Source organism: Rhinoraja longicauda, chromosome 6 (genome assembly GCF_053455715.1).
Source record: "Rhinoraja longicauda isolate Sanriku21f chromosome 6, sRhiLon1.1, whole genome shotgun sequence".
NCBI classification, from domain to species: domain Eukaryota; kingdom Metazoa; phylum Chordata; class Chondrichthyes; order Rajiformes; family Arhynchobatidae; genus Rhinoraja; species Rhinoraja longicauda.
This window is the reverse complement of record NC_135958.1, coordinates 4981479-5125657: the sequence shown is the minus strand read 5'-3', so window position 1 is coordinate 5125657 and position 144179 is coordinate 4981479. Positions and strand designations below refer to the sequence as shown.

At 44.2% G+C, this 144179-nt stretch overlaps 1 long non-coding RNA gene across 1 annotated transcript; it reads right to left on the bottom strand.

Annotated features, from left to right (window-relative positions):
• Positions 1–47099: 47099 nt before the first annotated feature.
• Positions 47100–129374, bottom strand: LOC144594192 (uncharacterized). Its single transcript, XR_013547363.1, has 3 exons — positions 129185–129374; positions 52163–52243; positions 47100–47161 (listed from the first exon to the last, which is right to left on the bottom strand). It is a non-coding gene; the product is annotated as an uncharacterized LOC144594192 (long non-coding RNA).
• Between the last annotated feature and the right edge of the window lie 14805 nt (positions 129375–144179).

Genomic DNA, 144179 nt, shown 5'->3' with positions numbered 1-144179 from the left:
GAGTAACAGGATCCGATAACGAACAATTGCGGAGAAAGTACTTGCGAGATAGTCGTTTTAAAATTAGCAGGAAACATTTGTGCATTATTGCTCCGTCTTCAAATTACGTTTTAACTTCAGTGATTTTGCATTAGCGGTTTGCAAAGGAATCAAAATGCAAATCTTTCCGCTTTTGTGCAAAGCACTTCAAAGATTTGTTCCCCCTGATTGGATTTTAAACTTTCCAACTGCAGTGAGTGTAACTGAAGAACTACTCGAAGCACATTATTTTCAAGGTAAGAACAGATGTTTCTTAATCTACCGGCACCATGCATTAGGGTATTCAGATTATTCCATGGTATGTTACTGTGAATAACTTACTTGCTCCATCATTATGGGGGTCATTAAAGACATAAACGAGCTTTTATGCTCCAGTTTCATACAGCTGTCAGCGGTCTGGGCCATGATAAGTGTGTTCTTTAGCAAATGTCTTGCACTTCAAAAAATTAAAATAACTCTTACTGCAAAACACCCAGAGGATAAGGGCAGTTTTGTAATCGGGTTTATGTTTTCTCTTGTTCACAGTTAATTACTGAAATCAAAACACGTAGTGAAGGCTGCATGGCTTCTGCTCAGAATATATCAACATGGTGATCTTCAGATTCAAAACACACTGAGCGCCACACAATAGGGCTTGTGTGGGAACTGTAGACACGGGTGTACACCGAAGACGGACACAAAATGCCGGACTAACTCAGCGGAACAGGCCTCATCTCTGGATAGAATAGAAGAAATGGGTGAGGTTTTGGGTCGAGACAACCTCTTCAGACTGAGAGTCGGGGGAGAGGGAGACACAGAGATATGGAAGGTAAGGTGTGAAAACGAGACATCAAAGGGGACCGAGCTCAAGGAAAATGGAGAACAGATCATTGTTAGCCAATGGGAAGGTGACAACGAAACATACAGAGATAAAATTAAATCAGGATGGTCACGGTGGCGCAGCGGTAGAGTTGCTGCCTTACAGCGCTTGTAGCGCCAGAGACCTGGGTACGATCATGTACAGTCATGAGCCAACTGATCATTGGTCCTCTACTTATCAAATAAACAGTCAAATGCACATAATTACAGAGATTCTATGTGGCACAGTGGCGCAGCGGTAGAGTTGCTGCCTTAAAGCTCCAGAGTCCTGGGTTCGATCCTGACTACGGGTGCTGTCTGCACGGAGTTTGTACGTTCTCCCCGTGACCTGCGTGGGGTTGCCCCGAGATCTTTGGTTTCCTCCCACACTCAAAAGACGTACAGGTATGTAGGTTAATTGGCTTGGTGTATGTGTAAATTGTCCCTAGTGTGTGTTGGATAGTGTTAATGTGCGGGGATCGCTGGTCGGTGCGCATTCGGTGGGCCGAAGGGCCTGTTTCCGCGCTGTATCTCTAAACTAAACTAAACTAAAGGAGGACAGTCTGGAGGACTGGTCGGAGAACTAGGATGGGGAGGGATGGAGAGAGAGGGAAAGTAAGGGTTACTTGAAGTCAGAGATGTCAATATTCATACCGCTGGGTTGTAAGCTGCCCAAGAGAAATATGAGGTGCTGTTCCTCCTTGGTAGAAGAGGCACAAACGTAGGCTTTGGCAGATGTGGACCTCACTTATCAGAGTCACGGTTGGGGGGAGGGGTCTTGCGGCCTCAGTAACCAGTGCAGACTCCAAGACCAGTGTCGACCCCATTCATTGTTGACTTTCTAAAGGAAGCAGCCCTGGACAGCTGAGGAAAGGAATTATGAAGGGTGTCTGATGAGGAAATGTCCAACGTGCCTGCCATATTATGGTTGGCTCTGAGCGGGCGGAAGCAGTGAGACAGGGCCAGCGCTGAAGGTTCTATTTTAACGTACACAACTACATCCTCACACAGGCAGACGGCAGAAAATAACTTCTGCGGAAACCCGCAATGAACTGGTCTTGCCTTCACTCCAGGGACTATTAACGAAAACTCAACTGAAGGGTAAGAGCAAAAGAAATTTTTTTTTTGCGTGCGTTAAGCATCTGCACTTCAAACGGCTTCTAAATGATTCTGTCATCGGCACAAAATGGGGAAAGTTACAATTTATATAACAAATTGGGTAATTAAGGGCTCAAGTGAAAATTACAATTCTTCCTTAATACCTGAACAAACATCGTAACTGGACTCAGTGGATTATAAGGAAATAGCCACTTTAGTGAAACACATGTACTGCTGGCAAGCACTCAAGTAACCACGCTGAAAATGGCAGGAGGCAAGAAATGCTGGGGGAAAAAAGGCTTTGTTGCGGCTTCCAGCACAAAATACGTTGCGCGTTTTTTTTTAGTATTCATTCTCAAAGCCGAGAGAACAAAATAATCACTGCATGAAAACCCCCCCACTGTTGTTTGTGTCATTAAATGTGTGATACAAAGTGGTACTGTTTTCCAATGCATGGTCTTTTACCCAGAGTAGGGGAATCGAGAACCAGGGGACATAGGTTTAAGCTGAAGGGGGAAAGATTTAATAGGAATCCGAGAGGTAACTTCTTTTACACAAAGGGTGGTAGCTATACGGAAGGAGCTGCCAGAGGAGGTAGTTGTGGCAAGTACATACGGTCCTATGTTGAAAGGACATTTGGATGGGTGCATGGTTAGGACAGGTTTGGAGGGAAATGGGCCAAATGTAGGCAGGTGGGACTAGTGTAGATGGGGCATGTTGGTCAGTGTGGGCAATTTGGGCCGAGGGGCCTGTTTTCACGTCGTATGACTCATCCTCTTGCTCGAAGAGACCCCTTCTCAAAGGAGATTAATTTGTGCATAAAATCAAAAGTAGCACAATTACATGTAGATATTACAAATGTCACGTTATTTTAAAATAACAGATGAGCGGGGTAACTTTAGTTTAGCTTAGTTTAGAGATACAGCGTGGAAACGGGCCCTTCGGCCCAACGGGTCCGCGCCGACCAGCGATCCCTGCACACTCACACTATCCTACACACACTGGGGACAATGTACAATTTTTACTGAAGCCAATTAACCTACAAATCTGAAATCTTTGGAGTGTGGGAGGGAACCGAAGATCTCGGAGAAAACCCATGTGGTCACAGGGAGAACGTACAAGACAGCACCCGTAGTCAGGATCGAACCCGGGTCTCTGGCGCTGTAAGGAGGCAACTCTACCACTGCACTGCCACCAACGTCTTGAACTGAATTCATGAGGTGAAGTAATTCTAGAAGCCAACGCCAATCGATGTCGTAAGGTCCCACTTCAGTTTGATAAAGAGTGGGAGAAAGTGTCGTATCATCTAAGTACGGTTGGCCTGTACAAACCCGCATTGTCCCGCACTATCACAAACATCTCGTAACCATCTTTCTTGATGCTGTTAAAAAAAAATCACATCTATGCAACCTGCATGTGAAATCTTGAGGCTTTCAGAATAACAATGAATAAGAAGGGCGGGATGGTGGCACAGCGGTAGAGTTGCTGCCTTACAACGCTTCCAGTGCCAGAGACCCGGGTTCGATCCTTACTACTATTCGCACTGAGTTTGTACGTTCTCCCCGTGACCTGTGTGGGTTTTCTCCGAGATCTTCCGTTACCTCCCACACTCCAAAGACGTGCGGGTTTGTAGGTTAATTGGCTCGGTGTAAATGTAAATTGTCCCGTGTGTGTGTGTGTGTAGGATAGTGTTAATGTGCGGGGATCGCTGGTCGGCGTGGACACGGTGGGCCGAAGGGCCTGTTTCTGCACTGTATCTCTAAAAAAGGTTTTTTTTTAAAATAAGTAAACGAATAATAAAATAAAATTAATAAGAAATAAATCTCCCCATTATCAGCAGGGGCCAAGGAGTGGATACAGATTTAATGTGGGGGCACAAAGATAAACGAATGATGTGAGGACGTTATGAGCCAGCAAGTTATGATCTGGAATAACAGGAAAAATAACTGCAGATGCTAGTTTAAATCGAAGGTAGACACAAAATGCTGGAGTAACTCAGCGGGCCAGGCAGCATCTGTGGAGAGTCTGAAGAAGGGTCTCGACCCGAAACGTCACCCATTCCTTCTGTCTAGAGATGCTGCCTGACCCGCTGAGTTACTCCAGCAATTTGTGTCTACGTGTGATCTGGAATAAACTGTTTAAACACATGGCCACTGCAGTTTCAATTGTGGAGTTCAAAAAAGAATTGGCTCAATATTTTAAGGTTTAAAGAAATTTTCCACGGTTCCAGGGGAAATGGAACATAATGGATTGGGGACTTGTCCCCAATAGCCCCCCACAAACCTCCACAGATGCACCATAGAAAGCAATTCATCAGGGATGCACCACAGCACGGTTTGGGAACAGCTCCATCCAAGACCGCAAGAAGTTGCAGAGAATTGTGGACGCAGCCCAGACCATCACGCAAGCCGACCTCCTGCCCACTGGCTCCATTTACACCTCTCACTGCCTCGGCAAGGCCACCCGCATCATCAAGGACCAGTCTCACCCCTGGTCACTCCCTCTTCTCCCCTCTCCATCAGGCAAGATGTGCAGAAGTGTGAAAACGCACACCTCCAGATTCAGACAATTCCTTCCCAGCTCTTATCAGGTAACTGAACCATCCGATCATCAACTAGAGAGTGGTCCTGAGCTACAAATCTACCTCATTGGAGACCCTCGCCCTATTTTTAATGGGACTTTAGTGCATTCAAGAGAGAGCTAGATAGAGCTCTTAAGGATAGCAGAGTCAGGGGGGTATGGGGAGAAGGCAGGAACGGGGTACTGATTGAGAATGATCAGCCATGATCACATTGAATGGCGGTGCTGGCTCGAAGGGCCGAATGGCCTCCTCCTGCACCTATTGTCTATTGTCTATTGACTTTATCATGCACTAAACATTACTGCCTATATCATGTACCTGTAGGATGTGGAAGGCTTGATTGTAATCATGTGCAGTTTATCTGCTGACTGGTTAGCATGCTACAAAAGCTTTTCACTGTACCTCAATACGTGTGACATTAAACTAAACTGAACTGAACTGACCTGAACAAAACAAAACAAAACTAAAGTAAACCAAACCAGAATCAAGGAAAATGAGATATCAATGGGCCAAGCCCTTGATGCACTTTATCTTGCACTAAATGTTATTCCCTTATCATGTATCTATACACTGTGAGTGGCTTGATTGTGATCATGTATTGTCTTTCTGCTGACTGAATAGCACGCAACAAAATTAAACTAAATAGTCTAAAGTTTTCACTGCACCTCGGGACAGGTGAACTGAAATTGCCTCCTTCTGAGCTGGGGTTTTTTTTCGACGGTTTTTTGAAGAAGGGTCTCGACCCGAAACGTCACCCATTCCTTCTCTCCTGAGATGCTGCCTGACCTGCTGAGTTACTCCAGCATTTTGTGACATAAACACCTTCGATTTGTACCAGCATCTGCAGTTATTTTCTTACACATCCTTCTGAGCAGTTATGGTTTTATGATTTCAGTTTCGTTTACTGTCGTGTGCACCGAGATGCAGTGAAAAGCTTTTGTTTTTCAATTCAGCAGAAAGACAATACATGATTACAAGGAATGGGTGACGTTTCGGATCGAGACCCTTCTTCAGACTGAGAGTCAGGGAAACTAGAGATGCGGAAGGTGTGAAATCGGCAGATCAAAGGAGACGGTGATCAAGGAATCCTTGGAGAAAAGGAATAGGTGACTTTTCGGGTTGAGTCTCGACCCGAAACGTCACCTATTCCTTTTCTCCAGAGGTGCCGTCTGACCCGCTGAGTTACTCCAGCTTTTAGCGACTATCTTCGGTGTAAACCTGCATCTGCAGTTCCTTCTTACACTCACAGATTAGGCCAGTCATGATGAAACAATGTGGCTTTAAGTACTGGCTCCATTCTGAACTGGATTTTGTTCAAGGCAATTTGTTAATTTGCCTAAAGGAAACTATTTTGCTGATTAATTTGCATAATGTGATTTATGGAAAAAGGTGTACCCTTGATGGATGATCAAATTTACCAATTTCACTTACAAAGTCTGCATGAACTCTGACACAGCGATGTCTAAACCCAATTAGAAATGATTTCATTTAGCATCGAATGGTTCACATTCAAATGCATTGCCCCAGCGATATCCTTAGATTACATCATCAATGTTGAAGCAAATAGCGAATTAATATTATGCATCGTTAATAATTAAAATTATTAATCATTAAAATACAAAATAAGTTGTTTCTGAGGGACCAATCTCCCCCAATCACCATCAAAAAGGTAATCGTTTTTTATACTTTAAAATGTCTCACCCCCACCGATTTATTTTCATCTTTTTCAATAAAGCCTTCAGTGGAGACCAATAACCCTTGTCAGAACTTGCTCCCATCCATGTACTAAAACTCTTGTTTGTTTGTTTGTCTGTGTCTGAACTGAAGCCAAAACGGTACACGATAGCGCGACAATTTTAGGCCCACCTTACTCACCGTCGTCCCTTAGGTGCTAATGGAAGATGTTTCATTGAAATCGGTGTTATATTTTTAAAGTTATTCACATTTAAAAGTTTAAATCTATCTCCGGGGGATGGAGGGAGGGTGGTGGAGGGAGAGGGGAGGGGGAGGGGGGGAGGAGGGAGGGGGAGGGGGGAGGGGGGAGAGCGGGAGGGGGGAGGGGGGAGGAGGGGGAGGGGGAGGGGGAGAGAGAGGGGGAGGGGGAGAGGGGGCAGAGGGGGAGGAGGTAGGGGGGAGGAGAGGGTGCTGCACCAATGCAGGAGAGGTTTGGGCCCAACAGGTCCACTTGGTCTAGTTTCCTCTATAACTCAAAACATCAACACCAGAGACTGGGTTCGATCCTGACTATGGGTGCTTGTCTGAACGGAGTTTGTACGTTCTCCCCATGACCTGCGTGGGTTTTCTCCGGGATCTCCGGTTTCCTCCCACACTCCAAAGATGTAAGTCTTTGTAGGTTAATTGGCTTAACATAATTGTAAATTGTCCCTAGTCTGTGTAGGATAGCGTTAGTGTGCGCTGGTCGGACTCAATGGGCCGAAGGGCCTGTTTCCAGGTAGTATCTCTAAAATAAACTAAACTAAGCTGAATTAAACTAAACAATTAAAACAATGAAGAAACAAGGAATTGCAGATGCAGGTTTCAAAGGTCTTTTATTGTCATGTGTACCAATTAAGGTACAGTGATATTCAATGTACCAAAGATAGACACAAAACACAACACTCAGCAGGTCAGGCAGCATCTCTGGAAGAAAAGGATAGGTGACGTTTTGGGACAGAACATTTCTTCAGACTGAAAGGAGGGCGTGGGAGAAGGGGGGGTTGTGGGGGAGGCAAGGAAAGACCAGGACCATTCAGGGTCGGTAACAAAGGCAGGGTGGAGCGAGACTGAATGCAGTATTGACAGCTGATCAATTGAAACAAAATCCAAGGAAAGAAAAGTCTCAGAGGAGATGAAGTCAACAGATTTGGAAATAATCATTTATGTTCCGAGTGTCATTGGTCACCTTGGTGGAAGCCCGTTTCAGTTCACAATAGTCCTACGCTCCTAAGCTGACAAATGTAAGTCCCGTATTAACATAGAAAATAGAAACATAGAAAATAGGTGCAGGAGTAGGCCATTCGGCCCTTCGAGCCTGCAACGCCATTCAATATGATCATGGCTGATCATCCAACTCAGTATCCCGTACCTGCCTTCTCTCCATACCCCCTGATCCCTTTAGCCACAAGGGCCACATCTAACTCCCTCTTAAATATAGCCAATGAACTGGCCTCAACTACCTTCTGTGGCAGAGAATTCCACAGACTCACCACTCTCTGTGTGAAGAAATGTTTTCTCATCTCGGTCCTAAAAGACTTCCCCCTTATCCTTAAACTGTGACCCCTTGTTCTGGACTTCCCCAACATCGGGAACAATCTTCCCGCATCTAGCCTCTCCAACCCCTTAAGAATTTTATATGTTTCTATAAGATTCCCTTAAGGATTAAGGTCTGGTTATAATTTGCAACCACTATTTTGTGCTGAATAAGTGCTACATTCCTAGAAACAACTTCTTTGAGATAAGCTGTTAAACTTAGCCCAACCTGACAATTGAAAGGTAGTGGACACAAAATGCTGGAGTAACTCAATGGGACAGGCAGCATCTCTGGATAGAAGGAATAGGCGATGTTTCGGGTTGAGAAGTGTAAGAAAATAACTGCAGATACTGGTACAAATCAAAGGTATTTATTCACAAAGTGCTGGAGTAACTCAGCAGGTCAGGCAGCATCTCAGGAGAGAAGGAATGGGTGACGTTTCGGGTTGAGACCCTTCTTCAGACTGATGTCAGAGGGGCGGGAAAAAGGAAGGATATAGGTGGAGACAGGAAGACAGGTTGAGATGCCTTCTTCAGTCTGAAGAAGGGTCTCGACCCGAAACGTCACCGATTCCATGTTCTGTGCGGCATCTGCAGTTCCTTCCTACACAATTGAAAGAAAGTGAAGCTCTCCTGATAATTTTGCCGGCTTTGTGCCCGCAGAATACCACAACGTATTGATTTTCACTGCTACATGAGACTATTTGTGCAGAATATTTGCCTTTTTTTCTATACATTAATAGCTACTACAAATACATCTAGGCTTGTCGTAAATGGCTTAATATATTGAATAAATACCATTTTGTCATCAGGCAGCACGGTGGCACAGCGGTAGAGTTGCTGCCTCACAGCACCAGAGACGTGGGTTCAATCCTGACAATGGGTGCTGTCTGTTAGGGGCTTGTACGTTCTCCCCGTTCCCGCATTGGTTTTCTCCGGGTGCTCCGGTTTTCCTCCCACATTCCAAAGACGTGGGGGTTTGTAGGTTAATTGGCTTCTGTGAATTGTTCCTCGGGTGGGGGATAGAACTAGTGTACGGGTGATTGCTGGTCAGCGTGGAATCAATGGGCTGAAGGGCCTGTTTCCATGCTGTGTCTCTGAAACTGAAACCAAACTAAACTAAAGTTTATTTAGGTCACACAACGGGGAATACGCCCCGATCTTTATCAACGGGGACAGTGTGGAGAGAGTGTCCAGCTTCAAGTTTCTGGGCACTCACATTTCGGAGGACCTAACATGGTCCAATAACACCGCTCCGCTGGTCAAGAAGGCACAGCAACGACTGTTCTACCCTAAGAACACTGAAGAAGTCTGGTCTACCCCAACAGCTGCTGACGATCTTCTACCGCTGCACCATAGAGAGCATCCTAACGCATGGCATCCCTGTGTGGTATCTCAGCTACACGGAGGCAGAGAGGAGAGCTCTTCAGCGGGTAGTCCATAGAGCTCAGAGGACTATCGGTACACAGCTACCAGCCTTGGAGGGCATCTACAACACACGATGCCTCAGAAAAGCCACCAGCACCCACAAAGACTCTTCACACCCCTGCAACAGTTTGTTCGAACTTTTACCATCGGGCAGACGATACAAGGCCTTCTACGCCCGCACCTCCAGACTCAGGAACAGCTTCATCCCCAGGGCCATAGCTGCCTTGAACCGGTCCTGCTGAGCCGGATGGTCACATCGCACAGTGAACCGGCACAGATCTACTTGCACTTTATTCTGTTTTAAAACTGTTCTCATTTGTTTCATTGGGTTGTTTAAATTAATACTGACTAGCTAATTAATCTATTGCATCGTATGGGAGGCGCATTCCCAATCTCGTTGTACCCCTGTACAATGACAATAAAGATATATTGTATTGTATTGTATTATTGTATTATTGTCACCAAATCCACCCAAAACTTCATCCTCAACATTGATGGTCTCCCAGTATCCACCTCACCTCACATCCGGAATCTTGGAATCATCCTTGATCAAACCCTCTCCTTCGACAAACACATCAAACACATCACAAAGACAGCCTTCTTCCACCTCAAAAACATTGCCCGTCTCCGTCCATCCCTCTCCTCCACAGCTGCAGAAACCCTCATCCACGCCTTCATCACCTCCCGTCTGGACTACTGCAACAGCCTCCTCTATGGCGCACCCTCAAAAATCATCAATAAACTTCAATACATTCAAAACTCCGCTGCCCGTCTACTCACACACACCTCGATCCGTGACCATATCACCCCCGTCCTTTATAAACTCCACTGGCTCCCCATCCCCCAGAGAATCCAGTACAAAATCCTCCTCATAACCTACAAAGCCCTCCATAACCTGGCCCCATCCTACCTGACCGACCTCCTCCACAGGCACACTCCCACCTGCACCCTCCGCTCTGCCGCTGCCAATCTCCTATCCCCCCACATCCGGACTAAACTCAGATCCTGGGGGGACAGGGCTTTCTCCATCGCTGCTCCCACCCTATGGAACTCACTACCCCAAACCGTTAGAGACTCCCCCACACTCACCACATTCAAAACATCGCTGAAGTCTCACCTGTTCAGCACTGCCTTCAACCACTGAAGGTCACCTCACCTACTGTCTCCTTTCTCTGTTCATTTATTTATTTACTTATTTATCTATTTATTAATTTCCCTATGTTCTCAAAATCTCTGTAAAGCGTCTTTGAGTATATGAAAAGCGCTATATAAATAAAATGCATTATTATTAAATGTATTATTATGTGTACTGAGGTACAGTGAAAAACCTTTGTTTGCGAGCTATCCAGTCAAAGAAAAGACGACACGTGAATACAATCAATCAGGCCATCCACAATGCACAGGTAAAGGACAAAAGTGCAACATTCAGTACAAGACATAACACTGAAGTCCGATACAGTCTGATTAAAGATAGTTCAAAGATCTCCAATAACATTCAAAATCAGTTACAAAAACAGCACTCACAATAAATTAAGCGTGCCGACTATTTCAAACGGTTTAAAAATGCTTATTGATTTAAGAAGCTCCACTAGTTTCAAGCAAAATTAGGTTTCTCAACATTTTCACTCAGCTTTTCACACTTCATAAGTTCACAAGTTGTAGGAGTAGAATTAGGCCATTCGGCCCATTGAGTCTACTCCGCCATTCAATCGTGGCTGATAACTGCCTCCTGATCCCATGTTCCTGCCTTCTCCCCATTACCCTTGACACCTGTTCTAATCAAGATCACCTGTTCCAATCACTTGATGAGGCTGTGGATGTGACAGTCAATGAGAGGAGGTTATTAACTGGAGACTTGCGTCTTTCCTTTCAAAAATGATGATATTATAGCATTTAAGGTATCGCCCGCAGCTTAAAGGTTGCACTCGGATCACTATTGTGTCTTCAAGTAGGTGCACAGTGTAGACCAACATACCAAATCAGTCAACATTCACAACATTTACCCATTTTGGCCCAAGAGAAATCTAATCGAAATTAGCACCTCATATTACGCTTGGCAGCTTACAACACAGCGGTATGAACATTGATTCATCAAATTTTAAGTTACTGCTGCATTCCCTCTCTTTCCTTCCCCCCCCCCCCCCCCCTCCTCTCTCCCCCTCCCCCACCCTAGTCAGCCTACTAGTTCCACTGTTTTCTCATCCTTGTATCCCTTCGTTATCACCTATTCCCCAGCCAACAATGGACCATTGTGGGCTCCACCCTTCCTTGGTCATCTGTTGCTGGTCCTGCTTTGTCCTGGCCTTTTCTTACCTCCGCTTCCCTCCCCTCTACTTTCAGTCTGAAGAAGGGTCCTGACCTGAAACATCACCACCCATCCTTTTCCTCCAGAGTTGATGGCTGACCCGCTGAGCTACTCCAGCACTCTGTGTCCATCTTCTGTACAACCAAGCATCTGCAGTTCCTTCCTACACATAAGCAACAGCATGGTAGTTATTATTGTATGGGAAAAAACGATTGACTAGCAATGAAAAATGCTAGTTGTTCAACACACACAGCAATGTGGAACAATGCTCTCTCAGAGAGGCTGCCTTTCAATTGTGGGATTAAGCAAAAACCAACTCTCCCAATCTCTGGTTTAGCAAGGAAATGTAATTAATTTGTGGCATTTTCATGTAAATAATAATCAATTCATTTTGCAATTGATTCAAATTTTGACAACCGTCGTAATAGCTGATCTTGCATAAATATATATTTGCAGCAAGTGATTACATTTAATTAGTACCTAAGATGAAACTATCCTTTTACATTTTCACACCTGTGCATTCAAAATGTGTTTGCCTATGTTCAAGTGGAGCATCTTGAACAGCATGGACTAATTGGGCCGAAGGGCCTCTTGCCATTCTGTATGACTCTGTGACTCCAATGTATTGAGTTAATCTAGTTACACTTAGGAAAATGAACATGTTTGTGTAAGCGGTTTATAATTAACTGTGTTAGGACCATCTGCGCAATTTCAATTAAAGATCATAATTTCTTCCCTTTTTGCTAATTAGAAGAACAATCTTGGTAGAAACATTCCGCAGCAGTGGAAGTGTCTGATCGCACTTTCATTTTTCAGTGCAATAATAATCACGTGACAGCTTAATCAATTATTATTTTCACCCATTTCATTATATTTAAAATCAAACATCGTGCACAGAAGAAATATCATGACATTCAGGTGGGACTAGTGTAGCTGGGACATTGTTGGCCGGTGTGGGCAAGTTGGGCCGAAGGGCCTGTTTCCACGCGGCAGCACTCTGTGACTCTGTGATTCGGTAAAGTTACAAAAACGCTGGAAATACTCGATAGGTTAATCAACATCCGTGGAAAGGGAGACAGAGCTATCAAGGAGTCAATCATTTTTCATGATTGTAATTCTAAAACTAAGTCCATCACGGTGGTGCAGCGGTAGAGTTGCTGCCTTACAGCGCCAGAGACCCAGGTTCAATCCTGACTATGGGTGCTGTCTGTACGGAGTTTGTACGTTCTCCCGTTACCTGCCTGGGCTTTCTCCCAGAACTCCGGTTTCCTCCCACACTCCAAAGACCTACGGATTTGTAGGTGAATTGGCTTAGTATAAATGTAAAGGTTCCCTAGTGTGTGTAGGATAGTGTTAGTGTGCAGACTCGGTGGGCCGAAAGGTTTGTTTCCCCACTATATCTTTAAACTAAACTAAACTAAACTGAGATATGTTTTAACACGAAGATTGACACAAAGTGCTGGAGTGCTGGGAGAATGGGGTTGAGACGGAAAGATAGATTAGTCACGATTGAATGGCGGAGTAGACTTGATGGGCCGAATGGCCTAATTCTGCTCCAAGAATTTATGAAGTTAAACTAATCTTCTCTGTCTGTTCCTGATTCATATCCATGTGCCTATCCCCAGGGCCGTTTTTACAGCATTATGGGCCCCCAGGCAAAGCAGTGTACTGGGGCCCCTACCGTTACTCTCCCCCACCCCCCTTTCCCTACCAGCCCCCCTCCCTGTCGTGCCGGCGAAAAGCACTTACCGAAAAGCACTTAGCGATGGACTAAGGGTGCTACATTGTTGCGAAAAGCACTTACAGATCGCTTACAAAGCACTTATTGAACCTACATTTTTAAAGTAGTATTTATTTATTGCAAGTCACTTAACATACACAGATCAGCATGGGGCCCCTATGCTCGTGGGCCCCTGGGCAAGTGCCCATCAGGCCCATGCGTTAAGACGGCCCTGCCTATCCCAAAGCCTCTTAAATGCCACTATCGTATCTGCACTGTGATTTTGATTTGTACAGGTGTCAGAGGTTATGGGGGGAAAGGCAGGAGAATGGGGTTAGGAGGGAGAGATAGGTCAGCCATGATTGAATGGCAGAGTAGACTTGATGGGCCGAATGGCCTAATTCTACTCCTATTCCTTATGACCTCATGACCTGCACAGCTGCACTGTGGGAGTACCTTCCACAGAAGGACCGCAGGGTTGAAGAAGGCAGCCTTTTCAAGGCCAATTGGAAATGCAGTGAAGGCTGGACTCTCCGTCTGAAGAAGGGTCTCGACCCGAAACGTCTCACATTCCTTCTGTCCAGAGATGCTGCCCTGTCCCGCTGAGTTACTCCGGCATTTTGTGTCTCGGTTGCCATTGACACTTCCACACTGCAAAATGAACACATTTTAAAATAAAAATGCTTACTCTCACTGGAATTTAGGAGACTGAGGTGATCAGACTGAAGCTTTGAATATTCTACACAATAGACATGATAGATGTTGAGCATCTGTTCCTCTCGCAAGAATTATAGGCTCAGCCTAAAAGGTCAATTATTTAGGATGGAGATGAGGAGGAATAATGTCTTTACTCAGAGGACTGTGAATCTTTGGAATAATCTACCCCTCAGTCTAAAAATACCCAGTTTAGTTTGGTTTAGTGCAGAGATACAGCACGTAAACAGGCCCTTCGGCACACTGAGCCCGCGCTGCTAGCGATCCCCGCACACTACGGACAATTTACAATTTTACCAGCCAATTAACCTTCAAACCTGTAGGTCTGTGGAGTGTGGGGAGGAAACCCAAGATCCCAAAGAAAACCCACGTAGGTCACAGCGAGCGAGCATGTACAAATCCCGTACAAATAGTACCCGTGGTCAGGATAGAACCCGGGTCTCTGGCGCTGTAAGGCAGCAACACCACCGCTGTGCCACCGTGCCGCCCGTTGTTGAATACGGCTTCTGTATCGGAGAAAGCGCAACGGATAATGTCCAATATTTCCGCACAAGACTGCAAAGGCCATGAATCGCAAGGAGAAAACAGAAGAGAAAAAATCACAAAAATGAATGAAAAAATAAAGTGGAAAGTTTCATTCTCCCCACAGTGCAACACTAGATCTGTGCTGTCTTTCCCTGGAGTAATTCACGCATCGGTGATTGATACCAAAACATTGCTGCACACAATTTTCTAATTACTTCTGTTGATTTTGCTTCCCGCCTGCTGCTACCTCAGGCAGCAGAATCGCTTTGAAACACCTCCTTGTGAAAGGCATCGCAATGTGAGTTTTCTAGTTTTCTATATTTAGAGTCATAGAGTCACGCAGTGTGGAAACAGGCCCTTCAGCCCAACCTGCCCACACCGACCAACATGTCCCATCTACACCGATCCCACCGGTCCCACCTGCCTGCGTTTGGCCCATATCCCTCTAACGTGGGCCAAACGCAGGCAGGTCCTATCCATGTACCTGTCTAAATGTTTCTTAAACGTTGCGATTGTACCTGCCTCAACTACCTCCTCTGGCAGCTCATTCCATACACTCACCCCACTTTGTGTGAAAAAGTTGCCCCTCAGGTCCTATTAAATCTTTACATTAAACTCTCCCTTAAACGCAAGTCTGGATGCCTTCTGGTGGTGCTGCCACGGCAGAGGCCGGGCCGGAGCCTAGTGGGCCGGAACCTGGCAGGCCGGAGCCTGGCGGGCCGGGGGTGGATCCTCGTGGGTCGAAGGAGCCCGCAGCTGGGGCCTGGGTCGGTGCCACAGAGGCGTCCGGAGATGACCCGTCACCGTTAGCGGAGAAGTCAGCGCGGCGGTCGATGAAGGCGGTCGCGGACCGGCGGACGAGGAAGGACACGTGGGAGTGAGGACGCCGCTGCCGAGCGAAGGAACAATGGAGGACCCGGCGTGGGGGACCACCGTGGGGGGGGGGGAAACAAAGGGGACCTGGCGCGGGAGGGGGATTTGTAGCTTTGTAAACGCCCTTTATGGGCGACTATTTGCATACCTTGGGTGTGCAAGCAAAGAATTCTACTGTGACTCATCACATGTGACAATAAAATATTCAATTCAATTCAGTCCAGATGTCACCTGTTTTGGTTGGAGGTTATCACAGATCAAGGAAATTATAACTTGTGATATTTACCTAATTTTTAAAAAAGTTTGTGAAACTTCAAGTTAGGAGTCAGAAGATCTAGGTCAAGGTAGAGCTGCAGCTGGTTGAAGTTGGACGTGGGCAGCGGAATTTTGGATGTTTTCAAGTGTAGACAAAATGGTGGGCGGAGGGGCGCAGCAGACAGCCTTGGAATAGTTGGATCCAGAGTTAACAAACTTATGGACAAATATTTCAGCAGCAGAGCTCATTATGATCAGCATACAGGCGAGGCCATTCAGCCTATCAGGTCTATGCCAGCTCCCAAGGGAGCAATCTCATTAGTCCTATTCCATCTCTGTTTACTTCCATTCACAAGTTCACAAGTTATAGGAGTAGAATTAGGCCATTCGGCCCATCGAGTCCACTCCGCCATTCAATCATGGCTGATTTCTGCCACCTAATCCCATTTTTCTGCCTTCTCCCCATAATCCTTGACACCCCGTTCTAATCAAGAATGTGTCTATCTCTGCCTTAAAAATATCCACTGACTTGACCTCCACAGCCCTCTGTGGCAATGTTCCACAGATTAACTACCCTCTGACTAAAGAAGTTCCTCCTCACCTCCTTTCTCAAAGAGCGCCCTTTAATTCTGAGGCTGTGACCTCTGGACTTAGACTCTCCCACCAATGGAAACATCCTCTCCACATCCACTCTATCTATGCCTTTCATTATTCTGAAAGTTTCAATGATGTCCCCCCTCAACTCCAGCGAGTACAGGCCCAGTGCTGTCAAACGCTCATCATGTGCTAACCCACTCATTCCTGGGATCATTCTTGTAAACCTCCTCTGGACCCTCGCCAGGGCCAGCATGTCCTTCCTCAGATATGGGGCCCAAATTTGCTCAACTTACAGGACCCAATTTCAACACGATCTGTCTCACATCTGCCCAGTTAATTCTCCTGTGATACTTTTTTGTCAGCAACCCACACTGGGAAGTAAGTTACAGTAGCTAAACAACCTATCTGCACTTCCATAGATGTCAGGAGCCAAGAGTTTTAGGTTTAGGTTTAGACATACAACATGGAAACAGGCTTTTTGGCCCACTGAGCTCTGGATTTTCGCAGTACCAGTAATAGCTCTGAAGAAAGCATTTTCTTTTATTTATCTTTTATTTATTTTCTTTAGACTTTAGCAATACAGCAGGGAAACAGGCCCTTCGGCCCACCGAGTCTGCACCTATCAGCCATCACCCCATACACTAGCATGCTCGGGACAATCTACAATTTTACTGAAGCCAACTAACCTACACGTCTTTGGAGTGTGGGAGGAAACCTGAGCACCTGGAGAAAACCCACGCAGGTCAAGGGGAGAACGTACAAACGTTCAAACGTACAAACTCCCCACCCATAGTCAGGATTGAACCCGGGTCTCTGGCGCTGTCAGGCAGCAACTCTGCCGCCACGCCACCGTGCCAACACCTTCTGTGAGGATGCCATGAGGTTCTGGAATTGTCTATCCCAGAGAGCTGTGAAGAGGAGAGCACTGAATATATTCATGGGCAACATGGATTATTGGTTGACTGTGCGTGTGAAAGGTTGTGAGGAACAGGCAGGGAAAGTGGGGCTGATGCGAAGATCAGATCTTATTGAATGGCAGTGCAGGCCCCGGGGGACTGTGTGGCCTGGCCTACTCCGGTTCCTGTTTTATGCCTCTCCCTGAGCCTTGGTAGCTCCAATGGAGTCAAAGAGGTTGCTCGCTTTACAATAGACAATAGACAATAGGTGCAGGAGGAGGCCATTCGGCCCTTCGAGCCAGCACCGCCATTCAATGTGATCATGGCTGATCATTCTCAATCAGCACCCCGTTCCTGCCCTCTCCCCATACCCCCTGACTCCGCTATCCTTAAGAGCTCTATCTAGCTCTCTCTTGAATGCATTCAGAGAATTGGCCTCCACTGCCTTCTGAGGCAGAGAATTCCACAGATTCACAACTCTCTGACTGAAAAAGTTTTTCCTCATCTCAGTTCTAAATGGCCGACCCCTTATTCTTAAACTGTGGCCCCTTGTTCTGGACTCCCACAACATTGGGAACATGTTTCCTGCCTCTAACGTGTCCAACCCCTTAATAATCTTATACGTTTCGATAAGATCTCCTCTCATCCTTCTAAGGTCTGCTCAGCGCTGCGAAGTGGCTGGGGGGGAGGAGATGCATGCAATCAGTAGCTGGGGAGATGGTGCAATCAGTGGCGAGGGACGGGATTTAACATATTTTAAAAAAACATTGAAGTGCTCCGTGTGGAATAAATCCCGATCCTCTCACTGGTCGTTATTGAATAGTGTAGAAATGGCAGCATCAATATTGAACAGCAAGGACATCGACCACAACGTTGCAACACAGAAGCACAGACTACAAGACAGCAAAAATAGCAGATTGCAACATGAAAGGCCATCGAGAAACAAATTCTGCAGGAATCACTATAAAGATTGTTTTTTGTTTTAAAGAGCCACATCAGTGGTTCAATACTCTAACATGCAGCGTGATACAAAAGGAAAAAAAAATTTTCAAAGTAAATTAGTCGGGGCGTTGTTATATCTTTTTTTTTAAATTGGTTCTTGGTCCTCCAAAATATTCCAAATGTAATTTAAACTGGAGGTGTAAATTCCATTTGGAATATTTTGGAGGACCAAGAACCAATGATAATTTTTTTAAAAAGAAGATATAACAACGCCCTTTTGACTAATTTGCTCTTTTGAATTCTAATTCTCCTGTTTGAAAGGCGGCAGAAGCAGAGGTGGCAGTGAGATGGATAGATGCATTCACAAAACGCTGGAGTAACTCAGCGGGTCAGGCAGCATCTCGGGAGAGAAGGAATGGGTGACGTTTCGGGTCGAAACCATTCTTCAGCTCCTTCCCCTCGTTTGCAGCTGAACAAGCTGGTGCTTGAGAAGGTGGAGGATTGTCGCCGACGCTGGTACAGCTGGCCAAACAGTGATGAATCTCACACCCTCTCCGCGCCCTGCAATCTTTGCCTGCGAGTGACTTGTTTATTAGCACAACGTTTAAAAAAAAACTTGCATCGTGTGCACAGGCAACACATAGATAACCTCGGAAATGATGATGATAATGTGGCTGGGAGGAAGGGGGCATGTTTGTTTTCCTGTAACACGGGGTTTTGTCGAACCGAGTGGATTTTTTTTTTCTCCTTAAATCTGTCATTTAGCGTGGGTTAAAAAAAAGAAGTGTATTTCCCCTTTTCATCTGCCGCCACGACATGACGGGCTCACAAAATGCTTCTCGGCTCACTGAAGGTGCAAATTTACTTGCAAAGCCACAAAAATTCACTTCCAAACCCCCATTTAATGACCTATCACGGGTTAAATCTGTCTGTGAGTTAAACTCCGCAACTGCACTCCCAAAATGTCATCTCAGACTTGCTCACACCTGCAGATCACCAACAAATCTCTTATCTTTTTTTGTTTATTAAACAGCCACACAGAGCCACTGCAAAACGCTCGCTTGTGTCTGTCTGTCTGTCTGTCTCTACCTTCGGTTTAAACCCCCCAGCCTCTGCAGTTCCTCCTTTCACAAATGCTTACCTGTGATGGCTGGAGGAAACAAAATGGTTCTAATGTTAGGTCCTCCTGTGTACCTGGGGCATTGTGCCTTCACGTCGCAGCGAAGCACAGAGGTGAATTAGAGCAGAGGGTTTGGCAGGGGGGGGGGGGGGGGAGGGGGAGGGAGGGGGGCAAGTGTGGGGGGAAAGACATGTCAAGGACAAGTAAATCCTACCACCTCTCTTTGAAAGGATAGCTAAGCTGACTCACCAGAGGGGAATCATTAAAAATAATTTGCACAATCTTTCTGTTCAGCAAGTGCTTTTGATACAACATTTCCTTCAGCGATTATCACTGTGGACATGTTTCTGCCATATGGATGGGAGCCGGGCACAGAGGCTTCCCAATACCTGAGTGGTTAATTAAGGGCCGTTGCCAGGCCGCAAGAAGCAGGTTTTAAATCCCACTACACTATCCTACAATGAGTAGCTTTTTGCAGGCTAAGTCACAAGGGACTGTCTGTAGAGCAGGGTAATTATTTGAGATAACATACAGCCGAACTGGGGGTTGAGGAGGGAGGGGGGGGGGGGTTGAGCATTTGAAAGGAGATGATCGCAGAGAGAGAGAGAGAGAGAGAGAGAGAGAGAGAGAGAGAGAGGGGGGGGGAACTCTATCGTAAAAAGGTCAACATTTCTTATTTTTTAGCATACTGTTGACAGTTTGTAATGTCTTTTTGGAATGAAAGACAATGTTACCAGTTTTATGAATATCTCATTTTGAATTCAACTTTGCAATTCTAAGTGTGCGCCTGCCAAACCAATCTGAATAAGCTTTTCTTACCTGTCAGAGTACGCTGTTATGACTTTGATCGCCACTGTTAGAAAATAGCAGCGCTTTCTCGAATAATCAGTGGGAGAAAAAACACACACACACACACAGGCGGGGAGTTAAAACCTTGATATATTATGGGCAGATCCATTCTTTCTGTACATTTCCTACTTGTGTAAGTCGAAAACCTCCGGCACCTTTACAGGAGATTTTTTTTTTATTACCAATGGTGATGGGACCATCTTCCCCGAAATGCAGATCCTAATTCAATAATATCAGTTCAATGACAAACGCTGGGCTGTCAATACAGAAGAAGCTTTCTGGGTTATGGGTTAGAAGAAAGGTGGGCAGATGTCTGATAATGACACTGAGACATGCAGATGCTAATATCGCTGTTCAACAGAGCAGGCTTGTCTTTGTTAAGCTGACCCAGGTAACAGCTGTGAACTGTCAGGTTTATTTTTTGGGGGGGGGGGGGGGGTGGGTGTGGGGGGAATCTGGCTTCGCTTGATTCTCATTTAAGATCAGATTTGTATGCTGTCTGTCAGTGAACTTTCCTCGCAGGGAAGCGAACCCCTGGGTTATCAGTTTCATTTGGACATAACTCGATGTCAAAAGAAGTTTAAGTTGTTTCAGGAATCACAGTTTGCCCTCTCGAAGACTGGCGCTCATATTCCTGAAGGGCCTGCATGCTAATGATTCACCTGTAATCTCTGCAGTGTTTTCAGAACTGATTTGATTTTAAAGTTCAGAGAAAGGATATCGCTTATGTTCATTAATTGTGCTATTTCTCCGTAGGGCCTGATGTCCTTATTTGGTGCCAAGTTTGGCCATGTTTCATTGGCACGTACACAACGGCCGAGATACCAGACGATTTTGGTTTCCTTGTGTTGTGAGCTGATGGTGCCCTTATTTCTTTTTCAAATATTTTCATGGTTTCTCTGTTTTATACTTTTTTTTCTTGGCCTTGCATCCTGTCATGATGTGGTGGAGAGGCACGGTTTGGGGCAATATCATTCTTTTGTAGCCACTAACGGGCGTGAAAGGGAACCACAGGGGCAGCACAGTGGCGCAGCGGTAGAGTTGCTGCCTCACAGCGCCAGAGACCCGGATTCGATCCTGGCTTCGGGCCCTGTCTGTATGGAGTATGTCCGTTCTCCCCGTGACCGCGTGGGTTTTCTCCGGGTGCTCTGGTTTCCTCCCGTGTTCCAAAGACGTATACGTTAATTGACTTCTGTAAATCGTCCCTGGTGTGTTGGATTGTACTAGTGTACCTGTGACTGCTGGCCAGTGTGGACTTGCTGGGCCGAAGAGCCTGTTTCCACACTGTATATCTAAACTAAACCGTTACAATCATTAGTACGTGACACATTGACACAACTAGTAGAGGTGCTGCCTCACAACGCCACCGGGGTTCGATCCTGACCTTGGGTGTAGAGTTTGCATATTCTGCACAGGTGCATCCTACATCCCAAAGACGTGCGAATTTTCAGGTTACATTGGACTCAGTAAATTGTCCCCAGTGTGTGTGTGCGAAAGTGTGATAATACAGTACAAATGATAGAACGGGTGATCGATGGTTGGAACGGACTCGATGGGCCGAAGGGCCTGCATCTTTTAATCTTTCAGTCAACTCGCGTTTGGGCTGTCCAAAATGACAGGATGTGAGATACAGGTATTGATGAACCTGCACTGAAATCAACAACCTCGTCAGGTTTCTGCCCAAAGTGGTAATGGCCTGCCAGTCCCTGTAGCCTTGACTTCTGTTGGGTTTCAATCCTGGCGCTCTTTAAAATAAAAACCCTTCCAAGACGCACAAGTTCTAAAATGGTCGCCGGCTTTAGCTTGTAAGTCCCCTGTGGGCCCGGGTGAGCAGTACACCTCTAAAGCATCGTCAGAGTGAGAATTTGTATGATTGACTAATCTGACACTCGCTATTACGAAGGCAGATGCTGTTTGACCCTTGTGAAGAGTTAAAAGCAATCTGTCAGGAAAGAGTCCTATTAGTCATGCCCTCCCAGTGACTGAAATAATTTGCTTTGACTGCTACTTTTCATGACCACGCCATCAAAACATATGAACTTTTCTTCCTGTTAAAAAAGATGACCTTCCAAGAATACTTTGTGATGTTAAAGAATATCGGATCAAGCCACTCAGGTTCTTGAGTGTCTCCTGCCATTTAGATCAAGACTGATCTGACTGATCGGTTTTGTTTTAACAGAATGTGAGCTTTATTGTCCAAGCTGGGCTGCCCTTGAGATTGGTGGCAGAGAGGACCCTTCTTGAACTACAGCAGTTCGTCTTATTCCCACAGTGCTGTCAATAAAGATGCTCTGGGAGTGTGCAGCAAGAAACTGCAGACGCTGGTTTAAACCGGAGATAGTCACAAAAATGCTGCAGTAACTCAGCGGGACGGCAGCATCTCTGGAGAGAAGGAATGGGTGATATTTCGGGTCTAGGGTCTCGAATCCGAAACGTCACCCGTTCCTTCTCTCCGGAGACGTTGCCTGTCCCGCTGAGTTACTCCAGCATTTTGTGTCTGTGCTCTGGGAGTGTAGGCCACACCAAAGATGGAGCAGCATTGTAGTTGATTAGGTTGATCGCCTCTGGCTGCATGTGGTCCATATCCCTCCAGCCCCTCTGTATTCCAAGACCCTATCTAAAAACCTCTACGCCACCATGTTATGTGCCTCTACCACCACCAGGCATATAAAATATGGGCGCTGAGGCTTTTAGGTAGGGTCTCGGAATACAGTTAGTGTATTCCAGACACCCACCACTTACAATGTAAGAAAACGTTCCGCATATCTATATAGATATATATACAAAATGCTGGAGTAACTCAGCAGGTCAGGCAGCATCTCGGGAGCATCTGACCTGCTGAGTTACTCCAGCATTTTGTGAATAAATCGATTTGTACCAGCATCTGAAGTTATTTTCTTATATATATATATATAAGTATGTATGTATGTTCCCGAAATACGTCCAAAACGGTACACGATAGCGCAACAATTTTAGGGGCACCTCACTCACCATTCGCCTGCAGTGTGCAGTGTCAAGTTTTGTTCAAATTGTTGAGCTATTGTGTACCGTTTTGGCTGTATTTCGGGAACATACATCTGACAGATGAGATCGCCATTTTGAGGTCGCTGGCATCTCAACGGGAACCCAACGGGTCCACGGGTTGTCTTCGTCTAGTCTCCTTTCAACTTTGCTTCTCTCACCTGAAAACTATGGCCTCTGGTCTTTGACATTTCCACTCAAGCAGCATCTCTGGAGGACATGGATAGGTGACATTTCGGGTCGAGACTCTTCTTCAGACTCAGACTGGGATGACCCGAAACGTCACCCATCCATGTTCTCCAGAGATGCTCCCTGACCTATTGAGTTACTCCAACACTTTGTGTCCTTTTGGGAAAATGGGCCTTTTGGGTTGGTTGTGCTGGGAGGTGGCATTGAACATGCACTGAACAGCCATCCTGAGTGAGCAAAAACCTTGAATGTGGCACTTTATCAAATGCTTTCTGAAAATCCAAACACAGAACATCCACTGGTATCCCTTGATCCACAGCACATTGTGCTTCTTCAGAAACCTTTGTTAAACTAGTCAAACATAATTTCCTATTAACTTTATATTATAAAGTAAATTTCCATTTACTTGAAAGTGAATTGAAACTTACTCCCTAAGAATTAAAACCTTAATTATGATATCAGAAACATATTGTTTTGATTTAAAAGGTGAAGTAGAATTTTCATCGGAACTTTCCCAATCCCCCACTATAACTTTGAGGGGAAAGTCAGTGGACTGATAGGTTCTTGATTAGTACGGGTGTCAATATTTCTTTTTTGTTTTGCTGTGTACCTTAAAGTTTGAAATAAGCCTGTGAAAGTATCACAAGATTGATTAGTACAGTTTCAAGGGTTATGGGGAGAAGGCAGGAGAATGGGGTTGAGAGGGAAAGATAGATTTGCCAGGATTGAATGGCAAGGTAGACTTGGTGGGCTGAATGGCCTAATTCCGCTCCTATAACTTACGAACATGAAATAGTGCAAATAACACGGTCGGCATGGCTTTTGACAACCTTTCACTAAACCTGTAGCATAAAGTTCAGGAGTAATTCTCTGTGGTAATTCTCCTCAGTGCCACATTAAAGAAAGTATTGGAAAGATTTACTCAGTAAGTTCTAATATTGTCTCCGCAACAATTTCATATTAAACCCTCGTTAAATTGGCAGCTTTAGTTCATTCATGAAAAAATATTCTGACTGACTTTGGGGGCGCGACGGTGGCACAGCGGTAGAGTTGCTGCCTTACAGCGCCAGAGACCTGGGTTCGATCCTGACCACGGGTGCTGTCTGTATGGAGTTTGTACGTTCTCCCTGTGATCTGTGTGGGTTTTCTCCGGGTGCTTCGGTTTTGGTTTTCTCCTACACACCATAGGTGTACAGGTTTGTAGGTTAATTGGCTTTGGTAAACACCGTTAATTGTCCCTAGTGTGTGTAGGATAGTGTTAGTGTGCGGGGATCGCTGGTCGGCGCGGGCTCAGTGGGCCGAAGGGCCTGTTTCCACGCTGTACCTCTAAACTGAAAACTAAATTGCCTCACAAGGACTTTTTAAACTGTATGCCTTGTAAAGTGGAAAACTAGCAACTGTTAGTCGTAACTGCATCCTGTTAGAAGGCTTATAATATACATTGCATTTGTATTTACCATTTTGGATGTCGTCACTTCTGTGAGTATCTCCATGTGTTTGGAAGGATTTAAAAGTTCAATGTGAACTGGCTTCTGGAAATCAGAAAGTAATCCTCTGAAACACAGAAACAATAAATGTTCCAGTGCGGAGGGAGGGCTGTATAAACAGCAATGCAGTGATACCCATGTGGTTTTGCTTTCTTTTTGTGCTTCAACTATCACTGCTAGAATTGCCCTGATAAAGATAACTTGCAATGGTACACCGAGGAGGTGCAGAGGGCTGAGCCTTGCGTGTTTTAGTGAGTGTGAATATTATATAGTGTGAATATTCTACACTGATAGAAGTGGAGAAAATGCTGAGAGTCCCGGAAGGGCAGCATGGTGGAGTTGCTGTCTTCCAGCACCGGACACCTGGGTTCGATCCTGACTGAAGGAGCTTTGCTGTACGCAGTTTGTACAGAGATACCCCCACTGGCCTGCCTGGGATTTCCCCGGGTTCTCCAGTTTCTTCCCACACTCCAAAGGTTTGCAGGTTAATTGGCTTCGGTAAAATGATGAATTGTACCGAGTGTTAGTGTGCAGGGCAGTGTTAGTGTGCAGGGATCACTGTTCGGCACGGACTCCGTGGGTCCTCGAAGGGCTTGATTTTGTGCTGTGTCTCTAAACTAAATTGAAAAGCCTAGATAGGGTAGACAATCAGAACCTTTTTCCCCACCGTGGAAATATCAAAGACTAGAGAGAGTGTAGCTTTAAGGTGAGAGGGCCAACATTTGAAGGAGATGCGTGGGGGCAATTGTTTTTACACAGAGAGTGGTGGATGCCTCGGATGTGCCACCAGAGACGGTGGTGGAGGCAGGTGTTATAGTGGCATTTAAGAGGATTTTATAGGTCTCTGTGTATGTAGGGAATGAAGGGATATTGATCATGTGAAGGCAGTGGAGGTTAGTTCAACATGGCGTCATGTTCAGCACAGATTGTGGGCTGAAGGGCCTGTTCCAGTGCTGTACTGTTCAATGTCCCAGTTCTATGTTCTTCTTACTCCATTTCAAATTTGGTAACAATATCTAGATCCAACAGAAGATAGACACAAAATGCTAGAGTAACTCAGCGGGAATTTAGAAGGATGAGAGGGGATCTTATCGAAACATATAAGATTATTAAGGGGTTGGACACGTTAGAGGCAGGAAACATGTTCCCAATGTTGGGGGAGTCCAGAACAAGGGGCCACAGTTTAAGAATAAGGGGTAGGCCATTTAGAACTGAGATGAGGAAAACCTTTTTCAGTCAGAGAGTTGTGAATCTGTGGAATTCTCTGCCTCAGAAGGCAGTGGAGGCCAATTCTCTGAATGCATTCAAGAGAGAGCTAGATAGAGCTCTTAAGGATAGCGGAGTCAGGGGGTATGTGGAGAAGGCAGGAACGGGGTACTGATTGAGAATGATCAGCCATGATCACATTGAATGGCGGTGCTGGCTCGAAGGGCCGAATGGCCTCCTCCTGCACCTATTGTCTATTGGGACAGGCAGCATCTCTGGAGAGAAGGAATGGGCGAGGTTTTGGGTTGAGACCCTTCTTCAGAAACGTCACCCATTGCTTCTATATCGCCCATACTTTACATATTCCTTATGGTGGCACCACCCCATATCCAGAGATGCTGCCTGTCCCGCTGAGTTACTCCAGCATTTTGTGTCTATCTGTGGTCTAAACCAGCATCTGCAGTCCATTCCTACACACCACTAGATTCAACAGCCTAAATTTAAGCAAGAAATTGGAAAACATACATTTCAGTTTCTTAAGTTGTCAGAGTAAAATGTTTAGGATATAATGAATTTTCAACTCTCAGGAAAACATTCCATTTATGTTGTGAAATGAATATGTAACTCAAAGCATGATTAATCGAAGGTGAAGGAGCAATAGATTTCGTCCTTGAGCTTATAACCACATACATCAACAGACATATTGGCAAAGACTCAGTGGCAGGGATCCACAACAAGCCCACTGTTAGTGGGATTCCTAAAGTGGAAGTTAAATGCATGTATGCGTAGATTATGTTTATTTTGAGTCCAGTTCTGGTTAAAACCTCACAAAGTGCTGGAGTAACTCAGCGAGTCAGGCAGCATCTTTGGACAACATGGATAGGTGACGTTTTGGGTCAGGATCCTCCTTCAGGCTTTGACCTGCTGAATTACTCCACCACTGTGGGTCTTTTTTTTGTAATCCTGCAAGTCTGCAGTTCTATGTTTAGTTTAGGTTAGTTTAGTTTGGAGATACAGTGCGGAAACAGGCCCTTCGGCCCACCGAGTCCGCGCCGACCAGCGATCCCCGCGCACTAATACTATCCCACGCACACTAGCGACAATTTACAATTTTACCAAAGCCAGTTAGCCTACAAACCTGTACGTCTTTGGAGTGTGGGAGGAAACCGGAGATCCTGTTAAAACCCACGCGGGTCACATGGAGAACGTACAAACTCCATACAGAGAGCACCTGTAGTCAAGATTGAACCCAGCTGTCTGGTGCTTTAAGGCAGCAACTCTTGGCTGGCCATTTAACCCCACTAGTGATCCCTGTAAACCCAATCCTCTTCTCATCACCATTCAAAAAGAAGTTCCACCAGCAGGTTTACCTGACAGCAACCATTAGCTGTACCTGTGACTCTGTTCGCTTCCACTGTCAACTAAACTATGCCCATTACAATGCTTTTACCATTGTCCACCACTAAAAATGAGAAACTGGAGCCTCCAACTCTCTTTGGCACAACTCTTTGTTCTTACATGGTCATGTTCTGACTTAATAATGAAGCAGTAACCCTAATCTTGAAAGATGCTCTTTCTAAGAATAATCGTATTCCAAATATGCATGTTTGTCATCTTCTACTCAAATTGTTGTATTGAATATATTGACTACACCAGCCAGTTCTGGTCATCTTCTTAAATGGACAGGTTTAAACCAGACCCAATAGGGCAGCACGGTGGCGCAGCGGTAGAGTTGCTGCCTTACAACGCCAGGGACCCAGGTTCGATCCTGACTACGGGTGCTGTCTGTGTGGAGCATGTACGTTCTGTGTAGGTTTTCTCGGAGGTTGTCAGAGAGGAAAACTTGCCACCCACAGCTGGTCTGAACTTTAGATGACTCAAGGCCCTACGATGGAACATAGAACATGTACAAAGTCAGGAGAGGAATAGATCAGGCAGGAGCACAGAGTCTCTTGCCCAGAGTAGGGGAATCGAGAGCCAGAAGACATAGGTTTAAAGTGAGGGCGAAAAGATGTAATAGGAACCTGAGAGGTATCTTTTTCACGCAAAGGGTGGTCAGTATATGGAACGAGCTGCCGGAGGAGGTAGTTGAGGCAGGTGCTATAATAGCGTTTAAGAAACATTGAGACAGGTACATGGATAGGACAGGTTTAGAGGGATATATGGGGCAAACGCAGGCAGGTGGGACTAATGTAGATGGTTCATGTTGGTCAGTGTGGCCAAATTGGTCCGAAAGGCCTGTGTCAACGCTGTAAGACTCTAGGTAACTGTATTGCATAGGAACAGGCCCTTTGGCTCACAATGGCTGTGCCGAACATGATGCCAAGATAGACTAATCTCCTTTGCCAGCACATGATCCATATCCTTCCATTGCCTGCGTATGCAGGTGCCCTGTAAACGCCACTCTCATATCCGCAGGTGCTTCTCCTACATCCCAATGACATGCAGGTTTGTAGGTTTATTGGCCTCTGCAAATTGCCCCTATTGTGTGGCGGGAGTGGATGTGAAAGTGGGTCGACGTAGAACTAGTGTGAACGGGTAATCGATGCTCAAAGGGCCGGTTTCCATGCAGTATGGAGTCAGGAGTTATGGAGTCATAGAGTCTTACAGCATGGAAACAGGCACTTCGGCCCAACTTGCCCACACTGGCCTAAGCATGTCCCATCCACGCCAGTCCCACCTGCCTGCTTTTGGCACCGATCCCTCTAAACCTGTCCTATCCAGGTACCTCCAGGATGTTGAAAGACTGGAGCGACTAGGTTTGTATACACTGGAATTTAGAAGGATGAGAGGGGATCTTATCGAAACGTATAAGATTATTAAGGGGTTGGACATGTTAGAGGCAGGAAACATGTTCCCGATGTTGGGGGAGTCCAGAACCAGGGGCCACAGTTTAAGAATAAGGGGTAGGCCATTTAGAACAGAGATGAGGAAAAACTTTTTTAGTCAGAGAGTTGTGAATCTGTGGAATTCTCTGCCTCAGAAGGTAGTGGAGGCCAATTCTCTGAATACATTCAAGAGAGAGCTAGATAGAGCTCTTAAGGATAGCGGAGTCAGGGGGTATGGGGAGAAAGCAGGAACGGGGTACTGATTGAGAATGATCAGCCATGATCACATTGAATGGCGGTGCTGGCTCAAAGGGCCGAATGGCCTACTCCTGCACCTATTGTCTATTGTCTGTTGTCTGTCTAAATGTTTCCTAAACATTGCAATAGGACCTGCCTCAACTACCTCCTCCGGCAGCTCGTCCAATGTACCCATCATGTAAAAAAAGTTGCGTAAAAAAGTTACCCCTCAGGTTCCTATTAAATCTATCCCCCCCCCTCACCTTAAACCTATGACCTCTAGTTCTCGATTCCCCTACTCTGGGCGAGAGTATCTCTTAACTAAACGATATGATTCTCGCTAGTCTTCTTGTTCACGGGCAACGAGAGATGGCAAGAAACGTCGACATTGCCAGCAACACCTATGTGCCGTGAGAAAATGCAAAACAAACGTCGGAGCAAGCGGAGGGTGGACAACCAAGGCGCTGCTACGAAATTAGCACGAAAATGGCAACTTGCATTCAAATGGAGTCTTCTCGTTCTGTTGAAAGGAGAGAAAATTGATGATTTTATAAAGAGGCAGAACAGATTAATTAATTTGAGCCACAGTATAAAGCAGTTGGATTGGAAAAGCAATGCAAATCTTGGCTCGTCTGTTTGGTTTCATCATTTGGGATTGCTCCAGGATGGAGCCAAAAGCAGTTAGTGTGAGTAATTTTGTTCGTATTGCTCAGCCATCCTTAATATGGAGAAGCAACTGCCTTCTCCAGATAAGAGTAATTTTCTGGTAAGTGTTCTGTTTTCCAGTTCACATCCCCTTTCTCACTGCTCAAAATGCTAATCTGTTAATTGCTCATCTATCCTCCCGTCTAGACGGTGTACATATCCCATTGTAATGAATCCTAAATCGGCAATATAATTCATTTATGTTTTTCCAGTATACATCCTAACGTATTCAAAATAAACCCGTGAAAGTATCGAAAGATTGATTAGTACGGGTGTCGGGGGTTATGGGGAGGAGGCAGGAGAACGGGGTTGGGGGGGAAATCTGGATCAGCTATGATTCAATGGCGGTGTAGACTCGATGGGCCGAATGGCCTAATTCTGCTCCTACAACTGATGAATTATGAAAGATCAGTAATTGGAGCACACTCTGCCTCCAAGTCTATGTAGTTCAGAGCTTGTTTCAAGGTTCAATTGTGCTTTATTTGTCACATGTGCAACTGCGCAGTGAAATTCTTTTTGCAGATATTACACATGTGGGCCCCGCCACGTTTTGCCGCCATTTCCAAAGTCCAACGTCCGTCCAGGTGCTCCGGAAGGAGGAGTTTGTACGTTCTCCCTGAGACCGCGTGGGTTTTCTCCGGGCGCTTCGGTTTCCTCCCACACTCCAAAGACACGCAGGCTTGAAGGTTAATTGGCTTGGGTAAAATTGTAAATTGTCCCCAGTGTGTAGAATAGTGCTAGTGTGCGGGGATCGCTGGTCGGGGCGGATGGTGAAAATGTTCTATGCTGCAATAATACATGGACGGCACGGGCGGCACGGTAGCGCAGCGGTAGAGTTGCTGCTTTACAGCGAATGCAGCGCCGGAGACTCAGGTTCGATCCTGACTACGGGTGCTGTACTGTAAGGAGTTTGTATGTTCTCCCCGTGACCTGCGTGGGTTTTCTCCGAGATCTTCGGTTTCCTCCCACACTCCAAAGACATACGGGTATGTAGGTTAATTTGACTGGGTAAATATAAAAAATTGTCCCTAGTGTGTGTAGGATAGTGTTAATGTGCGGGGATCGCTGGGCGGCGCGGACTTGGTGGGCCGAAAAGGCCTGTTTCCTCGCTGTATATATATGATATGATATGATATGATATGGAGCTAAATAGATCGGATCACACCCTCATAAAAAAACAGTATGGTTATTATGTTTTGAAGTAAAGGTGAAAGAAGGGAGCAATTCACACCAAGTATAGTTAACAATTGTAATAGGAAAGCAAGAAAATAATGCCTCAATGGCTGAGCTTACAGTGCGTACACAACCGTTCAAAAAAGGATCAAGTTGCAACCTTGGACCTTACAGCATCATTTTCAGTGCTGATAATTGCACACAATTTCACAACACGATACTTAACTAAAACTATCTGAGGATAACTTAATGTATATTTGCTGTCAGACGTGTCAGTTTTTTTTCCCCCCGTAACAACCTCTTGACATAAACGGTTAAGAAAATGGCACAATTACTGAAATATCCTCAAGGAATAGCATGCATTTTCATGAGTGTTCTCACATGACAGTGAGTGCTCAAGCCGGCTGCCTTTCACTGCCAGTCATGTTGGCAAATAACAGCTTCTCTTCCCTGAAAGACAATTAGAATCAATTAAATTAATTAAATGAAGTTCTACACGGTTAAAACATGGGCAGGGGTTCAAAACACTGGCATTCAGAATTATAACAATCTTCTGTCTCGGAAAATAGATCCTCATGCTGCATTAAACTGCAGTGCACATGATGATTAAGGTGGACATAACTTTTCCTCAAAAAGGGACAAGATTTCTTTTGTTGTCTTGTTCAACATTTGTTCTATAGCCCGAATTGTTTCATGAACTTTTGACCACAAAAACCAAACCAAACAGCCACGGTATATTAATTGCTTTCTGCAATTCAATGTGAAAACTACTTTCTTTGGAGAAAAAAGAGCCAGCAGCAATAATGGTTTATTTAGATATATCTAAGTGTTTAACTTTTAAAAAATACCACACAGCCAAAGCATATTCTAAGTATCATTAAAAAAAACAAAAACAATAAGCCATGGTGTATTAATTGTTATTTACTAACTCAATGTGCAAATTATTTTCTTTGGAGAAAAATAGCCAGCAGAGATAATGGTTTATTTAGAGATATCTCAGTGTGAACTTAAAAAAAAATACTATACAGTCAGAGCTAAATCTGAATATCATCTCAAAACCAAACAACAAAGGTGTATTAATTGTTTTTAAAAAATTCAATGTGCAAATTATTTTCTTCGGGAAAAACAGTCAGTAGAGATTATGGTTTATTCAAAGTGTTTAACTTTCGAAAAATACTATAGTCAGAGCTAAACCTGAATATCATCTCAAAACCAAACCAAACAAACAAAGGTGTATTAATTGCTTTTTACAATTCAATGTGCAAATAATTTTATTTGGAGAAAAATAGCTACTGGAGGTAATTGTTTATTTAGAGATATCTTCGTGTTAAAAAATACTATACAGCCAGAGCTAAATCTGAATACCATCTAAAACGAGAACGTCTTGGAAACCTTCCATTTGTGCTTGTTGGACAATCTTAACAACCAATTGTCCGTTTGTTTCGGAAATGTAGCCGAGAGGGGCGTAATGCTGAGGGAACTTAGAGTTAGCATTATTGTACCATTACTAATCCTTTCACTTCTCACTGTGCCAGTGCGACTTTCAATTACTGTTCGTACCACTGGAAAAGTGCTGCCAATATAAACTATAAACACTGCATGAAGGTGAAGTAAGAATCAGACCGAGTCAATTCCTAACCGTTAGAAAATTATATTGAGCGGTGGTCTTAATACACAAGCAAGTAAAGTTCAATTAAACCCGTTGAAAAGAATGCTCCGAGATTTCATTAGAAACGATTTTCGCTGTTCCTTTTACATCATGTTTCTAACACTTTGGCAAACCGATGTCAGCCTTGTGTCATGAATTTTTCAAAGGCATGAAATCTATCGTGGCACAATTTTTTTTTTCCTTTTTACCTCTCTTCATTTACTTTTAAAGGGTTAAACAAGCCATTTATTTGGCTGTCAAGTTTCTGCATCCCGGGTTTTTCAAAAACGTCTGGTCTAGTTTTGTTGAGTATCGACACTTGTCTGCGTGGTCTGTTGTTGTTAGCATCATGTAATATCCATGACAATCGTGTTGTGCCTTTCAGCGCTCTGTAGTGCTAAATCTAAGAGGCCATTTCTGGCCCGTAAAGAGCTTTATTTATGTGTATTTGAAAGAGTCTAGTGAAGGACCCTCTTCTTAAAATCCTCTTCAGCAGGTCATCGTGTTTTCAAAAGGCTCTAAATGAAGAGGCAGTGATCAGTACTTGCATCACGTTCAAATGGCCTGACATGAGCATTTGGCTTTGAAAGGGGGGGGACAAAACTGACGCAGATTTGCCCTAAATTGGCCTGTTGCACAAAGCAATGAGTGCAATTGACTGGCGCGCTAACCCCGTACACCCCTTCACTTCTAACTGCCCGCTGCACAATAAGGAAGTCGTGGGAAGCAGTCTCAGAGCAGAGTGTATCCATTTCCATGCCCCATATGGAAATTTTGTTTTGTGTACAGAGAAAGTGTCTGATAACAGTGACCTTAACTGCCACATGTGTTCAGTGAATTGCAAATAGAGCAAAGCAGTCCGGCACTCTGACCCTTAGCATATGGGCATCTATTCCAGAGGACTTTTCACAACACATCCGCTTTCACTGCCATCTTGCCAGGTGCCTGGGGGATTTCTCTAGATTTGTTAATGAATCGGTCTATTGACTCATATCTGAGCTTGCCTCATTAGAGTTGGAGAAGATTTTTTGTTGTTGTTGTTGTTAAATCTATGTTTCCTTGAAGGAGACCAGGATGTCTCTCTTTGACCAAGGGATGTTAAACGCCCAGAGGCATCATCTGTGTGTTGAGCTGGTTTATTTTGTCAGTTTAAGAAATGTTCTGCAGTTCACAACCATGTTGAAGCCTTGTCGACCTTTTTGTTTTTCTCTCTCTCTCTCTCGGCACCAGTTCTGTTTTATTTTCGGAAAGTCAGTTTATAAAGCCAGTGCCTGGATATACAACCATGGAGATGTCAGTCACCACTGTATCTACCACAAGAGCATGCAGCGGGCCTCTATAGAACATAACCACCTCAATAAAATCCTTTTCATGTGGTCTGAACACACACACACACACACACATAAAAACTTCACACCATTCATTCTCCCCACAACCTTTTACTGGTATATTTTGGTAAGTTAGCTTTAGTGCACAACATTTTTACAACAAATTAATTTAGGAATAGAGGAATAGGAATACGTTGTTGTCACATGTGACTGGGCACAGTGAGATAAGAAAATAACTGCAGATGCTGGTACAAATCGATGGTATTTATTCACAAAATGCTGGAGTAACTCAGCAGGTCAGGCAGCATCTCGGGAGAGAAGGAATGGGTGACGTTTCGGGTAGAGACCCTTCTTCAGACTCAAGCACAGTGAGATTCTTTGCTTGCATAGAAACATAGAAACATAGAAAATAGGTGCAGGTGTAGGCCATTCGGCCCTTCGAGCCTGCACCGCCATTCAATATGATCATGGCTGATCATCCAGCTCAGTATCCTGTACCTGCCTTCTCTCCATACCCCCTGATCCCTTTAGCCACAAGGGCCACATCTAACTCCCTCTTAAATATAGCCAATGAACTGGCCTCAACTACCTTCTCTGGCAGAGAATTCCACAGACTCACCACTCTCTGTGTGAAGAAATGTTTTCTCATCTCGTCTACCCAATGTAGACAAATAGCAGCCACCTACGGCGCTGACAAAGTTACAAAGCACGCCGGCTCCCTCTTTCGTCCCCGTCCCCCACTCACAGTTCCCCCACGCTAGGTCCTCCGTTGTTCTTCCCCTCCCCCCTCATGTTGGTCCTCCACACTCTCATTGACCGTCAACCGCGGGTCGGCCCGCGAAGCATCGCCGCGGCTGTGAGGCTTCACCACCGCCGAGGCCCCATCGCCACGAGGCCTCACCACTGCCTTTAGTCAGAGGGTGGTGAATCTGTGGAATTCTTTGCCACAGAAGGCTGTGGAGGCCAAGTCAGTGGATATTTGTACGGCAGAGATAGATAGATTCTTGATTAGTACGGGGTGTCAGAGGTTATGGGGAGAAGGCAGGAGAACTGGGGGTTCGGAGGGAGAGAGAGATCAGCCACGATTGAATGGCGGAGGAGACTTGATGGGCCGAATGGCCTGATTCTGCTGCAGCTATCACGTGATTAAAAGGGCCCTGACATGAAACGTCACCTGTTCCTTTCCTCCAGAGATGCTGTCTGACCCGCTGAGTTACTCCAGCTTTTTGTGTTTGTCTACGGTAAAAAGAAAATCAGTTGTTCACCGAATAATGAGCCGCTGCAACCTCTGGCACCACATCACCGGCTTAAAGATCCGGAAACTCATTGAACTAAATGCGTATCAGAAATGTAATCTCAATCTTGCTTTCAAAATGCTACACACAGTGTAGAGTAACAGACACCTGATGCCATGTTGAAAAGCAGCAGTCATACACAGGGGTTGGCATGCTGACATAAACTGTGAGAAACGGAATCCAGTCATTAATATAGATATTTGAAGCTTGCAAGTTATTCCAGTCTCGTAATGCATAATCAGAGAAGGCTTGATTTAATTAACCCGTGCGATTTAAAAGAAGTGTAAAATTCAGCTCCATCAGTGTGTGAGTTGGCAATTTGATGCATTCCCTGAATCTTCTGTGAAACAAAGTTTGTTAGCGAACAGTCCAGTTCGAAGGCAGACGCAAAGTGCCGGAGTAACTCAGCGGGTCAGGCAGCATCTCTGGAGAACGTGGATAGGTGACATTTCACAGAGTGCTGGAGTAACTCAGCGGGTCAGGCAGCATCACATGGAGAATATGGATAGGTGACATTTCACAGAGTGCTGGAGTAACTCAGCGGGTCAGGCAGCATCTCTGGAGAACGTGGATAGGTGATGTTTCGGGTCGGGATCCTTCTTCAGATCCGAAAAGTCGTCTATCCGTGTTCCCCAGAGATGCTGCCAAACACACACACACACACACGCACAAACATACACATTTATACACACTCACATATATATATATATATATATATACACACACACATTTACACACACATACACATTTATACACACTTATACACACACATACACATTTATACACACACACACATACATTTATACACACACACATACACATTTATACACATTTATACACTCACACACATATTTATACACACACACACATTTATACACACACATACACATTGATACACATTTATACACACTCACACACATATTTATACACACACATACACATTTATACACATTTATACACTCACACACATATTTATACACACACATACACATTTATACACACACACATACACATTTATACACACACACACACATATTTATACACACACACATACACATTTATACACACACACGTTTATACACACACACACACACATACACACACACACACACACACACACACACACACACACACACACACACACACACACACACACACAGAGGCTGCTATGAAAGAGATGTAAGGACGAGGGGTTACATTCACAGGTCTCCTCAGAGGTGTATAGAAGAGCTTGTGACTGAGATACATGCCCGGAGGGAAGTCCTGTCTGCCTGAGGGCAAGTGACATGGAAGGGATTTACAGGAGTCGCTGCCTCAAAAAGGCAGCCAGCATCATCAGAGACCCACACCACCCTGGCCACGCTCTCACTTCACTCCTGCCATCGGGAAGAAGGCCTGCATGTATATATGTGCATGTACGTACATATACATATATACATATAATATATATTAAAAAGTATATATGAAGAGATTTCCAGCATTTTCACTATATGAAGCATGATAGTCCAAAGAAACACAAGATGTAACATCTATTTTTAGTTTAGTTTAGTTTGTATCTATACAGCACAGAAACAAGCCTGTCGGCCCACCGAGTCCACGCCGACCAGCGATCCCTGCACGCAACCACTATCCTACAAACACCAGGGACAATTTACCCTTATACCACGCCAAATAGCCTACAAACCTGTACGTCTTTCGAGTGTGGGAGGAAACTGAAGATCTCGAAGAAAACGCACGCAGGACACAGGGAGAATGTGCAAATAATTAACCCTCCACATGTTTAGTTTAGTTCAGCTTAGAGATGCAGCGTGGAAACATGCCCATCGGCCCACCGGGTCCTTGCGACCAATGATCCCCGCATACTAACACTTTTGCACATGCTGGGGATAATTATCATTTTCCCCGAAGCCAATTAGCCTACAAACCTGTACGTATTTGGATTGTGGGAGGAAACCGGAGCGCCCGGAATAAACCCACGCAGGTCACGGGGAGAACGTACAAACTCTGCACAAACAGCACCCGTAGTCAGGATCGAACCCAGGACTCTGGAGCTTTAAGGCAGCAACTCTACCGCTGCGCCACCGTGCCAACTAGAATCTCTGTAATTATGTGCATTTGACTGTTTATTTGATAAGTAGAGGACCAATGATCAGTTTGGCTCATGACTGTACAGAGCCAGCAGATTAGAAAGATGCTGGTGGATAATAACATCAAGATGAACACAAATCAGAGCCTTTCACTAAATCAATATGGTGGAACATTTGAAATGATGATATCATAATTTTTAAATGTATTCTAGTCTCTACAATCAGTTACTTATTTACTAACTTATGTACCATACCCTCTACTGTTGTAATAAGCAGGAGAGACGCAGAGAGTGGTGGATGCCTGGTGTGTGCCGACAGGGGTGGTGATGGAGGTGGATATGATAGTGGTGTTTAAGAAGCCTTTGGATAGGCACACGGATATGCAGGGAATGGTGGGATGAGGATCACGTGCAGGCCGAGGAGATTCGCTTAACTTGGCATCATGCACCGCACTGATATTGCGGGCCAAAGGGCCTTCCTGTGCTATGTTCTACGTTCAATGGTGTCGAGTAAATGGCCCTGGCTATATATGGGAGTGTGCCTTTGATCACATTGTATAATGGTGTTGCCATTCACAGGGAACATTTAGACAATAGACAATAGACAATAGGTGCAGGAGGAGGCCATTCGGTCCTTCGAGCCAGCACCGCCATTCAATGTGATCATGGCTGATCATTCTCAATCAGTACCCCATTCCTGCCTTCTCCCCATACCCCCTGACTCCGCTATCCTTGAGAGCTCTATCTAGCTCTCTCTTGAATGCATTCAGAGAATTGGCCTCCAGATCTCGTTGTACTTGACACCATTCAGATAATACTCTGCCTTCCTATTCTTACCACCAAAGTGGATAACCTCACTGTTTTCCCCTTCATAATCACATTAAGGACATTAAATCGTTGTTACTTGGCGAATCTAAATGCAGCAGAATTCAGGTTGGTTCTTGAAATGTCTGGAGCAACAATTGACAATAGACAATAGACAATAGGTGCAGGAGTAGGCCATTCAGCCCTTCGAGCCAGCACCGCCATTCAATGCGATCATGGCTGATCACTCTCAATCAGTACCCCGTTCCTGCCTTCTCCCCATACCCCCTCACTCCGCTATCCTTAAGAGCTCTATCCAGCTCTCTCTTGAAAGCATCCAACGAACTGGCCTCCACTGCCTTCTGAGGCAGAGAATTCCACACCTTCACCACTCTCTGACTGAAAAAGTTCTTCCTCATCTCCGTTCTAAATGGCCTACCCCTTATTCTTAAACTGTGGCCCCTTGTTCTGGACTCCCCCAACATTGGGAACATGTTTCCTGCCTCTAATGTGTCCAATCCCCTAATTATCTTATATGTTTCAATAAGAGGGTGACACAGTGGCGCAGCGGTAGAGTTGCTGTCTCACAGCGCCAGAGACCCAGATTCCATCCTGACCCCGGGTGCTATCTGTACAGAGTTTTGTACGTTTTCCCCGTGACCGCGTGGGTTTTCTCCGGGTGCTCCGGTTTCCTCCCACTCGAATTAGGTTAATTGGCTTCGGTAAAAATTGTAAATTGTCCCTGGTGTGCAGGATAGTGCTAGTGTACGGAGTGATCGCTGCCTGGCATGGACTCGGTGGGCCGAAGGGCCTGTTTCCACGCACTATCTCCAAGTCTAAAATAAACAAGAGCAGATTAAAATTCAAACCTTCCAAACCCATATTAACACAGCATTTCTACCCAACTGTAGATTTAGATTAGTTTTACAGTAGTTTTACAGCGCGGAAACAGGCCCTTCAGCCCACCGAGTCCGTACCGACCAGCGATCCCTGAACACTAACAGGAATTACACACACTGGGACTAATTTTACATTCACACCAATAACTGGTGTTTGGTGAGGACAGGTCTATTTTATTTTCCTTTTTCCATCAATGCTTTTTGTTTTAAAAATAACATACGTGCTTGCATTTTATTATTATGGATTTCACGATCGCTATTAACGGCAGTAACACAATTTGTGAACAGGGATTTTATCATCCCAGAGGAAGTATGCTGGATGTAAAATGTGGAAAAAGATCACATTGACGCCTACATTGTTCAACAAAAAAGATGTACAAATTTGTTTCCTGTAATTCTGCCCGCACTAACTACGCTCAGTGGCCCTGGAAAGTGGTTAGATGCTCATTATATTTTACTGGTTAAAGTTCACCGCTATTTTCCTCCTAAACCTTGTGATATTAATGTCAACTTCATATTGCTATGCAGTGTGTATGACGTAGATATATTACCCACAGTGAAAATAAAACTGGGTGGTTTCTCTTTCCTTGAGAGAGGGTTACGATGGTCTCAAAGGGAGGAGGATGCATAAGGGAAACGAGGGTAATCTCCACCCAAAGACAAACAAAATTGGTGGAAACCTATGGGTGTTCACATGAGATATTTCACAGATTTTTTTTATGTGACAAGGCGATTGTTATTTTTCCCCTTTCACTTCTTTTTTTGGTTAATTTTACCATCTGTGAGAGTCCTGACTTCCAATTGACCTTGAACCTGTGTGTGTGTGTGTGTGTGTGTGTGTGTGTGTATTTTTTTTATATAGTGGCCATTTCATTCATGCATCCACCGTGGTTAATTCTGCCTAGCTATTTCAGTTTGCTGCCTCTTGCACTTTCAGGGCATTGAAAACTTGAGAGAAAGAGATATATATAGAGAGAGAGAGAGAGATGTATAGATATATATATATATATATGTATATATATATATATATATATATGTATATAATAGAGAGAGAGAGAGAGAGAGAGAGAGAGAGAGAGAGAGAGAGAGAGAGAGAGAGAGAGAGGAGAGGGGGAGGGGGAGAGGGGGAGAGAGAGAGAGAGAGAGAGAGAGAGAGAGAGAGAGAGAGAGAGAGAGAGAGAGAGAGAGAGAGAGAGAGAGAGAGAGAGAGAGAGAGAGAGAGAGAGAGAGAGAGAGAGAGAGAGAGAGAGGAAAAAACTTTTCGTCTGAGGCACAGCAGAGCTGTAAATAACAATAGCAAAAGGTCTGGCTAATTAAAGGAAAATTAGTTCTGCTTACAGGGAAGGCTACATCTTCGGAAAGGCTGTTCTGCTTGGAGAGAATGGGCAAATCAACATCTTAATGAACAGTCATCCATGCTGCATTACCCTATCTCAGCCAATCTGAAGAGCAGCACTAGAATTTGTGAAACAAATTACGATAACATTCGATCACTGATATTTAGCTGTAGCATAAGCAATTATCTGATGATGCTCAGGCTGCCTGCTCTCTCTGTCCCCATCTCCCCCCTTGGGGTCCCTGTCTTTGTTAGCTTGCCATGTCGATGTTTCTCAGCTAGTTTTAACTGGTTTTCAATTTATCCCCTGCCTCCACCGCCAAATCCTTGGTCTTGCTCACTTTCATTTTAAGCATCTCTGCTAATAAGGGCAGCAGAGATGTTTTGTTTCTCTGTCAATGCAATGTTGTTATACTTTACCACTTTCAAGACGAGACAGTCGCTGTTTAGCACTTCAAATATGTGTTAAATTGAGATTATGGAAATGGCAGACCTCACTGGTCTGGGAGGAGAGTGTTTCATAAAGAAGCAAGGGTATTAAAAGACTTGCCAGTCACTTGCTGTGTGCACTGCTCAGCAGCTGAATGATGTGTCAGTGCCCATGAAGGCCTGTTATAAGCACTCGCGCACAGAGTCCCAGAGTTTGAACAAAATACAACAAATTGCAATGCAGAACATACAAATTGCACAACCAATTGACTACAAAACTGGAATTGTAAAAGAAAATGCAGACAAAAGCAGTTGTTCAGAGGCCTGACTTAGTTATTAGACAGTTGGACAGGTACATGGATAGGACAGGTTTGGAGGGATATGGACCAAACGCGGGCAGGTGGGACTAGTGTAGATGGGACATGTTGGCCGGCGTGGGCAAGTTGTGCCGAAGGGCCTGTTTCCACGCTGTATGACTCTATGAGTCTGTGACATACTTGAGCCATTATTTAGAAGATGGAAACAAAGTGCTGGGAGTATCTCAGCGGCAGGCAGCATCTCTGGAGTAATGGAGTAGGTGACGTTTCGGGTCGAGGCCCTTCATGAGACTAGGAGTCAGGGAGGGCGAAACTAGATGTTTGAGAAGGTACAGAACAAAGCAGAGACTGCCTCGATGACTCAGGATTTAGTCAGCACTTAGGCTGGTATACTCTTTGAACATGTGACTTAGAGTCGTAGAGTTATCAAGTGGTATAGTGTGGAAACAGGCCCTTCGGCCCAACCTGCCCACACTGGCCAACATGTCCCAGCTACACTTGTCCCACCAGCCTGCTTTTTGTCAATATCCTTCCAAACCTGTCCTATCCATGTACCTGTCTAACTGTTTCTTAAACTTTAGGATAGTCCCTGCCTCAACCACCTCCTCTGGCAGCATGTTCCATACACCCACCACCCTTTGTGTGAAAAGATTACCCCTCAGATTCCTATTAAATCTTTTCCCCTTCACCTTAAACCTAACTCTGGTCCTCGATTCACCTCGTCTGGGCAAGAGACTCTGTGCATCTACCCAATCTGTTCCTCTCATGATTTTATACACCTCTATAAGACCCCCCCCCCCCCCCCCCCCATCCTCCTGTGTTCCAAGGAATAGAGTCTCAGCCTACTCAACCTCTCCCTATAACTCAGACAGTTTAGACAGTTCAGGCAGTATAGAGTTTAGTTTCGAGAGACAGCGTGGAACCAGGACCTTCAGCCCATTGATTACCCGTTCACAGTAACACAGTTTTATGTTGTCCTACTTCCACATCCACTCTGTACAGGAGCAACTTTACCGAGACCAATTAACCTGCAAAGCCGCACATCTTTGGGGTGTGGGAGGAAAACGGAGGAAACACATGCGGTCACAGGGAGACCATGCAAACTCCACACAATTAGGATCAAACCCGGGTCTTTGGCACTGTGAGGCAGCAGCTCTACCAGCCATGCCATCGTATCCCTTGCTAAATTAATAAAAACTGGAAACTCTCAGTACCTCAAGCAACATCTAGTTTTGAGTTTACTTTAGAGCTACAGCGCGGAAACAGGCCCATTGGCCTGCTGAGCCCGTGCCAACCAGCGATCCCCACACACTTACACCATCCTACACACACTAGGGACAGTTTACAATTATACCAAGCCAATTAGCATACAAACCTGTACGTCTTTGGAGTGTGGGAGGAAACCGGTGATCCCGGAGAAAACCCACGCAGGTCACAGTGAGAACGTACAAACTCCGCACAGACAGCAACTCTAGTCAGGATGGAACCTGGGTCTCTGGTGCTGTAAGGCAGCAATTCTACCACTGCGCCACCGTGCCGCCACTGTGGAAGAAACAGAGTTAATGTGTCAGGATAAAGTACCTACATCAAATTTTATTCCACCAGAGCTCTATCAGTTCAGTTGACAAATAGGTCGAGAACAGATATTTACCAGCATAATCCATGCAATTCTGAAGTGTACTGGTTATCATCCTCATCATATAATAAAAGGCAATTTAGAGGAAGGACATTTGGTGCATCATATGCATGTTATCAGACAACTGAACCATCCAACCAACAACTAGAAGGCAGTCCTGAGCTACTATCTACCTCACTGGAGAGGCTCGGGCTATCTTTGATTGGGCTGCACGTCCTACCTGCTCCACTGTTCACATCCTTGTATCCCTCTTGTTAGCACACCTCCCCCAGCCAACAATTGGCCATTATGGACTCCACCCTATCTGAGGCCCTGATTTATTCTGGCCTTTTCTCGCCTTCAGTCCCGTCCCCGTCCCCCCCCCCCGCCCACCTCTATCAGGCTGAAGAAGGGTTCAGACCCGAAACATCAGCCGGTCCTTTTCTCCAGAGATGCTGCCTGACCTGCTGTTCCTCCACCATTTTGTGTCTATCCTAGGTATTAACCAGCATGTGCAGTTCCTTCTGACACCAATTTGAATCGTTTATTGGATTGTTTTCTCTGGAACGCCTGAGATTGAGGGGAGACCTGACATATATATATATATATATATAAAATTATTATAATTATAAAATTATAAGAGGCATAGATAGGGTAGACAGTCAGAACCTTTTTCCCAAGGTTGAAAGGCCAAAAAACTGGAGGGCACAGTTTTGAGATGAAAGAGGCAAAATTTAAAAGAGATCTGCGGGGCAAATAGACAATAGACAATAGGTGCAGGAGGAGGCCATTCAGCCCTTCGAGCCAGCACCACCATTCAATGTGATCATGGCTGATCATTCTCAATCAGTACCCCGTTCCTGCCTTCTCCCCATACCCCCTGACTCCGCTATCCTTAAGAGCTCTATCTAGCTCTCTCTTGAATGCATTCAGAGAATTGGCCTCCACTGCCTTCTGAGGCAGAGAATTCCACAGATTTACAACTCTCTGACTGAAAAAGTTTTTCCTCATCTCCGTTCTAAATGGCCTACCCCTTATTCTTAAACTGTGGCCCCTGGTTCTGGACTCCCCCACCATTGGGAACATGTTTCCTGCCTCTAACGTGTCCAACCCCTTAATAATCTTATTTTTACAAGGAGGGTGATGGGTGTCTAGAACAAGCCATCAGTGGTGGTGTCGGAGTTAGATACAATAGCAGCATTTAAGAAGTTTTCAGAGAGGCACATGTATATGCAGTGGATGGATATGGATCATGTGCTGGCAGCTGAGATTAGTTTATCTTGGCATCCTGTTCGGCACAGACACTGTGGGCTGAATGGCCAGTTTCTGTGTTGTAATTTTCCATAGAAACATAGAAAATAGATGCTTTGGAGGCTATTCGGCTCTTCGAGCCAGAACCGCTATTCAATATGATCATGGTTGACCATCCACAATCAGTACCCCATTTAGTTTTTTAGTATCGAGTTACAGCATGTAAACAGGCCCTTCGGCCCACCGAGTCTGTTCCTGCTTTCTCCCCCTCTCCCTTGATTCCGTTAGCGCTAAGAGCCAAATCTAATTCTCTCTTGAAAACATCCAGTGAATCGGCCTCCACTGCCTTCTGTGGCAGAGAATTCCACAGGTTCACAACTCTCTGGGTGAGAAGATAAACACAAAATGCTGGAGTAACTCAGTGGATCAGACAGCATCTCCGGAGAAAATGGATTGGTGACGTTTTGTGTGGGAACCCTTTTCCCATATTCTATATATTTGTCAGAAGGACCTCATTAAGTTGCTTTGGCATAAATGCGTTCTCAGCTTCTGAAATAACTTGGTGTAGGCCCTGCACTGCGGTGGAAATAGTTTTGTAAAGTACTAGATTCGTGTAACAAGGTAAACAAATTAATCTTAGGATGGATATGCTCTTCATTACCATCATTAAAAAAAAAACACCTTAAATTTAAAAGGTACATGAATACATGTCAAAGTTTAAATTCCAGAGTTGCCTCATTATTCCCAATAGAGGGGATTTGGAACTGGGTGACAGAGGGAATCATGTACCTTGCAATGTGTAAAGGCCATCGTCTCTGCGATCATTTCCTCCTTTTTCTTAGCTATGTGTAAATTTAATGAAGCAAAGAAAGGTCAAAGATTTTAAACAAAGGGAAAGGTGGCATTTTATAGAGGAAGTTCTTCCATAATACACGATCAATATTTGTTAAACACTTCCGCCTAACTAGAAGCAACCACTGTACCCACTAAACCCAAGCCCAAATCTGAAGTAAACAGACCTTTGATTTATTCTTGGAAAGAGCACAAGACAAGTTACTTCAAGCTGAGCCCTGAAAGTGAGTGGAATGAATGCAAGACACTAATCAGGGAGCAGCCTTCAAAAGATAAATGATGTAATCGCGATAGCGTTGCAGTAACTTTTCAGTTGCTCGTCAATGACAGCTGTGGGCCTTAATGTTGCATGGCACCTATGCTGAAACCAGCCCCTGCTGTCAGCACAGTTATCATCTTTCATGGGTCATCTGTTATCTACAGAATCTGTCATTATCTTAGCCCTTTTCAAATAGTTCCATCCAAAAAATAAAAAGAACCGTGCGTTTATTTAATACTGGAGGCATTCTGGTGAAGGGGGGGGAATGGAAAACGGCCGTGTGCGCTGCGTTCGTGAATTCGAGCTCCAGAGGATATAACTGGTACTTTGTTTATTTGGACAGATGCATAGAAGCATCTCTGAACTTCTGCCAATGATCAAAAGAGCTGATGATGTAGAACAGATTCATGGACTATGTCCTATCAGACTCTAGTTTCCCCGCCATCCATCAGCAGATGACTGAGTCCTATCTGAATGATGATCACACCTCAAACACTAAAAATTAATCACCGCTTCGGTTGAGCCAGGTGTCTCGGCTCCAGAAATAAAGGCGATCCTGTCCATGTAGAGAACTCACCGAAATCTAACGAAGCCACAGAGAGGAATGGGACTCAATTTCGGGGAATGACGTGTCAAGTTAATTTGTGGACCTACAAGACTGCCAAGTGCTCAGTGTGAACGCAGAAGTGAAAAATGTTATTCAGCGAGAATGAAATGTTTCACCTTAGGAAGAGTCAAATCTTACAAAGGGTAACCCAGTTTTCTCAAAGCAACGATCGGCACGGTGGCGCAGCGGTAGAGTTGCTGCCTTACAGTGAATGCAGCGCTGGAGACTCAGGTTCGATCCTGACTACGGGCGCCGTCTGTACGGAGTTTGTACGTTCTCCCCGTGACCTGCGTGGGTTTTCTCCGAGATCTTCGGTTTCCTCCCACATTCAAAAGACGTACAGATATGTAGGTTAATTGACTGGGTAAATGTAAAAATTGTCCCTAGTGTGTGTAGGGCAGTGTTAATGTACGGGGATCGCCGGGCGGCGCGGTCTCGGTGGACCGAAGGGCCTGTTTCCGCGCAGTATCTCTAAAACCTAAAAAAAAATCTAAAATCTTAAGACGACTTGCTCCAGGGATGAGTGAAAATTTGCAAGCACATCACTTGATTTTCTCCTGAGTTTTGACAAAAACGGTGGCGCGGCAGTAGAGGTGCTGCCTTACGGCACCAGAGACATGGGTTCGATCCTGACTACGGGTACTGTCTGTACAGAGTTTGCACGTTCTCCCCGTGACCTGCGTGGGTTTTCTCCGGGAGCTCCGGTTTCCTCCCACACTCCAAAGACGTGCAGGTTTGTAGGCTAATTGGCTTTGGTAAAAATGGTAAATTGTTCCTAGCACGTGACTCAGTCTGAAGAAGGGTCTCGACCCGAAACGTCACCCATTCCTTCTCTCCAGAGATGCTGCCTGACCCGCTGAGTTACTCCACATTTTGTCTCTACCTTCGATTTAAAGCAGCATCTGCAGTTATTTTCCTACACATAGATAAACACAGACTCGTTTTCCAGATAATGTTTTAAAAATAATTTTATATTATAAAAAAAACGATGCCGCACTTCATTTTGAGACTTATCTTACGAACAGAAAATGGAGGAGGCAGAGGGTTTGGGGATAAAATTAAGAGCGGAGGAAAAAATGCACACGCTTTTTAAAAATGTGAAGCCGTGTTAATACTGCAGGCTCCGTACAGATGCCCCACTGAAGCACTGGAGTAACAATTTGAGTCCAGATGCTGGCAGCACTCAGCATATTCATGACAAACGTCCACTCATTTCACAGGTGTATTAAAGTATTACTTACCCTCTTTCAGGATAGACATGTCACCGGTTCCAACAGTGAATAGTGATGCATAAAATTGAGGGAGAAAATATGTAGAAAATAAGCATACATCAGAGACAGGGTCAAGAACCTAATTTCACAGTGACATACAGGTAATTTGGCTTTGAAAATCTTTGTCAATTCTAAACTCATTTGGAAAAGCATAGCTCAAAAGACTGGTGTCTGAATATGAGATAGCTATCCTGAATTCCAATATTTATAGCACAGTTTGCAAATACATTACCCCTGTCACAATGAAATAAGTGGCATGCTTACATGCTGAGCGTGATGGTCTGAAGGTTCTGGAACCGAGGGAGGGGGGGAGATAAGAAGACAAGTAATTAGTACATTAATCTTTTTTATGATATCATTTTTCAGACCTATATGATCGTAATGTAAATTAGAAAGAAAGGAGGGTTCATGGAAAATAGAATTAATTTCAGGTAGGTCAATCACTCTACAATAACTGCATTTCAAGCAGAGTGTAATTTATGGCACAGTTTGTCCATTTTCCTGCACACAACTGATTACAATGCTCTCACTCACTTCTATCAGTTGAAAGTCAGCTTGCCAGATAACATTCTGCACCATAATGAAATTCATTTGCAGTACAAAAACTTGAGTGATTCAAACAAGCACTGTTACAGCCCTTAATGGCATTCTATGGATTATTGATTTTTGATTTAGTTCCTGCTCACCAGAAGCCCATTTTAACAGCACCATTACCTTCATAACGATTAGAGACAAAAAGTTAATTATGTAATTATAAAGCCAATAACAGACTTGTCTGGTTTACTTTGCTTTAGTCCGTTTAAACATTATCTCTCATGTGCACATCATAACAGCCTGGATGTGAAGAGAGAGATTAACACAATCAAAGCAGATGTGAAATTAAATTCTCCAGGCCATTGCTGTCTGGGAAACCATTAACTAATCACAGCATTCTTCCTCTATTAAATTCACGTCTGCCACTTCACACACAAAAGGTGGAAAAGTGGGGGGGGGGGGGGGGGGGAAAGGTGCAACGGAGTATTCCAATGTTATTCCACTCGTTTGCAAACCAAGCCTCGGGCACAACCATGGTGGGGGAAAAAAAGCTCTTAAAAAGGACGCCTCAATTTATTTGAAAATGAAAAGGTTGGAGAGAAGAAAATAAAGCTCGGATCCAATCGCTGAGATAAACCAAGATTCACCTTGGAGAATAAATATAATGTTAAAAATAAGCACATGTGAGGCGCACAAATGCGGTTTTGCAATATTTCAAATGCTGCAATTTATCTCGAATATTAAAACGGGTATTTCTCAGTGTGACCAACATTGTATTTTTTTCCCCCCCGAAAATATTTGGCAATATCAGGTTTATTAGTGAAGCATAAACTCTCAATAATTGTGTTACCGTAATAGTCCCTCGGCATTTTTGAACCTCCCCCCCACCTCCCTCCAAAAAAGGATTGTAAGACTAAGCTAGAATATAAGGATAACTTAAATAAGCTACATTCCAATTTTCAAACCACTTGTTTCAAATACAGTTTACATTAATCATTTTAAGTTAACACTTAAGTGTCCAGCTTAATGCAAGACAATAGGGAAATGCTTCCTATATAGTTAAGAGAGGAACTGTTATTACTCTGTGGAAGAAACATTTGGCAAAAAAAGGGTGGCACAGTGGCACAGCGGTAGAGTTGCTGCCTCACAACGCCGGAGACCCGGGTTCCATCCTGACTAAGGGTGCTAGTCTGTACGGAGTTGGTACGTTCTCCCCGTCAGTTGCCAAGATCTTCGGTTGCCTCCCACACTCCAAAGACGCACAGATTTGTCGGTTAATTGGCTCGGTATGAGTGTCAAATTGTCCCTAGTGTGTGTAGGATAGTGTTAATGTGTGGCGATCGCTGGTCGGTGCAGGTTCGGTGGGCTGAAGGGCCTCTTTCCGCGCTATATCTCTAAACTAACCTAAATAAAATCAAATAATTAGAGAAATATGAAAATAATTTATTAACATCTGAATAAAAGGTGGCTTCTATTTCTTACCACAGTGTCACATAATTCACAGCATTTTAATTGATTGATTGATACAGTCAGAAGAATTGGCTTCTCTCTGCTAAATACTTCGTAATATTTTAATGAAACAACATTTCCACTCAAAACAACTGACTGGTTGTTAAAATGTAGGTATCACAAAATGCTGGAGTAACTCAGCAGGTCAGGCAGCATTTAGGAGAGAGAGAATGGGTGATGTTTCGGGTCGAGACATTTCTTCAGATTGTTAAATTCAGATTGTTAAAATGTGGCATTTGATTAAAAAAATGCCTAATCCCAAAAGTTTATACGTAAAAAGAAAATATGCATGGATATTAAAATATATATTCACATTAATATTAAGTTAGTGGAAAGAAATTGTCTATTTCAATCAATGCCTTTACCTTTCATGTTCTTCAATAACATCATCTTAAAATGATTACATTGAGATTGTGTGCTCCAAGGAATTTTACATTTAGTCTTTGCACTTAAATGCATTTCGGGCTTTAGGTTAAGCCTTGTAAAAGTGCAAACAGTGTTGGAACTGTGTCCTTCGTTTGATGGGGTCCCTTTCCATGCTTTAAGTCTGATGTTTCAACAGTTGGAAGGGCAGGAGATACAATAATTCAGAGGACGAAGGGTATATTTTAGCCTAACCCTGGCATGAAACTGGCATTACAGGTCTGAAGAAGGGCCTCGACCCAAAACGTCACCCATTCCTTCCCTCCAGAGGTGCTGCCTGACCCGCTGAGTTACTCCAGCACTTTGTGCCTATCTTCGGTGTAAGCCAGCATCTGCAGTTCCCTCCAGCACAGCCTGTTACAGAAACCGCACAGTTTTCAATTCCATTGAAGTTAACGAAAATTTCTGAGGTGGTTTCCATAATAGGAGACAAATCTAAAACTCCAGTTTCATAACTCAGTGGGAAATGGAAAATATTTTCCTATTTGTCACATCCAGAATCAAAATTCAGTTCTTTAACCAATGAAACTTAATTTTCTTAGGTTGAAAAAAGCTTTATTTGATTTAACTTATGTCTCCAATTTTCGTTAAAGCTGCTTTTTAATCCCAAATTTATGATGTCTGAATATAAATCAACAAATGAAAAAAACTCAAGGCTTCTTTGAACTCCGATGAGACGGAAGATCTGATTACGTTGTCATTATAATATAAAATATTTTCGGTAATATAATGCTCACCACAAATATACAGCAATTTCAGAAAAAAGTCAGGAATTAGTTTACATATAAACTGGACCTGCTGCAGATGTGTATATGAAGAATAGATTTGAATTTTCCTTTTAAAAACAGGTATTCGCTAGCTGCAAGCAGTATTCTCCAATGCATAGTCAAGCTACATTAGTCTCTTCAAAGTATTTTTAATAACTTTCCTTAAATAAATTGACAGTGGTGACGCACTTAGATTTAATAGCGTGGTAAGGTGGCAGATTTGACAGGTCTGAGTGACAGTGTTGCAGGACAGCTATAAAGGGCCCTTGTCTATTTAAGAGAAGAAAGGTGCTTTTTATAAAGTAGGCCAGCAGGGGGTGAAAGTACAAAGAAAGACAGGGAGAAGGGGAAGAAAATATGCTTAAGACTTAAAGAGACCGATCAAACATCACTTAACATCTCAGTCGCGTGGAGATAACGTTGGCATCGATGAAGCCACAGAAGATCATCACTGCCATTTCTTCCTTTCCACGGTCCATTGCCCGGTGGAGTGCCGTCTAAAATATCCACAAATAGGCCAACTAAGTGCCATCTGCAGCACCACGCTCGTTTGATGGCCATCACATGCATCTTGAATGAAAAGGTCTTTGCACAATATAAATAGTGTTCTAATCACTGTGGTCTCATCCTCTCTAATAGCTCCACAGAGAAGTGACATTCCCCAGAAAAATGGTCACAATTGTTTTATTATTCCACACTAACTTGATGACCCAATGACAACAAAATAGCACTAAATGAGGTTTTTAGCAACAAGGGATTAATTAGTATGTATCTATTGTGATTCTCTAATATGCAGACGGATAATCTTGATCAGCCATTCCTCTTTATCTGTGCAAAAACCTTTTTTATATTAAATAACTTTCAGACCTTTCTGTAAGAAGAATATTGCTTGCTTTTAATTCAAGACAGCAAACAAATAATAATCGTGTGAAACCTTGTGCTATTCAAGAACAGGGGACCGAATATATCCTTCTGGTAGAAATAAATAGGGGAAGCAGAATGTAGATATTTTCCATAGAACTCAAGCACTCATGACTGAACCGACATAAACATTGCCCACCTGAACCAAGAAAGCTGTTTCATTCCCGTACGCTCCTAAAGGTGCCTGAGTGAGCCTATCTAATTAACGCCAAATTCCAGGTCGTCTGGAGTGGACAACTGAGCTAAGAGTGCCAAACTCATTATAGTTATGACACAGTGGCGCAGCGGTAAAGTTGCTGCCTTACAACGCTTACAGCGCCAGAGACCCAAGTTCGATCCCAACTACAGGTGCTGTCTTTACACTCTCCCTGTGACCACGTGGGTTTTCTCCGTGATCGCCGGTTTCCTCCCACACTCCAAAGACGTACAGGTTTGTGGGTTCATTGGCTTGGTACAAATGTAAATTGTCCCTCGTGTGTGTAGGAAGTGTTAATGTGCGGGGATCGCTGGGTGGTGCAGATTCGGTGGGCCGAAGGGCCTGTTTCCGTGCTGTATCTTTAAACTAAACTAAGCTTCACAGCCATGTGAGAGCAAAGACTTTCTACCCATCTGTCCTAGGTGAATTTCTTGTTAGGTTCCAGAGGTGGTGTCATTTAATCTCAAGGAGGAGCATTCGGTTACTTGTCTTTGCATTATTTGTCAATATTGTTTACCGGACTTTAGACTTTAAAGACACAGTGGCCCCTTCAGCCCACTGAGTCTGCACCGACCATCGATCACGCGTACACGAGCACTATTCTACACACTAGGGACAATTTATCATTTTACCAAGGCCAATTAAGCTACAAACCTGTACGTACGTCTTTGGAGTGTGGGGGGAAGCCGATGCAATCAGAGAAATCCCACATGGTCATAGGGAGAATGTACAAACTCCAAACAGACAGAATCAAATCCGGGTCTCTGGCGCTGTAAGGCAGCAACTCTACCGCTGTGCCACCACGCCACCCCTGTTAAGTTATTGAACTATTTGAGGAAGAAAACTCGGAGTCACAAGTCAATACATCGCTGGGCAACGGCAGCGAGCCGCAGCGAGCTTCCGGCCACGAGATCAGGTGTATTAAATGCATTTCCACTTACGATATTTTCGGTTTACAACGGGTTTATCGGATCATAACCCCACGGTAAGTTGAGGAGCACCTTATCCATTAAGGGTATCTTCTACGTTTGGAAATAATAGAAAACAAAATGGCACAATATTAATAAAAGAGATTCAAAATTGTTTAAAATTGTATGATCTTCCAAAAACGTTGTGATTTTTTTCTTTGACATACTATGCATATGTACTGCCAGAAGTGTCAGACGGAAGGCTGGAGTTAAGTAGTTCTTGACCCTTTCTCATCGGCTCTAAGCTATCTCCTCATTTGCCTGCAGTGGTGGTTTTGCTCATCAGTCCTACATTGACACTTGCTCTCATTCCACTTTGCTGAAGGAATCTGCACTGTGCACACAGTTTGACATTTCCTGACATTTCATGAACTAATTACACTACAAATAATTAAGCATGTTCACATCTGTAACAAACGAAGGCAAAATGGCTGTCAGCGCCAATGATTGATGACCTCCCTGAGACTTTATCTGATGAAATTCTCTTCACTACAGGCAGAGCTGGATGCCAGCGTGTTTGCAATAATGCCTTCAGCCCTTTTCATCTGATCAAACTAACAAAATGCTTTAAGAGAGGGATGGGAAAATTAATGACTACAATGAAATATTTGCATTTTTTCCAGGCTAGAAAAACAATGAACAAGAGATGTGACAACCTCAATTATTTGTTGGTGCTAAAAGCCCAGAGACAGCTCATGCTAGAGAGAGATGCTGGGAAGCCCTGGGGTATAAAGCAGGCGGCATAAAATGGCAGGTGTGAGGGGCAACCTTCTTACTTCGGAGAAAGACACAGAGTACGTTGGTGTTTTCCACTGAACCTAAGGGGCAAATTTCGTGTAAAGCAAAATGTTTGACGTGCATTAAAACACATTTAGAACTCTTATCTGTTTACTTAAACACATGAACATACATCGGTCAAACTGTCAACACGTAGGTTCCATACTAAAATGTTTAGCTCCAGATTGCGACTGATTATTAATAAAGCTGTACTGGCAACAATACCAAAATGAATTAACAGCATCTTTATAAAGTGAAGAACCCCAATTTATTAAGGATACATCATTATGTAAGTGTATTTAAAATAAGTGTTAGAAAATCAATGTGTTCATGAGTGCAATTTGGTCTATCCGCAAGTAAAATTAAAAACAACATTTTCAAAAAAAATGACTGTCAATAATTCTTCTTAAATTATTTCTGATGTGGACCATTATTATAGATTACCTCCACGTGTTGTATGGGTAAATATAACCATATACAAGGACCAAAAAGGACATACTCTTTAAATGTTTCATCTCCTGTGTTTATTTTAATATTTAAGCAATGCCCTTCCAGAAAATAAATACTCTCTTCAATCAATTCTGCATTGTGGCAATAGAAGGCTGCATTGTTTTTGCTGTCTCTTATAAATTCCTTCTACAGATTAAATGATGGTGCATAAAACTAACTGAGCACAAGTGAGACTGGTGAGTTTAATTATGTTTGTATAGATTTTGGAAGTCGGATAAGTACTGTATCAGTGTCCTCTCTAGAATTCTGGCGACATGAAGTGTGTTAGAGCTGGATACTTTAAAACATGGTCAGTTAATGTTAAAAGGATTGGGTAATACACGAGTTAGTTCAAGAAAAATGGCACAAAGCTTTTAAGTGTTTTCCCTTGACAGATTATGTGGCAGAGTTTCTGTGCATGTGAATAGCAGCACTCGTTGAGTCAAAAGGCCATTAGAGATCAAATCACTCTTGAAATGTTTTGCATGGAGAAATAATAGGAGTTTTCTTTACAAACACTTCAGTGTTTTCCGACAGATTTCAAAGGACGTCACAAACGAGAAAACCTTCCTGGGTCAGGGTCGGGCAGAAGAAAGGGTCGCAACAAAAGTCTGAAGAAGGGTCTCGACCCAAAACGTCGCCCATTCCTTCTATCCAGAGATGCGGCCTGTCCCACTGGGTTACTCCAGGGTTTTGTGTCTATCTAGAAGGGGTTAATTGATGGTCTTAAACACTTCTGGACGACACCAGTTAACTGGCGTGGTCTTTGCTATTTGTTCTTGCTTATTGTTTTCATAATCAAAAATGTCTCCATGCTTCTGTGGAGCACAGCAGGGTCAATTGCCTGGAAATTCTGGAACACTTGTCTGAGGCTGTAACAGGACAACAAAAACTCTATGACATTAGTTTAACCTCAGGTAAATGAAACACTCTCGGGGAGAAATTGGATCAAGCTGAAAGACGTATGCTGGATTGCCAATGCGTGGGTAGCCCACATCAGTTTGAACCATGGAGGTCACACCTAAAATTCATGCTCCTTCATCATCCTCCTGACTGTCGCTCCAAGCCAGTGCCAACCACGCTGTTTATTTCATTAGCACTTATTAACATGTGGGCAAAATCCAAGTGGGGCTAGTTGGCAACTCTTTGAGAGGAATCTATTCATCACCTCCCACCTCCACGAGATGCTTTGGTAGGTTGGTTGCCAGCCTTGTTGGATCCGGGCAGACCTGGATTCTCCGACTTGGCTCCAGACGCCTAGCTCAATGAGTTGGAAAGGAGGAAGGAGGTTGTTGATGTTCATGAAAGCCAACCAGGTCCATTATGGAGGGCCGGGGACATGAGCGCACTGAGGATCAACAGCATGAGTCAAGCTCCAAGGGCGGCACGGTGGTGCAGCGGTAGAGTTGCTGCCTTACAGTGAATACAGTGACTCAGGTTCGATCCTGACTACGGGCGCCGTCTGTACGGAGTTTGTACGTTCTCCCCGTGACCTGCGTGGGTTTTCTCCGAGATCTTCGGTTTCCTCCCACACTCCAAAGACGTACAGGTTTGTAGGTTAATTGGCTGGGCAAATGTAAAAATTGTCCCTAGTGGGTGTAGGATAGTGTTAATGTGCGGGGAACGCTGGGCGGCGCGGACCCGGTGGGCCGAAGGACCTGTTTCTGCGCTGTATCTCTAAATCTAAAAAAAAATCTAAAAACTAGGAGTTCAATGGCCTCAATATACAGTAAACCTTAGTTTAGTTTAGTTTCGTTTAGAGATACCGCGTGGAAACAGGCCCTTCGGCCCACCGAGTCCGCGCCGCCCAGCGATCCCCGCACATTAACACTACCTTACGCACTCTAGGGACAGTTTTACATTCATACCAAGCCAATTAACCTATTAACCTGTACGTCTTTGGAGTGTGGGAGGAAACAGGAACACCCGGGAAAAACCCATGCAGGTCACGGGGAGAACGTACAAACTCCGTACAGACAAGCACCCGAAGTCAGGATCAAATCCGGGTCTCTGGCGCTGTAGGGCAGCAACTCTACTGCTACGCCACCTAGATTTGATTTTGATTTTTCAAAATTTGTTTATGAAGACTTAATTTCCTGAGCACACAAAAGAAATCGGTGTGGGCGCGTGGGAGAGCATGAAACCTCCACACAGACAACACCAAAGGTCAGGATTGAACCCAGGTCACTGGTGCCAAGCCTTGGTAGCTCGACGAGCTGCACCACTGTGTTAGCGGTGAGATGCCTCATTTATATTTTGCATTTCCTGTCTTCAGGAACATAAAAATGATTTACAGAATTTTTTTTAAAGTCATGATGGCCACTTGTGCAATATAGTAGAAACATAGAAAAATAGGTGTAGGAGTAGGCCATTCGGCCTTTCCAGCCAGCACCGCCACTCAATATGATCATGGCCGATCATCTAAAATCAGGACCCCATTCCTGCTTTTTCCCCATATTCCTTTAGTCCAAAGAGCTAAATCTAGCTACGTGGGTTTTCTCCGAGATCTTCGGTTTCCTCCCACACTCCAAAGACGTACAGGTATGTAGGTTAATTGGCTTGGTAAATGTAAAAATTGTCCCTAGTGTGTGTAGGATAGTGTTAATGTGTGGGGATCGCTGATCGGCGCGGACCCGGTGGGCCGAAAGGGCCTGTTTCCGCGCTGTATCTCTAAACTAAACTAAACTAAAAATGTCCCGTAAACAATGTCGTGGTTGCCAGAGGAGTAGTTGAGGCAATTACTATAATAGCAGTTGAGACTTTTGGGCAGGAACGTGGCTAGGAAAGATTGAGAGGGATATGGGGCAATCGCAAACAAATTGGACTAGCTGCGATGCGGCATCTTGGTCAGCATAGAAGTGTTGGGCCGAAGGGCTTGTTTCCGTGCTGTCTGACTCAATGACTCAATGACTTCCAATGACTCTAGTAAGTAATGGTTAAAATTAATAATAACAGAATATTGAATGGCAAGGGGCAGAATAATCTGGAAGGGTTAGTGGAATTCAAGCATTTCAGATTCAATAGCTGCTAAAAGCATTAGATCTGTGGAAAGCTCCATAATAAACATTAATCAAATTAAGATTTTAAATGAAAGGGTATGGAATTCAATAGCTGATTTATAATTTTAAATCCATATCGACCATTAAGAGGACCGTTTTACAAGTATTGGGTGCTGTGTAAGCTTCTGTTACATAGCAAAGAATACCAGGCATTAGAGCACAAAACCTATTCATTGGAATGCTTGGTATGGATGGGGTTTTATTTTAAAAGAGCTTTTTAAAGCTTTATTTAAAAATTAAACTAGTATTTGATTTGTCCATCCTGGGAAAAGATTTTGAATGTCTACCTTATCTATGCCTCAAACATTAGAACAGTACATTTTAAATAATTGGATAGCAGTAACAGGATCGTTCCAAGCCAGCATGGATTTACAAAGGGGAAACCATGCTTGGCTAATCTACTGGAATTTTTTGAGGATGTAACTAGGAAAATTGACAGGGGAGAGCCGGTGGATGTGGTGTACCTCGACTTTCAGAAAGCCTTCGACAAGGTCCCACATAGGAGATTAGCGGGCAAAATTAGAGCACATGGTATTGGGGGTAGGGTACTGACATGGATAGAAAATTGGTTGACAGACAGAAAGCAAAGAGTGGGGATAAATGGGTCCCTTTAAGAATGGCAGGCAGTTACTAGTGGGGTACCGCAAGGCTCTCCAAATTTGAGGAAGGATATTCTTGCTATTGAGGGCGTGCAGCTTAGGTTTACTAGGTTAATTCCCGGAATGGCGGGACTGTCGTATGTTGAAAGACTGAAGCGGCTAGGCTTGTATACACTGGAATTTAGAAGGATGAGAGGGGATCTTATCGAAACATATAAGATTATTAAGGGGTTGGACACGTTAGAGGCAGGAAACATGTTCCCAATGTTGGGGGAGTCCAGAACAAGGGGCCACAGTTTAAGAATAAGGGGTAGGCCATTTAGATCGGAGATGAGGAAAAATGTTTTCAGTCAGAGAGTTGTGAATCTGTGGAATTCACTGCCTCAGAAGGCAGTGGAGGCCAATTCTCTGAATGCATTCAAGAGAGAGCTAGATAGAGCTCTTAATGATAGCGGAGTCAGGGGGTATGGGGAGAAGGCAGGAACGGGGTACTGATTGAGAATGATCAGCCATGATCACATTGAATGGCGGTGCTGGTTTGAAGGGCCGAATGGCCTACTCCTATTGTCTATTGATTGAACAGAGATTTTAAAAATTTGACTCGACTGACGTGGACCCTTTGGGTCCAAATCTCTCCTGCGGGCCGGGCAACCCGTGGTCCCGTTGACGGGCGGGGAGTGTCCACCGGGGCCGTGGGCGGGCGAGGGGGGAACAGGGAAAAGCCACTGACCTCGACCCCGTGCGTTCCGCATTGCAGCCAGAGCGAGCCGTGGACCCGAAGCCTCCCCTGTAGCTCGGCAGCGAGCGTTGGCGACGGCCATCTTGTTGGACCCTCTGCCGCCGCTGCACCACAGATGGAAGGTCAGGCGTGGGGCACGCCGGGACGCATTTATTAAAGTTTATTTAGTCAATTATTTTTTAAAAGTAACAAAAGTTGATTTATTGAGACCGCGGGGGAATGGTGAGTAGGGTGGACCTAAAATTGTCGCGTTATCGTGTACCGTTTTCGCTGTGTTTCCGGATGAAAACGGCACAAACAAACATACGGGACAAACATACGGGGGAATAAACATACGGGGCAAACACACGGGACAAACAAGATGAGAGTTTTTGTAATATATAGATAGATGTGGAAATGGGATACAATTGACAGAATCCGGCTGCCTTCAAAGGTTTCCAGCACATCAAGCTGTAAAATATATTCGATCTGGTCACAAATCTGGTCCCCCATTTTCCAGTGTTTGGCCTGTATCCCAATAAACCAATCCTATCCATGTACCTGTCCAAATGTCATAGAGTCAAAGAGTCAAATGTCATAGAGTCATGCAGTGTAGAAACAGGTCAAACTTGTGCTGACGGATCTAACATTCACCCGACCTATTCCTCTCGTGATCTTAAACGCCTCTATTAGATCATCCTTTATCTTCCTGCGCTCCAAGGAACAAACTCCTGACCTGCCCAACATCTCCCTGTTGCTCAGGACCCTCAGTCCTGGCAACATCCGGCTTGACAACATCTTTCCTAGACCAAAACTGAGCACGATACACTGAATGCAGCCTCACCAATGTCTTATGGTGTAAAGTGTACAACATGTACACAACTGTAACATGGCCTCCCAACTTCTGTACTCAGTACTCTGACTGATGAAGGCCAATGTGCCGAAAGCCATTTTGACCACACTATCTGCCTGTGAAGCCAGTATCAAGGAACTATGTGCCTACACTCCTAGATCCCTCTGCTCTACAACACTCCCAAGAGCCTTCCCATTCACGAGGTAGGCCCTGACCTTGTTAGACTTCCCAAAATGCCGCACCTCACATTTCTCTGAATTAAATTCCTCAACCATTCCTCAGCCCACCTGGCCAACGGATCAAGAACCTGCTGCAACTCCCGACCACAATCTTCAATGTCTATTAACCAGATAATTGCACCCCACCCCCCACCACTTCCCCAGGCAGTTTGTACCATATACCCACCACCCCTCTGTGTGGAAACCACCCAGCCCCTCCAGTCCCCTTTAAATCTTTCCCTTCCTGCTTTAAACATATGCCCTCTAGTTTTTTTACTCTCCACTCTGGGAAAAGCAATGGTTGGAAGATAAAGAGCCAAAGGGATACGGGAACCGGGCCAACTCGCAGGATTAGAGCTACTGCTTGTCTAGTGGATAAACACCAACACAAACAAGCCAAGAGGCGCGCTTTCTCACTGTAATTTCAGAGTAATAAGCTAGCGAACAATTAAACGAGGTCGCGCTGTACACTTTAATGGAAAAGCAGCAACTGTTAACCAGTCGAATTGCTAATGAGGTCAGTGGGTGTGAATGAACAAGGGCCCCTGTTTCAAGCGAGGCTGTCAAATAGGAAAAAGACAGGCTTGGGTCTGACATCTGTTTTATACCTTGTCTGATTTTACTCTCTATTGAAGCAAGTTACAGCTTGCCTGTCCTTTGCTTATGGTAATCTGCAGGATGAGGCTAAGGTTCTCCATTCAGAAGAAGCTGGATACGAGCTAGCCTGGGGAAGCTGCCTCGAGCTACTCCTGAGGCGCATGTAGGCGGAGGAGAACATTAGGATGACCATCACGCAGAGAACTGTGTAGGAAGGAACTGCAGATGCTGGTTTAAACCGAAGGTAGACACAAAAAGCTGGAGTAACTCAGCGGGGACAGGCAGCATCTCTGGAGAGAAGGAATGGGTGATGTTTCGGGTTGAGGCCCTTCTTCACACTGGTTCGGGACAAGGGAAACGAGAGGTATAGGCGATGATGTAGAGGGATAAGGAGCAATGAATGAAAGATGTGCAAAATAGTAAGGAGGATAAAGGAAAGGCCATTGTTAGCTGTTTGTTGGGTAAAAACGAAAAGCTACTGTGACTTGGGTGGGGGAGGAATAGAGAGAGAGGGAATGCAGGGACTACCTGAAGTGAGAGAAGTCAATATTCATACCACTGGGTTGTAAGCTGTCCAAGCGAAATATCGTCTGCATGAGGCATCAGCGAAGACCTTGCTTCTGATTAATATGGCCTACCTTTGTCTCCACACTCTCTCCGCTTATTCATCCCACCTTCAAATGAAGGACTAATCTTTCAATGCTATCTTTCAATCTGTATCCTCCCAAGAACTTCATAACACATCAAGCCTCTTTGTCTTTACATGACCATGCCAATAAGAATCAACTGACTCCATCTCAGTACGAAGTTAACTTGCCCTTTCCTGTGTGATTCTGATTCCAATAAATAATAGAACTAACAAAAGTGCAAATTATTATTTAATAAAACAATTTCCAAGAGAGCAGAAGCTTGCCCAGTCTTGCCTGATCTCACGGTTGTCCTCAATATTCAAACATTAGTTTAGTTTAGTTCAATTTTAGAGATACGGTGCGGAAACAGGCCCTTCGGCCCACCGAGCCCGTGCCCGCACACTGACACTACCCTGCACGAGGGACAATTTACATTCATACCAAGCCAGATAACCTACAAACCTAAGATTATTAAGGGGTTGGACACGTTAGAGGCAGGAAACATGTTCCCAATGTTGGGGGAGTCCAGAACCAGGGGCCACAGTTTAAGAATCATGGGGTAGGCCATTTAGAACTGAGATGAGGAAAAACTTTTTCAGTCAGAGAGTTGTGAATCTGTGGAATTCTCTGCCTCAGAAGGCAGTGGAGGCCAATTCTCTGAATGCATTCAAGATAGAGCTAGATAGAGCTCTTAAGGATAGCGGAGTCAGGAGGTATGGGGAGAAGGCAGGAACGGGGTACTGATTGAGAATGATCAGCCATGATCACATTGAATGGCGGTGCTCGCTCGAAGGGCCGAATGGCCTCCTCCTGCACCTATTGTCTGTTATTTATTATCTACCGCTGCGACACCATCCTGCCCTACATTGTTTCTTTTATTCTACCCTTTCCCCTGGTTACATGCTCAATCACTGTTGCAAGAAGCAGTTACTGTGAAACTGTAAAAGGACACAAAGTGCTGGAGTATTACTGTTAAAACACAAAGTACTTGTGCTAAAACACCAGGAAAAGTATTCAACCAAGGAAATCAAGGCCAGTGCCAAAGCAGTATCTAAACAACCCATACACATTTATGCACTAGGACAATAACTAACTCCATATTCAGGAAGAAGCTATCTACATGTTAACAAACACACAAGCTAAATGTTTAACCAAGAAACCAAATCGCGATGCCACAAGAGACTCTAAAATGCCTTTACACAGTTAAACGTAGGGACAACATAAGCTAGAAGTGTAGATGCCGGAATATCATTATGGTTATCATGTGGCATCTCCCTTCACTGGTGTTTCGTTGAGTTAGGCCCTGAGTAACTCAGCGGTTCAGGCACTAGATCTGGAGAACATGGTTAGGGGATAAGTTTAGAGATACAGCACGGAAACAGGCCCTTTGGTCCACTGGATCCACACCGACCAGCGATCCCCGCATATCAACACTATCCTACACACACTGGGGACAATTTTTACATTTACCAAGCCTTTCAACCTGCAAATCTGCACGTCTTTGGAGTGTGAGAGGAATCCGAAGATCTCGGAGAAAACCCACGCAGGTCACGGGGAGAACGTACAAACTCCGTACAGGCAGCGCCCGTAGTCAGGATCGAACCTGGGGTCTCCGGTGCTGCAAGCGCTGTAAGGCGGCAACTCTACCGCTGCGCCACCGTGCCGATACCGTTTCAGTTCGGGACCCTTCTTCAGACTGATTGTGCGGGGAGGGGGGGAGGAAGGAAAGCTGGGGGATAGGAGAGGTAGGACAATGCATGGCAGGTAATAGGTGCCCACAGGAGAGGGTAGTTTTTTGATAGGCAGATAGTTGGAACAAAGACCAGAGATTAAAGCAGAAGGTGTCAGACAGGAGGATTGGAGTTGCAAATTGTGAAGCCAGAGGAAGGGATCTAGGAGGGGGGTGAGGGGGAAGGCGAGGGGGGTAATATGTGTGAGTACAGGTGGGGCACAAGGGAAGGGGTAATGTGGGGGAGAGAGGGCAAGGAGAGGAGAGGGGGGTTCCAGGCAGCATCTCTGGAGAACAAGGATAGCTGGCCTTTTGGGTCGGGACCCCACCTTCAGACTCAAATCACCTACCCATGTTCTTCGGAGATACTGTCTGACCCTCTGACTTACTCCAGCATTTTGTGTCCTTTTTCCCTTCCTTTGTTCACTCCTCCAAGCCTGTCCACCCATCAGGCTCCATCTGCCCTCCACTCCTTCTCTACATCTCACCTACAACCAGCCTCAAGTCCATCCACTCGCCTTCCCCACACGACTCCATCTACCCATTGACCCCTCTCTGAGGAAGCATATGTGAGCAAGGATGTGCTGGCATCCAGAGGAGGTTTACAAGAATGATCCCAGGAGTGAGTGGGTTAACCTATGATGAGCGTTTGTCGGCACGGGCCCTGTACTCGCTGGAGCTTAGAAGAATGAGGGTGGGACCTCGTTGAGACGTATAGCACAGTGAAAGGCTTGGACAGAGCGGAGTGGATGTGGGGAGGATGTTTCCACTAGTGGGAGAGTCTAGGACTAGAGGTCACAGCCTCAGAATTAAAGGAAGCTCTTTTAGGGAGGAAATGAGGAGGAATTTTGTTTAGTCGGAGGGTGGTGAAACTCTGGAATTATTTGCCACAGAAGGTTGTGGAGGCCAAGTCAGTGGTTATTTTTAAGGCAGAGATAGATAGATTCTTGTACAGGTGTCAGAGTAAATGGGGAGAAGGCAGGAGAATGGGGTTAGGAGGGAGAGATAGACCAGCCATGATTGAATGGCAGAGTAGACATGATGGGCTGAATGGCCTGATTCTACTGCAATCACTTATGACCTTATGACCTCTCCACCTAACTCCACCTGACCATCTACCAGTGCCCTGTCCTGTGCCTCCTCCCCACCTGGCTCCACCCCTGCCTATCATCTCCTTTCCATTACATTCCACCTATCACTTACGGAATCAAGGGATATGGGGAGAGAGTAGGAAGGGGCTACTGATTCTGGATGATCAGCCCCGTTCCTGCTTTCTCCCCATATCTCTTGATTCCGTAAGTGCCACGATCATATTGAGTGGCGGTGCTGGCTCGAAGGGCCAAATGGCCTACTCCTGCACCTATTTTCTATGTTTCGATGATTAGCCACTGCACCCTTATGCACTACTACATGCTGATTATCTTTCCTGATCCCACCCAATTCTGATGCGGGGTCTCGATGCCAAACGTTGGCTCACCACCTTTTAACTCACGAGATGCTGCTTCATTCCAGTGAGTTATTTCGGCATTTTGTCCTTATTCCAGACTCCAGCATATGAAGTCTCTCTTGCTTCTAGATCAGTGGGCTTTCAATAACCATGTAACCATATAACCATATAACAATTACAGCACGGAAACAGGCCCGTTCGGCCCTACCAGTCCACGCCGACCACTTTCTCTGACCTAGTCTCATCTACCTGCTCTCAGACCATAACCCTCCAATTCCCTCCCATCCATATACCTATCCAATTTACTCTTAAATAATAAAATCGAGCCTGCCTCCACCACTTCCACCGGAAGCCCATTCCACACAGCCACCACCCTCTGAGTAAAGAAGTTACCCCTCATGTTACCCCTAAACTTTTGTCCCTTAATTCTGAAGTTATGTCCCCTTGTTGCAATCTTCCCCACTCTCAAAGGGAAAAGCCTACCCACGTCAACTCCGTCCGTCCCTCTTAAAATTTAAAAAACCTCTATCAAGTCCCCCCTCAACCTTCTACGCTCCAAAGAATAAAGACCCAACCGGTTCAACCTCTCTCTGTAGCTTAAGTGCTGAAACCCAGGCAACATTCTAGTAAATCTCCTCTGTACCCTCTCCATTTTGTCGACATCCTTCCTATAATTTGGCGACCAGAACTGCACACCATACTCCAGATTCGGCCTCACCAATGCCCTGTACAATTTCAACATTACATCCCAACTTCTATATTCGATGCTCTGATTTATAAAGGCAAGCATACCAAACGCCTTCTTCACCACCCTATCCACATGAGATTCCACCTTCAGGGAACAATGCACAGTTATTCCCAGATCCCTCTGTTCCACTGCATTCCTCAATTCCCTACCAATGACAAGGCTAGGCTGGGGAAGGAGATTTGATTGCAGTGTACAAGGTCAGAACTGGCTTCGATGCATTAAGTCGAGAAGAGAGACAAACAAAAAGCTGGAGTATCTTGGCCAGCGTGGATGAGTTGGGCCAAAGACCCCTGTCTCCGTACTGAAGATGACGGAGTTAGTAGCTAACTTATGGAGATCATCAAATATATTCATTGGTAGAACTAAGCTCAGGGAAGGATGATCCGAATGAGCAACAATTTATCCAAAATATTAATAGTCATAGAGTCATACATCATGGAAAAAGGCCCTCTGGCCCAACGTTCCCACACTGACCAACATGTCCCATCTACACTAGTCCTACATGCCTGCATTTGGCCCTTATCTCTCTAAACCTGTCCTAACCATGTACCTGTCTAATTGCATCTTAAACATTGCGATAGTCCCTGCTTCACCGACCTCCTCTGGCAGCTTGTTCCATACACCCACCACCCTTTGTGTGGAAAAGCTGCCTCTCAGATTCTAAATTTAATTCTAAAGAAAGGAATAAATATGGTATTTGTGTAAGGGGCCTTCTCATTCCTTCAGTATGTCCCAATAAAGCATTTTGTGAAGATAGGCACAAAGTGATGGAGTAACTCGGAAGGGTCTCGACCTGAAACGTCACCCGTTCCTTCTCTCCAGAGATGCTGCCTGTCCCGCTGAGTTATTCCAGTATTTTGTGTCAATAGGCAATAGACAATAGACAATAGGTGCAGGAGGAGGCCATTCGGCCCTTCGAGCCAGCACCGCCATTCAATGTGATCATGGCCGATCATTCTCAATCAGTACCCCGTTCCTGCCTTCTCCCCATACCCCCTGACTCCGCTATCCTTAAGAGCTCTATCCAGCTCTCTCCTGCACAAAGCATTTTGTGAAGTGTGTCCAGTGCGGACATATCAGTATCCAAAATGTGGTGAATAACATTTTCGTAGAGAACAGAATGGTGGTGAGAGGATATAAGAAAATAACTGCAGATGCTGGTACAAATCGAAGGTATTTATTCACAAAATGCTGGAGTAACTCAGCGGGTCAGGCAGCATCTCGGGAGAGAAGGAATGGGTGACGTTTCGGGTCGAGACCCTTCTTCAGACTGACTGAAGAAGGGTCTCGACCCGAAACGTCACCCATTCCTCTCCTGAGATGCTGCCTGACCTGCTGAGTTACTCCAGCATTTTGTGAATAAATACCTACGGTGGTGAGAGGATGGTGGGCTGGATTGGGCTATGATGTTGGCAGCGTTTCCGTGTGGAATTAGAGACAAGCTGGAAGTTGGACGCTGGTGCTTCTGCCCTCTTGCCCTGGTGCTGGGCATACACTGAGTCCAGGGGCAGCTACTGTGTGTACTAAGCTGTGCATCCAGATGTACTCCACATCTGGCTCTTTGGCTCCACACCAAACATGGCAAGTGGACCTACAGTGACACAACTCATGTGAATATAGTCAAGGGGGGCCCTCACCAACAAAACAACTAACCTTGGATTTAGATTTTAAACATTCAGTTTAGTTTAGAGATACAGTGCGGAAACAGGTCCTTCTGTCCGCCGAGCCCGCGCCGCCCAGCGATCCCCGCACACTAACATTGTACGACAAATGCTGGGGCCAATTTACAATTATATGAAGCCAATTAGCCTACAAACCAATACGTCTTTGGAGTGTGGGAGGAAACTGGAGGAAGCCCGCGTAGGTCATGGGGAGAATGGACAGACACCATCCGTAGTCAGGATCGAACCCGCGTCTCTGATGCTGTAAGGCAGCAATTCTACCACTGCGCTATTCTTTGTATATCATTTTTTTTCTGTACATGTTTTGTTTGTTTTGAACGGCAGGCCATTCGGCCCGTCCAGTTTGCGCCGCCATTCAATCATAACAGATCTATCTTTCCCTCTCAACCCTACATTCTCATGCCTTCTCCCCATAACCCTTGACACCCGTATTACTCAAGAATCTCTCAGTCTCCCACCTTAAAAATACCCAATGACCTGGGCCTCCACAGCTGCCTGTGGCAATGAATCCCACAGATTCACCACCCGCTGAACTAAACCAATTCCTCCTCGTCGCTTTACTAAAGGTACATCCTTTTATTCTGAGACTATGCCCTGTGTTCCTAGACTCTCCCACAAGTGGAAACATCGTCCCACACATCCTCTCTATCCAGGCCTTTCACTATTCGGTAAGTTTCAATGAGATCCCCTCTCGTATTTCTAGACTCCAGTGAGTACAGGCCCATTGCCGTCAAAAGCTCATTGTATGTTAACCCAATCTTGACAGCTTCAGCATCTACTAAAGGTTTGAACATGAATTTCATCGACTACAAACCAGGTGAGTTACTACTGAGCATCCGCAATGTGCAGAGCATATCACAAAACATTGTTGAGATTATGTTCTTACACTGGGCTGGGTAGAGTGGATGTGGAGAGGATGTTTCCACTAGTGGGAGAGCCTAGGACCAGAGGCCAAAGCCTCAGAATAAAAGGACGTACCTCTAGGAAGGAGATGAGGAGGAATTTATTTAGTCAGAGGGTGGTGGATCTGTGGAATTCATTGCCCCAGAAGGCTGGATATTTCCAGTCCATGGATATCTTCATATCATATCATATCATATCATATCATATATATACAGCCGGAAACAGGCCTTTTCGGCCCTCCAAGTCCGTGCCGCCCAGCGATCCCCATACATTAACACTATCCTACACCCACTAGGGACAATTTTTTTTAAACATTTACCCAGCCAATTAACCTACATACCTGTACGTCAAAGCAGAGATAGGTAGATTTTTGACGAGTAAGGGTTTCAGGGGCTATGGGGAGAAGGCAGGAAAATGGGGTTGAGAGGGAAAGATAGATCAGCCATGATTGAATGGGGAGTAGACTTGATGGGCCGAATGGCCCAGTTCTGTTCCTATCACATATGAACTTATGGGCGGTTATGAAGTGTACAGATGACATTGTTTATATCATCTTCTGATCATTTGCCTCTAATTCTGGAGTCAACTACAAAGTTGGTGTGGCCAACATGTTCAGTGCACTGATTATTACAGAGTCACTTGTACAATAGATGATGGTGGTAGCAGAATTAGCTCTGGACACTTCCAGTTCTCAGCTCCCCCCCCCCCCCACCACCACTGATTGTCGCCGGAATCTTGCACCCTTTTCAGGACGGACGATGACAGTGATGTAACAGTTGAAACATAGATGATGGACACAAAAGAAGAAGTTCACAGAGCCACATTGTCATCAGGTCATAAGTGATAGGAGTAGAATTAGGCCATTCGGCCCACCAAGTCTTCTCCGCCATTCAATCGTGGATGATCTATTTCTCCCTCCCAAACACATTCTCCTGCCTTCTCCTCATAATGTCTGTCACCTGCACATATCAAGAATATATCTATCTCTGCCTTAAAAATATCCACTGACTTGGCCTCCACAGACTCCTGTGGCAACTTGCTATATTGTGCCACTGATCATTGGTCCGTGTAACCAGCTAAATAAACATAAGTTCCTAACTTAAATCTAACAACACCATTTAACACAGGTTTGGACAGGTACATGGATCGGAAAGGTTTGGAGGGATATGGGCCAAACACAGGCCGGTGGAACTAGTGTAGATGGGGCATCTTGGTCGGCATGGGCAAGTTGGGCCGAAGGGCCTGTTTCCACACTGCATGACTCCATGGTCTCTCTGGCTTTAAGTTAGAAAAACAATATTCAGGCAATCTCCGTGGAAATTAAGTGAAAATCAAAAATTCCTTCCTTGTGAAATATTCAGAAATGTATTTAAATTACCATGGTGTACCAAGGCAATATATTTATCAATTGTTTTCTCTGCAGTAATATCCACTAATTTCTCATGATAAAAGAAATATGATAAAGCTCTCCACAGCACTCCCAAAAAAACATTTGTTCCAATATTCACTTGTGTAGATGGGACATGTTGGTCGGTGCGGACAAGTTGGGCCGAAGGGCCTGTTTCCACGCTGTATGACTCTAAGACTTGCTTAGATGTTCAGAAGAGACCAAAGTCAGCTCAGCTATGAATTTCCGTCCATTGCCATAAGGGAATAGCATCTCAATTCTCTTCCAATAAGAAAAGCTTGTGACCTTTGATGGGAAAAAAATTACAGCTCAATTTGCATTGCTGCAAAAACATGTGTCAACATTTAAGGAGAACCGACAATATTACAATTGTAAATGTGGGGGGAAAAAGTCCTCTTGTTATTAAAGAAAATAATGATTTGCGAGTCGGTTTCTTCAGGAATGTTCACTAAGCTAAAGTTAGAGATTAATTTAATCATTCATTTTCGAGTTAAGCACACGCAAAGGGCAGATAAATAGGAATTCTGACTGAGGATGTCAGGCATTAGGGTAGTGAAGTGTGTTGGAAGGAACTGAAGGTGCTGGTTTAAACCGAAGATAGACACAAAAAGCTGGAGTAACTCAGCGGGTCAGGCAGCATCTCTGAAGAGAAGGAATGGTCCTGAAGAAGGGTCTTGACCCAAAACGTCACCCATTCCTCCTCTCCAGAGATGCTGTCTGGCCCACTGAGTTACTCCAGCTTTTTGTGTCTATCTTCTATTAGTGTAGTGAAGGTTTATTATCCCAGTGGCCATGAGAGCACACTGACTTCTCTCCTTACTTAGAAGGCTTAGGAAGTTCAGCATGTCCCCAACAACTCTCACCAACCTCTACAAATGTTCCGTGGAAAGTATTTTATTCGGGATGTATCCCAGCATGGTTTGGGAACAACTCCATCCAAGACCGCAAGAAGTTGCAGAGAATTGTGGACATAGCCCAGACCATCATGCAAGCCAATCTCCCTTCCATTGACTCCATCTACATTTCACACTGCCTCAGCAAGGCCAGAAGCATAATCAAGGGCTGGTCTCACACCGGTTACTCCCTCTTCTCCCCTCTCCCATCAGGCAAGAGATACAGAAGTGTGAAAACGCACACCTCCAGATTCAGGGACAGTTTCTACCCAGATTCAGGGACAGTTGCTTCCCAGATTCAGGGACAGTTTCTTCCCAGCTGTTATCAGGCAACTGAACCGTCCTCTCACCAACGAGAGAGCTGTCCTGGCCCATCTACCTCATTGGAGGCCTTCAAATTATTTTTAATCGGACTTTACTGGTCTTTAACTTGCACTAAACGTTATCCCCTTTATCTTATATCTGTGCACTGTGGACGATTGGTTGTAATCATGTATAGTCTTTACACTGACTGGACAACGAGCAACAAAATAGCTTTTCACTCTAGCTCACTACACGTGACAATAATAAACGAAACTAAACTCTCCATCCTACATTCATGTTGCAATCACTTACTGTAAGACGTTGGTTAGGCAACATGGTGTGCAGTTCGGGTTGTCCCATTACACAAAGGATGTAGAGGTTTTGGAGATGGTACCAGAATACTGCCAGGATTAGAAGATATTAGCTATAAGGAGAGGCTGGACATACTTGCATTGTGTTCTCTGGAGCATTAGAGGCTGAGAGGAGACCTGAAAGAAGTATGTTAAATTATGAGAGACATGGATAGGGTAAGACAGTCAGAGCCTTTTTTCCTTGGGTCAGCATGTCAAAGACTAGAGGGAATAGCTGTAAGGTGAGTGTAAGAAAATAACTGCAGATGCTGGTACAAATCGAAGGTATTTATTCACAAAATGCTGGAGTAACTCAGCAGGTCAGGCAGCATCTCAGGAGAGAAGGAATGGGTGACGTTTCAGGTCGAGACCCTTCTTCAGACTGATGTCAGGGGGGTGGGACAAAGGAAGGATATAGGTGGAGACAGAAAGACAGTGGGAGATCTGGGAATGGGGGGGGGGGGGGAAGAGAGAGACAGAGGAACTATCTAAAGTTGGAGAAGTCAATGTTCATACCGTTGGGCTGCAAGCTGCCCAGGCGAAATATGAGGTGCTGTTCCTCCAATTCCCAGGCGAAATATGAGGTGCTGTTCCGAAACTGGGACAACACAGAGCTATCACACAGGTGATCAATCGTCGGCGTGGACCATTGTATCCTGTATCGCAAAACTAAACCAAACAATGCAAGACTTAGACCTCTTTAAAGGGAGAGAATACAAGAAAAGTTAAGACTAACGACTATAACCTTCATAAGTTCATCAGTGATAGGAGCAGAATTAGGCCATTCGGCCCATCAAGTCTACTCCGCCATTCAATCATGGCCGATCTATCTCTCCCTCCTAACCCCATTCTCCTGCCTTCACCCCATAACCCCTGACACCCGCACTAATCAATAATCTATCTACCTCTGCCTTTTTGTGGAACAAAAAAATTCTGCACACTGCAAGAGCATTAAATTCCCAGCGATGGATGAGTTGCATTAAACAATCTTCCTTTCCATAGATTTACCAAAATCGCTCTGGCCAGGAACGCCAACCCGCGCTCCGGGATACGATGTGTTCGGAGAGATATTCCCTGTATCACTCAACACCGTCTGATTGTGGTTGTGACTTTGATCTTCTGAGCAAAGACCCTGGACTGAAGAAAAAAAGCATAACTAATCCTCACAACTCCCCGCAGACCTCACTGTACACTTGGCCAGATGCCTGGAGAACAGGTAACGGAATACAATATTCAATCTAAACAATATGGAGCAAATTGCATCTCCTGTATGAGAGGCTTAGCTTCTCCATTATAAATATCAGAACAGGACCTGAGGGGCATTGTCAGCTCAATGGCGTTAAGTATGGCTGCTTCTGCAGCTAAAGAAAAACATTAAAACACATGGATTACTTTTGTAAGGTCTCCCTACTCCGACCCCCCTCTCCAATTTCATACCTCCCAGAACCAAAAAAAAAGGAGTAAGACTTACAGAGAAATGTATACATGTTTGAATATTAGGGTACTCTGCATCCATCAACATGACGATTAAGAATGCCAACCACCACAGCAAAATATCCAATTTCAGAGCAACAACCTTAATCATTGGATACCTTTCAATATAACATGTAGAACTAATTTGTGGATCAACGAGTATAAAAACATATTATTGAGAGGCTGTCAGAGGCAACTTTAGAACATACAATCTGTCTTTTCAAAACCATGGTGATGCATATCACATCACAAGACAATAACCTATTGACAGATGTGGATGAAATCAAAAATCTTTGGTATTTACAGATCCATTACTGCCTTGAAATGCACCCCAAATTGTGCCCCTCTTTATAATCCACAAGTGCCGAGTTTATGAAATTAATTCGGTTATGTTATTAGTTTCCCTTCTTTGGTTGATAGAGGCAGTGGTAGAGTTGCTGCCTTACAGCGCCGGAGACCCGGGTTCGATCCCGACTGCGGGTGCTGCCAGCGCGGGGTTTTAACGTTCTCCCTGTAACCTCGTGGGCTTTCTCCAGGTGCTCTGGTCCCCCCAACCCCCCTCTAAAGACATAGAGGTCAATTGACTTTGGTAAAATTATAAATGTCCCTAGTGCGTGGGGTAGTGTTAGTGTAAAGGGATCGCTAGTCGGCGCGGACTGGATGGGCTGAAGGGCCTGTTACCGCGCTGTATCTCCAAAGTTTAAAATCTACAAGTGTCAACATAGCAAGCTCGCACAAATGAGAGGCAACATTTGAACTTAATTGTTAGTAAAATTGTTTTACCCTGTATTTATGTTTTAAATTAATTTACGGTAGTGTAATTTACGTTATCAAAACATAAAGTGCTGGAGGAACTCAGTGGGTCAGGCAGCATCTGTGGAGGAAATGGACAGATGACATTTCAGGTCAGTATCCTTCTTTAGGTTGACATTGTTCGGTAATGGGTCCTGACCCGACCCATCCCTTCACAGATGCTGCAAGACCTGCTGAGTTCCTTCAGTAGAAAGGAACTGCAGATGCTGGTTTAAACCGAAGATGGACACAAAATGCTGGAGTAACAGCATCTCTGGAGAGGAGGAATGGGTGACGTTTCGGGTCGAGACCCTTCTTCGGGTCGACACCCAGTCTGAAGAAGGGTCTCGACCCTAAACGTCACCTATTCCTTCTCTCCAGAAATGCTGCCTGTCCCGCTGAGTTACAACAGCATTTTGTGTCGATCTTCAAGTTCCTTTTGCATTTGTCCACCTTTCTTTCTCAAGATTCCAGCATTTGCAGTCTCTGTCTCTGTGATTTAAACTGTTGCTTATTACAAGTAGCTTGAATCATAGTTTCAATTAAAATGGGTGATACGCACATCAAATATTTTATACTTATCCTATGACAAACACCAATGCTCCTCCACCCAGGGAGGATTAAAACAACTTTCTATCAGAAGCTGATAATATATCGCCCAATCATTCATAAACAACTGAGAAATGCAAGTTTTGCCTGGTCTATAAACATGCTATTCATTACTAAATGTTTCTGTAGTAGTTTCCTCCTGCTGGTTTATTTACAGAACTGCTCTTTCCAAAGATAGAGTAACTCAATGGGTCAGGCAGCATCCCTGGAGGAAAAGGATGGGAGACATTTTGGGTTGGGACCATTCTTCAGGCTGAAACGTCACCCATCCTTTTTGTCCAGAGATGCTGCCTGACGCGCTGAGTTGCTCCAGTACTTTGTGACTATCTTTGTAATAGACAATCATCTGCAGCTCTTTGTTTCTACTGCTGTTTCCAACTTGGATTTTCTCACTTATAACAGAAAAGGCTCCTTTACCAAACAACAAGTCCATTTGTAACCACAATGAGGAATCACGTAGTGACCTGGAACAACTTTGGTGTGGCACGGTGGCGCAGCGGTAGAGTTGGTACCTTACAGCGCCAGAGACCCGGGTTCAATCCTGACTATGGATGCTGTCTGCACGGAGTTTGTACGTTCTCCCTGTGACTGTGTGGGCTTTCTTCGGGTGCTCCGGTTTCTTCCCACACTCCAAAAACGTACAGGTTTGTACGTTAATTGGCTTGGTATAATTGTAAAATTGTCCCGAGTGTGTACAGGATAGTGTTAGTGTGCGGGGATCGCTGGTCTGTGCGGACTCGGCGGGCCGAAGGGCCTGTTCCCGCACTATATCTCCAGACTAAACTCAACTGAAACTTGAAGGAGGCAAAGTTCCATATTATGAATCGAATTGCTGACATAGTCAATATGTCTACCACATTGGGGAGATTGGTGTAGTCGGTTGCAATGGTTGATCATGTTTAAAGCAGCCAAAAATATCAGTTGCCAAAACATAGGTGACATTTCAAAAGCTGGTAAACCCAACGCTAATAAAAATCTATTTTAGTTTAGGCCCAGATCAACGGATACAAGGACGAGGTGGAAAAATATTTGAAAGATTGAGGAATTGAGGGTTAAGGGGAATTGGTACGAAACAAGGGGTTGAGACCAACATACATAAGCCTCCATCAACTCCTGGCAGGCCTAAGGGGCTTGGTGGCCTACTCCTGTTTCTGTTTTTTATGTTCTCGATCATAATTAGCTCCTCAGATGTAAGTCAGACACCTTAAGAACCCCATCCTTTTGAACAAAGTCAGCTCCATTGTTAAAAATGTAAGTCAAGCGAAATATATTGCTCAGTCTGAAGAAGGGTCTTGAGCTGAAACGTCACCCATTCCTGCTCTCCAGAGATGCTGCCTGTCCCGCTGAGTTGCTCCAGCATTTTGTGTCTATCTTCGGTGAAAGTCGGGCATCTGCATTTCCTTCCTCCACATTAAGCTTATTACTTACCTCATTTTAATTAATTTCCTCCCTGTAATTAATGCTATTGCTTTTGGTCAACTGCCTTAAGAAAATGTGTTGGAAATGAATTTACTCTTTTAATTTTGTTAAATTTATTTTGTATTATTTAGGCATTTAGAAATGGACTGTGCTTGCATGGCCTGTCAAAAAGCAGACCTCAAGGTCCACTGACTAAGACCCATTCATTGCTCATGGACTCGTGTTTTGGCCACCATGTTACAGGGAAGATGTTGTCAAGCTTGAAAGGGTGCCGATAAGATTCATCATTATGTTGCCAGGGCTCGAGGGACTGAGCTGCAGGGAGGGGTTGAGCAGGCTCGGGCTTTATACCGTTGGGTTGAAAGCTGCCCAAGCGAAGTACGAGGTGCTGTTCCTCCAATTTACGTTTGGGCTCACTCTGACAATGGAGGAGGCCCAGGACAGGCAGGCCAGTGTGGGAATGGGAAGCGGAGTTAAAGTGTTTGCCAACCGGGAGATCGCGCGAGCGGAGGCGGACTGAGTTTAAGTGCACTACCTTGCTCACAATGTCTAGGCATGCTGCATAAACGGAGGCCTTACACGTGTGTTGGGTTAGATTCCACAACGTAAAACTAAATGTAACTGTGCCATGCCAACTCAAGCAGTCGGACATTTGTCCACACTACGTAATAAGGGAGAAAAAAAAATCCCCGTCACTTGACTGGAACACTGTGCTGAGTATATATTTATCATTGGTTATCAATGTCACAGGAGAGCAGGGCTGGAAATGTAAATTTGAATTCCAAAGGGATGTCTGAATCAGTGTGGTGTAAACAATGAAAGATAGCTTAGCATTCAAGTGATCACTCACAATCATTGCTGCTACGACAACTCTATTTATTTGAACACAGCGGGCGTCATTGCCAAGTTAGGCTACTTAGTTCTGCCCCGCGTATGTGTTTGGGATGGAGAGGGTTTGCACTGGCTTGCTATTGCACAAAGCCAATATTTATCGACTTCACTGGAAAACCAGATTGCAAGACGGTTACTTTTAACTCACGGAAGGCGACTCGCTGATGTGGGGAAACGTGGCCCGGTCTTTATTTTCTGTTATTAAGTCAAGATAAACTGTAGTGTTTGCAAATAAGTGCATTTAACTGTGGTTGTTGCTCACAATACATTCATACATTACAAAATAAAGCGGTTTAATCATTCAAAGCAAGCTTCCACTTGCCAAATGTTAATGTAAGCAACCTCCAGGCGTTTATCTGCATCGGACAAGATTATCTGGTTTGGATAGAACATAGAACAGAACAGTACAGTACAGGAACGGGCCCTTCAGCCCACCATCTCTGTGCCAAACATGATAAGTTCATGTTCTAGGAGCAGAATTAGGCCATTCGGCCCATCAAGTCTACTCTGCCATTCAATCATGGCAGCAGATCTATCTTTCCCTCTCTACCCCATTCTCCTGCCTTCTCCCCATAACCCCTGACATGCTTGCAAATCACAAATCTGTCAATCTCCGTCTTAAAAATATCCATCGACTTGGTCTCCACAGCCATCTGTGGCAATGAATTCCACAGATTCACCACCCTTTGACTCAAGAAATTCCTCATCTCATGATGCCAAGCTGAACTAGTCTCTGCTGCCTGCGTATGATCCATACCCCTCCATATCCATGCACTCATCTCAAAGCCTCTTCAACACAAGACGCATTACCACATTCATGACTTACATTTAAAAGTAAACTTCCAGGATAACTTTGTTCCCGTGAAAGAATGAACTTTTCCTCCTTTCTGTAAGTCAAATGAAGCAATATATTTTCACAAGTTAAGAAGTCAGAGCGTCATACAGTAGGGAAACAGGCCATTCGGCCCAAGTTACCCATGCTGACCAAGATGCCCCATCTACATTAGTCCCACCTGCCCGTATTTGGCCCGTATCCCTCCTAACCTTTCTCATTCATGTACCTGTCCAAATGTCTTTTAAACGCCAAGAAACACAATGATCCAGAGGACATAGGTTTAAGGTGAAGGGGAAACGATTTAATAGGAATCTGAGGGCTGACTTTTTCACACAAAGGGTGGTGGGTGTATGGAACGAGCTGCCAGAGGAGGTAGTTGAGGCAGTGACTATTGCATCGTTTAAGAAACAATTAGACAGGTACATGGATCGGACAGCAAAAGTGGGATATGGGCCAAACACAGACAGGTGGGACTAGTCTAGATGGGACACGTAGGCCGGTGTGGGCAAGTTGGGCCGAAGGGCCTGTTTCCACGCTGTATCACTCTATGACTCTAAGATCGATCAGCACGAACATTTAAATTGATCTTGTCCAATCTGTTAAGAAGCATGATTGTACCTTTGGCAAAGTTAATTCACTTCTCTCACACTGCTTGCCCGAGAGAGTTTGCCCATTCATCACTGTAGCAGCAATCAGTTTGGTCTTAAAGCTGTAGTGACCATATTGCATTTGAACGATAATTGAGCGACACGAGGTAACCATTTCTGTGACTGAGCACTCTGTTCTTCCAGAATACCGAGCCCTGGTTAAGAACTTCTGCAGAACTTTGGAACACACATTGTGATTTGGAATGTATACAGTGCCGTTAATCTAATCGTCAACAGCGGGAAGCATAATCACTTGCCAGCTTAACGGGTGGGAACGATGGCAAGGCTGATGGAGCTGCCGCCTCACTGTGCCAGAGGCCCCGGGTTCGATCTTGACCTCGGGTCCTGCCAGTGTGGAGTTTGCACGTTCTCCCTGTGTCCGCGTGGGTTTCCTCTGGGTGCACCAGGGTTCCTCCCTCGTCTCGAAGACGTGCAGGTTTGCAGGTTGATTGGCCTCTGTAAATTGCACCTCGCGTGTTGAGAATGGATGCGAAATTAGGATAACGTAGAACTAGTGTGAACGGGCGGTTGATAGACAGCTTGGACTCGGTGGGCTAGAGAGCTGTTTCAATGTTATGTCTCTTAAACTAAACTAAAGGAAGTCCTTCAAAGTGTTTGGAGACTACATAGGCGTGTCTGGAATTATACGCTTGGAATCCAGACCTGTCCGAAGAAAGGTCACGCCCCAAAACGTTATCCATCCTTTTTCTCCAGAGATGCTGCCTGACCAACTGAGTTACTCCAGCACCTTGGAATCCATCCAGGTAACCTATCCGTTTTGAGTTGGAGAAAAATGATGGCTCAGGGAATGAATCATCAGCTTAAGAAACAGAATAACAGCTAAAAATTATTCCAAATAGCACAACTGAGAGACCAACAGAAAGGATACTGCATACTTCAATACAGGGTTAGGTTTAGATTTATTATTGTTAGGTGAACTGAAGTACAGTGAAAAGAGATGTTCTGCATGCTATCAAATCAAATCAGATCACACTACCGATAAATGCAATTGAGACAAACTCAAATGCACTTAGGTAGAGTGAAGAGAAAGTTACAGAGTGCAAAAAAACATAGTTCCCAGCATCAGTGACAAAGGCCAGTGTCCACAATGTTGTAGAACTGAATCAGCTTTGTGGAAGAACTTCACAGTGGAATATAATCTATCATTAAAAGTTTCAAATCCAAATTTTGCCAGTAGTTCATTGAGAATGTTTGTTGATCGCAGTTTGAGAACATTAACAACTTTTGCACACATTACTGACGGAAATGCATTATTGTTCGGCACGGTGGCGCAGCAGTAGAGTTGCTGCCTTATAGGACCCGACTTCGATCCTGACTACAGGTGCTGTCTGTGCGGAGTTTGTACAGTACGTTCTCCCCGTGGCCCGCGTGGGTTTTCCCCAGGTGCTCCGGTTTCCTCCCACACCCGAAAGACATGCAGGTGTGTAGGTTAATTGGCTTCGGTAAAAAATTGTAAATTGTCCCGAGTGTGTGTGTGTGTGTGTGTGTGTGTGTGTGTGTGTGTGTGTGTGTGTGTGTGTGGTGTGCAGAGATCGCTGGTGGGCATGGACTCGGTGGGCCAAAGGGCCTGTTTCCACACTGTATCTCTAAACTAAACTAAACTAAACTAAACATACGTGTTATTTTATAAACTTAGGTTAATGCATGTGACAGATTGGGGGCAACCTTTCATTCAAACAATTGATAACCAAACTAGTTTCATTTTCATCAAAGTTTGCAAATGGCTGCTGGCACACAGCATTGTGCCAGTGGCAATGGTGTAGAAAGGACAAGGAGAATGTGAGAGAGGTTGTTGGTGAGAATGAGAGGTGGAGTGTCCTAGACTGGCCAATATTTACCGCTTGACTTCACATCCTGAGGCAGAGTTTTCTATTGCTGGAGGCACCGTCAGATATACAGGGGCAGCAACGCATTCACAAAGACCCAGGACAACCTGTAACAAGGGGACAGCATGAACATGGACTGTCAAGGCAACCGGAGCCCGGACATTTTGTGCCAGGGGCACTTTCCAGGTTATGACAGGGAACATCTGTAATGTCAGCCATTTGGCAGCCAGATGTTAAAGAGATGGCAGATACCAGGTTCCTGTGCATCTTTATCAGCACATGATCACAGAGTCAAAGAGTCATACAGCATTGAAACAGGCCCTTCAGCCCAACTGGCCCATGCCGACTAAGATCCCCCATCTACGATCGTTTCATTTGCCCGCATTTGGTCCAAATCCCTCTACACCTTTACAATCCGTGTACTTGTCCGAGTGTCTTTTAAGTTGCTATGATGCTTCGGGGCGCGGGAGGGAGCAGGATCAATGCCTACCTTGCCTCTTGTTTGTAATCATCCCAGTGTCACCTGACCAAACATAAGGTTGAATATTGCGATCCACATTTATGCCACCAACCCCAAGCCAAACCAGGAAACTCTCAACCTCTCAGTCTTCCTGTCATCTGAATGAATGAACGAATGAATGAATGAATTAATGAATTAATGCTTTATTGTCACAATTAAAATATTTGTTTTGCATACCCAAGGTATGCAAAGAGTTGCCACATAAAGGGCGCCGACAAAGTTACAAAGTCATCCCGCGGCAGGTCCTCCTTTGTTCTACCCCTCCCTCTCCCCTCACGGTGGCTCCCTCTTTGTCCCCCCCCCCCTCCTCACCACAGCGGTCCCCCACACCGGCTCCCTCTTTGTTCCCCCCCACCACGGCAGTCCTCCCCACGCCGGCTCCCTCTTTGTCCCCCCCCCCCCACCACAGCGGCCCCCCCCATGCCGGCTCCCACTTTATTCCCCCCCCACCACGGCGGTCCCCACACGCCGGCTCCCCCTTTGTCCCCCCCCCCCCCACCATGGCGATCCCCCCCACGCCAGCTCCCTCTTTGTTTCCCCCCCCACCACGGCGGTCCCCCCCATGCCGGCTCCCCCTTTGTCCCCCCCCACCATGGCGATCCCCCCCACGCCAGCTCCCTCTTTGTCGTCGTCCCCCCACCACGGCGGTTCCCCCCACGCCGGCTCCCCCTTTGTTCCGGGTGGCGTGTCCTCTGGTTCCCACGTGGGCCATCCTCGACCACTGGTGTCATCCTGGACCCCCCCCCCCCCTCCCAAAGACCACTAACCTCCTCGCCGACCGACGCCATGTTTCCTGATGCCACTGCTCCGTGTCTTTATCTGCTCTGGCCCTCCCCCCTACCCGATGCTCTCTGTGGATGCAGCGCGGATAGAAGGAGCCCTGTAGCTTGCAGTGAAGGACGATGCAATGTGGAGTCGCTGGACGCGCTCGAGCAGCTCTGAGCCCATATGCACAAAGGAAAAAAACCTGGCTCCAAACTCTACCATCTGGGCTGACTATCAGTCAGACAACAGTAAAGGGACTGGCTGGCGTAGTGGCAGTGCTGGGACCATGCATGTTCTCATCCCAGGTTTGGACAAGTTGCTTTCCATCGCTGATCCCTCAGGTCCACGCCTCAGCAAACCTTGTAATCTATTAGAGGACAGATTGCTGGGCAAATCTGACACCCTCAGAGTCCCCTGCAACACTGGTGTACAGTTCCGATGGCAGAAGACTGAGCTCCCACTGTTCTCAGTGGGTGGCCTCTGCTTACACTGCAACATAAGGCACCAGATGCTCTGCATAAAGAAGGTTCTGCAGCTGTTGGAATGGAGCTGGCCCCGTCTTCCGCACCAGAAAGGCAAGACTCAAGCCAAACCAGATCCAAGCCTGGATCAGGACAGAGATGCTGTCCTACCCGCTGAGTTCCTCCAGCTTTTTGTGTGTCTATCTTCAGTTTTAACCAGCATGTGCATCTCCTTCCTACACATCTCGTCCGCTTCACTGCGAAATCTCCTCGAGCTCTGCCTACTTTGAAGAACCTTTCTAGAAGCAACATCCTCTCTCGCTGCTCCCCCTCTGTGATTCCTCCTGCTAATCTTTTGTTTCCCTTTCCCCTGACTCTCAGTCTGAAGAAGGGTCTCGACCCGAGACGTCACCTATTCCTTCTCTCCAGAGAAGCTGCCTGACCGGCTGAGTTACTCCAGCTTTTAGTGTCCATCCTCGATGAGGACTCCTCGTTTTCTCTCTCGTTGCACGTCGGCTTTGGGGTGGCCCTGCCAATTGATGGCTCACTTCGCAGTGCACATCCATCTGCCTGTGGGCAGCTTCCTTGAAGTCTTCTTCCCCCGTCCCCTGCCACTATCATGAGGGGAGGTTTAGCAACCAGGAAATCCATGCTCATGCCATCTGCACTCTGCGACTCAGAAAGGATTGTGTAATGTGACTGGAGATTCCAGTGGGCCAAATGGGCAGCACGGTGGCGCAGCGGTAGAGTTGCTGCCTTACAGCACCAGAGACCCAAGCTCCAACCTGACCATATTGCTGACTGTATGGAGTTTGTATGTTCACCCTGTGACTGCACGGGTATTCGCCAGGTTCTACGGTTTCCTCCCACCCTCCAAAGACATACAGGCTTGTAGGGTAACTGGCTTGGTATGATTGTAAATTGTCCCTAGTGTGTGTGTGTGTGTGTGTGTGTGTGTGTGTGTGTGTGTGTGTGTGTGTGTGTGTGTGTGTGTGTGTGTGTGTGTGTGTGTGTGTGTGTGTGTGTGTGTGTGTGTGTGTGTGTGACAGTGTTAGTGTGCGGGGATTGCTGGTCGGCGCAGACCCAGTGGGCCGAAGGGCATGTTTCCGCGCTGTACCTCTAAATTAAAACAAAACTAAGGAGGAGAGTCAGGTCAAACTCTGTGCCTGTCATCCCCAGACTTACTGCCATTCCTTCCAATGGGGATGCTATGACACTGGAGTAACTCAGCGGGTCTGGAGAAGAGGAATTGGTGACGTTCCAGATCACTGGATCACTGCTTGTCTCCTGTTGCTGGAACCCGCTGTTTGTGCATAACTGTTTGTGAGGCCGGGGCAGTGGAACAGCGGTAGAGTTGCTGCCTCACAGGCCAGAGGCCCGGGTGTGATCCTGACTACGGGTGCTGTCTATTAGTCTGTCTATTTCCAGTGATGGAAATTATGAGGATTAAAGAAGAGGAGGTACGAACACTTTTGAAAAATATAAAAGTGGATAAGTCTCCAGGTCCTGATAGGATATTCCCTAGGACATTGAGGGAAGTTAGTGCAGAAATAGCAGGGGCTATGACGGAAATATTTCAAACGTCATTAGAAACGGGGATGGTGCCGGAAGATTGGCGCATTGCGCATGTTGTGCCTTTGTTTAAAAAAGGTTCTAAAAGTAAACCTAACAATTATAGACCTGTTAGTTTGACGTCTGTGGTGGGAAAATTAATGGAAAATATACTTAGGGACAATATATATAATTATTTGGATAAACAAGGCCTGATTAGAAACAGTCAACATGGATTTGTGCCTGGAAGGTCATGTTTGACTAATCTTCTTGAATTTTTTGAAGAGGTTACCAGGGAAATTGATAAGGGCAAGGCTGTGGATGTTGTCTATATGGACTTCAGTAAGGCATTTGACAAGGTTCCACATGGAAGGTTGATTAAGAAGGTTAAATCGTTGGGTATTAATAGTGAGGTTGCAAGATGGATTCAACAATGGCTGAATGGGAGATACCAGAGGGTAATGGTTGACAATTGTATGTCAGGTTGGAGGCCAGTGTCTAGTGGAGTACCCCAAGGATCTGTGTTGGGTCCACCGTTGTTTGTCATTTACATTAATGATCTGGATGATGGTGTGGCAAATTGGATTAGTAAGTATGCAGATGATACTAAGATAGGTGGTGTAGTTAATAATGAAGTAGAGTTTCAAAGTCTACAGAGAGACTTGGGCCTTTTGGAAGGGTGGGCTGAAAGATGGCAGATGGAGTTTAATGCTGATAAGTGTGAGGTGCTGCATTTTGGTAGGACAAATCAAAATAGGACGTACAGGGTAAATGGTAGGGAATTGAGGAATGCAGTGGAACAGAGGGATCTGGGAATAACTGTGCATTGTTCCCTGAAGGTGGAATCTCATGTGGATAGGGTGGTGAAGAAGGCGTTTGGTATGCTTGCCTTTATAAATCAGAGCATCGAATATAGAAGTTGGGATGTAATGTTAAAATTGTACAGGGCGTTGGTGAGGCCGAATCTGGAATATGGTGTGCAGTTCTGGTCGCCAAATTATAGGAAGGATGTCGACAAAATGGAGACGGTACAGAGGAGATTTACTAGAATGTTGCCTGGGTTTCAGCACTTAAGCTACAGAGAGAGGTTGAATAGGTTGGGTCTTTATTCTTTGGAGCGTAGAAGGTTGAGGGGGGACTTGATAGAGGTTTTAAAATTTTTAAGAGGGACGGACAGAGTTGACGTGGGTAGGCTTTTCCCTTTGAGAGTGGGGAAGATTCCAACAAGGGGACATAGCTTCAGAATTGAGGGACAAAAGTTTAGGGGTAACATGAGGGGTAACTTCTTTACTCAGAGGGTGGTGGCTGAATGGAATGGGCTTCCGGTGGAAGTGGTGGAGGCAGGCTCGATTTTATTATTTAAGAGTAAATTGGATAGGTATATGGATAAGAGGGGATTAGAGGGTTATGGTCTGAGAGCAGGTAGATGAGACTAGGTCAGAGAGTGTGGTCGGCGTGGACTGGTAGGGCCGAACGGGCCTGTTTCCGTGCTGTAATTGTTATATGGTTATATGGTTATATGGTTATGTGGAGTTTGCACGTTCTCCCCGTGACTACGTGGGTTTTCTCCGGGTGCTCCGGTTTCCCCTGCACATCCCAAACACGTACAGGCTTGTAGGTTCATTGGCCTCTGTACTTCCTCACTCAGAGCGTGGTGAGTGTATGGAACAAGCTGCCAGAGGAGGTAATCGAGGCAGGTACTATAACGGCATTTAAAAGTACACCGTTAGGAAAGGTTTAGAGGAATATGGGCCAAACATGTGCAATTTGGACGAACCCTAGATGGGGCATCTTGGTCAAGTCAAGTCAAGTCAAGTCAATTTTATTTGTATAGCACATTTAAAAACAACCCACGTTGACCAAAGTGCTGTACATCTGATTAGGTACTAAGGAAAAAAATGAAACATACAGTAGCACACAAACAGTTCACAGCACCTCCTCAATGAGCCTCAAACGCTAGGGAGTAGAAATAGGTTTTGAGCCTGGACTTAAAGGAGTCGATGGAAGGGGCAGTTCTGATGGGGAGAGGGATGCTGTTCCACAGTCTAGGAGCTGCAACCGCAAAAGCGCGGTCACCCCTGAGCTTAAGCCTAGACCGCGGGATAGTGAGTAGCCCCAAGTCGGCCGACCTGAGAGACCTGGAGTTAGAGAGGGGGGTTAGAAGATTTTTGATGTAGGGGGGGGAATGTCCATTTAGGGCCTTATACGTGAATAGGAGGAGCTTGAAGTTGATTCTGTACCGTACAGGGAGCCAGTGGACAGAGGCCAGAATCGGGGTGATGTGGTCCCTTTTACGGGTACCCGTCAGGAGTCTCGCTGCGGCGTTTTGGACCAGTTGCAGGCGGGACAGGGAAGATTGGCTGATCCCAGTGTATAGGGAGTTGCAGTAGTCTAGGCGGGAGGAAATGAAAGCGTGAATGATTTTTTCTGTGTCGTCGAATTGGAGGAAAGGTTTGATTTTAGCTATGGTTCGAAGTTGGAAGAAGCTGGCTTTTACCACAGCGTTGACTTGCTTATCAAATTTTAATGCAGAGTCAAATATCATGCCGAGGTTTTTGACATGCAGTTTGACTAGGCAGGATAGACTTCCAAGACTGCCTGTTAGACTGCCTGGTCAGAATGGACAAGTTGGGCTGAAGGGCCTGGTTCCGTGTTGTAGGACTCTATCAGCAAGCACCAGTCAAAATCCCCAAGAGTGACTAACAAATATAGAAGTTCTACATTTGGATGGGAAGCCAGAATCGGAAGTGACACTTATGGAAAGTAGGGCCAGCAATCTGGCATGCAGCAAACAGCATTTCCCTGCAAGTTTTAGCTCAATCATGCTGTGAATAATTAGTTTTACATTTGTTCTTTTTTATGCAATGCAAAAATATAAAACTTAAAATTCAAACGTAAATAGGCTGTTTGGCTTTACAAACATTTAAGGACCGTGTTATGGGCACAGAGGTAGAGCTGCTGCCTTACAGCAGCGCCAGCGACCCGAATTCAATCCTGACTACAGGTGCTGTTTGTACGGAGTTTGTGACCTGCGTGGGTTTTCTCCAGGTGCTCCGGTTTCCTCCCACACTCCAAAGACATACAGGTTTGTAGGCTAATCGGCATCGGTAAAATTGTAAATTGTCCTTCGTGTGTGTGTAGGATAGTGCTAGTGCACAGGGATCGCTGGTCGGCACGGATTCGGTGGGCCGAAGGGCCTGTTTCCACGCTGTATCGCTCAATTAAACTAAACTAAACTTTATGGCCCCACAACGTAATTGAACAAGATACACCAATTTGGGCGAAAGGGGTGACGGGACGGTGTTGAAATCAGGTTTCCTATTCCTCTGGTGACAAACTTTGATCAGCGTGTAATATCCATCAACCAGAAACAACACAGTGGACTAACATTCTCGCCCGAGAATCAATTCTCAAAATCTACACACACACCACAATCAATCGAGAAGGATTAAATGAGACAGATTAACGACATTTTCATGAACTCCTTAAGTCATTTATTTGGAGTTCTATTTTGTTCTGGCTTTATACTTACCTCAATTTACAAAAAAAGCAAGCTTTTAGCAAACAAGCTAAGACGTGCTTTCACCTTAAAAAAAAATACTTCTGCCAGTGTGCATTTTGATATATCTTTAATCCAATTGCCTTCTTTTTTTTTTTATATAAACGTATTATTGTATGCACTTATTCACCATGTAGAATCGCTGGCTCTGAGATGTGACATGTCTACCATTTAAATGAAAATGAGTTTTATACTTCCGTGGTCCAAACTTTTGTCGTGCAGTTTTCCATAATGCATTCTTCCCTCATCTTCAATATAGAATGAGAAATTCACTTCCATTTTCTATGCACAAGCGGTCACCTCTGCACGTGGGTTATGGTTTCCCGGACACTCCTGACACGATTGAACTTTCGAATGGTATGAAAGTTAAATATATCTTTTTTTGCAGCATTCATACGTTGCGTTTCTGTTTGGGGCTGCCAAGTATCACGACCCAGCTCCGCATGATTACAGTAGCTTTTGCCGGTGCACCGTCGAGTGAAAAATGGGCTTCAAATGCTTTGTGAAATGCCGCCACCAATGGCCACAGAATCATTAACGTTCGCTTATGGAGGAGATCTAAAGCAGCAATTACATACAATACAATATAAATTTCATTTAAGCCACTTCCAAAATGAGATCATTCACTTGACATAAGAACTCTCAAAAGATACTAATTATTATCGATGATTAATCTCCTTCTTCACACAATTGGAAAATGGTGCGAATAGATTTAAAGTAAATATAGATCCACATAATTATATATTAAAATTAGCAAGGCTAAGAGAGATTCATACCAACAATACCCCATTAATTATCTTTTAACCAATGTATATTTATTTCTCTTGTTATGCATGATTTTCAAACCTACATTCCCCAGATGAACTGAAGATTAATCCAGCTTGCCCTAATATTAATTTTGAAGCAATATTCATTATTCGACAATCAACACAAAATCGCAAGAAGCAGTTTTGCATCATCGACTGGAATTTCAAATCTGCAATTTTATCAACCAGTTCAATACACCATTTACTAAAAATCTAATGCCATAATGCAGCTAGGCTACAGAACCAAATTAGAGTGTTTTTCCTCCTCACACTGTTATCGATTGCAAATGTAAATTAACATCATGCCAAAATATTTGCTGTGTTTTATTTCTAGTTCAGAAAATAATAATGAAAAGTGTTTTACAAATTATAACAAAGTCTAGTTAATTAATTTGCTAAACAAAAATCTGTTATATATTCTTATGCAAAATGGAGCCAATTATCGAGTCCAAAAGTCTATTCAGTGCCATAACCCTTCTTAACGGAAAAGATGGTTTAAACATGTAACCAAACACAACAATTTCTCATTGAGTGCCAAATTTAGTAGATAGTGGCACAAAGACCGGGATTATCCCCCTCTGTTAAATACTTAAAAATCAAAAACCAAACTGGTATAAGATTATAATAACAGGATCATGTTCAGTAGAAAAAAAACAAGTGTTCAAAGTTCTTTCGTGTCACTTTCTTTACAGGGACTCTCCCAGGCACTGAAAGGACCCATCTGAATGTTCGGAGAAGCTCATTTTGAAACCATCCCTTTGAACTGGATTCATGGGGTATTTGCATAAGAAGATTTCAGTGAGGAGAATGGGGTTGGTACTGCATCTGGTCATTAATATGCCTGGTAATTCTGCATATTGCAAACCCATTCATGCATTACTAAAGACTCAAACTCAAGGACAGTGATCCCAATGCTATTGTTTGATGACTTCTTCTTTTCTGAAGGGATTGAATTTACTTAAAGTGTTTACTTGGTGAGCACAGTTAGTACAAATTACATTCTTATATGAAAACCAGGACCTCGAGCTTGATGGATATAAATTAAACATGAACTGATAGACAATGAGCATGATTTAATATATGTTAGCACTGGTAGTTTCTGTTCATTACCCAAGGCTCCTACCCAAATGAATGTTTACCTTCCAAAATATCTTGAATAGGTGTAATATTTTTATTTTATGCTGCATTGCAGCACTGTTGTGAAGTATGTCATTGCATTAAAATAAATTGTAGAAGATACAAAGAGAAAAAAAAAACATATTTTGGTTCAGTCATGAAGAGGTCTTAATACTGACCAGAAATGGAACATTTGAAGAAATAACCAGGAGTGTCAATGCCGTATATATGTATTAAAAATCGCAATTTATGCAAAGTCCATCAGTATTATTCGTGTCTGTTGGGCTTAAAAAATGTTGGACGGTTTCTAAGTATTAAACAGCTCCTATATTTACCTGCGATATCTTTGGCTATTTTCTCCCAGCACTGAACAAATCAAGTCGTCTCCGTTGTTGGTTTATGTCAGGGGCCACGTTAAAAAAAAAAACACTAGATGCTGTAAGCACCCCACCACTTTACAACAGGAACGAAAATAAAATCACGTTTCAGCGCATCGGGGTGTACTTTCTGTCATAAGGTGATACAGGCAGATATTAAACCCGAGCTGAACCCAAGGCAATGGTAAACATGACACTTATTTGATACAGGAACCCCAGTACGTATTAAAGAGATAAATACTAATTTCTCCTGCTTTTTAAACTGATTAATGGTAGAGTAGAGGCTTAAACTGATTAGTTTATTAGCTCCAGTAAGAGGCAATTAATTCAGGTTTTTTTTTAAAAAGCAAATGGATACTAACAGGAGAAGTGGGTGGAATGGTGATGTAGCAGGTTAGAGGGAGAAAAATAGGTTTGTTTCAAAAGATATGAGAAATAAATTCAAAATAAATGTGCTTTTTAAAACAAAATTGCCCTATTTTGTTTGAACAAAATTGTTTTTCTACAACCCCTTTTCTACACACTGTCGAAGGTCCCATCCGAGGGCAAAATATTCTTTTTTTTCCACCCCCCTCTCATTCTGCAACTCCGAGAGAAGACATCAAAGAACACGAAGATGTGCTCTTTGTTTTGTTTGGTCCCTGACTCTCAACATGTGGTTTCATGCGCCAAACATCGGCACCTTTTAACCTATTCTGTTCAGCTTATCCATGAGGCCCAATTGAGCATTAGTGAAACTATAGTAACCAATAATCTCGGTGTAGCTGAATAGAAACTATGTATCTTGTCACACAAAAAACTGTCCGGACATCACGGTCCCAGACAAGTTTCTTTACAGGCACTTGGCTCCTTTCGTCGACACCCAGCCTGCCTCATTGAAAACGTGTCAAAACCCTTTGCCTTCTGCAATGCTATCTGCCTCGATGGTAATTTATATTTAACAAACAGGACGTTGTTCTCTGCAAGACACAAGCATCTGATTATCTACCGCCAATGTCTTCACAGAGTCAAAAACAAAATATGGAGGCTTTGGGAAAGGGTGAGAAAAAGGCTGGCAAGCCCGGCAGGACAGTGGGATGGCTTCCAGATAGAGGGAGGGAGAGGGGGAGATGGGGAGAGAGAGGGGGGGAGGAGAGGGAGAGAGAGAGAGGGGGGGGTGAGAGAAGGGGAGAGAAAGGGAGAGGGAGGGAGGGAGAGAGAGGGTGGGAGAGGGAGAGAGAGAGGGAGGGAGAGAAGGGGAGAGAGATAGAGAGGGAGGGTGAGAGAGGGGGAGAGAGGGAGAGAGAGGGAGAGGAGATAGGGAGAGGAGAGAGGGAGGGAGAGGGGGAGAGGGGGAGAGAGAGGGAGTGGGGATGAGAGAAGGGGAGAGAGATAGAGGGAGGGTGAGAGAGAAGGGGAGAGAGAGGGAGAGGGGGGGAGAGGGGAGGGGGAGAGAGATGGGGGAGAGGAAAGGAGAGGGAGGGAGAGAGGGAAGGAGGGAGAAAGAAAGAAGGGGAGAGATGGGGAGGGGGAGAGAGATGGAGGGAGGGAGGAGAGGGAGAGAGAGTGAGAGAGAAAACTATTTCTGCCCCTGCATGTGTTTGTGACAAGCATCCACAGAACCACAAGCAGCAGGATGCTGCCAACAGCCTTAACAACGCTGGTTTCATTAAGAGGAGCAAACAGTGCACAGTGTTGGTGGATCGCAGCACACAGCCAGCAAGATGCAGGCTTCTCTCAGAGCCTGGCTGGGTCCGAGAGCTCATCACACCTACGAGTAATTAAACCAGGTCTTCTACAGCAACTGTCATTTTCCATTTTTGAGGCTTCTGTTGAGACGGTGCAGTGGTAAAGTGCGTGGAAAGTTGACCTGACACATCCTGGCAGCCTTCTGCTCCTGGTAGCTTGGCATATTTGGCCATTTAGTGGGTCCTTCTGAAGATCAAAAGGGCCACGGTTTTTTCTCTTAAACAGCAGGGAAAAGAACATCAAAAAGGTGTAAATTTCATTTCCCCAGTTTTGATTAAGTCAAGCATGAAATGAAATGTAATACTCTCAAGTGGCGCTGGTTTACACTATTGATGTCGTTACTTCTGCTTCAGGAAGCCTAATCAGCTGACAACGAGTTGAACAAACTCACTGCGAGTTTGGGGTGGCCAAATGGAGTGCTTGAGCTTGGCTGAAAAGAAAGCTTAATGCTCCCCTCTTCAAGCCAAGTCCCCGCCAACTGTGTGAAACCCTTGCTGCATGCATTTACTACGTACGCCCTTCTTCCCAAGTCCAATGGCCGCTACCATACATGTCCAAAACAATCCCTCAAGGGAAAGAAACATTTAAAGAGGCCTGAATATTTTTTTTTTAAACGTGCGTGTGTGTGTGTGTGTGCGCGCGTTTTGTTGTTATTCCAAGAGGTTAGGGTTTAAATAATCTTCAGCAGGGAAAAAAAAATAACCTGGTTTGTGAATCAATCTATATATTTGCTTTATACTTCTTTTACTGCTGCCCTTTGGCCTCATCAGATTTAGAAACATTTAAAGTGAAATGCAAATAATGAAAGGAGGTTGAAAGGGCTGTTGCAGATAATAGCTCTTAACTTTAAACCTGGTGAATGGAAACTCTGAATGCTGCAAAATTCTGCTCTGTGTCGGACAATCGCCATAATCTTGTAGCTGAAGGGACTTTTTTTTTGTGTGACAAACTTTCTTTTACATTTTTCTTTACAGGGCCTCATTTGCGCCGCTTGTTCTCACTCTTTGCCTTCTCAAATTTTATGCTGCCCACCACTATAGAGTCGATCGCAGAATGCAGTGGCTTTTGTCAAGACTTAATAGAATCTTTAACGCTCCCGACAATCCACTCCCATTGAGTTGCATTAAGTAGATATTATGGTGGGACAAAGAAGCTAAATAGCTGAACATCAACCTCATTAGGCATGCAGGCAAGCCTTGGACCATTTCACGATGAAGCCTATTGTCAGTGCGAACACCAGGTGAGTTTTAAATTGCAAATGATATCCTGAAAAGGCAAGAGAAGGCGCGGAGAATAGGTCTCGCAGAAAGGAAAATGGTTTCGGAGCAGAAGAAAATGAAAGGCATTGTTGAAACCACTCTGACCGTGGCAAATGTAATACATCATGGCATGAGGAAAGCTGAATACTGCACTTGAGACTTGGTGCGTTTTGTATTTTTTTTTACTGACTGCGCTTTACATCATTGTGTGAAATAAGCCAGAGGAAAATCTCGCAAATAAACAACAACAACAAAAAACCAAACAAGCCCGCCGGAAAGTCAACTCGGAATTAAAATAAACTGCAAACAAAATACAATAAAATAATATAGTGGCGATGCACTGTAGGGGCCTATTCAAGCCAACCCGTCTGAAAGATTATCTCTCCTGAAATAAATATACTTATTCATGTATACCAAGCCTAATCACTTCTCACATCAACATATTAATAAAATGGTCTCCGAAGAATTACTTGTAACTGCAAAGTGTTTAAGCAACTGACATTAAGATACTGAGCTCCTGGAAACATATTCCCAGTCAGAGCCCTTCTCTGTCACCTTAGCGGATGAATAATTGTGGCATTGCGTACTCCTTGTCATAAATGGCAGGAATGAGGGACCCGAAGGAATGCATTGGCAAGATTGGAGCCATGCATGCACAGTAAATTAAAACAAGGATTATACTAAACATGATTGGGGATGACAAGCAGGGCAGTGGTAGCCACATCATGTAGCTTGCTGCCCATATGGTCTTTACAAGGGCTGTGTGTTGTTGTGTTTAATAGGGTTTCGTTTCCTTTTTACAGATACAGCGCGGAAAACAGGCCCTTCGGCCCGCAGAGCCCGTGCCGGCCGGCGATCCCCGCACACTGGCACTATCCTACACACGCTCACACGCAGACACACACACACACACAGGAGGGACAATTTTTTTAAAAAAACATTTTTACCAAGCCAATTAGCCGACAAAAACCTGTATGTATAAGAAGATAACTGCAGATGCTGGTACAAATCGAAGGTATTTATTCACAAAATGCTGGAGTAACTCAGCAGGTCAGGCAGCATCTCGGGAGAGAAGGAATGGGTGACGTTTCGGGTCGAGACCCTTCTTCAGACTGAAGGGCCTGTTTCTGCGCTGTATCTCTAAGCTTCAACTAAACTAAGTAAGTGACCCGCATGGGTTTTCTCCAGGAGCTCCGGTTCCACTCCCACAGACTGCCCAGACTGAAGAAGGGTCTCGACCCGAAACGTCACCCATTCCTTCTCTCCCGAGATGCTGCCTGACCTGCTGAGTTACTCCAGCATTTTGTGAATAAAAACCTGTATGTCTTTGGAGTGTGGGAGTGGAACCGGAGCTCCTGGAGAAAACCCACGCGGGTCACTTACTTAGTTTAGTTGAAGCTTAGAGACACAGCGCGGAAACAGGCCCTTTAGCCCACCGAGTCCGCGCCGACCAGCGATCCCTGCACACTAGGACTGTCCTGCACACTGGGGGCAATTAACAATTTGTACCAAAGCCAATTAGCCTACAAGCCTGCACGTCTTTGGAGTGTGGGAGGAAACCAGTGCTCCTGGAGAAAACCCGCGAAGGTCACGGGGAGAACGTGCAAACTCCGTACAGACAGCAGCCATACTCAGAATCGAACCCGGGTCTCTGGCGCCGTAAGGCATGAACTCTACCGCCGTGCCCATATAGTTTGCTTCATATTTAAAAAAATGCTGAAGAATAATAAAATTCTCGTGGAATATCTTGACTAAATGACTTACTCGGTTTTGCTCGGTTGTTGGTTCGCTAAATTGAAAACAAAAGATTGATTCAATGGTACTTTGTCACCTGCACTGAGGTACAGTGACTTGACAATCTTCCATCTTAAATACACATTTAGCATTTCAGAAAAGCAGGACATTGGTATGAATTGTACTAAGCTATCTGACTGTATTTGTGGAAGCAGGAAACTCCAGATGTTGGCTAATACAGTAAAGGACACAAAGTGTTGGAGTAACTCAGAGGGCCAGGCAGCATTGACGGAGATCATGGATATTCAATGTTTCGGGTCGAGACCTTTCTTCATCCAGTTCAGGCATTTTGCTGACAGAAATAACTGAGGCGGACTTTAAACTTTACAGCGTGGAAACAGGCCCTTCGGCCCACCGAGTCCGTGCGGACCAGCGATCAGCTCGTATACTAGCACTATCCTACACACTAGGGACAATTTACAATTATACTAAAGCCAATTAATCTACAAACCCGTATGTCCTTGGGATGTGGGAGGAAACCGGAGCACCCGGAGGAAACCCACGGGGTCACGGGGAGGACGTACAAACTCCGTACAGACAGCACCCGTAGTCAGGATCGAACCCGGGTCTCCGGCGCTGTGAGGCAGCAACTCTATCACTGCGCCACCGTGCCGCCCTAACCGGTCTCTAAATAATTTGGGTCGGGATTGAAACAATCACTTTATAACTAGAACTAACGAAGACCTCCTTGCAGAGGCTTCTCGGGGGGAAAAAAAACCAAATGGCTGTTTCTTATCTGAGGCCTTTTAATCAAAAATCAACATTTATTTCCTTGTAACACTGATCTTTCAGCACCTCCACTGGCCCGCATCAAACTTTTTTGGGGACGCAGCCCATGAGATCAAAAGGCAGATTAAAGACATCATCATTAGAAAAACACGACCTACCTCCTTTGTTTGCGTGAGTCGTGTGAGAGTGAATCTCGCATCGTAGTCTCTGCTTGTCCATCAGGGCGAGCAATATCACTGGATGTCAGGGGAATGCAAGTGGCTTGGAGCAAAAACAAAGGAAAATGCTAGAAGGTAACTACATTTCCAACCCAAAGGCTTCATTCCTATGAGAGGGAGATATTTGCACTGGATAAATCCTTTATTTACGTTGCAGTCAAACTCCAAGGAACCGTTCTTGTTTAAATAGTACAATCAGGCAGACCTATGGAGCTGACACTGTCAGTCTTACAGTCTCTGTTGTGAATTCCAGTATAAATAAACGGAGGTCTCTGCCACCGAATCCAGTAATTTCTTTTTTGGGATGTGTGAATGAGTTGGCTGCGATCCTTTCTCCTAATTTTCCTTTTATTCCCGTGAGGGTTTGTTTTAATCTAGTCTGCTTCGTTCTCACCTCCACACTGATCCTCGCAGTGCTGCTACATGGTGGCAGTGGATCATTATCCGCTCAAACACAAGGGGTTTTTCCCTTCATTAATTTCTCTAAGAAGATTACAAAGTACATGTTTGTTGTTGTTTACGCATCTGATTTCCCTAAGCTCTTTGTTTTTCCAACTGGTTTACACTTTAATGCCCTTGATTGAATTTCAACGAGAAAGGATCGACTTCACTCACTCCTGTGCTCCTGGAAGGAGCTTCATGGATGGGTTAATCACCGCACGCCTTTAAAACTAAACTCCCAGGAAATGCTCAAGGAACCATCTCGCTTTTATCCTTAGTCTTAGACTGGACTCAAATCAGCAAGTCAGAATAATGTTCTTCCATAAACATTCTGCAATTGACCTGAATGCAGCAAAATAAAATCATCCCATTTGTTGGTAGGCAGAAGGTCATTAGTTCATAAGTTCATAAATGATAGGAGCAGAATTGGGCCATTCGGCCCATCAAGTCTATTCCGCCATTCAATCATGGCTGATCTATCTCTCCCTCCTAACCCCATTCTCCTGCCTCCCCCCCCCCCCCCCCACCCCATAACCCCTGACTCCTGTACTAATCAAGATTCTGTCTATCTCTGTCTTAAAAGCCTCCACAGCCTTCTGTGGCAATGAATTCCACAGATTCACAGATTCTGAATGGGGTTGAGAGGGAAATATAGATCAGCCATGGCATCAGGATGGCGGAGTAGACGATGGGCCGAATGGTCTAATTCTGCTCCATAATGGATGAAACTACGAACCATCTTAAATAATCGGCGTTTTGAATGAATTGATTGAGTTACAGCAGGGAAACATGCTCTGTGGCCCACCGAGTCCATGCTGACCATTGATCTCCCGTTCGTACAAGTTCAATGTAATCCCACGTCTGCACACGAGAGGCAACTTTGCAGAGGCCAATTAACCTGCAAGCCCGCACATGTGATGTGGGAGGGAACTGGAGCTCCCAAAGAAAACCCATGCAGTCACAGGGAGAAAATGCAAACTCCACACAGACAGCACCCTAGGTTAGGATGGAACCCTGATTCACATGCGTTCTATGTTGTCCCACTCTCTCCTCCATTCCCCACCCACTAGGGGGCCTAATTTACAGAGGGCCAATTAACCTACAAACCCGCACATCTTTGGGATGTGGGAGGAAACCGGAGCACCCCGAGGAAACCCACGCGGCCGCAGGCAGGACGTGCAAACTCCACACAGACAGCGCGGTGAGGCAGCAGCACTACCTGCTGCGCCACCTTGCAGCCACACTGCTGGAATCTTCAGCAAAACACAAAGCACTGGAGGAACTCAGCAGGTCAGGCAGCATCCGTGGAGGGAACAGACTGGCGATGATTTGGGTCAGTAGCCCCGTCCCAACCGCCCTCCACCATCTTAGTGCAGTTACATTTCTCCCACACTCAATCAACTTGCTACTTTTTTTTCCCTCCTCTGTACACTCATCTCCTATCCCCAGGACTCCTGTTTCCATTTTATTCCCCCCTCTTTCCCCTCCCCTTCACCCATATCCTTTCCTCGTGCTTTACTTCTCATCTTTCCTCTTCTTTCCTTATCCGACACCTTTTAGTTTCCTTTTCACATCTAGCCGTTGTCACTTACCTATCAATCAAACAACCTATTAATCAAACAACCTATCAATCAACCCCCCCCCCCCCCCCCCCACCAGTACCCACCTATCACTTAAGATAGACACAAAATGCTGGGGTAACTCAGCGGGGCAGGCAGCATCTCAGGAGGGAAGGAATGGATGACATTTCGGGCCGAGACCCTTCTTCAGACTGCGAGAGTCAGGGAAAAGGGAGACATAGAGATATGAAAGGGTAAGGTGTGAAAAGGAAGATCAAAGCAGACGCTGATCACGAATGGGTGTCAAGGGCTATGGGGAGAAGGCAGGGAAATGGGATGAATAATGGCATGATTGAATGGCGGAATGGACTTGATGGGCCGAATGGCCTAATCCTGCTATAACTTGTGAACATGTGAGTTGTACAATGATTATTGGCTGAGGGGAAGGTGAGTAGGCATACAAATAGTAACATTAATCAGGAGGACGGTGAAACCAGTGGGAGAACTAGGTTGGGGAGGGACGGAGAGAGAGGGAAATCAATTGGCCAGCATCTGCAGTTCCTTCCCACCTATCACTTGATAGGCTTTGCCCCGTTCCCACTTCTCTGAACCAGCTTTCCCCACCGCCACCCCTTCATTTTCACAGGGTGGAAATGTCCCACACACAAGATGAGATGAGAGGGGGAAAGTTTAATGGAGATGTGTGGGGCAATTTTTTTTACACAGATGGTGACGGGGGACTGGAACGCAAAATAAAACTAATTTGGGTCTTTAAATATACCTTCCGTAAACTGGTGTCTCACCGTGCCTCCCGACAGATCAAACCTATCATCCCCTTCCACCAAAAAGATTACTTTCAACTTATCTATGTTCAGTACTCAATCCATACCCTCGTATCTCCACTCTGTATCTTCCCCTTTGTTCCAACTATTGTACCCGTGTTTGACTTCAGGTATGGTATTACCTGATCCGTTTGGACAGCAGGCAATACAGCTTTCCTCTGCACTCCATCTCCATTTACACCTCACGCTGTCTCGGCAAGACCACCGGCGTAATCAAGGACCAGTCGCACCTTGGCCACTCCCTCTTCTCCCCTCCCCCATTGGGCAAGAGGTACAGAAGTGTGAAAACGCACACCTCCAGATCCAGCTGTTATCAGGCAACTGAACCATCTTGCTAACAACTAGAGAGCAGTCCTGAGCTACCATCTACCTCATTGGAGACCGTCGGACTCTCTTTAATCGGACTTTATCCTGCACTAAACGTCATTCCCTTACCATGTATCTGTATACAGTGACCGGCTTGATTGTAATCAATGTATTGTCTTTCCGCTGACTGGTTAGCACACAGCACAAATTTTTCACTGTACCCTCAGTACATGTGACAATAAATTAAACTAAACTAAACTAAACCTCGGAACACGTGACAATAATTAACCTAAACCTAATCTCTGGTTATTCTCTCTAGAATCTTTCAATTTACACACTGATTTTTTTTTCTCGTTTATTACATTGTTTGCAGTGTACTGTTTACATATTCTGTTGTGCTGCTGCAAGGAAGAATTTCATTGTTCCATCTGGGACATACGACAATATTGAGGGCGTGCAGCGTAGGTTTACTAGGTTAATTCCCGGAATGGCGGGACTATCATATGTTGAAAGACTGGAGCGACTAGGCTTGTATACACTGGAATTTAGAAGGATGAGAGGAGATCTTATCGAAACGTATAAGATTATTAAGGGGTTGGACACGTTAGAGGCAGGAAACATGTTCCCAATGTTGGGGGAGTCCAGAACAAGGGGCCACAGTTTAAGAATAAGGGCCATTTAGAACTGAGATGAGGAAAAACTTTTTCAGTCAGAGAGTTGTGAATCTTTGGAATTGTCTGCCTCAGAAGGCAGTGGAGGCCAATTCTCTGAATGCATTCAAGAGAGAGCTGGATAGAGCTCTTAAGGATAGCGGAGTCAGGGGGTATGGGGAGAAGGCAGGAACGGGGTACTGATTGAGAATGATCAGCCATGATCACATTGAATGGCGGTGCTGGCTCGAAGGGCCGAATGGCCTCCTCCTGCACCTATTGTCTATTGTCTATTGTCTAATAAAACACGCCTGACTCTTCTGACACATGACTTGGCCCAATTACTCGCATCAAAAATACAAACGTTATTTTACACAAGATTTTTCGAGTTAACACGGAGAGAACGTTGAGAAAATATAAAATGCACTGTGATCAGCCAGACCCTTGCGGATTTTTGACTTTTCCTTCTGCAACAATCAGCTTAGTCTGAGTTAGTCTGAGAGGGAGGTTTTACTGAGCGTGGCTTTATCCCACTGGTACTTACAGATTTGGAGTCCTAGGAGCACATTGTGAAGGGATTAGTAGTTTTCCCAAACACCATTGTGGGGAGAGGCAGCAAGGAGGGAAACAGAAAAAATGAGAAAGGCCAAGATGTAATTGATTTGGTTTAATGGACAATGACTTGTGCATCATAACAGGATGAGTTGAAGTAGAAAACAAAAGACCCAGGCCACCAAGATACAAAGTGCCTGCCCACAGGAGGAGGTCACTTATATTCATCTATGACAAATTAAAATAAATCAGAGGTAGCCAAATCCAATTTTCCATTTGTACTACAATCATAGATTACCTGATTATTGATTTAACCTTTTAAGTCCTCACTGGGACTAAAATAGAGCTTTAGTCTAGCATTTCATCTGTCTGTCCCATCCTGGTTTCTACCCCGATTGAAGGTATTATGTGGTCATTTTACAGTGAAACGCATCTTTTTGTAATTATACTAAATCATTCACAACCTTAACTGAAACTTTCTCATTGAAATGAGATTATTTGTGTCTGGGATTACAGCAAGTAATTTTTCAAAACTGTTCTACACCAACTGGAAGAGACTGAAGAACTTGGAAGGTTTATCTCACCTGCAACTTGAACCTGTAGTAATGGCTCACTAATGTAATCAAGAGGCTAATGATATTATGTCTGGTTTTGAAGGCTACAGTATGGAGGGTGAGAAAATCATCACCAGAACAGCCTTCACAATAGATAACGATCCTCCATGCCCCAAAAAGAAGCAAGGAGGTTTTCCACAAAATGCTGGAGTAACTCAGAGAAGGGTCTCGGCCCGAAACGTCACCAATTCCTTCCATCCAGAGATGCCGCCTGTCCCGCTGAGTTACTCCAGCATTTTGTGTCTACCTTCAGTTTAAACCAGCATCTGCAGTTCCTTCCTGCACAGGGGGTTTACCACAATCGGTTCATGAGTCCACAGTTGCTGAGTGTACTCATCGAAAATAATCTTTCTCGTTTGAAAAAAAATCACACCATTTTGACTAATGGTTTATAGACACAAAATGCTAGATTAACTCAGCGGGTCAGACAGCATCTCCAGAGAAAAGGAATAGGTGATGTTTCGGGTCGAGACCCTTCTTCAGACTGAGAGTCAGGTAAATGAGAGATTATAGATGGTGATTATACAGAGATATCGGACAAATGAATGAAAGATATGCAAAAAAGGAACAAAAAGACAATGGTTTGCTCTCTTGGCTTTCTCAGTATCAACTGTATGGGCCATGTCCAATTGCAATAACAACTTGAACAAACTGGGAATAGAAAGGTAAGAATAACGGATGTTTGTGTGGCACGGTGGCGCAGCAGTAGAGTTGCTGCCTCACAGCGCCAGAGACCCGGGTTCAATCCTGACCACGGGTGCTGTCTGTACAAAGTTTGTATGCTCTCCCCGTGACCTTCATGGATCTTTTCAGGGTTTCCTCCCACCCTCCAAGGACATACAGGTTTTGTAGGTTAATTAGCTTCAGTACGGGTGATCAATGGTCAACGCGGACTCGGTGGGCCGGAGGGCCTGTTGCCACGCTGTATCTCTAAACTAAACTAAAATAGAAAGGTACTAATAATGAGAGTGTATGAACCCAATGTAGTTCCTCTGACACCTCATAAATGAGTGCAATTGTGTGTAACAGAACAGGAATAAAGATGGAGGTCAGTTGTATTTAATCTCCACACATAACATGAATCTTGTACACTTCTTCCAGCAGAAATAGGCCAGAACTTCATTACAATATGGTGCGATTTACACATTGATAACATTTTTCCACCTTGACACAAGAAGCACACGGTTTCATAATTCCCGCTGATGTATGGATCTCTTTGCCCATGCGGGATTATTGGTCTCTGCTTCACGGTAAATCATTATTTATAGAAACACTGTGAGATTCATATGTGTGTTTGGCATGAGTAAGTGAGTCTGTGTTCTGTTAATGGATTTCAATACTTTCTATTGAGCCAACATTGTGACTGAGAGCAGGAACTGCAATGGAAATATCCTCACGGAAACTTCTCCACCTTTGAATTTGCGTCGTTTTAACACAGGATAGGAAGTGACTTGAGATAGATTGTGCAACGAAATCTGTGAGCGAAGGTTTCATTGGGGATGTTTAATTTAGTTTAGAGGTGCAGATCGAGAGCAAGCAAGATTATGAGGGACCCCTGCCACCCCAGCAACGGACTGTTCCAGATGCTACGTTCAGGCAAACGCCTCCGCTGTCATGCTGTGAAAACGGAGAGGATGAGACGGAGTTTCTTCCCACAGGGTATCAGGACTGTTAACTTTTATAACTCCAGGGACTAAATTTTGTCTTCTCTGTATTAACTGTATTAACTTTATTTATATGCTGTAACTGTAATTCTTTTTTGTGCACAATCCGCAGGCATTGCCACTTTCATTTCACTGCACAGCGTGTGTGTGCATGTGACAAATAAACTTAACTTGACTTGACGAGATACAGCGCGGAGACAGGCCCATCGGCCCACCGAGTCCACGCCGACCAGTGATCCTCGCACGCTACACTCATCTGACCCAGACTAGGGCCAATTTACATTTATACCAAGCCAATTAACCTACAAGCCTGTACGTCTTTGGAGTGTGGGAGGAAACCGGAGATCTCGGAGGAAACCCACGCGGTCACGGGGGAGAACGTACAAACCCCGTACAGACAGCACCCGTGGTCGGGATCAAACCCGGGTCTCTGGAGCGGTAAGCGCTGTAAGGCAGCAACTCTACCACTGCGCCCATGTGTTGCAGTGAAATCTCACATGCTGCAAACTATGCCTCAGAAATGCTTTAGAGCGGCACAGCGCAGAGACACGGGTTTGATGCTGACTATGGTTGCTGTCTGTACGGAGTTTGTACGTTCTCTCCATGACCACTTTGTTTTTCCCCGGGAGCTTCAATTTCCACACTCCAAAACCGTACAGGTTTAATGGGTAGGTTAATTGGACTTGATATAAATGGAAAAAAATGTCCCTTGTGTGTGTAGTATAGTGAAAGTGTGTGGGGATTGCTGGTTGGCGCGGACTCGGTGGGCAGAAAGGCCTGTTTCCGTGCTGTATCATTAAACTAAACTAAACTCACCCAAGCCATGCACGGTGCTGCCGGTGACTGCCAAGGTCATTCCAGCCCCAACCTCTACGGTTTTGATTCATTCTACACTGCCGGAAAGAACATTGTGAACATCAGTGAGGTCCCATTGCACGCGGATATAGACAATAGACAATAGGTGCAGGAGGAGGCCATTCGGCCCTTCCAGCCAGCACCACCATTGAATGTGATCATGGCTGATCATTCTCAATCAGTACCCCGTTCCTGCCTTCTCCCCATACCCCCTGACTCCGCTATCCTTAAGAGCTCTATCTAGCTCTCTTTTGAATGCATTCAGAGAATTGGCCTCCACTGCCTTCTGAGGCAGTGAATTCCACAGATTCACAACTCTCTGACTGAAAAAGCTTTTCCTCATCTCCGTTCTAAATGGCCTGCCCCTTATTCTTAAACTGTGGCCCCTGGTTCTGGACTCCCCCAACATTGGGAACATGTTTCCTGCCTCTAACGTGTCCAACCGCTTAATAATCTTATATGTTTCGATAAGATCCCCTCTCATCCTTCTAAATTCCAGTGTACACAAGCCTAGTCGCTCCAGTCTTTCAACATATGACAGTCCCACCATTCCAGGAATCAACCTAGTAAACCTACGCTGCACGCCCTCAATAGCAAGAATATCCTTCCTCAAATGGACAGCTGACATTTCAGGTCGAGACGGGTCTGAAGAAAGATTCCGACGTGGAAACGTCACCTATCCATGTTCTCCAAAGATGCTGCCTAATCTGTTGAGTTACTCCAGCACTTTGCATCCTTGAAAGCTGGCAAGAGATCTGTTTGAGAGCAAACCATGGACAAACACTTTTAGAGTGTGAATGAGCCTTTAATTCCTTTCCTTAAACTATACGCAGAAACTCTGCCAGGCAGAATAGAGGGCTTTGTCCAAGTTAGAACCCATGGTGCAGGAAGGAACTGCAGATGCTGGTTTAAACCGATGATAGACACAGAAACAGCATCTCAGGAGAAGTCAGATGGCATCTCTGGAGAAAAGGAATCGATGATGTTTCGGGTTGAGAAGGATCTGAAGAAGGGTCTTGACCCAAGAACATCACATATTCCTTTTCTCCAGAAATGCTGTCTGACCCGCTGAGTTACTCCAGCGTTTTGTGTCTATGCTGTCCGGCCCGCTGAGTTACTCCAGCGTTTTGCATCTACGAAGAAACAGCATTCACGGGAGAATCAGTGCTTGGATTTTGGTCCACTGTCGTGGCAGAGTTCCCTTGCGGGGAAATGGCAGATTGTAGATTTCACAACCCATCTCGTTTGACTGCGCAGATATCAACACGGTACAGCTGCAGACTTCCTGGAATGCCTTGTGGAGGCTCTGCAGCACTTCTGGCCAAGCTCCCCTTGTGATCCGTAGCTTCCACACAGTAAGCAGATGAATGCCTATCTTTGGCCATTCATTCATTCATTCTAACGTTGTTCCTCTGCAGCCACCTCCATGTATTCTTTCTTATCGATGCTGAGCATTTCACTGCGTGTCCCATCTGACCTTCTCTTTCAGATCCCTCCCTTTCAACTTCCCAACCATCTGCTTACTGCAAGTTGCCCTCCAGATTGCGATTTTCACGCAGTCTCATCGGGTCAAATCTCATGTTTCATTGCAACTTCTATATATTCCATTTTAATGTACATCAGGTTCCAATTACTTTCTAACTCATTTCCTTCTTGTTCCGAGTACCTTAAGGCTTAATATTCCATAATATGCTGAACATTTGTTAATTAACTTTAGGAACCCACTTTGGAATATGATTAGACTGCTTGCCTGTCTTTTTATAGTCTAATGGGGCATTAAGAAATACACCATAAATACTACCTCATAGCATTTTCTTAAAATATTTTGCATTATTTTTGAAATGTAACTACATACATAGTTGCAAAAATTTGTTATAGACCATACAAAATATTATTAGGAGAATCAGGTAGTTACGTCTAATTAAATGAACTTAGTCCTTCAATTTTAAATTGTTACGGTACCGAAAATATGAATGATATTTGAAAAATAAACATTTTCAATATGGCAGAAATATTGTTGAATTGACACCAAAGGGAATATAATCCGTGTGATCTACAAGCACAGTGGCAGCACGGTGGTCGAGTAGCTGCCTTACAGCGCCAAAAACCCGGGTTTGATCCTGACTAAGTGTGCTGTCTGGAGTTTGCACGTTCTCCCTGTGACCACATGGGTTTTCTCCGGGTGCTCAGGTTATCTCCCAAACTCCAAAGAGGTACAGGTTTGAAGGTTGATTGGCTCCTGTAAATTATAAATTGTCCCGTGTGTGTGTAGGATGTAGTGTTAGTGTACGGGGTGGTCGCTGGTCGGCACGCGCTCGGTGGACCGAAGGGCCTCTTTCCGCGCTGTATCTACAAAAGTCTAAAGCTTTAATTTCACATTTATTAGTCATAAAGCTTTAATCATTAATAAAATGTGCGGCACGGTGGCGCGGCGGTAGAGTTGCTGCCTTACAGCGAATGCAGCGCTGGAGACTCAGGTTCGATTCTGACTACGGGCGCCGTCTGTACGGAGTTTGTACGTTCTCCCCGTGACCGGCGTGGGTTTTCTCCGAGATCTTCGGTTTCCTCCCACACTCCAAAGACGTACAGGTTTGTAGGTTAATTGGCTGGGTAAAATGTAAAAATTGTCCCTAGTGTGTGTAGGATAGTGTTAATGTGCAGGGATCGCTGGGCGGCGCGGACTCGGTGGGCCAAAGGGCCTGTTTCCGCGCTGTATCTCTAAAAGTCTAAAGCTTTAATTTCACATTTATTAGTCATAAAGCTTTAATCATTAATAAAACATGAGTATTTTAATCAATGAACAGATTCCTAACACTTATGATAAAATACTGATATTGGACAAACATGTGTATTTAAGAATGTAGTAACTACGTCTCATTTCTGTTCTTTGTAACTTGCTGTTGTTTCGGTTGGAGTCCAAGATCCTATGCCTTTGATTGTTCATTTGTGAGAGGAGGTTGGCACAGTGGCACAGCGATAGACCCACTGCCTTACAGCGCTAGAGACCCGGCTCGATCCTGACTACCGGGGGCCTGTCCGTACGGAGTTTGTAATTTCTCCCCGTGACCTGCGCGTGTTTTCTCCGAGATCTCTGGTTTCCTCCCACACTCCAAAGACGCACAGGTTTGTAGGTTAATTGACTTGGTATAAATGTTTTTTTAAAATTGGCCCATGCGTGTGTGCAGGGTAGTGTTAATGTGTGGGGATCGCTGGTCGGTGCGGACTCAGTGGGCCTCAGGGCCTTTATGTCTAAAACTAAAACTAAAAATTTCAATTAGCAAAAAAGAAAAGTGGAATGGTGCGGTTTGGGAGGCTTGTTTTGTGTAGGAAAGTGGCTTTAGATAAGCACAGAATGTCAACATTCAATAGCTCAGCTTGAATCCTTGGTGAATGATACTAACTGGAACCATCTGTAATTACCTTTCTGGTGATTTTTTGAGGGTACAAAATCTGTGCCATGAACAGTTTAAAATGCCCCATGGAAAACATTATGTTGCACTGCATTGAGTAGAAACGCGGAAGATATTCTATTGCATTATATAATTTTCTGAAGCTGAGTTTGCCCTCTGCAGAATGAAAAGATAATTTTACTTCAAAGGTCTGTTGTTCCTTGGTAAACAGTTAGGTAGGATTGGCTAAAGTCAGGGATTAACATGAGAGTTGACAAGAAACACATTTGTGTATTTTTATTGTTCTCTTAAACAAAAAAAGAAGTCCTTCGGGGGCAGACCTTTATCTCATATTTAAAACCTTGACTTTAAGGAAACATTTTCAATTTATTTTCCGCTATATAAAAGGGAAGCCAAAAAAAAAATGTTGTTCTGAACCCTCTTAGCCGGGAAAAGGTTAGAATAAGATACACTGGTGGGTTTCCAGGGAGTCACCAGAAGGTCCCTGTGGAATAACATTAATCGAATAAACTAATCTTTGCTGCAGAGATTAACTGGATGGGTTTTGGTGCAGCACTATCAGCAGATTGCTAAGTATCGGGACCATCCGCCGCTTCAAAGGTGCTGGAGGCAGTGGGAGCGTCTCCCTGTTGGATCCTCCCCACTGATCCTGCAAATTTGGTAAACTTCATAGAAATGTATTAAGTCCCGCTGCTTTGTGTTTGCCTGCAGAGGGAACTGCCTGATGCTGTGAGGCCCATATGCGATAATTCACAAGCATTTTGGAAATCTACAGTGGTAGTAGAGGCCGGGGGAGGCCTCTGCAGCTGAAGCCAATACGGACATCGAACGCAGAACAGTGCAGTACAGCACAGGGACAGACCCTTCGGCCCACAATGTCTGTGTCGAACAAGATGCCAAGACCAACTCAGAGATACAATGCGGAATCAAACCCCTTCGGCCCACGCCGACCAGCGATCCCCGCACACTAACACTGTCCTGCACCACACTAGGGACAACTTACATTTATACTAAGCCAATTGACCTACAAACCTGTACGTCTTTGGAGTGTGTGAGGAAATCGGAGCTTCCCGGAGAAAATCCACGCAGGTCAAGGGGAGAACGTACAAACTCCGTACAAATAGGCACCCATAGTCGGGATCGAACCCGGGTCTCTCGCACTAAAAGACAACAACCACCATGCTACTCTGATGCACCACCACCACCGCTGCACCACCGTGCTACTCTGATCGGGCTGCACATAATCCATGTCCCTGCATTCCCTGCCTCTCCATAAGTCTCTTAAACCCTACTATGGTATCTGCCTCCACCACCACCCCCTGGCAGTGCATTTTAGGCACTCACCACCCTCTGTGTATAAAACAACTTGCCAGCACAATGCATCTCATTATTGGTTGGTGAGAAGAAACAAATGAACATGGCAGAAGGAATGGAGACAAAATGCATGGGAAGGCACAGCAGATTACACTGGAGATAGGCACAAAATGCTAGGGTAACTCAGCAGGACAGGCAGCATCTCTGGAGAGAAGCTGCTTTTCTCCAGAGATGCAGCCTGACCCGCTGAGTTACTCCAGCATTTTGTGCCTATCTGAGATGAAGAGGAGACATTGGTTAGGGACACATGAAAACAGAAAATCCAGGATGTCTACATTCGAAGATGCATCTTGACCCGAAACGTTGCCTATTCCTTTTCTCCAGAGATGCTGACTGGCCCGGTGAGTTACTCCAGCCTTTTGTGTCTATCTTTTGCCTACATTTAATACAGACTATTGTATCTTACCCCCCATTTCCAATTCATCGTTCCCTGATATATCTAAACCCAGGCCTTTTCCGTATCTCAGTCAAGCAGTGGCCTGACCCACACATGTCTGTGGTTTAAAAGGATTGGAGTGTGTTTAGTTCCTTTAATTTCATCCTTGAAATTCATGATTGCTAACAGGACAACTTTCTCTATTGTCTGGAATCCCAAAGCTGACAATCTGCTCCATGAGGTAGGGTTTTTAATCAATCAACTAGATAATCAAATGTCACTGGCTATCTGCTCCATGTAATTACTTTTGCAATTAAACATCGACCTCTCGTTGCCTCATCTAATTAGAGGGATGGGCAGATTTTCATCTAGATTGATTTTTTAATAAATATTGACTTAAAATATCATGATCTCATCATATTCCTTCATTTCTTTGTACCAAAAATCAAACAAATGGTCAAATTAACAAGCAGACAGATTACGGGACATTAGAGGCTTTTCTCAGTTCACTCTGCAACATTAGAATGAAGAGAACACAGCCAATCTATATACTAAAGCTCTCATTTGTTTGTTTGTTTGTTCCTGAACTACAGCCAAAACGGTACACGATAGCGCGACAATTTTAGGCCCACCTTACTCACCGTCGTCCCTTTGGTGCTAATGGAAGATGTTTCATTGAAATCGGTGTCATATTTTTAAAGTTATTCACATTTTAAAGTTTAAATCTATCTCCTAGGGAGGGAGGGGTTGGAGGGAGGGTGTAGGGAGGGGGAGGGAGGGGGGGAAGGGAGGGGAGGGGGGAGGGGAAGGGAGGGGAGGGGGGAGGGGAGGGGAGGGGGGAAGGAAGGGGGGCAGAGAAGGGGGGAGAGAAGGTAGGAGAGGGTGTTGCACCAATGCAGGAAAGGTTTGGGCCCAACGGGTCCACTTGGTCTAGTATCACACTAAAAATGATGATATCTCAAGTGCTCCATTACCGTATGAGGGAGAGGAAATGACAATGAAGTCAATGGCAGATTAAGTGTTCATTTTGCAAATACACACAGAGAAGGGAGATGTTTCAATAAGCATGAAAATTCAAATTTAGACATCCCTTAAATATAGACCAATGCTAGTACGAACATTCAATACTGTCAAAATCTCTTCCGATGTGAAAAATGATTATTTAGATCAGATATTATATACTATTTCTAAAGTAAACCCTCTAATCTGGCAGGTAGGCTAACATTGCTACCATATAAGGATTTCCTCTCTGGTGACTGGAATTAAAATTACAATGAATTTGTAACTACGTCAGGCGAGACTGTTTTGAATGCTATTTTGAGTTGACTTTTTGTTATGCCTTTATGTAATTTAGTTTAGAGAGATGGTGTTTGCCTTCTGAATCATGAAGCAAGATGCTGGCAACTACTTCACAAAATCAGAAGATCATAAGACATAGGACGAGAATTGGGCCATTTGGCCCATCGAGTCCGCTCTGCCTTTCCATCATGGCTGATCTATTTTTCCATCTCAGACCCATTCTCCTGCCTTCTCCCTGTAACCTTTGGCATCCTTACAAGATCAGAACCTTGCAATCTCCACTTTCAAAGTACTCAATGACATTGCCTCTACCACCGTCTGTGTCAATGAATTCACACCAATTTTCCAAAATAATGGAGATTGGAGTTAATTACTGTTGAGAACATCTGATTTTTCAGCTCTGTGTGAAAAGTTTCAGCTACCAAGACCCTTTGAAGATATCCGCATTGGCCTGTGAGTGGCGCATCGGTAGAGTTGCTGCCTTACAGAGAATGCAGCGCCGGAGACTCAGGTTCGATCCTGACTACTGGGTGCTGCACTGTACGGAGTTTGTACGTTCTCCCCATGACCTGCATGGGTTTTCTCCGAGATCTTCGGTTTCCTCCCACGCTCCAAAGATGTACAGGTTTGTAGGTTAATTGGCTGGGCAAATGTTTAAAAAAATTGTCCCCAGTGGGTGTAGGATAGTGTTAATGTGCGGGGATCGCTGGGTGGCGCGGACCCGGTGGGCCGAAGGGCCTGTTTCTGCACTGTATCTCTAAATCTAAATCTAAAATCTAAAGTCTGGCTGGTATTATCTGAACTGAGTTCCCATCTCAATAAGTATAAGAAAATAACTGCAGATGCTGGTACAAATCGAAGGTATTTATTCACAAAATGCTGCAGTAACTCAGCAGGTCAGGCAACATCTCAGGAGAGACGGAATGGGCGACGTTTCGGGTCGAGACCCTTCTTCAGACCCATCACCTTAAAGTGCATGGATCTCAGAGTTTAGTTCAGTTTAGTTTAGATACAGCACAGAAGCAGGCCCTTCGGCCCACCGAGTCCGCACTGACCAGCGATCCCCGCACATTAACACTACCCTACGCACTGCCTTGGGGACAATTGTAGATTTATACCAAGCCAATTAACCTACAAACCTGTACGTCTTTGGAGTGTTGGAACCGAAGATCTCGGAGAAAACCACGCAGGTCACGGGGAGAACGTACAGAACTCTATACAGACAAGCACCCGTAGTCAGGATCGAACCCTGGACTCTGGCACTGTAAGGCAGCAGCTCTACCCACTGCGCCACCGTGCGGCCCTATCTGGGACATTCAACACCAGTAGATGCAATGCAATTATTCATATGAGGCATAGGTTCCCAACTGTCTGAAGCTTGTACATCTCCATGCCTGCACTGCAGCGCAGATTCCCAGCAGGTTCAAGTGTTGCTGGTGAGTGTCTCGACACATTAGTGGAAGGAAGCTCTTATCTGTCAGTTGTCGAGATATCCGGGTACCTGGCCCCAAAAGCCACCCGCATCACTGACAGGCATTCGGTAAACACAATAGAAGTCTACGCAAGGTCAAAAGAGTATTTTATATCATTGAAGCAACGCTTCCATGTTAAACTCTAGATATATCCAAGAGATTCTCATAATCCTGTGTGCGTGCCCACCATTAACATAAGCACCTGTCAACCTTTCTCCGGGGTACATAGATAATATGTTGAAATAACCCCTTAAAACGCTCCCTCAAAATGAAAGGATTTGTGCGGGCGTTTTGAGCTCAAAGTAATGAAAATAAGCTTGCCCTGGCCACCTTATTTTTCAAATAAAAGTGGTACGAATACTAAATTTGTCAACATATAAATGTCAATGCCCGAAGAATACTTATGCACGTTATCACCTCCGTCTAACTGCCATGCTCCCAACTGCACAATCCTATCAAACCACACTAAGAAAGTGCAAGGAACCCACTGAGAAACAGGAGAAAATAACGTCAGTAACGCAGGGGTGGTGAATCTGTGGAATTCATCGCGACAGAAGGCCGTGGAGGCCAAGTCAATGGATATTTTTAAAGGCAGAGATAGATAGATTCTTGATATGGTTACTTAACCCAGTGCAGAAGATGTTTGCTGCTCAGAACAAATATTTTCTGAATGTCTCGGGAGGAACTGGTTTAGATGCTGGTTTACACCGCAGATAGACACAAAATGCAGTGAGTCTGTGGAATTCATTGCCACGGTAGGCTGTGGAGGCCAAGTCAATGAATACTTTTAAGGCAGAGGTAGATAGATTCTTGTAGGAAAATAACTGCAGATGCTGGTACAAATCGAAGGTATCACAAAATGCTGGAGTAACTCAGCAGGTCAGGCAGCATCTAGGTGAGAGGGAATGGGTGTCGTTTCGGGTCGAGACTGAGATTGATGTCTGAAGAAGGATCTCGACCCGAAACGTCACCCATTCCCTCTCTCCTAGATGCTGCCTGACCTGCTGAGTTACTCCAGCATTTTGTGATACCTTAGATAGATCCTTGATTAGTACAGGTGTCAGAGGTTATGGGGAGAAGGCAGGAGAATGGGGTTAGAAAGGAGAGATTAAATTAATCAGGACAGTGAAACTAGTCGGAGAACTAGGGTGGGAGAGGGACAGTGAGAGAAAGAGAGGGAAAGCAAGAGTTACTTGAAGTTAGAGAAATCAATACTGATATTGCTGGGTTGTAAGCTCCCCAAGCGAAATAATGAGGTGCTATATCTCCAATTTGCATTGGGCCTCACTCTGACAGTGGAGGAGGCCCAGGATAGAAAGGGCAGTGAAGGAATGGAACGGGGAGTTAAAGTCTTTGGCAATCGGGAGAGCGCTTAGGCCAAGGTGGACTGTTTGCTTCACTTCAATGGGAATTTTCTTGCAGAAAACATGTCGTAATTTTCGCATGTCAAGGGTCCAGAGTCAAGAGTCAAGAATGTTTTATTGTCATATGTCCCAGATAGAACAATGAAATTCTTACCTGGAGCAGCACAACAGAATATGTAAACATAGTACACTGTAAACAATGTAATAAACGGGAAAAAAAAGTTCAGTAAGTGTATGTATACATATACATGTACATATATATAAATACACACACACATATATATATATGTGTGTGTGTGCATGCATATATATGTGTGTGTGTGTGTGTGTGTGTGTGTGTATATATATATATATATACATACATACGTAAACACACATGCGCACATACGTACATGTAAAAAACAAACAATAATAGAATGATAATAACAATAATGTCTATGTTGTTCAGGACTTTATTTGGAGGTTGTGGTGTTTAATAGCCTAATGGCTGTCGGGAAGAAGCTGTTCCTGAACCTGGACGTTACAGTTTTCAGGCTCCTGTACCTTCTTCCCGATGGCAGGGGTGAGATGAGAGTGTGGCCAGGGTGGTGTGGGTCTCTGATGATGCTGGCTGCCATTGTGAGGCAGCGACTCCTGTAGATCCCTTCGATGGTGACCCGCTTTCTGTGATTGTTTGTAAAATTCAAGAAGCAACTGGCATCAAATGAAAACCCCTAGAAGATTGAACCGAGCCTCATTTCATGGCATGTGTCGTTACGTTACCTTTTCCGGACAACTGTGTTCCATATCAACGGAGAAGAGTTCTCATAAAACCTCACAAAAGTCTTTCTATTCCACACGGGATATCGTTCAGAAATGAGTCCTTGGTTTATGTGCATGAATCAAAAAAAAAATGTTTTTATTACAACAGTAAAAAAATTGTTAAATACAACACTTAGTTCTCGGCTCACATCAGAAAACGCGTGGCGGAAAAGTAATGCATGTGTAGAATGCGGACTGTCAGTATTTGAAATCTACAAACTCAAGTCTTCAAAGCCTTCAGCACCTAAACATAAAGGGGCTGAAATTCCACAGGGGTTCCCTCCATCTCCTGTTATAACTTCAGCAGCTTCAGCAGGAGATCAAGACAGCCCCTGCTGAATTTCAGCACCAGATTATTATTTTTCATTCCTGCTGACTGCCCCTGTAACACTTCCTAAAATAACATGCTTTATTTTTAGTACTCTTATTGAAAGCATATACAACATATTCACCATAGCATACCCCCACTGTAGTACACTTTGCTTTTCTCATTACGAGCTTTGCCAGGATATTCCATGCAAGTCCTCCTTTAATTCAGTGGCAGTCTTGCAGGGATCTCCGAAGTAAACATGGGGAAACTGTTGTGCTGGATCACTGCCTTTTCTGTCAACGTCTGATTGATATATAGGGCAAAATCGTCTATTTGCTTTTTTTTTTTATCAAGGCAAGCGACAAGGCAAAAATGTCCAAGTGCATTCACTCCCCGCCCAGGCAGGGAGATGGCACCAACGGTTGCTGGTGTCATGCAGGGTGGTGCAGCAGTAGAGTTGCTGCCCTACAGCGCCAGAGACCCGGGTTCCATCCTGACTGTGGTGGGGGGCTGCCAGTACGGAGTTTGTACGTTCTCCCCATCACCGCGTGGGTTTTCTCCGGGTGCTCCGGTTTCCTTCCACACCCTGTAGACATGCAGGTTTGAGGGTTAATTGGCCTTGGTAAATTTATAAATTGTCCCTGGTGTAGAGGAAAGTGGGGTGATCACTGTTCGGTGCGGACCCGGTAGGCTGAAGGGCCTGTTTCCGCGCTGTTTCTCTAAAGTCTAATGTCTACAATATACTAAGATCATTTCTAAGCATATATCAGTGGGTGAAGCATATTGAATGAGTTAGCGAAGTGAAGAAACGTGATTAGATAACAAGACCCCTGTGGATGTCTTGGAAACTGAACCATGATGACAATGTTTTGTTTAGTTGTCGAACTCTGAGGAACCTAGTTACTTGATTCATCGACACTTCACGGTGGCGTGTAAAAGCAGTCAACATACTGGCAGAAATGTCCCGTCCCAGTCGGTAAAAATCCACCCCAATATACTCATAGTCACCCTTATTGAGCAAACCTACACAACTACGCACTGCCCCATCCATTGACTGCTTCACATCCAATTGCCAAAGGTAGGATCATACCTCAGGTAGGCACAAAAAATACTGAAGTGACTCAGTGAGACAGGTAGCATCTCTGGAGAGAGGAAATGGGTGACGTTTCAAAAGAAGGGTTCTCGACCCGAAAAATCACCCATTCCTGCACTCCAGTGATACTGCCTGCCCCGCTGAGTTTCTCCAGCATTTTGCATCTATCTTCAGTGTAAACCAGCGTCTGCAGTTCCTTCCTAGTCATAGGATCATTTCTGCTGCCCACAGGTCTCAATGGTCCTATCTCTTGATAAAAAAGATAAACTTGTTGGATGTGTCGATTGGCATCATGTCCAGCATGGACATTGTGGGCCGAAGGGCCTTTTGCTGTGCTGTGCTGTTATATGTTCTGTGGTTCTGGAGTGCACCCCAAACATACAAGGACTACTACCACTGTTGTTCATGATTTGAACACCCCCACCGCCCCCCCTCCCCCTCCCCACAAGACAATTCTGTTGAGTTTGACAAGGTTTTTTATTCATAAGAGCAGTGAGCTCAAAAAGGCCTCTATTACCGGATATCAATGGCATCAGGATCAGAGTTAATGAGCCAGTGTTTAAAACGATGTGCAATGTAAAGGACGTGCCAAAGACTCGTGTATTAGTCATGCCCAATGTTGTTGTTGACTCGGTCAATACACGTATTCGGTGGCACCACCAGAACGACTGAGTGTGTTTCCTATATACATGGTACTTATAATTAAGAGTGCCAAATTGTTGGAGCTACGCACATCCAATAATCTAAGTGTGCAACTGCTTGAGAATGCCTGATGTGCAGGAAGAAACTGCAGATGCTGGTTTAAACAGAAGATGGACACAAAATGCTGGAGTAACTCAGTGGAGGCCAATTCACTGGATGTATTCAAAGGTTAAATTTAGCTCTTCGGGCTAACGGAATCAAGGGATATGGGGAGAAAGCAGGAACGGGGTACTGATTCTGGATGATCAGCCATGATCAAATTGAATGGCGGTGCTGCCGCGAAGGGCAGAATGGCCTCCTCCTGCAGCTATTTTCTATGTTTCTATGTTTACTACTTATAAGCAAGGAACAGTAAACTTTATGAAATATTTTTGGAATGTACTGTATTAAAATGTAGTATTTGCTGTACAGTACAGTAAACCATTATTACGTACCTCTTTATAACGAATTTCGGTTACAGCGGACAGACCTACCGACCTTCACCGCCAGGCTGGGCTGCCTACACTACCCCTGACCCTCACCGTCTCCCCGGAACTACTGCCGCCACCGCCGGCCCACGCAGCTCCCTTGGCCACTTCCAGGCCGCACCGGTCACCACCAACACCATCGCCGACCCTTACGCACATTCTGGCCATCTGTGGGCCGTGACCATCGACTCCACTGACCCTCGCCCCTCCCCCGGCCGCCAGCAGGCCGGGGCGGTCAACTAACCTGGATTCCAGGCCCGGTTCCAGACCGAGAGTGTGAAGAAGGGTCTTTGCGGCACAGTGGCGCAGCGGTAGAGTTGCTGCCTTACAGCGAATGCAGCGCCGGAGACTCAGGTTCGATCCCGACTACGGGCGCCGTCTGTACGGAGTTTGTACGTTCTCCCTGTGACCTGCGTGGGTTTTCTCCGAGATCTTCGGTTTCCTCCCACACTCCAAAGACGTACAGGTATGTAGGTTAATTGACTGGGTAAAATGTAAAAATTGTCCCTAGTGTGTGTAGGATAGTGTTAATGTGCGGGGATCGCTGGGCGGCGCAGACTCGGTGGGCCGAAGGGCCTGTTTCCGCGCTGTATCTCTAAATCTAAAAATCTAAAATCTAAATCTTGACCAGAAACGTCACCTATCCATGTTCTCCAGAGATGCTGCCAGACCTGCTGAGTTACTCCAGCACTTTGTATCCTTTTGTGCATTAACCAACATCTGCAGTTGTTCGTTTCTACTACTTATACAATGATAATCCCTCACTCTGTTACAGCAGACAATCAGCAATAATGAACACCATTGTCCCCGTCCCCCCCCCATGATTCGTTATAATGAGAGTTGACTGTACATCATAACATGGGCTAGACATATTAAATAAAACCATTCAAATGAAAGACAGTCAAATTGAAACGTTAATTCTATTAATGTCTTTGCAGATGCTACCTGACCTGTGATCTTTTCAAAGATATTATCAAAGCTTTTATTACTGCTGTCGTCTTTGTTTTTGAAATAAATATATCTTCCATACATTAAATCTAAATGAAAGAATTCTAATTAAGCTCAAAGTGCAAATCTATTGTTATTTATTTAAAATTTTATTCTTTAGCATAATATTTTAAAGGTACACTTCAATAACACAAATACAAAAGTGGGTGGCACAGTGGTACAGCGGTAGAGTTGCTGCCTTACAGCGCCAGAGAACTGGGCTCGTGCCTGACTACGGGTGCTGTCTGTACGGAGTTTGTACGTTCTCCCCGTAACCTGCGTGGGTTTTCCCCGGGTGCTCCGGTTTCCTCCCACACTCCAAAGACATCCAGGTTTGTAGGTTAATTGGCTTTGGTAAAAATTGTAAATTGTCCCTAGTGTGTAGGATAGTGTTAGTGTACGGGGGTCGCTGGTGGGTGTGTTTCCACGCTGTATCTCTAAACTAAACCAAACTAGACACACTTCATTTTAATTAGACCATTTTTTTGAGCTTTTACTAAACATGATTTAAAATATAGTTATAAAGTGGAGAAATTCTGGGAATATTAATCTATTGTCAATTGGTTTTTTTCTGTACTTGGTCAAGCATGGGGCACATTTTCACCTTGAAACCATCCCATTTCCCTGTAAAAGATAGAAAGCTTCTTTCCACCAATTTAATATCTGAAATTGAAAATCCATGCTAATTGCACATTTAATCAAAATGACGTGAAGTAATCTACAGCAACGAGAATAAAAATTGAATTTTGTTAAAATATTAATGATAGCTCCAATAATTTCAATAAATGCTTGATACTGTTGAACTTCCATTTATATGATGCAAATTGTTATGAATGTAAACATTTAGGAGAGTGAGATTTTTACTACGTTCTACAGGTTTGCCTAATATTTTTTTATGGGATTTAAGATTAAATTTTGCTTGATATTGTCTGAGGAAGAGTTTCAGACATTTTACAAAAGGAAAAGTGAGACATAGTTTGTTGTTGTCATTGTTATCTGAACATAGAAAGTGATTAGTAAATGTCGTGGTATAAAAGAGACTTCAGAGTCTGAAGAAGGGTCTCGACCTGAAACGTCACCCATTCCTTCTCTCCAGAGATGCTGCCTGTGAGTTACTCCAGCATTTTCATGGTCATAGGTGATAGAAGTAGAATCAAGCCATTCGGCCCATCAAGTCTACTCCGCCATTCAATCATGGCTGATCTATCTCTCTCTCCTAACCCCATTCTCCTGCCTTGTCCCAATAACTCCTGACACCCGTACTAATCAAGATTCTATCTACAGTACCTCTGACCTAAAATCCATTGACCTGGCCTCCACAGCCTACTCCAGCAACGAATCCCACAGATTCACCACATTTTGTGTCTATCTTCGGTGTCAACCAGCATCTGCAGTTCACAATCACAATCACAATAATACTTTATTAGCCAAGTATGTTTTGCAACCTGAAACGTCACCCGTTCCTTCCTACACATTCAGAAAATATGTGTTCTGGGCAGCAAACCTCTTCTGCATTGGGTTAAGTTATCACGTTGGCAGAGTTGTAGGTAGTAACGAAGGTTGGCAAATGATGCAGCAGTGTATAGATCGGTTGCAAATTTAGTCAGGGAAATGGCAGATGGAGTTTAACCCAGCTGATGTGAGGAAATACAGTTTGGGAAGTCAAGTGCAAGAAGAAAGTATATAGTAAATGCAGAATTCTTGGGAGCACTAATGCACAGAGGAACTGTGTGAGGCACAAGTCCTGAGCTCCCTGAAAGCGGCAATACAAGCTCCCAGGGTGATTAAAAAAAGGCATACAGCATGCTTTCCTTCATTGGTCATGTCATTGTGGATAAAAGTTAGAAAGTAGTGTTGCAACTGGAAGAAACTTCACATTGGTTGCTTCATCGTTTGGGCACATTTGGAGTATTGTGTACAGTTCTGATCGCCATACGATGGGAAGGATGTGGCGGCCTTGGAGAGGGTGCAGAAGAGGTTCACCAGGATGTTGCCTGGATTGCAGTGCAGAGTCTACATGGAGAGGTTGGACAAACATGGATTGTTTTTATGGGATCATCAGAAACGACCAGAGAGAAGTATATAAAATTACGAGAAGCATAAATAAGGTGGAGGGTCAGAATCTTTTTCTCAAGGTCAATTACTAGAGGGCATAGGTTCAGATGGGAGGGCAAAAAGTTTAAAGGAGATTTACGAGGTTTTTTTAAACACCGTGAGTGGTAGGTGCTTGGAACCCACCTTCAGGAGAGACAGTAGGAGTAGGTATGATAAGGTCTTTTAAGAAGCACGAGGACAGGCACCTGGACACGCAGGGAATAGAGGAACACAAAGCAATGGCTGGGAGATGGGAATAGTTTAGATTGACATCATGGGGGCCAAAGGACATGTTTATTTGTGCTGTAATGTTCTACTGTCGCAACGTTGAAGGACTATTTAGACAGCAACATGGATAGGACAGGTTTAGAGGGATATGGGCCAAATGCAGGCAGGTGTGACCAGTGTGGATGGGACATGTTGGTCGGCGTGGGCAGGTTGAGCCGAAGGGCCTGTTTCCACACTGTACTACTCTATGACTCTAAGTATTAACCTTGACATTTACCAGTGGACAATGACTTGACCGCAGCATACAGCATCTCCACAAAATCAATTTCTTCTTCATGATAAACATACTGCTTAAAGTTATAGTCATACAGGAATAGATTGGGTAGATGCACAGAGTCTCTTGCCCAGAGTAGGGGAATCAAGGACCAGAGGACATAGGTTTAAGGTGAAGGGGGAGAGATTTAATAGGAATCTGAGGGGTAACTTTTTCACACAAAGGGTGGTGGGTGTATGGAACAAGCTGCCAGAGGATGTAGCTGAGGCAGGGACTGTTGCAACATTTAGGAAACATTTAAACAGATACATGGATTGGGCAGGTTTAGAGAGATATGGGGCACATGCAGTTTAGATGGGACATGTTGGTCGGTGTGGGCAGGTTGGGCCGAAGGGCCTGTCTCCACGCTGTACGACTCTATGTTCTATTTGTACGTGTGTAGGAAAGACATGCAGATGCTGGTTTAAACCGAAGGTAGACATAAAATGCTGGAGTAACTCAGCGGGACAGGCAGCATCTATTGTACATGACAAGTTTGATTTGAGTTCATAAACTTGACATCCGATGCGAAAGAGATTCTCCGGCAGGGAGGGATGATGATTATGGGTCAGGAGCCTATTTCGCAGGAACCAGCATTTCATTCCGCACACTTGTGGAATGAAGGCAGTGAGAGACATTCCCCTTTTGCACAACGTAATAAGAGCAGCAGTTATCGCTCACAGCCTCCAGCAAATGGCAAAAGGAAATTAGAAAAGTCCAATGAAGCTGAGAAGTAATTAATCATTATACTGTGCAGCCTGTCAAAATGTAGAGTCTTTCCGCTGATAATGCCGCCCAGCACAATTTAGCCTCATAGAAATAATCTTTCTTTCCCCTTTTGGCAAAATAAAAAGACCACCGTTTGCACAAATGCTGCAAACTATTTATATCGGTCTATTCATTGTGAATAATATATCACATAATTATTTTGTTTTAAATTAATACTATTGGCAAATTGGGAAAGCTGGCCCCGATAATGTCAAGTTGCTTAAGTGTGCAAAGGTGAAACAGATGTGACCATTCAATTATTCTTACAATGATGAGATGAACGTTCAAACCTATAACTTTTCATGCTTACACCATGAATAAAGGCCCATCTTACCAATATAATGCATATCAGTAACTCTAAATATTCTATCTTTCATTTATGTAGCTTGGAGTTGACATTTATCATTATCATCTATTATGGCACTTAATACATTACGGTCGAACGTGTTCAGCAGAAGTTTTTTAAACATTCAGAACATTTTCAGCTAATTTCTTTGGAATATCGTGCGTAAAAGCTAAATAACGGAGGTGACTTTAAAAAATCCCCTTGCCAAACCAAGGGCTAGGATAAGCAAACATCGCGCTTACACATTGAAATGGAAGATGAAAGGCAGCCAGTTACCCTTTAGTGGTGAGGAGTCCTTATCTACTGACCAGAGCCTTTACTGATTTGAGAAAGTACATGGGCTGCTCTAAGCGGCAGGTTCAAAGCTTCTTCCCCTCAAAGATAATACAATCAACATGTCTGTCACTTGAATTATTTGGACAAATATGATATCTTGATGATCTCGACACCTGAGCCCCCATCAAACACTAATCTAAAATACACCTTGTTTGTTCCTTGGATTATAACATGAAAGGGGGGACCGGTTTCACAAAAGAAAACATGGCATTGAAGAACTCCCTTCTCCATTTGTATACAAACAACCAACAGAATAAATCCCTGAGGTAGGTAGACACAAAATGCAGCATTTTGTGTCTATCTTCGGTTTAAACCAGCATCTGCAGTTCCTTCCTACAGAATAAATCCCTTGCTTTATTTTGTGTGATGAAAAGATGGAGGTACAGCTTCGCAGTATACACAAACTTCTCTAACTTATGAAAAATAAAAGAACTACTCTATACAGATTGGTATTTTTGGTTACTTATAAGTCACATAAAACAATTTATTCTGCATGGATCGCTGTACATCGTATATTTTACAAAGGTTAAATTAACTCATTTTATTACTTATCTATACGTATATAGGTGGGTAATGAAGAAAAGGCAAGTTTTTAGTTACATGCTATTATTGTGTGGGAATTTATGATCGACATAACCTTTACCAGTATTTTCTGATTTCAGATTCAATATTTAAAATTCATCTCCATTTAAATAACTTTACAATGGAATAATCCCTGGTTTTTTTCAGGTTAAACTTTAGACTTCAGGGACAAAGCGCAGAAACAGGCCCTTCGGCCCACCAAGTCCACGCCAACCAGCCGTCACCCCGTAAACTACACACTAGGGACATTTCACAATTTTCACAATTAACCTGCAAACCTGTACTTCTTTGGATTGTGGGAGGAAACCGGAGCACCCACGGAAAACCCACGCAGTCACAGGGAGAACGTACAAACTCCACACAGACAGCACCCTCAGTCAGGATTGAACCTGGGTCTCTGGCACTGTAAGCCAGCAACTCTAAACAATGCATTGAAAATGGAGCAATTTATTTCCTCCCTGTAAGTTTCGCTGGGACTGAATTTCTTCAATCTAATTCATAGACTCACGAACAAAATGCAAAATATCTTGAGAAAAGGCATGTGTTAATATCATAAAAAGGAGTGTATTCTTTGCTACTCAAACAACATGATCTCCATAAACTGCATTTATGAAGATAAATAGATTTAGTGTATTTCACTGGAAAATGTGTTAACTTGATCCAAAGTTCCAAGTGAAAGAAAAATCTAATAAATGTAATGAATAATTTAAATTAAAGGAAAACAAACATTGTATCCATTAAAGAATGATCACTTTGACATCAAATATTTTATGCTGATACTCTGAAGATATACTTTCGTCGCTACCATCCAGGAATAAATCTTATCATTGGAAATATTATTTGCAGGGATTATACATTCCAGTTGATGTTTTTTTAATTTGTTCTTTACAATTCACACGGTAAATATGTTTAAAAGAATGTCGACATACCTCGTGGGACCCTGGAATAATTTTGAGACACAGATAACAGCTAATTGAATTTCCATTCTCTAAATCTTACCTTTCTCGAGGCAAGGGCCGTACTCTGAAGTAAAAGGTTAGTCAAAACAGCTGTGTCTCTAGAAGCAGTGAAATGATTCCAATCATGATTCAGTGGATCAAACTGTAAGCATTTGAAAAGGGCTGGGGATTGGGAGCATGAAGTTTAAAGATTTAAGAGAAGTTGGAAGGTGACAAGAGTTAAGCCACTTAAAGATCAATGAAGAAAAACAAGATGTAAATAGAATTCCAGCAAGAATGATAACAGCAGATGAAGAGTTGGGAAGACATGGAGTGATAAATTTCTTCAGGACAGAATTTCATTGTTTCCAACTAAATAATTCTTTCATGTCTTAGAAGATGGATGTTAAAAATAGCATAACAGAAGGTTAAACCTACAACAGACACAAGTTATAAAATACAACATGATCAAAGCCATGATTTTGAGACATATATGTTCACAAATGATGATAAATCAGTCCCAGAAGAACTGTAAGAAATGTACAAATGTAACTACAAGAGGGAGAAAGTCAAGGGTTGGGAAAAGGAGAGGGAAGAAAAGAGTGGAAACAAATGTTGAAGTTAATTCTAATGATCCGGTGCACAGGTCAAATGATTTAGTCTTGCAGAAGAAAATCAGACAATAATGTAGAAAAAACTCTGTAGCAACTGGAATAAGGAGGCAATTGTTGGTTTGACAGCAGGGAACTGCTGTGATAATTTGATCTGTGCTCTGTTAATAAATCACTGCACCATTTCTTCTAGTTTAGTATCTGTTTATGCTTCTACAAATTGAAACCCCACTGGCTATGTACTGCAAAGCAGCATTCAGCGCAATAACACATAGGCTTGTCGATTAGTTCAAGGTGGAGAAAGATTAGTCGACCGTCCCAAATCTACAGTTACTCCTTCATATTTTGTCTTTCCCTGCTGAGGTAAAGGGGCTCAAACATATGTAAGTAATAAGCTAACAGGCCTCCATCTCCTAAGGGTTGACTCAAAGGAATGCAGAACAAACCTATAAAAATATAATGAACAGCAAGTTCGAGCAGACTAACAGAACACAAGACCACATCTGTACAGCTATTCGGCAATGTGGGGATGCAATGCTTGGTTGAATGTTGCTTTTGATATGTAATAATAGTGCCCTTTTTTTTTGATCGTGGTACAACTTGTTAGAGGTACAAGTTGCCAACATAGAGATATGGCAAGGGATTAAACAAACTTGACAAATTAAAATACGGGGAGATGTATGATCTGGTACAACACATCCTAAAAGCTGTGAAAATAGAAATAGTAATCACATTTAGGACCAAATATTGAAAGTGCCTATATATTAATATATTTTATACCTATTGAAAGTGCACAAGCCTTGAAAGTAGAAAAAGTTCTACCTATTTAAAAAAAAACACATTTAGGAACAAGTATTGAAAGTGCACATATATTAGAACATTATACAAGTATTGAAAGTGCACATATATTAGAACATTATACAAGTATTGGAAGTGCACATATATTAGAACATTATACAAGTATTGGAAGTGCATAAGTATTGAAAGTGGAAACAATTTCCACTTATATTTTTAAAAACATAAATACGCCAATAAATACATCAAGAGTGCAGATCAGAAGATTTCCTCGTCACTGGGAACTGACAAAAATATTTTCAATGCACAGATCTTTGGTTGTATATATTTAACAGACACGCATTTTATTCTTTATACATCAAATACGTTTTTCAAACACCTCTATTAAAATAAAAAGATGAACTCCAGCATTTTGTGCCGATCTTTGAAATATACACAATTTAGCTTTTTCAACTCCATGGTGAAAGGGTCTGCTCATTCAATAAAATTAGTTATCTAACGGTGACCTGCAATTCTCTAGACTATGCAGCACTGACATTTAAAAGTGTTCTTTCGATGAATGAATACTTGAAAACATATCTATAAAGATAGTAGCTTCCAATGAATGTCTTGGCTGTTTCATGAAGAGTTAAGAAAATAACTGCAGATGCTGGTACAAATCGAAGGTATTTATTTCACAAAGTGCTGGAGTAACTCAGCAGGTCTGAAGAAGGGTCTCGACCCGAAACGTCACCCATTCCTTCTCTCCTGAGATGCTGCCTGGCCTGCTGAGTTACTCCAGCATTTTGTGAAATAAATACCTCCTGAAGAGTTAATATCAGTTCTCCTGCCATTAAATGAAAAATGGTGTATACTGGTTTTTTTTAAATTGTTTATTTAAATCACTCGAGAAACAATGTAATCCAGCCAAAGAAATAACTATGATTTTCTGGTTGAAGCTTAATGAACTAATTTTGTCATCAAGAAACAAGAAGACTTATGATTTAATAGACGAGGTGTTAAAATCAAATGCTTGCTTGGAGAAGAGCTCTTTGTTCAGCAGCCTATTAGAAACATGCATGAAATAAATACTGACAACACATTGCCAGGTCAACAAACAGAACATGATTGATGATGACAATATGTGGCAAAAATCAATATTTTAAAAAAATCTGTCTTCCTTTTAAACACTCATTCATGTGCAGAAACTCAAGTAGAGAAACTTTTAACTCTGGGCTATGTTGCCCCAGTTCGGTATTAATGCTGTCATCCATTTAAGGATCAATTCTCGTCAAATGCATGTCCCTCTAAATTGAATAGTTACCCCTTCTTAATGTTGACTGCATTCTTCGCAGTATCAGGGAAACTGAATCCAAAGACACTTTCGCACACTAATGATGATAAATAGCAGAATTTTGAATTATATTACAAGGTCACTTTTTTCATCAGCGCTTCACTGTGAGATCAGTTTTCATAGGAGCAGGCACACAAAATTGAGTGAGCGATTCCATGTCATTAACAACCCAGAGAACTCTCAAGGCTATCATTGTTCCTGTACTCGATTTGTTGAATGATAAAGAACTGTTAATGAAAATTAAGCACACAAACACATCAATCCTGTCTGAGCCAAGGAAATCCTCAGGCATTTTGTTATGAATATATGTTTCAAACTCATTGCGCAGGTAGAGAAAAATTAGCTTGGAATGGCTTGTTTTTTTTCTGCATTATCAGTGTTTTACTTTTTGTTGTACTTTGTAACCTATTATGACATGCTCTCAGCAGCTTTCAGCTGTTATTCGGTACTGTATAAAGATATAGAAAGCTCACTTGCGCTTAACAAATTAGTGTATTATCAACCACTGTAGTAAACAAAAGTATGTCTGCAAAATACATGATGAAGTCATACACAAATAAATTTGTATTGGTGTAGGAAGGAACTGCAGATGCTGGTTTAAACCGAAGATAGACACAAAAAGCTGGAGTAACTCAGCGGGTCAAACAGCACCTCTGGAGAAAAGGAATAGGTGATGTTTTGTGTCAAGACCCTTCTTCAGACTGAGAGTCATGAAAGGTCTTTTATTGTCACGTGTACAGAGGTAGAGTGAAAAGATTTAATGTAAAGTAAAGGAGGATTTCGACCAGAAACGTCACCTATTCCTTTTCTCCAGAGATGCTGTCTGATCCGCTGAGATTTTTGTGTCTGTCTTAGGTTTAATGTAAAACTGTTTGATCAAGAAAATGAATCTATTTTTATGAGCATAGCAAAAATCAGGGGTCATTGGATATCACAAATGAAGAAACTGATAAAAAATAACATAAATTCAGGTTTATATTAGAGGAAAACCGTTTACTACCTATTGAATGTCTCATTTTACCGTTGATTTTACAGCAGTTCTACATTAATGGTGGCTTCAATATCTTCTGCTATAAATTGCACTTAAGAGGAGAAAATATCTTAAGGTTTGCAACTATGTCCATTTAATTGAACTGTGCATTGCCATTTACTTTTAGAATGATATTAAACAGTTTAAAATATTGCCAATATCACCTTGTTGAATTAATATTCTTCTTAAAAAGTTGTGAAACTTGGTTGAATTATTGTATTTAATTATGGGAGTTTTGAAGTTTTCGAACAAATTACAAGCTGGAATCACTTCTTGGTTCATCTCCATTGGATTAGAATAAAAGTTTACATTCACCCACTTTCAGAAGAACACAAATGCATTAGTTTAAAAATACAGTGTGGAAACAGGCTGTAGGGCCCACCCAGTCCACACTGCCCAGCGATCCCCGCACACTAACACTATCCTACACACACTAGAGACAATTTACATTTATACCAAGACAATTAACCTACAAACCTGTACGTCTTTGGAGTGTGGGAGGAAACCAAAGATCTCGGAGAAAACCCACGTGGTCACAGGGAGAACGTACAAACTCCGTACAGGCAGCACCCATAGTCAGGATCGAACCCGGGTCTCAGGCGCTGTGAGGCAGCAACTCTACCGCTGCGCCACCATGCCACCCCTTAATTTAATAGAATTTCTTTTTTTTTCCTTATAGAAAGCGTACAATTTTCTTGTAGGAAGAAAAAACTGCAGATGCTGGTTTAAATCGAAGGTAGACACAAAATGCTGGGGTAACTCAGCGGGTCAGGCAGCATCTCGGGAGAGAAGGAATGGGTGACGTTTCAGGTCGGATTTTCTAGTCTGGGCTATTCTAACTGGCATTTCCACAGTGTGCAATTCTCTCAAAAGTATACCATTAAAAAGATGTACTTTCTTCCTTTCACAAAAACGAAAAAAACTCAGCTAAATTAAATTACATCTATGCCGTTGACAATTGGAGTGCTGTTATGTTTGCTTCACAAAAAAGCGGGACTAATAAGTTCAGAAATTAGCCCAAAACAATCTGCGTAAAAGTTCCTATTGCAGGGAACTACTGTAGCTCCTGCTGGATTTTATTAGTCACATGTAAAATTAACAACAGTCGAGAACTATAATAGTTGGTTCCAACACAAATTTCCAATTTGAGGTCAGGTGGATACTTAATCAAATTTTATTGCTGGGATCATAAGTATTGCCTTGGACAACTGCAGGCAAATGCGGCTAATAAAAATGTGTTGTGATATTAACAGACGAGGTTGTATACGCCTTTATTCACAAATTGCTGAAGTAACTCAGCAGGTCAGGCAGCATCTCAGGAGAGAAGGAATGGGTGACGTTTCGGGTCGAGACCCTTTTGGGTCTCGACCCGAAACGTCACCCATTCCTTCTCTCCTGAGATGCTGCCTGACCTGCTGAGTTACTCCAGCACTTTGTGAATAAATACCTTCGATTTGTACCAGCATCTGCAGTTATTTTCTTATACTCTTGTATACGCCTTGATAACTTGCATATAATTACAAGTGACACAAGCAGTCCGGAGAAGGGTCTCGACCTGAAACGTCACCCATTCCTTCTCTCCAGAGATGCTGCATGTCCCGCTGAGTCGCTCCAGCTTTTTGTGTCAATCCTCGGTTTAAACCAGCATCTGTAGTTCCTTCCTACACAGTAGTCTATGCATTTCGATGTAAAGTATGCTCGGTGCCAACCAAAATCATGACAACCATAATTTAGGGTAGCATGAGAAAACTAGCTCTTCAAAGGAGTTGTATCTGCTGTGCTAATTCTCGCAGAGAATATAAATGTTTAATCTTCAAAGTGAACTGTAGAGTTTAGGAATGGTTTGCCGCTGACTAAATATAAGAGTTTTCAAAGATTTAAAATTACTCTTCTATTATAGAAATGCTGACCAAAAATCACGCCACAGATGTACAACAGCCTTTTTTTAAACTCTGTTTTCAGCTCAACTTCCGAGGTGCTGGCAAACTGATCAAGAAGAGATTAGGTTATACTATCAGAGATTAGCTTTATTTTTCTACATAACAGAGCCTTTTGGGTTTTGTTATTCAACTTGGCCCTCAGGCCTGGGGATAATGCCATTAGGACCATTTTACTGGCAGCAGGGTCTTGTAAATGAGGCCCTGATTTAAGTAGCTTCAAGCTGTGCGAGTGTCAAAGTTCTTGCCTGTTTACAGGTGACATCAGAAGAACCTCACAGTGCAGTATGGTCTTACAGGGACCATCAATGCATTCATTAAAATCACTAATAACCCTTATTTCTGAACAATCGACTCACGTTTCATTTCTTACATAAAGCCATTCCTTCGTTTACTGCTGTGGTATACAACAGAGGAGAAGGGGAGGGGGGAAAACGAAGGATTTTAGCTATTCACGGTTGCTGGGAGTCTAAAAGTAGCCCCTTTCAAATCGTCAAAGATAGGCACAAAATGCTGGAGCAACTCAGCGGGACAGGCAGCATCGCTGGAGAGAAGGAACGGGTGACGTTTCGGGTCGAGACCCTTCTTCAAACTCTCTCAAGTCATCAAATTGCTTTATGCTCCACAGCTTCAACAAAAAGTTTGACGTTCAGTCTGATAACCTTTCTAAAGTTGGAAGGTTTGTTAATAAGAGATCAGAAATAAATTTAAAAATACATGACAAAGCACGCATCAGTCCACTAATGGAGCCCCCGAAGCAATAGCGAACTCGAAGAATAAGCCAATAATGGAAATCTGCATGGACAAGATTGTTCAAATAGCGCCCGGGCCAACACTTTTACGGTCTGAGTTCAAAATTGAAAGTAGCTTCAATATATAGTTTAAAGGTTTTTTAAACTGCTGGTTTAATGAGCTCCCTAATGGTGCAAATTTTAAAAAGCAATTACTATGTTTCTGTAAATAAAGCCCACCAGCGTGAATCAAAAATCATGACCTAACAGTTCCACTCAATACATTAAAGCTATTCAAAGGGCTAACAACTAATTCTGCCCATTCACAGATGGGAGAAGTTACACGTATATGCTTGCTGCCAAGTACAAGGTATGCTGAGCACAGAGCTTGTTGCTGAGTTTTAATAAGAAGTCGCATACATAATTCATGGACGTTTAACACATGCAAGCATCGGAAGCTGGGAATCCTCTGTTGCCATTCCAGAAGTCACAGCTTCCTTACAGTACAAAACCAAGCAGCAGACAGCCTGAATAGCCCCGCTAACAATGCTGTTTGTGTAAGCAATTTGAACTATCCCGATCATCCTTCCCTTTTCCCCCAACCTTTTCACGGCGAAGGCCTCTATTCTCCAGGCCGGCTTTTCAAACCAGCCGGCTTTATTCTCGGGGAAATGCTACTCTTGTGCTCTCTGTTGTGTTAAAAAGGCAGACTTGTATCAGCCAGTGTGGACTCACAAGGAGGGAAGCAATGAAAAACTACCCACCCTCTGGATGCCCCTGTTCCTTGAGATAAAATGTGAAGTGCTGCTATGGGTGCCTAACAGAAGCTCTTTGTCCCACAAATGCAAATGAATTGGAGGAAAAAAGTAATCTCAGACAATGATCATCATGGGGAATCTATTGGAGACTAGACAGCCTTTTAACTCACTGTGGTTGTATTGTTTGCCGATGTTGCTTACATTCTTTCTCGTATACATAATACTTTGCACTGACAACAGCTGCATATTGTAAACCTATTTATTTATTAGGCATTTGATTTAAAGCATTTAAATTCTGTCAGTGCTTACACTTTGCATTCTTCGCCACCTAAACTCCATGCCCTGACTTGAACAGTAAGACATTTCGCACAAAAGGCCTGGAAGTGCCAAGCTTAAGGATGTAAAAAGGATAAATTATATTAATAAGGCTCGACCAAGAAAGCTAAAGGGTACAGTTAAACCAGTTAATAATTTCCATTACTCAACCAATTTGGATAAAGTTGGGACCCAAATAAAAATTATTATTTTGTTTAGATCTAAATGTGACTGATTCCCAAATGCTAATAAAGTTAGATGTTGCTACTGGCAACTTTAGAAAAGATACCACAGAACTTTCATTTTATTCCTTCCTGCTTGCTAGAAGGATATTCGGTAAGAACTTAGCAACAGCAAGCAAACTCTGGTTAGTACTTCACTGAATTCCAACAACCAACTCATCTGCATTAACAATGATAATAGCCTTGTAAAAGATTGTGATTATTGACTTAGCTTGGCATAGATCAACCTTTAAAGTCCTATTGTCTAATCCTGTGCAAAATATTTATTCGCAATAACTCAACTAAATTGGTTCCCTGTTTTCCACTAGCACCAATTAAAAAAATCTTGACTTCCCCCGCCAACTCCGCCAAAATGAAGCCAAATTGATTTGTGCCACTTTTTCTCTGCAAACATAGTCCTTATAAAACTTTATCTCTACCGTTGGAAAAACTCTTTGAAATCCGTCTCTCTCACAAAGCTTTTGTTATCCCTCTTAATCCCCATGAACTGGATAGGAAAGGATATCGGCCAAACGGGTGCAGGTGGGACTAGCATAGATGGGGCATCTTGGTCAGCATGGACAAGTTGGACTAAAGCACCTTTTTCGGTGATGAATGACTCCATGACTCTAGCTCCCTTGCCAAGCCCTCCAAGGTTATGAATCCGCATCAGGATCTAGACATCTTTTATTCATTATGAATAGCAATATGAAAATAGGTTTTGTCACTGGACAAAAACTTTAAAACAGATTATAAAATCATGAGAGGAATTGTAAAATCATGAGAGGAATAGATCAGCTAGTTGCACAGTCTCTTGCACAGAGGGCATAGGCTCAAGGTGAAGGGGAAAAGATTTGACAGCAATCCGAGGGGTAGCTTTTTCACACAAAACGCAGTGGGAGTATGGAATGAGCTGCCGGAGGAGGTAGCTGAGGCAGGTAGTGTCGCAACGTTTCTGAAGCAATTAGACAGGTACATGGATAGGATGGCTTTTGAGGGATGTGGGTTAAACGCAGGCAAGTGGGACTAGTGTAGATGGGACATGTTGGTCCGTGTAGGCAAGTTGGGCCTATTTCCACACTGTATGACTCTATGACTATATCGAAAAGCTATATTGTTACTCAAGAAATAGGGAATACAAGTGACCCTGAGGCTCCAAAATGGAGTTCATCACATTTGCATCCACACCTGTAAAACAGATCGTGTTGGACATTGTAATAGTAGATGCCTCCTGAGTGTCCGCCAGTTAGAATTTTGCATGTGTCCAGGCAGGTCATAATGTTAATCATAGGGTGGCATGGTGGCTCAGCGGTAGAGTTGCTGCCTTACACCACCCGGGTTCGATCCTGACTACAGGTGCCGTCTGTGCGGAGCTTGTACCTTCTCCCCATGACTGCGTGGGTTTTCTCTGGGAGCTACGGTTTCCTCCCACATTCCAAAGACGTGCAGATTTGTAGGTTAACTGGCTCTGGTAAACAATTTAATATTATCCCTGGTGTGTAGGATAGTGTTAATGTAAGGGGATCGCTGGTTGACACAGACTCGGTGGGCCAGAGGGCCTATTTCTGTGCTGTATCTCTAAACTAAACTAATCAGCAAGGAACAATGATTGGACCCAACCACTGCCATTTTAGAGCTTGGAGTTTAGCCACACATCTCTCACCTACATTCCTTGACAAGCAGCAGTGAAAACAGAGTTATTTATAGGATCATTAGTACTTACTGGTTTGTTGTTATTAATCTCTCCTGCTAGGTGTTCGATCCTGCCCGTGCTTGTTCCTCAAGTCTAGAGGGAGTGAGGTGGCGGATGTTGAAGTACAATTTTCTCAGATTGAAGGTTTCTCCACCCCGGCAGGATTGTACAGTGGGCTGGTCTGAACCACGTCATCTAATCCAGTCGTGAATGCAATCCGGGAGCGGGGCAAGTACAGCAATGCCACCACCTATTAGTGAAGATAAAGATCAACGTGAAGAAGGATGTTTGTGTGCTTGGCTCATTCCACATTGGAGCAAGAAATGTTGATGATATGTTTCAGTTTGTCACACATCTCTGGAAGGATGAGAGGAGATCTTATCGAAACGTATAAGATTATTAAGGGGTTGGACACATTAGAGGCAGGAAACATGTTCCCAATGTTGGGGGAGTCCAGAACAAGGGGCCACAGTTTAAGAATAAGGGGTAGGCCATTTAGAACGGAGATGAGGAAAAACTTTTTCAGTCAGAGTTGTGAATCTGTGGAATTCTCTGCCTCTTAAGACAGTGGAGGCCAATTCTCTGGATGCATTCAAGAGAGAGCTAGATAGAGCTCTTAAGGATAGCGGAGTCCGGGGGTATGGGGAGAAGGCAGGAACGGGGTCGTGATTGAGAATGATCAGCCATGATCACATTGAATGGCTGGCTCGAAGGGGCGAATGGCCTCCTCCTGCACCAATTGTCTATTGTCTATCATGCAAGTGACGATGCTGAAACACTCTATTCAAAAGGAACAAGCTATGTTTCGTTTTTGGCGTCTAGTTTAGTTTAGAGGTACAGTGGGGAAACATTGCCCACAGAGTCCGCACCAACCAGCGATCCCCGCACACTAACACTATCCTACACACACTAGGGACAATTTCCAATTATACCAAGCCAATTAACCTACAAACCTGCACGTCTTTGGAGTGTGCGAGGAAACTGGAGAAAACCCATGCGGTCATGGGGAGAACGTACAAACATACAGACAGCACCGGTAGTCAGGATGGAACCCGGGTCTCAGGTGCTGTAAGGCAGCAACTCTGCCGCTGCGCCACCATGCTGCCTGGACGGACATCCTCATAGAATTTCCCCACAATGGCATTGCATGCATGTGCATAGTTTTTATTATGGGTAACACATATCAACATCAAATCAAAAGGGATTTCTTTTCATCAATATTCCATTGGTACATGATCACACACAATCAGATATGTGAGTCAGAGCCCAGTATCTCAGCAGCAGGCACGTTGTTTTCATTTTCCACTGATACTGATATTAGTTTATTATTGTTACATGCGCCGGGATACAGTGAAAAGCTTTTGTTTCATAAAAGGGAACCGCCGTGAGGTGGGGGGGGGGGGGGAGAGAACAATGGAAGACCCATTGTAGGGGATGGGAGAGGGGAAAGAACAAAGGAGGACCTGGCGTGGGATACTTGTAACTTTGTCGGTGCCCTTTATGTGGCGACTCTTTGCATACCTTGGGTGTGCAAAACAGAGAATTTCACTGTTAATTGTCACATGCGACAATAAAGTATTCATTCATTCATTGACTGCAACCCAATTAAACAGACAATACAATACACTGATACGTAGTATAAGAAAATAACTGCAGATGCTGGTACAAATCGAAGGTGTTTATTCACAAAATGCTGGAGTAACTCAGCAGGTCAGGCAGCATCTCAGGAGAGAAGGAATGGGTGACGTTTCGGGTTGAGACCCTTCTTCAGACTGATGCAATCAGTCTGAATACACTAATACAATCAGGCATTACACAAGTACTTGCGGGGAATGAAGGCAAAAATACCAGCGTGAAATGGTGATGGATTTACAAGCGGAAAAGAGAGATTTAAAAGAGTGGAGTGACTGTATCGGATGATAGTAGATCTTCTTCTGGGACTCTCACGTAAGTAGTCGCTATGCTCTGGTAACATCTTGGCCCATTACGCCTTGGCTCCTAACCTGTGGTATTTAAGCCATCACAGAAAACCGGTGTGGCTTCTGAGCCATCCACTGATGACATGACTGGTCATTCTGATGCTCAGGTTTGTGGCCTGAACGTACTACACACAATACAATACAATACAATATATCTTTATTGTCATTGTACAGGGGTACAACGAGATTGGGAATGCGCCTCCCATACGATGCAATAATTTTAATTTTAATTTAAGTATTAATTTAAAGAACCCAATGAAACAAATTGTAACAGTTTTAAAACAGAATAAAGTGCAAGTAGATCTGTGCCGGTTCACTGTGCGATGTGACCATCCGGCTCAGCAGGACCGGTTCATAGCAGCTATGGCCCTGGGGATGAAGCTGTTCCTGAATGTGGAGGTGCGGGCGTAGAAGGCCTTGTATCGTCTGCCCGATGGAAGGAGTTCGAACAGACTGTTGCAGGGGTGTGAAGAGTCTTTGTGGATGCTGGTGGCTTTTCTGAGGCATCGTGTGTTGTAGATGCCCTCCAAGGCTGGTAGCTGTGTTCCGATGGTCCTCTGAGCTCTATGGACTACCCGCTGAAGAGTTTTCCTCTCTGCCTCCGTGCAGCTGAGATACCACACAGGGATGCCATGCGTTAGGATGCTCTCTATGGCACCATATTGCTGCATGAAATCTGATGGACCAAGCACTTCTGCTGCCTGCTCCACCTGGCAGTTCATGACAGAGGAGGCAGCGCGGTGCACTGGAGTCAGCTGCCGGCTTGCATTCACTGCCACCAGCTACACCATGAGCAAAGGAAGGGTTAGGAGCACAGAGAGGAGGAAACTGGGGAAAAAAACAAAGAGGCAGCAACCCGGGCAAACACTTCTTACCCTTCCTCTCAAACTAATTCAAACGTGAGACCCAATTATAATCCGAGTTCCTATGAGTTGCAATCCTTATCTGCCCTCAATCATTAACCATCAAAACATACCCACAATGTAAAAAGGAAACGCCAACACCAAATAAATATTGCAACCAGATTTATTAATTCTGCCACAGTACAAGCAAATATTAACTGATCGCTCTTCAGCGCCAGAAACATGGCGACTCTTTGTGGACTGCCAAGGTGAGGTCTGCTGTATAAGTTTATCCGGGTTGCATGCAAAAACAAAGAAGCTCACGGCACCTAGGTTCATTTGATTGGACAATAACGTATCATTGAATCATTGAAGTGCCCGTCTTCTGTTGGCTTTTTTCTGTGGAAGGTGCAAACGGAGAGTGCACCATGGCTTACGGAAGACTTTTGTCTCAGGCTGGAAATTACTGTAGCAGGCTGATCTTGACGGGCTTAGACAGGACTTTGGAAGGAAGGGTGTGAATTGGGCATCCCAGTATAGGCAGCAGCAGTCTGAGCCAGCAACTAGCAGTGTAAGAAAATAACGGCAGATGCTGGTACAAATCGAAGGTCTTTATTCACAAAATGCTGCAGTAACTCAGCAGGTCAGGCAGCATCTCGGGAGAGAAGGAATGGGTGACGTTTCAGGTCGAGACCCTTCTTCAGACTGATGTCAGGGGGGGCGGGACAAAGGAAGGATATAGGTGGAGACAGGAAGACAGTGGGAGATCTGGGAAGGTGGAGGGGAAGAGAGGGACAGAGGAACTATCTAAAGTTGGAGAAGTCAATGTTCATACCGCCTCCAATTTCCGGTGGGCCTCACTATGGCACTGGTGGAGGCCCATGACAGAAAGGTCAGACTGGGAGTGGGAGGGGGAGTTGAAGTGCTCAGCCACCGGGAGATTAGGTTGGTTAAGATGGACTGAGCAAAGGTGTTGAGCGAAACGATCGCCGAGCCTGCGTTTGGTTTCGCCGATGTAAAGAAGTTGACATCTAGCGCAGCGGATACAATAGATGAGGTTGGAGGAGGTGCAGGTGAACCTCTGTCTCACCTGGAAAGACTGTTTGGGTCCTTGGATGGAGTTGAGGGGGGGAGGTGAAGGGACAGGTGTTGCATCTCCTGCGGTTGCAGGGGAAAGTGCCCGGGGATGGGGTGGTTTGGGTAGGAAGGGACGAGTGGAGCAGGGAGTTACGGTGGGAACGGTCTCAGCAACTAGCAGTAGTTAGGCCCCTAGTCAGGTGGCAGTGGATGATTCATAATGGTCGTCAACCTGAGAAACTCAGAGACCCAAGAGACCACTGCCACTTCCCCATAGAGGTGGCACCTCACCAAACATGAATGCTTTATTGTCATGTGTTAAAAGTCACAGTGAAATTCTTTGTTTTGCATACCCAAGGTGTTGGACCCTTTTCTACCCGAAACGTCACCCATTCCTTCTCTCCAGAGATGCTGCCTGTCCCGCTGAGTTCCTCCAGCATTTTGTGTTTATCTTTGGTTTAAACCAGCATCTGCAGTTCCTTCCGATTATATTTCTCATGGCTCTACATTCTCCAACTTCTTGCTGAGTATTAACAGCAATCTGAACCTACAGTATGCAGTTTTCCCTATAAACCACTATGTTCCTCCCTCTCCTTGAAGCCCGACTCATTGACTGAGATGTTCGTTCCTCACACTGAAGGCTTCATTTCCCCATTACCAATTTGTTTTCTCAGAAACCGCTTGAATTAAACCTTTTTAATGATTTGAAGATGCTTTATAAGTACAAGTTGTCATTTTTAAATGTTTTCGTGAATCTGTGCAATCAATTAAAACAATTTTCCTTCCTTTGAAATAAACAAAATAGTTTATAAATTGATTTAGCTTTCAATTTTGAAGCCACATTTAAGTTTAGATGCAGGCGCCACAGAGAAATGTGAATATATATATATATATATATATACATATATATATATATATATATATATATATATATATATATATATATTCCTTTATTTGTCCCACACCGGGGAAATTTGCAGTTGAATAGTTGATGGCAATTCCAAGAAAATCTTAAAAAGTGGTAAAACTGGAGGAAAGAATGCTTCATCATACATCATGAGGAGTGTGCTATGATTTATCTGATCTAATGAGATTCCAGTTCCATAGCAGGCTATGTTTCAACTTCTTCAGGGTCTTGTGACCTTAAGACAAATAATTAAGGCTTTGAAAATACAAAAAGAAAGTAAGTTCATTAACTCTCGCTCAACAATAACCACTTCTACTGCCAGGCTTTCAGAGACAAGGCTGGTTTCCTTTTAAGTAATTGATGTGGACTTTCTTTAGTGGCCAGGCAAGACAACTTCTCAAACGTCAGTCAGGAAATCGGAACGTCAAAGGAAAACGAAGGCATACCTTCCAACCGGTCTGGGTCAGATCGGCAAAACACTGAATTTATGTTGTTTCTTCCAAGTGCTTACATTTCCATGGGCCCCCCTGTTGCTCAGATAAAGAAAAGGTTTCTTCAGCTATGTGAGGCTCCGTCATCTATAACTCCAGCTAACTTGGTGACAGAATCTGTCCTGTGTCTCCGAATTGGGAAAATGAGTCCGCGTTTTACAGTTTGAAAGCTGAAAGGGTTATTGGATATCACCCGGGGAGCAGAAAGCGAACAAGTTCTCGTTTCTTATCCTGACCTTGTGTGCATTTCCCCTCGCGAGCTGTCCGAGCCCTCAGCCTTCATTTCTCATTCTCTCTGTGGTAGCACAGGAAGGCCAGCGAAGGCTTTCTGTCCAGGCTGAACAGATTGGGTTTTGTTACAGAGATTCTTTAACCAGAAACGGAAGGGAATACTGCGAGCAAACTGGAAACTGGCAGAGCTATTACTTTTCATGGTTCACAACTCAGTGTCAATATGCAAAAAATTCTTCTTATTCCTGGCACTGGAAATGACACTTGGTGCACAGTTACATATTTTCCCACAGTTTGTCTTCGGCAATGTCCAAAGGTCAAAGGAAACAATTTTGGTTTTAAAAATACAAAAGAGGTCACTTTGGTGAAGTAGAACTGGCTCTGTTAAGACAGCAAATGTATCCTGCCACCTCAATGAGATTCATTCCCTTTCTGCCAGTTTACTTAGGCTAAACGTCAGAAACAGCAGAAATAGAAAACTCATTGTTCTCAATGTTGAATCCCTGCTTTGTTTTGCCACATTCCCTTAACTGCTTCTTTGTCCTACTCCTTGATTTGAAGCATAAACTCCTTCACGTATTTTGATAGCACAAATGAGAGTTACAGGCATTACGCTTCACAGCTCCGACGTATCTGAGATTAGTGCATTGTCTCGGATCTAGTCAGATTTAAGTAGGCACAGTATGATCTTAAATGTAATATTCCCATCATCAGAACCTTACTACTTAAAGACAGTGAGATACAAGTGTCAAGAGGGTTTTATTGACATATGTCCCAGACAGAACAATAAAATTCTTGCTTGCAGCAGCATAACAGAATATGCAAACTCTGTAAACAATACAAGGCTGCAGAGGCTAAGTCAATGGATATTTTTAAGGCAGAGTCTTAAATTATAGATAGATAATTAATAGATTCTTGATTAGAATGGGTGTCGGGGGTTATGGGGAGAAGGCAGGAGAATGGGGTTGAGAGGGAGAGATAGATCAGCCATGATTGAATGGCCTACTTCTGTTCCTATCACTTATGAACTTATGAATACAATAAACAAGAAAAAAAGTAGAGACACACACATACACATAAAAATGAATAAACAATAACTGCAAAAGATAAAGCCAAACTAGTCTATGCAGTTCAGAGCTTATTTGGAGGTTGTAGTGTTCAATAGTCTGATGGCTGTACGGAAGAAGCTGGTCCTGGAGATCATGGATAGGCGACATTTCACTTTGGCACCCTTCTTCAAACTGCTTGTAAAGAGGGGGGGGGGGGGGGGGGGAGAAAGCTGGAATAGAATTGGGGAGGGACAAATTCTGACAAGTGAGAGGTGGATATAGATGGGGGAGGGGGGTTAAGTTGCAGATGGTTGAACAAAGACCAGAGATGAAAAGACAAAGAAAAAAAATTGAAATAAAGAGATAAGAATAGAAAAGGCATGAAATGTGAAGCAAGAGGTAGGAATGTAGGTGGAGTGGGATGGGAAGAAAAGGGGAAAGCAGTCACTCAAACAGAAGCAGAACCTGCTTTGATGAGCTCTAGTGTAGATAATGGTGAACAAACAAAACATGAACAAGAAGAAGTAGCAATAAGGGTATAAAGGGTATATTGTTGTCAAGATGGAAAAATTGCAGAGAATATTTACGAGGATGTTGCCAGGACTCGAGGGCCTGAGCTTTAGGGAGAGGTTGAGCAGACCAGGACTCTACTCCTTGGAGCGCAGGAGGCTGAGGACTGATCTTATAGGGATGCACAAAATCATGAGAGGAATAGATCGGGTAGATGCACAGATTAGGGGACTCAATAAACAAGAGGACATACGTTTAAGGTGAGGAGGGAAAGATTTAATAGGAACCTGAGGGGTAACTTTTTCACATAGAAGGTGGTGGGTGTAAGGAACGAGCTGCCGGAGGAGGTAGCTGTGGCAGGTAGTATTCCAACGTTTCAGAAACATTTGGACAGGTACATGGACAGTTCTAGAGGCGGCATGGTGGCGCAGTGGTAGAGTTGCTGCCTTACAGCGAATGCAGCGCCGGAGACTCAGGTTCGATCCTGACTACGTGTGCTGTCTGTACGGAGTTTGTACGTTCTCCCCGTGACCTGCATGGGTTTTCTCCAAAATCTTTGGTTTCCTCTCACACTCCAAAGACGTATAGTATGTAGGTTAATTGGCTAGGCAAAATGTAAAAATTGTCCCTAGTGGGTGTAGGATAGTGTTAATGTGCGGGGATCGCTGGGCGGCGCGGACCCGGTGGGCCGATGGGCCTGTTTCTGCGCTGTATCTCTAAATCTAAAATCTAAATCTAGAGAGATATGGACCAAACACGGGCAGGCGGACATAGTGTAGATGGGACATGTTGGTCGGTGTGGGCAAGTTGGGCTGAAGGGACTGTTTCTACACTGCATGACTATGACTCTAAATGTAAGTATAAAGGCCAGCTCCACAATAAAGTCAGTGTGCAGGTTTGTTCGTTGGGAACCAAAGGCATAAATGTGTCTGCCAGAGTGTAAGTGAACATGAAACGGATGATGGTCGGATGTGTAAGTAGCAGGAAGATCCTGAGGGAATATTGCCTGCAGAGCGGGAGGCAAGCCAGAGTGAAACTGAGACAGAATCAAAGAGTTGCCATGAGAGGTTCTGGGAAGATGACCCTGGCGCTGCCCCAACATGTGAAGCAGATGTGTAGAGAGCGCTGAACATACCTGCACTAGTTGGATAATCTCAGGGGTTAAACATCCATGATGGACGAGTGTTAACTTAATACTGTGCCTGAGTTAATGTAAATGCATTCGTCTATTCGCTCAGGGTTGTTTTCTTCAAATGACGACACGCTGTGGTGAATGTATATTCATTTGTGGCACATGTATTTTAGCTATTGTGCGACAGTTACCTTAAGGTTACCATAACCTTTCTGTCCTGGGCCTCCTCCATTGTCAGAGTGAGGCCACTCGCAAACTGGAGGAACAGCACCTCATATTCAGCTTGGATAGCTTACAACCGTTGGGCGCAGCGGTGGAGTTGCTGCCTTACAGCGAATGCAGCGCCGGAGACTCAGGTTCGATCCTGACTACGGGCGCCGTCTATATGGAGTTTGTACGTTCTCCCCGTGACCTCCCACACTCCAAAGACGTACAGGTATGTAGGTTAATTGGCTGGGTTAATTAAATGTAAAAATTGTCCCTAGTGTGTGTAGGATAGTGTTAATGTGCTGCGCGGACCCGGTGTGCCAAAGGGCCTGTTTCCGCGTTGTATCTCTAAATCTAAAAAAAAAAATCTAAACCCAACAGTCTTCCCTGTGTCCCACCTGGACACACACCCAATTCTCCCCCATCCGATTCCCTTCTACCTATATTCGATCCTCCAGCTTCACAATTCAGATTTCTTCTGACTCGCAGTCTGAAGAAGGGTCTCGACCCGAAACGTCACCTATTCCTTTTCTCCAGAGATGCTGCCCAAAGATACTAGAGGAACAAGATAGACCACTCGACTCTATAAACCGTAGTATGTCATGGCGCCATTTTAGTAGGCAGAAACTTGCAGAAACATTTAAAAAGAAAAATAACAAAAATCTGTGTTGATAGATGAGATATATTCTGCATTTTTATGGTATCGTCACATGTACTGTTCCCCCAAAACACTGAATTCACTGCGAGAGGCATAGCGAACGGCGGATTTTGCTTACTAAAATGGTGGACGTTACGCCCCTTTGCGCACTACACTTCAGTGCAGGCGATTTCAACGGAGTGGTCCATCTTGTTACTCTAGTATCTTTGATGCTGCCTGATCCGCTGAGCTACTCCAGCATTTTGTGCCTATCTTCGTATCTCTTCTATCCTTATGTCTTTTGGCTTTTCATCTCTGGCCTTTGTCTAACAATATGCCTATCGAACCACTCCTGTATCCACCAATCTCCCATCAGACTTTGTCCTCTCCAGCTTTCTCCCCACGCCCCACCACAATCAGTCTGATGATGTGTCCTGACCCGAAATGTCAACTATCAATGTTCTCTGGAGATGCTGCCTGACCCGCTGAGTTACCCTAGTACTTTGTCGTTTTTTGCAGCTGATTAACAAGACTGAATTGTAGGAGTCTCCACCAGGCACAGAGACCTTGTGTTTTATGCACATTTGCTTAATGCAATTTTGAAATATTGCATGTGTTTAATTTAAACCAACATCTAAATTATGTGCTGTATTTTTGTAAAAACACACTAAAATTTACACCTCTTTAAATGTTGAAGTGGATAAGTTTAATTTATGCATGTTTGAAATCTGCACTGCGTTTTAGGAACATTAGAGGCACAGCAGTGAAGTTGCTGCCTTATGGCACCAGAGACACGGGTTCGACCCTGAATACGGGTGCTGTCTGCACGGAGTTTGCACGTTCTTCCTGTGACCGCATGAGTTTCCTCCCACATTCCAAAGACGTGCAGATTTGTAGGTTAATTGGCTACAGATGGTCAGAGATGAAAAGACAAAAGGCGTGTGAGATAAGGATAGAAGAGATGTGAATTGTAAAGCCGGAGGAAGCAAGATGGGTGGATGGGGAGAAAAGAGTACGAGTCCAGGTGGGACACAGGGAAGGGGGGGAGGGAGGGAGGAAATGAAGGGAAGCTGGGGGGAGGCAGGGGGGGGGGGAAGAAGGGTAGATTAGTTAGCAACCTAGAAAGTAGAATTCAATGCTCATACCGTTAGGTTGCAAGCTACCCAAGTGGAATATGAGGTCTTCAAAGGGTGTGAATAAGTCCTGAACTCACAGCTCCTGTGTGAAAGTCTGGGTCTTCCTTCCATTCAATGAATGGACAACAGCAGTCTCCTTTAGAACCATCAGTTTAGTTTAGTTTAGTTTAGAGATACAGCGAGGAAATAGGCCCTTTGGCCCATCGAGTCTGTGCCGACCAACAATCGCCCATGCACAAGTTCTACCCTACACACCAGAGATAATTCACAGAAGTCGCTTAACCTACAAACCTGCACGTCTTTGGAATGTGGGAGGAAACCGGAGCACCCTGAGATACCCCACGTGGTCACAGGGAGAACGTACAAACTCTGTACAGACGGCACCCGTAGTCAGGATGGAACCCGGGTCTCTGGAGCTGTGAAGCAGCAACTCTACCGCTGTGCCACCGTGCCACCCACACCGGCACAGAAGATGCTGATAATGTGAATCCACATTTATATTTACTTCAAATGCCATCAGGGCTAATTTGATTGCTATTTTACTCCTATACCCATGATTTCAAACACTGAAAGTAAATGATAGTATTGGGTCAATGCATGATCGAGGAATTAGGGAACCATTTCAGCTTGGTTGCAATCTATAAAATAATTGCTGTTGTGCAAAAAGCAGGAGGAAACGGCAGCACTGTGAATTATTTTAGATAAGTAAGTACAATGTCAAGCTGACATTTCACTGAATCAGTACCTGCTCCACCTAGATGATCTAGATATACAATACAATACAATACAATACAATATATCTTTATTGTCATTGTACAGGGGTACAACGAGATTGGGAATGCGACTTCCATACGATGCAATAAATTAATTAGCTAATCAGTATAAATTTATTCAACCCAGTGAAACAAAATTAGAACAGTTTTAAAACTGAATAAAGTGCAAGTAGATCTGTGCCGGATCACTGTGCGATGTGACCATCCGGCTCAGCAGGACCAGTTCATGGCAGCTATGGCCCTGGGGATGAAGCTGTTCCTGAGTCTGGAGGTGCGGGCGTAGAAGGCCTTGTATCGTCTGCCCGATGGTAGAATTTCGAACAGACTGTTGCAGCGGTGTGAGGAGTCTTTGTGGATGCTGGTGGCTTTTCTGAGGCATCGTGTGTTGTAGATGTCCTCCAAGGCTGGTAGCTTGGCAGAGTTCCGATGGTCCTCTGAGCTCTATGGACTACCCGCTGAAGAGCTCTCCTCTCTGCCTCCATGCAGCTGAGGTACCACACAGGGATGCCATGCGTTAGGATGCTCTCTATGGTGCAGCGGTAGAAGGTCGTCAGCAGCTGTTGGGGTAGACCAGACTTTTTCAGTGTTCTTAGGTAGAACAGTCGTTGCTGTGCCTTCTTGACCAGCGCAGCGGTGTTAGTGGACCATGTGAGATCCTCCGAAATGTGAGTGCCCAGAAACTTGAAGCTGGACAATCTCTCCACACTGTCCCCATTAATAAAGATCGAGTGTCAGAGTGTCTAAAGTCAAAGGAGGTTCCATTTTATATGGCAGTCAGATATTTGTGACAAAATATTTTTATTGCAGACTGTGGCATTTTCATCCTGTTGCTACTTCACCGTGAGAATATTGATGAATTTGTTAGCCAGTTTAACACTCATTAGTCACCCGCCTGGTATCCGTGTGCAATGGGACCTCACTGATGTCCACAATGTTCTTTTCGGCAGTGTAGAATGAATCAAAACCGAAGAGGTAGGGGCTGGAATGACCTTGGCAGTCACCGGCAGCACAGTTTGGTTTAGTTTAGTTTAGTTTAGTGATACAGCACGGAAACTGGTCCTTCAGCCCACCGAGTCCGCGCCGGCCAGCGATCCCCACACACTAACACTATATTCAAGCCAATTAATCTACAAACCCGTACATCTTTAGAGTGCGGGAGTAAACCGGAGCACCCAGAGAAAACCCACTCAAGTCATGGGGAGAACGTACAAACTCCGTACAGACGGCACCCGTAGTCAGGATTGAATCCGGGTCTCTGGCGCGGTAAGGCAGCAACTCCACCGCTGCGCCACCACGCCACCCCACTCAGTCCTGTATCGGTTCATTGACATTCAAGTTCAAAGTTCGAAAACACTTTATTTGTCCCCGTGGGGCAATTTACAAAGGCACGTAGAGTAATACAAAAACTTTTGGGGAGGGGGGGGGGGGGGAATTAGCAGGGTGGCTGGGAGTTGAAGAGCTGAACAACCTTCAAATTATTACTTCATATCATTAAAATGAAGCTAATTCTGGACATCTGACATATCTGCACAAATGCAACAAGAAAATTAACACCCTCTTTAGTTTCTGGGAAACTCCAAATTAATAACTTCAAACTAATTATCAAAGCATGTGTATCTTTGTAAAGTAAATATATTGGTAATGGAACAGTGTGTGTGATTCTCTCTTAAAATTAGGAGTAATTTTTCCAAATCTCAAAATAAAATAAATTTCTGTTTTACTTATTCAAAAAACAAAATTACAGCTGAGTCGGCATTTTCTTGGTTGTTTTCACAACAATGCCTCTCAATAAACTTTCCACCTCTCAAGCCAGTTAAAATTTATTACTCTGTTATTAATGATAAGAATGGACAACAAGGAAAAGTTAAAAATACTATGGTTTTTCTTGGTAGATATCCAATTTAAGTCATTATTCACTCTCTCAGGTCAGTCTGATCTAGCAAAAACCTGTAGTTTCCAGAAAGTGCAATGCTATAGGTTTTCACTTTAAATATTTATCCCTCCAATATATACAGAATACAGCTTGCACATACATTTAGAAACATAGAAAACATAGAAACATAGGAGGCCATTTGGCCCTTCGAGCCAGCACTGCCATTCATTGTGATCATGGCTGATCTTCCACAATCAGTAACCTGTGCCTGCCTTCTCCCCATATCCCTTGATTCCACTAGCTCTAACTCTCTTTTAAAAATATCCATTGACTTGACCTCCACAGCCGTCTGAAGCAATAAATTCCACAGATTCACCACCCTCTGATGAAAGAAATTCCTCCTTATCTCCCTTCTAAAGGTACGTACTTTTATTCTGAGGCTATGCCCTCTGTTCCTCGACTCTACCACCAATGGAAACATCCTCTCCACATCCACTCTATCCAGGCCTTTTACTATTCGGCAAGTTTCAATGAGGTCCCTCTCATTGGGTCATTTCCACCCAGTGAAAATGGGTTCTGATTGCTTACCCTATCTCAGCCTCTCATAATTTTACAATACAGGTCTCACCTCAAACTCAGACCTTCCAGCCAAAACAATCCAAGTTTGTCCAACCTATCCTTGAGCCTTGCCTTTCTGATTGGGAGTTGAGAGGATGGATGGGAGCAGGAGGCTAGAAGAATGTGAGGAAAAAATCAGGGAAGATCAAGGGACGTCATTTTAGTTTGAGGATGGGGAGATGAAATAATAAAGGCAACGACTTACCTTGTAGACCTACGTTTATAAGTGATAGGAGCAGAATTAGGCCATTCAGCCCATCTGGTCTATCCCACCATTCAATCATGGCTGATCTATCTTTCCCTCTCAACTCCATTCTCCTGCTTCCCCCCCCCCCCCCCCCCCATAGCCCCGGACACCCGTACAAATCAAGAATATATCTACCTCTGCCTTAAAAATATCCATTGACTTGGCCTCCACTGCCTTCTGTGGCAATAAATTCCACAGATTCATCACACTCTGACCAAATAAATCCTTCCTCATCTCCTTCCTAAACGAACGTCCTTTAATTCTGAGGCTGTGACCTCTGGTCCTAGACTCTCCCACTAGTGGAAACTTCCTCTCCACATCCACTCTATTCAAGCCTTTCACTATTCGGTAAGTTTCAATGAGGTCCCGCCTCATCCTTCGAAACTCCAGCGAGTACAGGCCCAGTGTCGTCAAACGTTCATCATATGATAACCCACTCATTCCTGGGATCACAGACCTCAAAGACCATGTAATCCCATGCAACACCGCAGAAGGAACATTACATGACAAACAAAGGCATCCCATTAATCACTGGCGAAGACATGCGTTGGATTTACAAGGGGAACTGACAACAGTTACATTTTTCCAGTAACGCAAAAGGACCCAGAAACAGTACTTGCCTCATTCCACTCTCAACAGACAAAATCAGTTTTCAATTGAATAATGTGAATGAAAACAAAACAGCATTATGCAATTAAAAGTCTCGGCAACTGTATTAATCCTGCCCTCAAGACTCCATGAGTAGCACGGACCCATTCAAAGATGTTATTATTATTATTAACCATTCCTACCTATCTTAACGCAAGCTATTCAATACCCAGTTGCAATCTGACCGCCAATCCCAGCAGATGCAAATACATCGAGAAGCTCGTTGTGCAGTTGTACAGGGCCCTAGTGAGACCGCACCTGGAGTACTGTGTGCAGTTTATTGGTCTCCAAATTTGAGGAAGGATATTCTTGCTATTGAGGGCGTGCAGCGTAGGTTTACTAGGTTAATTCCCGGAATGGCGGGACTGTCATATGTTGAAAGACTGGAGCGAATAGGCTTGTATACACTGGAATTTAGAAGGATGAGAGGAGATCTTATCGAAACGTATACAATAGACAATAGACAATAGGTGCAGGAGTAGGCCATTCAGCCCTTCGAGCCAGCACCGCCATTCAATGCGATCATGGCTGATCACTCTCAATCAGTACCCCGTTCCTGCCTTCTCCCCATACCCCCTCACTCCGCTATCCTTAAGAGCTCTATCCAGCTCTCTCTTGAAAGCATCCAACGAACTGGCCTCCACTGCCTTCTGAGGCAGAGAATTCCA